The sequence below is a fragment of the Megascapheus bottae genome, chromosome 2 (genome assembly GCF_031878675.1).
Source record: "Megascapheus bottae isolate mThoBot1 chromosome 2, mThoBot2.hap1, whole genome shotgun sequence".
In the NCBI taxonomy this organism is placed as follows: domain Eukaryota; kingdom Metazoa; phylum Chordata; class Mammalia; order Rodentia; family Geomyidae; genus Megascapheus; species Megascapheus bottae.
Window position 1 is genome coordinate 83,474,990 of NC_143510.1, and position 144,179 is coordinate 83,619,168.

At 39.4% G+C, this 144,179-nt stretch overlaps 2 protein-coding genes across 4 annotated transcripts in view; one reads left to right on the forward strand and one right to left on the reverse strand.

Annotated features, from left to right (window-relative positions):
* Positions 1-9,508: 9,508 nt before the first annotated feature.
* On the reverse strand, positions 9,509-117,292 carry C2H12orf42 (chromosome 2 C12orf42 homolog). Of its 3 annotated transcripts, XM_090328516.1 has the most exons (7): positions 117,213-117,292; positions 112,010-112,113; positions 78,472-78,540; positions 55,225-55,336; positions 28,510-28,581; positions 12,184-12,525; positions 9,509-10,132 (listed from the first exon to the last, which is right to left on the reverse strand). In XM_090328516.1, the coding sequence occupies exons 2-7, from the start codon at positions 112,013-112,015 to the stop codon at positions 9,660-9,662; spliced, it is 1,074 nt and encodes a 357-aa protein (XP_090184642.1). In that variant the 5' UTR covers positions 112,016-112,113; positions 117,213-117,292; the 3' UTR covers positions 9,509-9,659. The 3 variants fall into 3 exon arrangements, with proteins under 3 accessions (XP_090184642.1, XP_090184643.1, XP_090184644.1); XM_090328517.1 differs by lacking the exon at positions 28,510-28,581; XM_090328518.1 differs by lacking the exon at positions 55,225-55,336 and having other exon boundaries at positions 111,973-112,113.
* A 24,896-nt stretch (positions 117,293-142,188) lies between these two features.
* Positions 142,189-144,179, forward strand: part of Stab2 (stabilin 2) — a 139,527-nt gene continuing 137,536 nt past the window's right edge. The window contains exon 1 of the mRNA XM_090353973.1: positions 142,189-142,278. Coding sequence (XP_090210099.1) covers positions 142,189-142,278 — 90 coding nt within the window. The remainder of the gene's footprint in view (positions 142,279-144,179) is intronic.

Sequence of the window (144,179 nt, forward strand, 5' to 3'; positions counted from 1 at the left end):
CCTTGTATGCATGTGTATGTATACATACATACATATATGTATACATGCATATATAGCTCTCATATGACTTACCTGTTTTTCTATGGTTAGTCACATGGGCTAATCCCAACCTTTGGCTATTGTGAACAATGCTCAAATGAACAGAACTGTGTATGAGTCTTTTTGGTGTACTGATTTACTCTCCTTTGGAAATAACACCCAATAACTCTATGGTAAGGTCATAGAGGAGTTCTAATTTTAATTTGTTGGGGAAGCAGTGACTTCCATAGCAGTTGTGCTGTTTACCTCCACCAAAACCTACAAGGAATCATCTCCCACTGCATCATTACAGCATTTGTTATTTGTTCTCTTGATGGCTGCCATTCTGAGTGGGGTGAGATGGAACCTGAGTGTTGTTTTGATTTCCGTCTCCTTCACAAAGATTAGGATGGTGAAGCTATCTTCAAACATCTTTTAGCCATTTATAATTCTTATGAGTAAGAGTTATATATATAATTGGATATATATATAATTGGCTTACTTGCTTCTGCTTAATTTTTGAGTTCTTCATATAGCCTACATTTATAGAAACAGAACCACCTGAGGCAGAAACAGAGAGAGAGAAGGTAGAAAGATACATGGAGAGAGACAGACAGGCAGAGACAGGGAGGGGGTATCAGAGACACGTAGAGTTAGAGAAAGAGTTTTAAGGACTTGACTCATGCATGAGGTTGGCAAATCCAAAATCTTCAGAGGATACCAGCAGGCTGAAGGTCCAGAGAGGAGGTGATCAAGGTACATCAAGTCTGGAGGTAACTTTCTGGTAAAATTTCATCCTCTTTAAGGGAGTCACTGTTGAGCCTTCAACTCATTGAGTAATGCCTACCTACACTATGTGAACAAATCTATTGTAGACAAAATCTACTGGTCTAAATGGCAGTCTCATACATTTTATAACAAACACACACAATTTGAAAGCAGCATCCAGGTATGTTTAACCAAATAATGGTTGCTCTGGCTCATCAAGATGACATATAAAATTAGCCATCATATTAACAAATGCAAAATTGGTAAAAATCTCCCACAGCAAACCTCAGAAGTATTAACTATTGACTGAGTCTTTTTCTACAGTTAAAAAAAATGAAGTTAGATCATTTTTAAGTTGTTCTTTTAGAGATCATGTTTTTGTTCCAGTGGACAAAAACTCACATTTAAAACTCATCTCCTACATTGTGCAACAGAGAGTATAAGAAGACAAAATCAATATTCACCTCCTGCACTTCTGCTCGGAACACAAAATTCCTATTAGTGGAAGAAAATAAAATTTTAAATGAAAAAGGGAAAAAAACTCATCTCCTTTGCCACACACCAATAAGGGGAAAGACTAAGAACATTAACCATGCAGACTAAACATTATGCATTTTATTTGGCCTCATAGCCCTTGTGATTTGGCCTCTGCTAGTTTGTCCAACCCCTTACACACTCCTTACACACTGTGTTCAGCATGCAACTTGCTCCCTCCCTGAAATCTTGGGCCAATCTCTGCTCATCCTCGAAATGCTCTCCTTTATACTTTGTTTCACTTTTCCCCACTCTGAATAAATTGAGTTTTCATCTTCTGCTCTCTGGAAGCATAATGTATTCTCTTCACCCATTGGCATAAACTCCTTAAAGCCGTAAATGCATCTCTCTCTTCCTGGTGCCTCTACCTTTTCAGACATACAGTAGCTGTCCCATAAATGTTTTGCTAGAAAAGGAAATGTTTTGCTAGAGATTAAATAAGTAGTTGAGCTAGTGAGTAGCTGGTTTTCTTTCACATCTGCAAAACTTGAAACAACATTCAGAGCCAATACAATATATATTCTGTGAAAAGACTATCTAATGATGGCTAAAGAGAAATGGCAAAAAGTAAAACCTTTGTGCCAACCTTCCAGGAAATACCATCTTGGTAACTCCAGGGTTAAGAAGAACTTTGCAGTGGCAGAATCCTTTTAAGTATGTGTGATAGAAGCTATAAATCTCCCATGAATTTTATTTTGGGGGAACAAAACCAGAATATTGTGCTAAGAAGTATCATCCCTGATGATAGTCCTGATTATAGCCAAATTGGTGAGGGAAAAAGAAAGAATCAACTGAAAGGAAGCAGAGAACAACAATCATACTATCAACTTCCCGGACACCATCTTATAGGTGTAAGGGTAAAACACTGTCATTTCTTGCCTGCATACAGATCAATTAACTTCTCTTTATATTTCTTTGATTTTTTTTTTGCCAGTCTTGGGCTTGAGCTCAGGGCCTGAGCACTGTCCTTGGACTTTCTCAAGGCTAGAGCTCTACCACTTGAGCCTCAGCACCACTTCCGGCTTTTTTTTCTATGTATGTGGTACCGAAGAATCGAACCCGGGTCTTCATGCATGCTGGGCAAGCACTTTAACCACTAGGCCAAACTCCCGGCCCCCATATCTCTTTGATTTTTAAGCCTACCACATTGCTGCCCTAAATAAAATGAGAGAAATATTTACTACCTAATAATTCGCTGTCATGAACCCAAATGGCCAGTAGACGTTAAAAGCTCACTAATGAAATGTGTTAATTACCTCTGTAGTTTTTGTTCCATTGCTTCTCCTGCAAACAGCACTGGAGCAAGGCAGAAGAAAGCCTGCACAGGGTCCCAGCTTCTCATCACCACGTGGCTCCCTGCCCTTTCTCAGGGCAGTAAGCGGTTTGTAAGCCTTCTGCTCCCTGATGACCCATCACCGAAAATAATTTTCTTTAAGAAGACTTTTGTAACCTATTGTGAGAAAATTTCATAGAGGGATAGCAACAAAAGGCTTAAGACAATAAAGTAGGTCTTCAAACTCGGGGGAGCTGAGGAGATGCACAAGCCCCACCAGGCAGAGACACAACGTCAGGTGGAGGCCAGCAGATCACAGGACCTGCCAGAGTCCTATCCCTGTGTTCTGCTGCTTACAGTAAATCATATGTGACTTTAGAGCTTAACAGAATCCACCACTTAATGTTGACATTTCATACCAAGGATTCATTTCAGTCCATGGAGTTTCTCTGAGTTAAACAAAAGTGGAAACAGGATATATTGATCCCATAGCTCATACAAGGATCCAAACTTGAAAACAACACATAAATGTATCGCCTGATCTAGTGTAATGTGTGTCCTCATTTGAAAAATCACAAATACTTCTGTTTCTCACTTTCAGTAAACATTCACATTTCATATGGAACAAGTCCTGTCTTTCCAGATCCTGAATTACCTGGATCCTGGTATGCCACACTTGTAAAAGTGACTTCCCTTCTCTTTAACAATTTATAAACCTGGGGGCATTAGAAACTTCTGATAGATAGACGATCGAGGAGACTGGAGATACTTACTTTTATCAGCACAGACCCCAAATTCCAATTCTTTAGATTCTAGAATTTTCTTAAAACTTTCCATAGAAAATAAACCATAGAAAAATCAAAGATGGAGAATGATGAAAGAAGTAACAGTGATCAAGATGCATTATATTCATAAACTGATACGTTGAATTGAAACTTCTTTCTACAATAACTACTTAATGATAATTTTTAAAAAGCAAATAAAGGCAAAAAGGAAATCATTTATTGTAAGGAGCAGGACAGCTTTGATTTATTTTATTTATAAACACTTCCAAAGCCACATGCGTTCATACATGCCTGTAATCCTGGTACTCTGGAGATGGAGGCAAAAACCCATCTGGGCTACATAAGACCCTGACATGAGGAAGAGGAAAAGAATGAGGGGAAAGGGGAGGAGGAGGGGAGGAGAGAAAGAAGGAGAAAGGAAAGAGGAAATCAAACCCACTTACCTCATATCTTGGTTCAGTCTGTTCTTGTTAGTTGTACTTGGAACAAGATGCCAGGCAACAATTACATTTCACAGAAATAGACAAAGTACCAAACCCAAAAAACAGACTGGACAGGGCTAAAGCTCTATTTCCATATAATGTTAATTATGGAACAACAAGCACTATGCTGTTATATTCTTGGAAGTTGCCAGTTTTCATTTTTAAAAAAACTTAATAAAATTTATAAATAACTAAAATGTTCCAAAACAAGGAAAATTGTTAAATTATTATGATTCAATAATACAATGAAATTCTCTGCATTTAAAATGTTAACAAAGATCTCCATATACTCATATTACAAAGATGTTCATAGTTCATTGTGATGGGAGAAATATAAGCTCATAGAAGAGAACACATGAGCTGATTTTTTACAAGAGTTTCATATATGAATATGTTAAGAAAAATACATGAAGGAGTATTCTTCAAAAGGCAAATAATTATTATCATTGGATGGTTAGATTATATATATATATAGTTGCTACATTTGCTTATGCCATTCAAGAGTGTGTTTTTCTTCCCTTTAAAAAATATAATGAGAAAACTATGTAAGCAATGATTTCCATTTTAAGGAAAAAGTGGGAGGGGGAAAATTAGAAGTTCCTGCACTAATGGCTGCCTTTCCATCTGGGATAGTGACATGCGTGCAAAGAGCCTAAAGAGAGAGGTGGAGAAAAAGGAAAGAGGAAGGCTTCGCCACACTAAATAAAAAGCAAACAATATGCATATCAGTATCCTAAGATGTACCACTCTGCTGGGAAAAGCCAAGACAAAAGGATTATCTGACACAACAGTTCAAAGCATATTGCACCTGTCAAAACGTCTGTCATCTTCTATAGAAATGCACCATTCTAAGAGAGAAAGGGGGAAACTTTAGAAAAGTCACTCAGGAACAACAGCTCACTTTGTCTCCTTCCTCTGGCCAACTCCTCTATCTGAAAGCCATTGAGCTAAAGATTGCCTGGAAGGACCAGACAATAGGAAGGTCTCTTTCATTGTCAAGGACAGTTACACTTTGAAGATGATGCTCAAAAGAGGTTAAAATGGGTCAACAAGCAATTGTTGGGCCTAGGCATGGACATGTGAAGAGAACATTGTTAAAGTCACACACACACACACACACACACACACACACAATCTCAAACTTAAAAAGAATTCAAGTTTAACCTAGAGGAGATGAGGGAAGGAAGGAACTAACAAGCCATCCTGATTTCTGATTCCATCCAAAGGAAAAGTGAGTGAAGGGACCAGCTCCAAGAGAATTTGCCAAAAGATGATTTAGAGGTGAGATGTTGTCAGTTCATACATCCAGCCACATAATGCATTTTAGAGAGATGAGAACCAGTGAGACAAAGTGACAAGATGTGATTTTAGGCAAATGGCACAGAAATAGGCCAATAGTGCTAATTCCATGTAGGCCTCTCTATTTTTAAGAATTATGTTTTCCACTTGCTTCTTCTTGCCATATTAGAAATGTGAAAGCATTTATTTGTCATTATAATTTGAACTGTATATGACTTCTTACTTTATTTATACTATTTCATGTACATTCATAAATAGCCACATTTTCTTTTTTTGTGTGTATATGATCGCTGTTCTTAATGTACTATGTTATTTCTCAACTTTTTGTTGTCCCTTGGTTATCTCATCTTGTTACAGTATCTTACCTTGTTATCTGATATATTGTATACATGTTTATTTGAAACAGAATAGCCATATTTTCTTTTCAAAAAAAGAATTGTGCTTTCTGGGTGTACTTTAGCAAATATGTGTGTCCTTCCATCAAGTGTTTGATAAATGGCTGGGACAATGAGTATATACTAATAGTTGGTGCTACTTTCGTGTCATCCCTTTTGTTGTTTATTTGTCTATATGTCAATATCAGGGCTTGAATTTGGGCCTCAATCTCTCTTTTGTTGGTTGTTGTTGTTGTTGTTTTGTTTTAGTTTTCCTCAAGGCTGCCACTCTACCACTTGAGTCACAGAGCCACTTCTGGCTTTTTTGATAGTTAATTGTGGAAGATATGAATTTTACAGATTTGTCTGCTCAGCCTGGCTTTGAATTGTGATCCTCAGATCTCAGCCTCCTGAATATCTAGAAGTACAGGCATGAGCCACTGGCTCCTGGCTACTCTTGTGAACTTTCTGAGAGAGCCTATCTGAGGGAAGCTCACACAGGTAGAAGCAGCATGAATACAGGTCAGCGTCAGGCTTACAGACCAGGTCTCTCTTATCAGGCCATGTGGCTCTATACAAATAATATTACCCTTTCTATTCTCAGGATTCTCCTGGGTAAACAGGATAACAGTAACATACAACTTGTGTACTGTGGGGGAGAGAGGGACCAAATCAAACATACCCAACAGAAAATGCAATAGAGAAAGAAAAGCAGTGCAGAACTGTCCCTAATAAGACAGTAAGGACAATAAGACTAACCCCATCTTTTACTGACAGATGAATGTGCAATATCTACACAATTCAACATTATTTCACTATAAAAGGGAACATGGATGGATCTTAGAACTTGTGTTAAATGAAAAAATCTAGTCACAATACTACATATTATGATTTCACTCCTATTGACTCTCCAGCTTGGCATATTGACAGAGGCAGAAAATAAATTTGTAGTTGCTTAGGAACAAAATGGGAAGATATATAACAGCTAAAAGGTTCAAGATTTCCATCTGAAGAGTTGAAAGTATAATTTGCATGATCTATGAATATTAATACTCTGACTATAACAGAGCAGTTAAATAAATAAATATCGAGTATGTGATAAATATTATCTGTTGTTTTTGTGAGTGAACATATATCAGCGTGTATAGCTTCAGGAAAACTTTTGAAAGGAATAATTACTACATACTCTAATAGTGAAACTGGTGTTTCCATTTAAATCTTAAAATATTTCAAAACCAAATCAGACTTTGTGGAGCCTATCTGCAATCCCAGCTACACAGGAAGTCTAGGTAGGATAATCTCAGATTGAGATCCTAGGGAAAATATTCCATACCTTATGTTTAAAAAAAGTAACCAAAGCAAACAGAACTGTAGCATGAATTAGATGGTAATGCACCCATCTATCAAGTGCTAGACCCTAAGTTCAAAACCTCACTATCACACACTCACACCAAGTTTTAAATTCAAGTTTATTCCATAAAATCCAAAGACAATTTATAGCCCTAGTTTATTAAGATGGTAGAGTCAAAAATCAAATGCATCTTTCTTTTTTGTGAAGATTTCCATTTTAAAATATTTTCTATTTAAAGTATTTGAAGTATTTTCCATATTAAAAGTATCCACTACTGACAAGTCTTTACATTCGAGCAGCTGAGTAGTTATAGAATCAAATATGAGAAAACTGAAAATGATTTAATAAAAATACACTCACCACTAGAATGATTCTTCAAAAACCTTATGTGTATGCTGGGCAATACTGAAATGTATTGCATCTATGTAGTTAGATGGTACAATGAACCTCACTAAAAGAAGTCAAAGATGGAGAGCGAGAGAGAGAGAGAGAGAGAGAGAGAGAGAGAGAGAGAGAGAGAGACAGAGAGACAGAGAGACAGAGAGAGACAGAGAGACAGAGACAGAGAGACAGAGAGACAGAGAGAGACAGAGAGAGAGACAGAGAGAGGGAGAGAGAGAGAGAGAGAGAAATACAGTCAAACTGATTAATGTGCAGTGTATGCATGTGTGATACCCTACAGTGAAACCACCAATTAATCTACACTTTAAAAAATGACAGGAACATGAAATAGATCCGATCCAGGACTGTGTACCAAATAGAGAAGGTGAATATGGTTGGTGTATTTTATTTTATTTATTTCAATTTTGATGAAAATTGAACAATGAAACCTGTTGGAGTTCTTTTAAGAAGGAGAGAAAATGAGGGAGTTAATGAAGGGAATGAGTGTAATCAAGACACATTGTAAGTATATATGGGAATGACACAATGAAATCTCCCTGTCCAATCAATACATATTGATAAAAATGCTTAAGTAAAAGAAATTTAAGCAAACTAAAAATTATATACTTGGATTCTTTTTCCAGAGGCCATAATACTACAACTAGATTTTTTTAATGATAATAAAAATGTTTTGGATCTGCAGGTATATTCCATAGCCTGAAACAAATTAATCATTTGTTTGGTCTTTCCTTTTTTTTTTTTTTTTTTTTTGTTCTTAACAGAATTGGTCCTTCTGCAATGCTGTTTTAGTAAATTTACCAAGTTGAATCTCTGCAGTTAGGAATCATTCTACTATCCCAACTACATTTCCTGTTCTTATAGTAAACATTATGAACTTTAAGCTGTTTTAAATTTCCCAAGGCAATGGTTTGCAATACTGGGAATTGAACCCAGGGCTTCATGCTTGCTAAGCAAGCACACTACCATGGCAATGGTTTCTTGACCTGTGAAAACACCATTGTGAAAACTCATAATGAGGTTGAAAAATATCTCAGAATCAAAATTCTATCTACAACCCTTCGGTTTGTCAACCTATTGCTTCCCAAATGGCAAATGGTTGAATGTCAATTTTGGTGAGTATATATCATATATTCAAGAAACTATAGCAGTTGTCTATGAATTTTCTTACAATAAACCCTGCTAATAAATCAGCAATGCAATTAAAGCATTAGATGATAAAAACCATAGTGATCATATTAATGATAATCATTAAATTTAAGTCAGCTGGCTTACTCTATGCTATCCTTACTGAAACACACTTAAATTTATGCTTGAAAAATGCTTGAAGTATATGAAAATAAATACCCTGCATTCTACTTCACCTACAGAGAATATACATATATAGATAAATTAACTCTACTTCATGCAGAACATATATATATATATATATATATATATATGTACAAGTTTCATGTGCCAAGTTCTGTAAATCCAGGGCAGTAAAGAAACTGTAAGGAACTGAAGATAAGATGTATTGATCATACTGACTCCTGTTTCTGAATATTTAAAATGAAGGGAAAGAGGCCTAGATAGTCTCATAAAAGAATAAAATTCCATAAAAAAAAATCATCTCAACATTATAGCACAGTGAAAAGCCACTCAATGAAGCTGTGAGGATGACATAATTAAAAAAAAAAAAAAACACCTTAAAATGCCCCTGAGTTGATCATGTACTCCAACAACAGTTCTGGTATTTTCTAGCCCCAAAATTTAAAAAAAAAAAAAAAAAAACCCACCACCTTAGGATTGTCTTTTACATTAAACTTCCTTCCAAGTGTTATCAATGCCTGGAACTACAAATCTGGCTTCAGATTTCTGACATAGAAACCTTAATATAGTCCGAAGAATTTCCCTAAGCACATCAAGAGTAATCAAATTTCACGTCAACTATTGAATTACAGGCATTCAATTATTTAAATAATAATAATAAAAAAAACTCTGTTTAGAAATTCTAAAGGCCCTTAGAAAAAACATCCCTAAGCCGGAGCCAAAGCTGGCAAGTGAGCCGGTTTACCTGTTCAAGGAAACCCGAGAAGGGCGTCAGGTCCCCAGTAGCCACACGGCAAAGTGGCACGCGGTGCCCCCTGTCCCCAATGGGGCACACATTCTTTGCAAGACTGTAGAACAAAAAAAAAAATACGATTAGAGATGCTTCCAAAAGGAACGTTTGGGGCTGAGACAGAGACTTTTGACATTATTTATTAGGTTCAAAAATGCTTCACAAAAGCCCAACAATAGTTCTGTGGAAACCAGTACATCTGAGGCCCTTTCTGTTGTTCTGCGCAGGCATTGAACGCAGGATGGGCAGGGCTCGTGGAACAATTCCCCCAGCAGTCAAGGCAAGTGAGCATTCATCACCACATTCACCACCGGCCTCCGCAGAGCCTGTGAACAAGCCGTATGGAAACCCCGGGGTGGGCGGGGAAGTGGGGAAGAGTAGACCTTTATTAACTTCTTGGAAGGAAAATGGGTACAAGTACCACCCTGAAGCATAGGTAGGGGTGCTATTGCCAGATTGCTTGGGAGTGGGGTGTCTGCCCTCGGCCTCCCTTCCTCCCGCAGGTGAAGATGCTGAGGATGCTTGGCTAGCTTCTCTGGTGCTATGGCAACCCTGAATATGCCCAATGCGTGTCCAGTTGCAACAAGGTCCCCGCTTTGGAGATCTGGGTAGGCGATGGAATCAGCTGTGGCTGACTGACCATCTTCCAGCTTGGGTTCTGATACACTCCTTCTGCTGCCCAGCTGGAGGCTCTGGGCCTGGTTCTTGCCACAGGAGCTGATGGCAGTGAAAGGTCTCTCTTTGGGATCTGGAAGGCGGGAAATAAAAAGGGGTGGGGGAGAGAATGAAAGATTTATTAGGGTGTATGGCAGAACCATGCTGCATTTGGGACATGGAACAAAACTCTGTCTTGCTGCTCAAGAAATCAAGGTTGACATTGTGGGGAGAGAAGTGAAAAGCCCCCAGTAGTTCCCACATTTCTTTAAACAAAAGGCTAGTGTTAAGCAGAAGTGGGGCTCATGCCTGTTCATTCCAGCTGCTCAATAAGCTGAGACCTGAGAAACTGGCAGTCTGAAGCCAGCCTTGGGCTTAGGAAAGGCCATGAGACTTATTTTCAATTAATCACCAAAGACCTGAAAATGGAGTTGTGGCTCAAATGGTAGAGCACCAGCCAGGAGAGATAAAACTAAGGGACAATGCCTAGGCTCAGAGTTCAAGTCCCAGTACCAGTATTTTTTTAAATGGTATCTTCCTCACATCCAAATGATTTTTACAGAATTGCCATAAAACTTTTCATTGGAAAGATAACCATTCAAAACAGAGCACATCAACGTCTGAATTTGGAGCGTTTGTGAATGGAAAATTATTTTTGCGGGTTTCTACACTATGTGTGAATAAAAAAAAAATCTATGGCCTATTCAGTTGAGCAATGCATGACTTGATTTAAAAAATCCAAATAATTCACAGGTTTTATGGGAAAAGGCAATCCAGCTGAAAGTAAAAACAGTGGATTAACCTAACTCAATAAGACCCGTTAACACTAATAACAGGTTTTATTTTTTCTTTTGCTCCAGTAATTTTTTTCATGTAAAAGGTATGGTAATATGTGTGTTTGCACGTGTGTGTGTGTGTGTGTGTTGCTGGTACTAGGGCTTGAACTCAGGGCTCTTGCTTAGCGTTTTTACTCAAGGCTGACACCCTGCCACTTGAACCACAGCTTTACTTCTAGACACCCCAGTCCTTAACATTGTTGCTACAATGGTACATTCTGTAATCCAAAGAAAAGTTCTGTCAACTCCCCCGCCCTCCCTGCCCCTCTTCTCTCTTTGTCATTCTCTCCCTCTCCTCTCTCTCTCAACTGCAACAAATTGTGCAAACAATTGGGGTGTAATCTCTCCTCTACAATTCCTTTTTATGGAAGCTTGCTAACACTGTCAGTTTAATTCTTCCTTGTGACAGTTTCTAGAAATTTAGAGATATGTGCAATTTCCTGCCATTTTTCTCATCAGGTATCATATAATCTCTATTATGCCCAGAGAACTTTGTGAAAAGCAAATATTCTAGATTACAACAGCTCTTCAAAGTAGTCATAATCCTTAATTCACAGAGCTCATCTGAGTTCAAAGAACATTTCTGTGAGTTTATCATGGCTGCAGAACTGATGTGAGAGATAGGCTGCGACGAGGTGTTTCTTTTGTAGCTCCAAAGAAGCACTGCTTTGGTTCATTTGCTGACTTTTAATGATTTCTTTTAAGAAGATGTATGACTGGGAGACATGTTATTATCATACACTTTATCCTAGGCTATCAATTCATGGCTTCCTTATCTGTGAGATGGAGGAGATACTAATATCAGCTTAAGCATTTGGAGATTTTGCAAAAATCATGTAAAATGAGCACACAGACCTAAGCACATGAGGGCAGCTTAAGAAATGGGGATTGAAATACCATTCATCTGGTGTGATACTTGAATCATCAAGTTACTTATACTTGCTCTCTTGTTCAATATAACGCTTGGCCACACTTGTAGACTCTCATTAAAAATTAACTGACACTAGGGCCAGAAGCATAGCCTCGTGGTAGAGTGCTTGCCTGACATGCATGAAGCCCTGGGTTCGATTCCTTGGTACCACATACACAGAAAAAAGCTGGAAGTGGCAGCTAGTGCTAGTCTTGAGCAAAACATGTCCAAGGACAGAGCCCTGAGTTCAAGCCACAGGACTGGCAAACTAACACTGTTCCTATAACACCTTTTAGAAGATGGCATACCCCCTGGCTCAGTCATCCATACTGCTTCTAAGGAACCTAAAAATAAAATGTGATATACAACTAGAAAGTTAGGAACTACAACTTGACCTACCAGTATCTTTCTCGGCACTGCTTGGGGACTGCGGATGAAGACTTAAATGTCTACCTGCAGCCTCCAGGTGAATAGGTTTTGGTGAGGGTAGTCGAAGAGGCCTATCTGCCATTCGTCTTTCCAAATACGGACTGCTCCAGGCCTTCTTGGGGGATTGTTTGGTTTTCTTCTTTTTTCCAGCTGTGGCGTTCAATGGATTTTCGTTCATCTCACTGGATGGAGAGGGGCAGGCCCTTTCATAGCTTTCTCCATCAAAACACTCTATGTTCTCGGAAAGTATGGGGATTATGTACCGGCTAATATTAAGTAGTCTTTTACATGCAACTGGACCTCGAGTCCTTTCTGGAAATACCATAAAAGGTAAATATGTTAGTTTAAAAATGTATTTCTATATTATCTACTAAATTAGTGGGCAAAAGAATAAGAACACATACTGTATCAATGTTTGCTTTGTGTTTCTACAGGGGGGCAATAAATGGCAAAGCCAAAAGAGTGAGGTGCCCACATGGTAAGAACAGGAGGACAAAGTGGGGAAAAGGAGGTCAAGTTACAAGAATGTTTTTGTTAAGTATAAGCTATGCTGCCATAACAGTGTGAAACTCTGAATAAGCTCATCTTTAGTCCTCTCAAGATCCACAGCTTAGCAGGAATGATGATTAGTTATAGTACACAGGCCAGGAAGCTAGTTGAATGCATATATCAAGCATACCATAACTCTCCAAAAGGAAAGGCAAGAAAGTCCAAACCCCCAGTACATGATCATATTGCAAAATAAGGTTTTTGATTGTAACCAGGGTAAAATAGATTCAGACTTGATTAGAACTTACCATTCTATCCTTATAAGGAATATAACACACATGGTACACTGGAGATGGTACCCCAGCAAAGAAACACTCAGAACTGTCAGGAAGAAGAAACAAGAAAGGAACCTCCTCTAGCACCTTCAGGGGAAGTGTTGCCAAGGAAACACCTTGACTTTGGACTTCTGATGTCCAGAACTGAAAGAACAAATTGCTATTGTTTTTAAGCCACACAGTTGGTGATTCAACCCTGTAAAACTGACAGAGACTTAGAGCAGTACACGGCCCAATACTACACTAAAGTTAATGTGCAGAGTTGAAACTCAAACCTGAGTCTTTCAGCCCCACCACCCAAATCTACCGCTCAAGAAATGCTCACTAAAGTAAAAATAACATCCATTGTATAAAACTGCTCTAGAGTATTGGATTAAAATGTTAAGTGATATAACAAGTCCAGTGAGAGGCAGAGCCTCTCACTTTCTTTTTTATTTAATTGTAAGTATAAAAATGATATGCCTAGGGGTTAGAGTTATGTAAGTCAGATGAGTATGTTTCTTTTTGGACAGTGTCACTCCTTCCCTCACTCTCTCCCAGTTTTTCCCTCCTACACCCATCCACAAGTTGTATAATTCATTTTAAAGATAGTGTTGAGTGTGTCCCTCTTTGATTCTTATCTACATTTGAGATGAGTTCTTTTACCTAATTCACATCTAAAGAGAAACTGATAACTGTGCCCACTGGGGCCATTCGTGTCTGTATCTTCACGTTCCCTAGTACAAAGTGATCATGAGAAAGAGTTTCCAATAAGTGAAACACAGCAGAGAGTAGAGAATGTTGAAGAGCAGGCGTGTCTATCAGATGACGGTGATGTGAAAGACAGGGGAAGATGACTTAAGGTAACAGCTGAGAAGAAATGCTAAGCCTCATAGCCAATGCCCAATGAACTGATAACAGAGAGAAGAGCCAGGCAGAAAGATGGAGTAGTAGCCTCCATGGAATGTACAAATAGATGGAAAATATAGAGGGATATGTGTGAGTGAGTGTGTGTGTGTGTGTGTGTACATGCGTGTGTGTGAAACCTAGGGTTTTAATTTCAAATTATCATGGTCTCTTAGTATAAGAAGTATATTGGGAAAAATATGAAACAATCGAGGATTCATCTGCCTTATCTTATTACCAAATTCAATTCTTTTTGAAACTCTTTTCTATGTATACAAAAGTAGATTTTGGCTAATTTTGAAGACAGGATAATATTCTAATAGTAGAAAAATACATACATGCAAGCTTTGTGGCTTGGTGAAGGTAGTGTAAGCTCTGACTTTTACAATTCATCTCTGCATAACTGTGGAAGATTTTCCTTAATTTTACCTTACTTCAGTTGCATGTTTATAAAATAAGAATAATCATACCTACCTGCTAGGAATGTAAATATCTAGAGTTTATGTGGAAGAATAATTGTTAAATATGAAAATAAAAGATTATACAACACACTTTTAATGAAAAGAATAAAAGTTGGGAGAAAACGAAGCAAATGAAGTTGCTTTTTGGTGTATAATTCAAACCTTAAAAAATCTGCATATGTTCAGTAGACAACCATTGTCTTTCAAATATTTTCAATCATAATGAATTGATTCCACAGACATGGAAGATCTACTATAGAATCTATAAGTGATACATACATAATTATAATGTAAATTATAACATTCTTATCTCTACCTGTATGTGCATGCTTAATTTTAAAGGAATACCATTCTAAACTGTAACTGTAGCAATGTTTTAAAACTCAAAGCATACTGTAAATCATTAATAAAATCACATATATCAACAGAGTTCAAGTTCTATCAAATGTCTCTTCAAGGTATCCATTCAGCCTAATTCAGAGAATATAAGTCTTATGAAATTCAGTTACATACACTTATATATGTGAATATATATGTTCTCTGTTCCTATATTTAGTTTATTGATGGAAGTAATTGCCATAATTTTTCCAGTAGTGCTGTCACAGTCCAAATTTTGCTAATTACATACTTGTACTGTAACATTACTCCTTGATTTCAACATGGCCATTAAAAAAAAAATCAGACCATTGTATTTCATGGATGCTCTGTTAGTTTGGGATCTTTTGGTTACACAATATCCTAATTTGTGTCATGTATTAATTAAGAAAGAAATATAATTTTACTTCTTATTAATAAATAAATAAATACATTGTACAATCAAGAGAGGGCTAGAAATATAGCTCAATGGTACACTTTCTTCTCTAAGATGCACAAGGTCCTGGTCTAATCCTCAGAACTACCAACGTATGTATAATCAGGAATTGATGGCCCTTCTTCTAAGCACTCAACCACTCTACTCCCCAAGGAAGGAGTGCAGTGTGAAGACTGCAGACACAGCTCTCCCTCCTCCTTCCTGAGCCGTTGTCCTCTAACCACACCCTCAGCCTTACTCAGAGCAGTTAACTCACAGAAAATCTCAAGCCCAAAGGCACTGTTGGTCATTTTTAACTTCCAAATATGTCACCAATTCAAAGAACATTAGTCTAAGAACCTGAGCTTTTTTCGTCATAGAGAACTCACTAGCTAACTGAATGAACCATAAACAATCAGGCCATGGTGTTAACATCTTTCAAATAATTTAAATCACCTCTAAAATCTTCTCCAACCCTGAAAATCTGAGTCTCCAGGTCACTTTTTATTATGCTAAACAATTTTTTAAATACTTTCATTTATTTTTTTTTGAAATAGTACCATTCGGTATGTCAAAAGTAGTCACAGGTGGGCAGTTTCTTATACCATAACATCATAAATATAAAGTAGTATACATAATATGTATAATTTAAAGATAATGCTATATTCACCCAGTTTTGTTACATGAATATCTACAATTCATTCATCTATTCTCATTGATGGGCATAGGGATAAAGAACAGTTTTAGTTTGCTTTTTTTCTTATCCTCCCTCCCTCTCTTCCTTCCTTCCCTCCTTTTCTTCCTCCCTCACTCCCTTCTTTCCTTCCTCCTTTCTTCCTTCCTTCTCTTCTCCCCCTTTCTTCTTGTTCCCCCCCTGCCCTCTCTTTCTTCTCTTTCTTATAGCTGTCCTAGGGCTTGAACTCAGTCCTTGAGTGCTATTCTGAGCATTTTTAAGTTTCTCAATCTACCACTTGAGCCACAGCTCCATTTCTGGCTTCTTTTGGTAGTTAATTTGTGATAAAAGTCTTACAGACCTTCTTGCTCAGGCTGGCTTTGAACCCTGATCCTCGGATCTCAGCCTCCTGAATACCAAGGATTACAGGCGTGAACCACTGGTACCCGGTAGTCTTTTTTTAATAGTATGAGCAGAACTGCTATGAATGTTCATGTCCATGTACTTTCCGTTTTTCTAGCCCAGGCACAGGTATAGATACCATTTTATCCAAACTATACAGACCCAGTTTCCCTCAGATTTATTTACCTTCTACCAGTACCATATATAGCTGTCTAATATTCCATATTCTTCCTGACATTTGCTACTACCTGAAAATTTTTCAACTTTTGTGTTTGGCAATTTAAGTGGATATAAAATGGCACTGCCATGTGGTCTTGATTTCATTTTTCTAATAGGGAATGGATTTGAACAAGTCTCCTTCCCCCAAGGCTTTCACCAAAATGGTTTGCAAACAGTGTAACTGTAGCCTCAAGTTCAGCCTCTTTCCTTTCTCCTGCTGTGTGTGTTCTAACCAGGTGGGAATCAGTGACCCAGCCCCCAAGGACACAGTGGGAAACGCAGGAATAATCCACAAAGTTCATAATCTGCCCCTACACGGGTAACCACAACTATCTTGAGAGACAAAAGGCTAGTGGTTTCCTGCCTATATTATCATTCAGACAGTACCTGAGGCTTCTGCTATGAAGTTGATGCCAAGTCTCTCTACCAACTGAACTAACATGATCGATTTTTTGATGATTCTTTAATTTAGGGGTAGGGGTGTGTGTGTGTGTGTGTGTGTGTGTGTGTGTGTGTGTGTGTGTGTGTGTGTGTGTGTGTGTGTGTGTGTGTGTGTGTGCGCGCGCGCGCGCGCGTGCGCCGATGCCAGGGCTTGAATTCAGCATCTGGCCCTGTTGCTCAAAGCTAACAGCTAGATTTTGGGGTGATTATTGGAGATACAAGTCTCACATACTTTCTTGCTCCAGTGAGCTTTAAAACCACAATCCTCAGGTCTCAGCCTCCAGAATAGCAAGGATTATAGGCATGAACCACTGGCAACTAGCTGATGATTCTTTTGAAATGATAATACTAAGACAGGGAAACAGGGAGATGTACCTGTGAATGTGTAAAAAAAAATCCATGTCACCCACTGGCACACAGTTAAGAAACCAAACATTCATTGTAAGTGTTCTGTAAGAGCTAAAGTGTTTCTACTCAAGCTAGAGAAATCCATAAGACTTATTTCCTTTTTTAAAACAGTGCCATAAAGAAGTGATTGTAATGAATAAAACTGAGGAGAAGGATGGTGGGAGAAGTCAAGCAGAGAACCAGAAATAACAAAGGCCAACCCTGGCCTTTGTTGAAGGGATTGCCAGAAATCTGTGTAGATATTATTTTGAAATTTAGAGCTTCAACTTGTATGAACATGAATCCCCATGCTGAGTTTTTGCGTGCCTCTGTGAAATAGCCAAAAGAACCCAACAGACCCTATTCTTAGATGAAAGCAACACACTGTGGAAAGCCTGAAACTAAACCATCTATGCTTGATTAATTAGGTTTGTAAGTATTGTTTCAGAACCAAACAATATTTCTAAAGATTTCAATAGTTCAAAGATTGCCCTATGGCCGTCTGGCCAATACATCTTCTAACACATGCCGTTTACAAGCATTTTTCTTCCCAATATGTTGTCTTGGGTTGGTGAGACATTGTTTGAGGGCAGGGCTATTTGGGTCACAGTCGTTTTCTCCCCTGCACAGCAGTGGTTCTGAGCACAGCACTTTGACCATACATCTTCCATGTCATTTCTATCAAAGGCACATGATACTTCCTGGTGACCAATCAAGAGTGGTCCGGCATCCTAACAGAGGGCATATTGGACAAACCAAGCTTTCTTAATGACAGCCATTGTTCAAGGCCAACAAAAGGGAGGTCCTGAATATTAACATGTGGCCTTGTGTAAAGGTCACCAGAATGGCACATCCATCATATTTCTTAGAACTTAGAACTTTCTAAGTTCTACTGCTGTCCAAATAAATGTATTAAGCTGACAGCTGACAGCAATGAGGCAAATCTTCTTGAGTGATCATCTCCTCCTCATACAAATATCTTTTCAATTCTTTGAAGGGGCAGCAGCCATTCTGATGAGAGATGGCGTTTCAGGAATATACCTCCAGGCCACAGGGGAAGGTTAAAATAACCAGGCAACCCAATGAACAACTTAATTAAATAACAAAATCACAGCACCAAATGGCATCTCCATCTCATAGGCCCAACATCCCCCACAGAAAATAGAAATCACATTTTTGAACATCTCTAGAGATTTGAATGGTTCTCTTTATGGTAAAGGCCAAGAAATCTATGAAAATTCTATCAGTAAGATTTCGATTATTAATACAATTAGTACATAAGAACTCAAAGGCCAGGTTTTACTGAAAACACTTACATTTTTAATGACAAAGTGAAACATAATAGCAGAGTTGAATGGAACAAAATGGTGTCACATGTATTTAATATTAACCCAAAAGTAGATAACTGGCTTTCTTACATGGCCATTTTGATTACAGACCATTTTATGTTCAATAGTAGAGGCAAATGGTTCTGGAGACTAAAATTTTAATTTAAAAGTTGGAATATTTTCCCATTTAAGACATCTTAAAAATACGTAGCTATTTACCTTGGCACTCTCACTTGGCTTTGCTGTTGAGAGAGGTGAGGAGAAAAGTGGGTAAGAGAAAGAGAGTTTCTTGAGTTTCATGGATAACTTATATTCTCCTCTAACCTGTATATTTTCTTCTCCTGTGGGAAATTTTCCACTCCCGCTTCCTTTAGTTAATTTCTAGTGCTTATCTTTTTGAGTTTTGTTTTTCTTGGGCCCTTTTTTCTGTATGTTCTCAGGATTCCTCCGACTTGTTTTATCTTAACATTCAGCATTTAAAATTGCTCACTGAATTGTCTTTAAAATTACTACAAACTTCATGAGAAGAGAAGCAAAGCAGAGTTTATTTATTGTGTTTGCCCTGTAGACATTTGGAAGACATTTGGACATAAATGTCCAACTTTCAAAAATACAACAAAATCCATGTCTGAGTTTGCCACTTCCTTACAATAAGTTTGTTATTTTGTTGCTATGTTTTTATTTTCATTTTGCTTGAGGAAGAGAGGACCATTCCACATAGCCCAGATTACCTTCAAACTCATGATTCTCTTGCCTCAGCCTACTGAATGCTGGAATTATAGACAGATAACACCTTGCTCAACTTGATTTATAATATATTTCTGTAGAAACAAAAATTATATTTCTTTGAAGTAATTTCTCCTTTTTTAACAGCAAACAAGACACCAGTTTCATTCATTTATACTCCAGAGAAGGACAGAGATAAGGGTCAAGAAAAATGCAATTTTTGAACTATCTTTGAAAGGCCATTTTCTAAGCAAGGTAGCTTTGGAAACAATGAGATACCACATCATTAAAAAATAATGGTATGGGCCGTGAGTATGGCCTAGTGGTAGAGAGCTTGCCTAGCACGCATGAAACCCTGAGTTGGATTCCTCAGTATCACATACACAGGAAACACCAGAAGTGGTGTTATGGCTCAAGTGGTAAAGTGCTAGCCTTGAGAAAGCCCAAGGACAATGATCAGCCCCTGAGTTCAAGACCCAGGCCTGGCAAAAAACAAAAACAAAAACAAAAAAACTGGTGTTTCCAAATTCAACCACTTGTGTTCGTATTAAGGCTTTGTTTCTGCTTCTGTCTTTTCTTCATACTGTGGCCTCTACCCAGAATGTCCTCAATCTGCCCACAGCCTGTTGCTGTTCAAGGCCAGATAAGCACCACACCTTTTCTGGGGCCATACCTGCTGCTCATGTTCCTAGCAGTATCTCATCTCTGGACCCATCACAACAGAATGTCTTACTTAAGTATGCATCTCTTTGTACCTTATATCTTATAAGTTATTAAAGGAAATATTATTTTCTGAATCCAACCTAGTGTCTACCATGTCATATTTGTAGTATTCAATAAATAGTTGCTAAATAAATGTGTTTAGTATAAGAAATAAGCACTCAAAGACTTTAAGCAATTATTTTTAAGTCTCTTGCTGGAAAAGTTTTGGTTATCTCATATAGTAATAATGTCTTATCTTTTCTATACACGTGAACACACACATAGACAAAATAGACAAAATACACACACACACACACACACACACACACACACACACACACAGAGTTTTTCCAGACCAAAGATCCTGTGGTTCTAAGTGACTTAAGAGAATTTCCTTATTCTTAGATTCTTCTATTCTCTAGCTACAAAAGAAAATATTATCCAAGAGGAATGCATTAAGAATGAAAGATACAGCAGTGAAGAAGATCAGAAGAGCTCCAAAGTCATAGGTTAGGATCTTCCCTGAGGTCTACATGAGTGCAAATTTCATATTCTTTTCATATATCACCTACTCTTCCCCTTCATTAGTATAGTTTACATCATCTCTTTGGTACTTAATCAAAATAACTTTAAGTAGTTTGCAAGTCAGTACTAGAGGTTGAATGCAGGCCTTGTGCTTGCTAGTCAAGCACTCCACTGTATGGGCCATGTTTGCAGCTTACATTAGCTTCAAGAAAATTAGACCTTATTCTCATACTTCATCTACTGAGAATACATATATTTACAAATTTAGTCTTTCTATCACAAAGGTCTACATTTCTCTTGAGGTAAAAATAGGGTAACTATTTTTAACAAAAAGATACTTAGGTAAGCTCTGAAGTTTTCCATTCTCAAAGATACAATAAAATATATTACCATCTTTTTAGGGAATAAAAAGGATCATGACAAGATCCTAGGTAACAATAATGCATAGCTATTTTGCTACTTCTTTGTAGAATATTATTCAGGTCTACTTTGTTTCGTGCTAAGAATTCAGTTAAGAGAAATGAAGTTACTTGTCTAAGGTTACCCAACTCTTCATTGTGAGAAACCATATTCTAGGCCTGGATTAAAATAATTAAAATAATGTCTCATACCCTACAGATGCACATAATCATCCACCATTCATCTCCCTCACCCCACAAAGAACTATTTTGACCTTTTTCTAACCATATTTTGGAATACCTTTAGGAATATCTATAGCTGATTCTCAAAATCTCCCTTTCTGACTTAAGGCAGCCACTTACCCTCTGCCTCTGTTTCTCATCAGAAAGGAAGACAGAAATGGTTATTATGTTCATCCAACAAAAAGGAAATTAATGGTTGATTAGATGCCTGTTTAACACAAGAAGGATAAAACCCAGTCTTCATGGTGAATTATTGAATTAGGGGGCCAACTTACAGTGCAGTAATGTCTACACAAAGCCTAGAATCCAGCCAGTTCAGCCCCCAAAAATAAATGTACAGTTTAGCAACAGAGAAAATAAATGAAGTTAGTTAATCAGAACTATCAGTCAGACAAAATAAAAAGGACAAAACAAATGTAGATGGCCATACAATGGCAAGATTTTAGTTCTCACAGAGTTTGCACACTTAACGGAAAGAGTAATAAGAATGAGACTTTTGGTGCTTGCTATTAAGATCTGACATGTGAATATAGATTCATTAAATTTATGTGGAAGCATCCACTCTTCCTTTCCCTCTGATATTTCTATTTTATCTCCAACATTCAGATTTAAGATAGAACCAAGATAAATCCAAGCCAGTATCAAAAATACTATGGTATATCCCAGTGCAGGATAGTAAAAAGAAATACTGTCTTTTTGATAAGTTTTCCATATAATTTATTATGATACAGTCACTCCTCACAACTTCATTTTCTACAAAGCACAAATTATATTGGGACACATTTTTATCTATAAAGAGATCTCAGTAACAAAACCCATTTCATGTTCACACTGATTTCCCCCAAAATTCTTTTTAATATTATGGTCAAAAAATCCCAGCAAATTCTCTGTGTAATTTTCTACCTGATTCTTTTTTATTGTAATTAATAGAAGGGTTATATCATATTTCTACCTGATTCTTTACAGATGGTTTTTGATTGGCATGCTTGAAGGTGTGTGTCCATGGACTCTGTCTCCAGGGAAGGTTGTTTTAACATCCTGTATCAGTTTTTAATTGGGGTCTCAAAAATGAACACTTGCAATACTGTTAGGCTGTACTATTAAGTGTCCATAGACTCTCAGTAGGGTCTATTGCCTAGATAGGCTAAGAGAAAAGATGATAACTCAGGAGACATTACTACTCTCCAAAGAATGAGACATAATCAATAAAAAAATATGCTCCTTCATTAATAACTTATTAATTTAATTTCCTCTCTAAGGCTAAAAGAATTAGACTTAGGAGCTAGACAAAGGAAGCATTCTTTAAAATGAATTGGAAAGTACTGTCTTGTGAACTGAATCCCAACCCCAGGAACCAACATTTGCAGCTGCTACTGTTTTCTGTTACCTTAAATACAACTTGGGCCATATGGAGCCATTCTGAGGACTTTCTATTTTAAAATGTTCTGTTCATATTTTATGCTTTTCCATATGTCTTATCCTTTCTTCAGGATTTCTACTCGTTTCCACTTGAAAAAAGTAATAAGAGCTTTGTTTTACAAGAGTTCATTTTTTGCCCAGGGACTCCAAACTGCCAGTTGGGTTATTATAGCCATTCTAAGACCAGGAGATTGTGACAGAAAGAGTAGAGAAAGATAAAGAAAACAGCCATTCTCATATGACAGTCCATGGACCTTCCAGCTCCTAATTTATTTGTTCACTCTATCCAACCCTGTGTGGAAGATAATGAACCTGACATTGGTGCTGAACTGTTTCAAAATAAAGCAAATGTTTACAGTGAAACCCTAATGAAAGACATAATCTAGTTAACCAAAAAAATTAACTAAAATGTGCTTACTAAAAAAAAAAAAAGTGCTCCCTGTAGTTTGGGGTTGATTTGGAGCAATTATCCAAACAAAATAGTTGGCGCCTGTATTGGCGACAAAGTAGTTCTTGCATAAAGTGGAAGGAGGAGACAAATATGCATGAAAATTAAATTTAGGCCTGAGGGACTACCCTTTGGGGGCCATAGAAGAGCTGATTACATGTTCACAGCTGGAATTGGTGTTGGCAGGCAGGCCTTATTCATGGGCAGAGGGAGGGACTCACTTTCTGAGCGACACTCTTGTGGCCAAGCAGGATAATAGCGTGAAAAGCATCTGATGCCTCCAGACCTCAAACCCTGCCGTCCCCAGGCTGCTTGCTGGCATCCAACTGGAGTTTGCTCCACTGAGCAGGCACGCCTGCTCAAATCCACGCTCCCTGCCTCGTCTTCCTCATAGGTTTATCCCCCTGGACCACACTTAGCAATGTTTCCATTTAGAAGGTAACAAATTCAGTCAAGAAAACGGCCAAGAGGGAAGCGGAATCCTGCAGAAACGAGGTTGAAGGCCGTGATGTGACACTAAGTCATGTTGGGTCCAACTGAAAGTATATGCTCTCACAGGCAGCTGGCAGCAGTAGTGCTCTGAGCTTGTGACTAAGTGGAAAGCACCAGCCTCCCTTTGCAAAATAAACATTACCCCATCTTCAGACAAAATCTGCTCTCCACCTGGCTTGATCGCTCAACTAGACTTAATGAGTTTTGCCCCACTGAATGTGGTTTAAGAAAAAAATTATGTTAGGCAAAGTAAAGCCAGACCCAATGAAATATAGGCTGCAATGGTTTCCTTCATTTGTATTAACCAGACTATGTCTAGGATAGTCTTAGCAGAGGATCACAACTGCTCAAGAGCAGTGTATCATATAAAATGATAAGGAGTATCATATAAAATGATAGGGGGTATGTTTTATAATAATGTAAAACACAAAGGACAAGCAAAAACTAGCCTGATAAATAGAGGAATAATGAAAAATTATGTTCTAAAGTGAAACAGCATGCATGTTATACTGAATGGTATTTTTCTGATGGAAGCATTGTGTATATGTACCACATTTTTTCTTTTCTTTTCTTTTCCATTATTTTTAGTGGGTCATGGGGCTTGAACTCAGCCTGGGCACTGTCTCTGAGCTCTACCACCCTACCTTTGAGCCGAGCCCCACTTTCTGTTTTCTAAAGGTTAATTGGAGATAAGAGTCTCAGGTCCTTTTGTACATGGGCTGGCTTTGAACTTTGGTCCTCAGATCTCAGCCTCCTGAGTAGCAAGGATTATAGATGTGGGCCACCAGCGCCCAGCAATATATACCACATTTTTTTCTTGTTCCATTTATCTAAGGAGGAGCATCTGGGTTGGTTCCATATGTTAGCTATGGTCAATAATGTTCCGATGAACATGGCTGGGCACTGAAAATATTATGGGAAGGGATATGGGAAACACTAGGGTTCTTTGGCACAAGTCAAAACTTCCTAAGTAGAGATCCAGAAACACCACAAATCCAAGAAAGTCTGGATAAGTGGGTTGCATTAAACTGGAAAGTTTTTGCATGGCAAAGGACATAGCTAGCAGGATAACTAGAGCCCAGAAGTTGGGAGATAGCTCTAAATCAGACAAGGACCCTATATCTAAAATATACTTAAAGCTAAAAAAAATTAAACCTCCCCAAAACAAGTCACTCAAAGAAACAACCACCCCATTAATAAGTGGACTAAAGACTTAAAGAGAGACTTCTCCAAAGAAGAAATAAGAAGGGGCAGTAGTGACATGAAGTGATGTTCCATATCTCTGGCCATAAAAGAAATGCAAATCAAAACAACACTGAGACTCCACCACACCCTACTTAGAATGGCTAGGATCATTGGCTATGAAAAAACAACAGAATGGCCAAAAGAGAATGCTACCACACTGTCGGTAGGAAAATAAACCACTATGGAAAGCAGTATGGTTCCTCAAAAGACTATAAACATAGAGCTTCCCTATGACCCAGCAATCCCACTCCTGGGCATTTATCCTCTTGTCTGCTAGAAGCTTCTCTTCTCAGTTGTTTGCACTAAAGTCATAGGACTTTGCTATACCTCCAGCTCTGCACACATTTCACCTCCCCAAAGAGGTTTCCTGTGATGGCCTTATTGATTTAAAACAATCACTCCCAATCACCTTGCTCTCATAGGACTTATTATTGAAAGTATGTTATGCTATATAGGTTTGATTACTATTTCCCTACTTTCTCATGTGCACGCCATGAGAAAGGGCCTTCTGTATTCCTGTCCATGTCCTTGGTCAGTGAGGCAAATTGAAAGCCAATGAAACTATTAGACTCCAAGTTAAATGCCAGATTAAACAATGTATATTATAAAGAATACATTTATACCAAAAATACTGTTTGAGAAAAACACTCTGTAAACCACGCATGTATTAGCTGTATTAAAGACGGTCATACTGATGTTTTCATGTTCTTTTTTTCACTTAATTCTCTATCATTCAGAAAGTTCATGTGCTACAAATATTGTGTGAAAACTTTTCATGACTGTATTATATTGTGTCATGCATGCAATAAGTTTATTTCTTTTTTTTTTTTTTTTGCCAGTCCTGGGGACTGAATTCATGGCCTGAACACTGTCCTTGGGCCTTTCTCAAGGCTAGCACTCTACCACTTGAGCCACAACACCACTTCCAGCTTTTCTATTCATGTGGTACCGAGGACTTGAACCTGGGTCTTTGTGCATGTTAGGCAAGTACTCTACCACTAGGCCAAACTCCCAGCCCGAAATGATTTTATTTCTTATGTAGTCTTTCTTTGTGCTGATACTGAGGCCTGAACTCAGGGCCTAGGAGCTATCCCATTGCTTTTTTGGTAAGAAAAGCATTCTACCATCTGAACTTTTTGTTGGTGAATTGGAGGTACATGTTTCACAGATTGTCAGGCCCAGATTGGCTCTGAATTGTGATCTTAAAATTTCTACTTTCTAAGTAACCAAGACCTAGGTGTGAACCTAGCTTGTGCAGTCTTTTTGACAGAAGCGATTTTTTAGAAAAATTATTGAGTAAATGAATCATTTTGGCTAGACTTCAAAATAATCTGAAGTTTATAACTCCAAACATTGTAGTTTAAGCTTTAAGAGATAAAAGTGTTGAACTTCCTTTGCTCGTTTCCTACTCCAATTATAGACATAGAAATAATATATGGAATCTAATTTGCAAATGATTCTCATGCTATTCTCCATCTTTCTTCACAGCCAAAAAACAACAAAATTATTTATATAGTACATATACTATACATGTAACATATTCATATAATGTATATCTTCACATTGAAACTAACATCAAAATTATATATGTTATATATGTAATATAATATATATATTTTATATGGTATATATTATAGGTAGAATATATAATACATAATATGTTATATATTATATAAATGCATATATAATAAGATACAATTCATATATATTATATAGTATGTATTATAGGTAGAATATAAAATACATAATATGTTATATTATATAAATACATATATACATATTATATATTGTATATATTATATCATATCAATTCTATATTATACGAATATTACACATTATATAGTTATGCTACAATCATTTATATATAAATAAACATATATGATTACATTCTTTATTATATATTATAATTATATATGGTACTGAATAGGGTGAATATCAGTTATTTAAATTTTTTTATTAGCATTACATAGTTATACAAAAGGGTTTCCGTGTAAAATGTCAGCTCCTGAGTACAATCCATCTTGATCAATGCCAGTCCTTCCATGATCTCCCCCACTTTTCAATATTTTAGGACTCCAACCCCAGGTGTGTCCATATACAAAGAACATATACTGAAGCACTTGATTTAAGAGACTGCATCGACTTCCATTTTTTGTTTTACTTTGTAAGCTCAGTAATAAGAAAGTACTTCTAGAAGTACACAGGAGCTTCTAACAGTACTAGATGGATTAGTGCCAAATTCCTTGGTGGATAATCTACAACCATGACCTTAAACTGAAAAGGTTGGCAACCCAGTCTCAGAGCACAGAGGCTCTTAAAAACTGGCCATAGCAAGACCAATTCACCAAGGAAGGATGAGGGCTATTTGTCTATTGTCCCTACCATCTCCTACAAGTTTATTTCTTGCTTGCCAACAGTATTTATTTTTGGTTTCTCTCTCTACCTGTCCTTAGTCCCCCATATAGCTTTATCCCTCACCAACTACTGTCATTTTGTTGTTATTGTTCCAGCCCTAGGACTTGGACACAGAGCCAGGCCTGGGCACTGTCACTTAGCATTTTTGCTCGAGGGTATCACTCTCTATCACTTGAGCCACAGCTCTACTTCTGGCTTTTTGAATACTAACTGGAGACAAAGTCTCATGGATATTTCTGACCAGGTTGACTTTGAACCATGACCCTCAGATCTCAGCTTCTTGAGCAGCTAGGATTTCAGGCATGAGCCACTCACCTAGTCCAACTATCCCTCCTTACTTGACTCTCTGGCACATGAGGACTATCTATGTCTTCCTTATCACTGCATTTCCATGTGTCTAAATTTCTCCATAAATGTCAGTCATTATCATAAACCAACATTTTATCTGTCTTTAGTTCACAGAGTTGTAATACTCACTCCTTAGAAAACATACTTTCATTTACAAAACATGTATAATGGAACAGGCTTCCCAGATGTCAGAAAGACATTTTAGAAACAGAGAGAAACCAAGAGGGCAGGAGCTCCTTCCCCCTTTTTTCTTTTCTAGCAGTAAACAGTGATCTGGCTGGGAACAGTGAAATCTTTGCATCTGAGCTGAAGAAAATGTGGGGCCCCATTACACTATCATCTTGAACTAGGACCAAATTTTTAGTAATAGAGAGTTTCAGGTTGGCAAAATAAGAAAGGAAGAAAAGAGCCTACATTTCTTCCATTTCAGATCACCAAGCCTGTTGGCTTTTAAAAGCACACAAAATGTGAGCCACCATGACAAGTCTTTAAGATATTCTCTGTAGGCATGGTGAGTCAGCTCTGAGGGTTTAATTTCCCATCTGAAGAATACAAACAATGCACCATGTTGACTTCAAGTACCAGCCACGAACCAGCAGCATTAGTGCCTTCCTGAAGACGCTACCTCTTAATTTGGGGGCATCTATGAGGGTTTGAACTCAGCGTTTGGCTTACTAGGTTGATGCTCTTGCATAGGAGCCACATCTCCAGCCCTGCTTTTTTGGCTAGTTATTTTCAAGGTGAAATCTAGTGAACTGTTATTTTAGCTGAGACTAGCCTGGAACATCAGTCCTTCAGATCCCAGGATCCCAAGGGGCTAGGTGAGCCACCAATACCAATAGTGCTTCTTAAACGTCTACATTGCTTAATTGTATTTTTCAGCATATCAATGCTCATTTAATGTCTAATCAGCAACTTGTCCCACCTTCTTTCGTTTTATTCCTCTTGGACAGTGTAAAATCCCCAGAGCGCCCAAGATGTGCCTGCATCAGGCTCTCTGGAAAAGAAGACAATAATTCCCATGAATTCTTTTCAGGAGGTTTGAGCATCCTGAATCAAAATCAGTTCTTATCTGAACTTGCCTATGTGAGTCTTACAAACAGGAAGAGAACAAATAAAGAGTAATTTAAATTTTAATTTAAAAACCCTCCTCTATTTTCTTATCCCTTATCAAACTGTCAGCATTTTGCCTGTTGACAATGAACGAGTGTCACTAGCCTAGGCCAGGCCCTACCCACCACCAAGGGATCTCTTTCAACTAAACCCCTGATCCCTTTAATAAACAAAATACGAAAAGGCAGTCAAAATTACGCTGTGGCTTTAGAAAAGAAGGCAGGGAAATCCTCCCAGTACAATCCCCTACTTGTTATTTTCACATGCCATGTGACTCCAAGTTATATAGAAAGATAAAGAAACAGGGGCTGCCACCACATCCCAGCCACGATTTCCCCAAGTTCCCAGCCTGGCCCATCTGCTCACCAGAGGCCCCCATGAATGGCATATGTCAAGAGAGTCAGAGCTGTGCAAACTACCCAAAGAAATCACTCGGCCAACTTCCCTCGGCTTCCACTGCTTCAGTAATTGTTGCTGAGCCAACCACCATATGGTGAATAATTAGTTTTTCGACCCCACTCAAGAAAAATGTCTGCTTCATTGCCAAGCATTAAGCAATATGTGTGTTAATGAACAGAGGGTGGTGAGTGCCTATACATTAACAAAAGTTGGCAAGGTTTTTTTCCTCTCCTTTCCAGCTTTAAGGTCTGACCCCTCGCTTTTGCCCCCTTTCCAGAAGGTGACAGATTGGCCCATAGCATTTAGAAGCAAATTGTATTTTTGAAAAATATGCAATCCACTGAAAAGATAGCCACTTTTTACAGCTAACAATCTTTAATAAGCTGACTTTAAACTTTCTTTACTCAAAATAGTAAGTGTAGTCCATAGAAAGATAAGGCCATCAAAGTTAAGAAAAAGCATGCTGGTGACTACCATTTTATCTTGTGTGCTCCTGGTACCTGCAGCCCAAGGAGAATGTAATTATTTAGCATCTAAAGAAACAATTGCCTTCTCACGCTACCTGAAAATACACAGGCAGATTTAAAAACCCAAAGATAATTTCATATTTATTGTCCCATGCATCGAAATCTTAAAAAGTAGATCACTTCTCTCAAGAGGACAAGCTCTTCATACAGTCATTAAAAAAACATGGAACAAACATCTTGATGGGAAATAAAACTCCTAAGTTTTTAGTCATTTGTTTTGCATCTTATGGAACAAGGCTAAAATGAGCTGGTCCACATTACCTTTAGTACATTAGTGTATCTGACCTTGGCTTTCACATACCCTGCATGTCGATGTGTGAACCCCGAGGGAGGAAAAATGGGAAATTGAAATGTTCTTTAATGAAATTCTCAAAGAATCTTGCCATAGGTCAGTGGTTCTCAAATACCTTTAGTTTGCAAACTATCGTACCATAGCAGAAGAAGACCCTTCCCTCCCCGCCGGCCCCCAAGCGTCTCCCTCCCATTTGTGTCTGAAAAAGAAATGCTTTACCAGAATAAATCAGTGGAGGGGTCCTGACTTAATGAGACAGCCCAGCGGACTTTCTCAAGCCTACGAATCAGGGTAGGGCCAGACACAATGATGACTGCTATTTTCTTTTTATATTGGTGATCAATCAGAATAATAGCATCAGCCCCTTGGCTGTAAATTCACAGAGGATCAGATTGCCTCTGTTTCAGTCAACACTATTTATTCTCAATACCTATTCCTCAGTAACCCAGCTGGGTGTTGAGAATGCAATCTGTAAACCTTTGTTGCCTAAATACTTTAGATTATCTGGAATATTTTAAGAAACCACTTTAAGAATGAAGACAGGTTTTTCTAAATCAGCTTTGAGAACCTTGGCCAGCCAGCAGGCAAGGTGATATTGAGCATAGCTTTTGGCTATTTCTTCTATTTCATCTCATTATTGGTCTTTCTCAGACTATCATTAATCTATATTTAGAATCTATATGTACTCTATTCTAAGGAACAAGACATGTTCCATCTGTAGTCAAAAGAAATCTTTGGGTGTTTACCACACATTTGCAGGCAGAAAACTAGAGGCAAAAGTATAATTAGAAATCATATAATCTGGCTTCTTTCCAAATTCACCATTGACTGGCCTTCTCTACTTCCTCAGTTTCCTGATCTGTTTACAAAGGTGGGGGGGTGTACTCCAGTGCTTGTGCAGGGAATTCCTTCCTACATGGGAAGGGGTTCAAGAAGCAATATACTCACTACTATACAAACGTAACTATAACCCCTCTATATATCATCCTGACAATAAAATTTTAAAAAAAAAACTCCTTCCTTTTGAAATTTTTGGTTGGTTAAAGAGTAAGTTGGGCATTTTTTTTAATCTACTGTCTGGCACAGGACACCATGAATAACTGGTTTCCATGAAGCTGTGATCAGTATATAAAGTTTCCAAACATGAAATCTACCAAGTTCTCAAAAAAACAGAAGAGCTTCAGATTTTAAGGAAAAATGAATAAATTGCAATTTATATCTTAAGAAAGTTGGATGTGAATCTACCTTTCTATTTTAAGCAAAGCTCCTGTTGTTTCCCAGTCATATCAACTCAAATACATTAAATGTCTATTCAGTGGCAAAATATATCACTGAGAAAAATGCTGTTCTGCTTCAGGCAGAGCTGCTTGGGTGAATGGAGCCAACAATGAAGATAAACTCCATGGAGGCTCCACATAGCCAGGAGAAACAAGTTGTACCAAGCAATGACATTTCCCTTCTTCCTTCAAATTGTGTCTTCATTTGGGAGTCTTGGATGATCTGAGACTCTTATCTTTACATAGAGTCCTGTGTTAAAATCCTCTCTCCAGAATATTTTAAATAGAGGCTGATTCCTCAGCCCTCAAACGTTACCTCTTCTGACTTAATAGTGCCACAAACTTTCACTCCTAGCTCGACCCTTCCATTGCTGGAAAGATAGCCTCCAGAGTGAGCCCTTCATTCCTCAATCCCGCTGGCTCACTTGCCCATTCCTTTTCTGTCCTCTTTTAAGACTCAGGCAACCTTACCTGCCTCTTCATCTCACCTCTTGACAATCATTCTAAGACCACAGCACGTTATCATCCATGTTTCTATTCAAAAGGTCAATCTTTTCTTTTATGCCTATAAAGAAATCTTCTTTTAGCTCTAATATTACTATAATATCTGTTTCTACAAAACTTGTAGAAAGAGGGGAAAGGAGTCTAAGGCAGTGAGCACTGGTCCACAGTGACTAATAAGCATTGAAATGTAACTAGTTGAACTGAAGAATCTAATATTAAATTTTACATGATCTTAATTCATATCTCAGTTACACTCGGTGGTGAGTGGCTTCCAGGCTGAGACAAACAAAACACACGTGAAGTCTCTTCCTCGGTGCATCCTCTCTCCCAAAGATGGGCAAATCTGTCAGCTCTACTGGAACTAAGAAATAGACCCATATTTCCATGCTTCTTCACATTGTGACTTTTCCTGCTGTATCTATGCACCTGACACTAAGGTTATTCTGGCAGTGCTCAGATCAGCCTCTGGCTTTTGGTCACCACATTCTGCTAAAAAGGAAATACCTTTATTTTGTTTCATTTTTGCAATACTCTTCTCTCCCGCCTTTACATTTTTATATATAGTTCTCCTAAAAGTAAGAGCTTCCTAAACTTTCTGTGTGTGCATCACTCCTGGGGCTTGAATTCAGGCCCTGAGTGCTGTCCCTGAGCTTTTTCACTCCCCTCTACACTCTACTACTGTAGTATCATCTACACTTCTAGCTTTTTGGTGGTTAACTGGAGATAAGAATCTAATGGACTTTCCTCCCAGGCTGGCTTCAAACCATGATCCTCAAACCCCCAGCTAGGATTGTCAGCATGATTCCTCAACACCCAACTCCTAAACTCTCTTGAGGGTTCCTACATCTTCATTTCTTTCCATTTTCAGACCACAGCTTCATCTATTTGCCTTCAGTTGCTGGATTCCTGATTCCTATTTAATAAGAGATACAGTATGGTTTTTCTGGTTCACAAGGACCTGGAATGTACACCTTTCTATCCAAGGAATATAAGAAGCAGTTCAGCAGGAGTAGGAATAGGAGTAGGAGAAAGGGAGGGAGGAGACATTGTGACAGGTGGCAGCACTTGATCACATCATCAACTGAATCTGCTAGTCCAGCCTGAAGGCATGAACATCTCTCTTGTCATAAAAATACATAGCCAAGCACAGTTGCCTAAAAATACAACCTGGAATATCCATTCATATTAGTATAATCACTTCTCTGTGCCTTATCCAGCTCATTTTTAAACTATGAATAGAATAGATTCAGAAGACTTCCTTTAAAAGCGTCACAGAACATACAACTCAAGTCATAAATATTAGCATTTTAAAGCTTATGATGGGATTTTACAAATATAATACTCTGAAACATGCATTATGCAGTAAATTCCAATTTCAACTATGTGCCACAGATACTCTAAGGTCATGATGTTTTAGAACTTCTGGGGAAATTCAGATCATCTGAACTCAATAAGTCATTTATAATTTAGACAAAAGAAACTACTTTCATAGTAGGAAAATTTGCCTATGTGTCCCTTAAAATACAGAAAAAAGCCTTAAAAGATGTTGGAAAATGTGCAGTATGTCAATAAAAAAGATAATGAGCCCAGAGAGACAAGAAAAAAAATAAGATAGTCCTGATGATGATGATTTAGCTTGTCTCCCTAATCTGCTCCCCTGTGGTACAAGGAAGGAAAACCCTGAAAGAACATCCTAGAATCCTGGAGTTGAGAAGAAAGAATGAACACCTAAGAAAAATATAGCTAGTGTTCTCTGTGCAGATACAAGAGAGAGGAGATAACTGAAGAGAAGTCCTAAAGTTGATAATAAAAAAAAACTAAGCATCAAGTAAGTAGAAAAAAAGAAATACTAAGATCAGAGTCAAAAATAAATGAGGCCTCAGATGCTCCTCAGTAGATGATTGGATCAAGAAGATGTGGTACTTATATACAATGGAATTCTATGCTGCCATCACAAAGAATGACATTGCCCCATTTGGAAGGAAATGGAAAGACTTGGAAAAAATCATATTAAGTGAAGTAAGCCAGACCCAAAGGAACATAGGCTCTATGGTTTCCCTCATTTGTCATAATTAGTACACATCTAGGTCTCTCCTAGCAGAGGATTGCAATGGGGCAAAACCTATGTATAGAAGGTCATATAGGATGAGACTAAATGAAAGGATCTCTAGGATATGGAAGAAAGAATGACTGTTGTTCTTAATGTGCTATGTTATTTCTCTTCTCTTTTTTTTGTCCTTATGGTTAATCTCATGTTGTTACTGTGTCTGATTTTATTACTTCATATATTGTATATACGTTTATTTGTTTATTTTAAATAGGGAAGGGAAGGGGGAAAATAAGATGATTGGGAGGAGTGAGGGAAGGGAAATGGGGACAAAAACATGAGAAGGGGTATCAATGTGTAAGAAATAATGCACCTACTACCTGACAAATGTACTGTAACTCCTCTATACATTATCTTGACAATAAAATAAAAAATAAATTAATAATTTTTTTAAATCAATGAGGCCAGGTACCTGTGGCCCATACATGGTCAAAGCTAGCCTGAGCAGGAAAGGCCATGAGACTTATCTCCAAATTAACCAGCAAAAAACCAAATGTGGATATATGGTTCAAGTGGTAGAATGCCAGCTTTGAACAATAACAACAACAACAAAAAAAAATGTTCAGGACAGCACGCAGATCTTGAGTTCAAGCCCTAGAACTGGCATGTGTGTGCGCGCGCGCACATACACACACACACACACACACACACACACAGAGTGAAGTATGCAACAATAAAATAATTCTAGCCAGTATAATCAAGAAAAAGAAGACACAAAAGAGGTAAGAATTCAAGAGTCCTTCGTTGAGGGTATCTGACACTTCAAACGTCCATGCGTGATAGAAAACAAACTGACAATAAAACATGACTCAGCAAGACTTAGGTAGCAAACTAGTGATTTGAGCAAGAAATTTGATATATCTCAAACACATTTTACAGAGTAAAATAAGCTAGTCTCAAAATAGTATACAGTGTACAATTTTATTTATGTAGCATTTTCAAAAAGATTTTTTAAACAGCTATAGTGATTGAGAACAGAACGCAGCGAGGACTAGGGAGAGGGCATGACTGAAAGTGGGAGTTTTCACAGAACCTTTCTGTATCCTGATGACACAAACCCATTCATGTATTAAATTCAGATCTGTCAACTTTATTGGTTGCCAATTTATTTTTTTTATTTTATGTGGAAGTAGCACACATTTGTTACATGAAGGGATTCTATTAGGATACTGCCATACATGGAACTAGTGCAATTTGAACAAACCCATCTCCTCCACCATGTGTCAATTTCAAATTTAAATACATTGGTTCTTGGGACTTGAGATTCTGGGACCAGCATCTTCCTCTACCCACTTGACCTTGGACCTCAATTGAGAGTTACACCATTTGCTCCCCTGGTTCATAGGGTTTTCAGACTCTGAGTTACACCCCTACTCTCCACTACTCTCAGGCAGCTTATCTTGGGACTAGCTTCCATAATCAACTACCAACTACCATTAAAAAAATCTCCTCATAAATAATATATTATCTCTCTGTATTATATATTATAAATAAATATATTATTTATATATAATATATAAATAATATATTTATAATATTGCTATATCTACATAAATAGATATAAAGGTATGTCTATAACATAAAATATATTCTATAATATTTTATTTGTTCCATATACTATATAATATATTATATATATATATATATAAAGAGACACACACGTAGAGAACCATACTTAATTGGGTGGGTGGATGGATGGATGGATGGATGGATGATGGATAGATGGACAGACTGACAATCAGGTAGGCAGGTAGGTAGGTAGGTAGGAGAGTAGATAAACTATACTAAATTGATCAATTTGTGGGCACAGCTTTATGCCTTCAGAGCTTCCAGGTGGAAGAGTTTAGCAGCTGGATATCACTGGTATGTGACAAAACTCAAGTACTCAACTTCTTGATAGGCTGCTCAACTTCTCAAGAGACAATCCAATTTTCTAACATCTAAGGGCTCAGAACATATCAAATGATTGATGGATTTGACTGACTTCATCTCTCATGACATTTAGCAAGGGATATGTTCTATACTCTAATACCCATTACGGAATAGATTCAATAAGGGGAATAGAGAAAGTAAACGTGCATACAGCCTCTATGCCAGGCTCTGTACTATAGGCAAAATTTCTCTAATCTTCAAATCTGCTCTTTTAATGTATTATTCACCCCAAGATACATGCTAAAAAAAGAAACAAGCAAAATTTATAAGAAAGTTTATAAACTAGAAAGTCACCCAGATTGTATGGTTAGACATGCACGTCCCATGTCTTTCTCTAGAAAGACTCTTGAAGCAGATTCCGTAATGGAAGCTATGAGATGCACAAATGACCTAACTGCATCACATTAGAAAGATGACATCAGCTCTGAGAGTCAGCATGGATGGGAAAACCTGTTTGCGAGTTGCTACGATCAATCTCTATCCTCCTTTTAGACATCAGAGAGAAAATGACCAGATAAGTGCTGAGCAGCTTTGAGGGTTGTGTCTGAGCAGTCTTTGCATCCTTACCCTGCTCACATCTCACACTCTGCATCCCTTATGCAGAATCCTGAAGACTAGTCCCAGATGGCATATGTACATGCATTAGAATTTTAGTTCAAATTCAAAAATGAATAATCCATCTTGAATATATAAGCATCTCCTGCTCATGTAATTTCGCAAAATAAAATCAGGGACTTCAAATCTTTATAATCTTTTTAATGACCCCAAACCCCACAAATGATTCTCCCAAATAGTTTCCCAGAATAAAAAATTTAAGGGCCGGAGACTGCCCTAGTGGTAGACTGCTTGCCTAGCATGCACTAAGACCTGGGTTCGATTCCTTGGTACCACATACATAGAAAAAAAAAGCTGGAAGTGGTGCTGAAGCTCAAGTGGTAGAGCTCTAGCCTTGAGAAAGTCCAAGGACAGTACCCACACCCTGAGTTCAAGGTCTGAGACTTACAAAAATAATATGCATGAAAACTCCAAGCATGGACTGACCAATAAACACACCACTGCCTAGCAGGTCTCTCATTTAGAAAGCTGTGACACGTGTGCCTGATTCCCAACTAGGAATGATACTCCTATCTCCATTTTGCTGCCCTACCCCCATTCATAATAAAATGATTCACACACAGTCTCATAGCATGTAAGTCCCACACCACTTTCTTCTACCAACATAGATAATTAAACATGAGACCCCAGCAGTTCCATCTAACTTCCTTCGTGGGGACCTGAAATCACAGTACAAGGGCTAAATTAACTGGCTGGAAAGTCTGATAAGCCTAAATGTGTCCAATTGGGGCTGTCTATACAAGTCTATATACAATAGAGATGTTCTACAGAAAGCAAAAAATGGGAAAGATGGCGGAGAGAGGGACAAAATAGAGGCCTTGAAAAGAGACAAACACATAATAGAAATTATGATGTATCAGAAATGACAGGCTAAGATTGGCTACTGCTTATGAGTCATTCTAGGTAATTCATTTAACCTCACTTCACTGACTTTTCAGAATGGCAGAATAGCTTAGAGTGTACCTACTTTGAAATCAGGCTGAGTTTGAGTCTTGGACCTTTCTAAGAACTATGGCTTCCATATAGACTTGCTCTTGTAGGTTACAAATATTTCATATGTACAATTGGAATGTTGATTCTTCCTACTTGTAAGGATTTAAAGGAAAACTAAATTTAAAAAAAATACTTATGCTGGCTATTCGTGGTTCACAATTGTAATCCTAGCTATTCAGGAGGCTGAAGTCTGAGGACTGTGGTTCCAACTAGAGGAAAGTCTGAGACTTTTATCTCCAATTGACTACAAAACCAAAAAGCTGGAAGTGGAGTTGTGATTCAAGTGGTAGAGCATTAACATTGAGCATAAAATCTCGGGGACAATGTCCAGACCCTGAGTTCATGCTCCAGAATGGACGGACGGACGGACACACACACACACACACACACACACACGCACATGCACACACACACACATGCACAGAGAGAGAGAGAGAGAGAGAGAGAGAGAGAGAGAGAGAGAGAGAGAGAGAGAGAGAGAGAGAGAGAGAGAGAGAGGAGAGAGAGGAGAGAGAGAGAGATAATTACAATCATCAATGCAAAGCATCTAGGACATATTAGCTCTATAATCATTAGAAATTACTAACCTCTCTAGGGTTTCTCTCCTATAAAATGGAGGTGATTATGTTACTTTGTCCATAAGATTGTTGTGAATATCAAATGAGTTGGTGTAGGTAAAGCATGGAGAGAAGAATCTGACATACAATAAGGCTTAATCAATATTTTATCACTATTATTGCTGTTGCTGATGCTATTATCATTATCGCCATCATCATCTTTATCATCATTAGCCCATTGCCATTCAGGGCTTGGCAGCACTTTCAATTTCACCACATTCACAGATTAGACCAGTTAATCATAAAATTAGGAAATTGTGTTTGTCTCTGTACATAGTGTGTAAGATCTTAGATACTTCATTAGGGCCATTTCTGTTGATACTCCTATTAAATATGCAGCAAGAACAATTGACTATTTCGATGTGGTTCTTGATGTCTGTGCAGAAAAGATTATGGTTATTCATGAAAGGAAAATAAATAAAGCCAGCCCAATGTCTCACAAGGGAGAAATGCTTAATTCAATCATAATAAGTCAATATTATTGAGCTATTAAAAGAATCTGTATAAGCCAGGCATTGGTGGCCCATGACTGTAATCCCAACACTCAGAAGGCTGAGACAGATGGGTTGTGAGTTCAAGGCCAAATTGGAATAAATAGAGAATTGTGGCCAGTCTAGGCCATCCAAAAAATATGAAGGAATTACATATAAAAATGTTTATTGAGCTGACTTTTAATACAGTATGGAAAGATATTCTGACTTTGTTACCAGGCATATTTTATATGTGTTTATTTGTTTATTTGAAATAGGAAAGGGAAGGGGGAAAAACAAGAGGAGTGGGAGATGATGGGCGGAGAGAAATGGGGACAAAACATAAGAAGGGGTAACAATATGTGAGAAGTAATGCACCTTCTATCTAGCAAATGTAACTGTAGCCCCTTTATACAGTACAATAAAAAAGAAAGATGCTGTTAATGGTAAGTTAAAGCAAAATACAAAATCATATTTACTTCAGGCTTACAGCTCTATAATAATAACTATGGACACAGGGAGAAAGTAGACAAATCTACATAAGAATAAGTGTTGTCAAGTTGAGGATCTGAGAACTTCTTGCTCCATCGGCCATCCTTTCCAAACAATGGCAGCATGCTCTACTAACTTGAATCCTTTAATATTAAGTACAAGAAAAATCACACACACACACACACACACACACACACACACAAACATTCTTGTTACAAGATAATGGGTTATCTTCTGGTTATTCCCACCATTTTCACTGTGATATCTTTCCTTAATGACTGGGTATTAAATATTAAATTAGAATTGGTCAAAGATAAAATTTTTAAACAAGTAATGCTGGCTATGGTAACAAATTTTAACCTATAGTAATTTAGTACATGGCCTACTTGTGCTGTATGATTGAATGAAGGCAATAACATTAACACTTAACTATATACAATTTACCATTTATAATTGTACATAGTTATGGCTTACCACGTGGTATTTTAATATATTCATGCATTGCAATGGGACCAGATCAAGCTGGGTAACAGAGTATTCTTTTCTCTCTATCACCTCTATGCCGTGTTGAAGTAAAATGAGTCACTATTACTTAGCAAGATTTTTTGTGTGTGTATCAGTCCTGAGGTTGAACTCAGGGCCTGTGCTATATCCTTGAGCTCTTTTGCTCAAGACTAGCCCTTTACCACTTGGAGCCACAATTCCACTTCTGGTTTTCTGGTGGTTAATTGGAGATAAGAGTCTCAGGGACTTTCCAGCCCCAGATGGCTTTGAATTGTAATCCTCAGATCTCAGCCTCCTCTGTAGCAAAAAAAATTACAGGCAGCACCCAGCTTGCAAGAGTTTTTAATTAGCACATCCTTGTAGGTTGAGATTTCATTGTTTTGTATCCATATAAGAATTTTATTCCTCTCTAGAACCGCCGGTGTGGCTCCAGGAGGCACTCTTATGTAGAGCATGCTTCCAGTGGTCTGGCTATTTTGGACAGGATCTCTCAGCAAGTACACCAATGGGCCAATGGGATTGTAGATTCAATTAGAAGATTAGATATCACCTTGACACGACTGCAGGCTAAAGCAAATCCTGGTTCAAAATGTATTTATAAATGAAGACAAGTTCAGACTACATCTTCTAAAATTCATGCTTGGCCTAACAATCACAAGACTCTGAGTTCAAACCTATAGTATCACTCCCCCTGCCAAAAAAAAAACCCTACTTTCTCCACAGTGCAATGTTATTGAACACCATCAGATGAAAGAACAGGCCTGAGATGATTTAAAATAAAATTAACAGCCAAGACAGTAAGCAGAGACTAACAGAGCAAGGTAAGATAAGCAACAATTGTGAGGAAATTAAATGTCCAATCGGTAAAATGGATGGGTACATGGAAAACAAGCATAACAGAATAATTAAATCTACAGGAAGATAGATGTAGCAGACAGTGATGCTACAAGAGAAGCCAAGTCATTGGCAAATAGAAACCATGCTCTGCCCAAGGGTCCATGACTTGGGGAATGAGCTCTATTCTCAACTCAGAAAAATCCCCATTGATGCTGCAACTCAGTACTCATGTTGTGGTTAGTAGAGAGAAGGCATGACTTGTTAAGGGTCAATAAGATCTGCCAATGAAAAGCCTTGTGCTAATAGCAGTTAGGAGTTGTGATCCTCTTTGTCATACGTGAGGACCAGAGATGACAGAAAGTGGAGGGCTTCTGAGAAGACTGACAGAAAGGGTATTCTGGAACATGAGACGATCTTGCTAATGTGAAAGAGACAAAACCAGATTTTTTGCACAAAGGCATGGTAGCTTCTGCTGGTTGTACCTGTCAAAATTCTGAAGAATAAAGTTGAGAAACTCAGAAAAAAGAACAGAACATTAAAATCCATGGGAAATTATGAGTAAATATGGAGGGAAGAGGAGGACAAGTAGAAATTTAACCTAACAAATTTATTTCCCAAATAAACTTAAGAGAACTGAAATTTAAGCTTTCCACTGAAACACAATTTTAGAAAAATAGAGATGTTTTTATATCCTGATAGCCAAACCTGAGAGATCACTATGTTTTTAAGTAAAATTTACTTAAGATTCGTATATTAGCTCACACTAGAAAATTTTTAGTTTTAAATTTTTTCCTCTCAGAACAACTGTACAAATATCCATGAAGGAAAAACAGAAATGTTAGGTGTGGTGGTATATTCATATAATCTCATCTACTTGGGAGGTGAATGTCCGAAAGATAGAAGTTCAAGGCCAGTCTAGGCAAAAAGTTAGAGATCCCATCTCAACCTGCACAATAAGTGTAAGACTAAGACCCCTCCTAAAACCAACAACAAAAAAAAGGAACTTAACCAAAAGGTGCTGTGAATATGGCTCAAATGGAAGCAAGTATAAGATCCTGAGTTCAAGTCCCAGTACTACCAAAAAATTAAAACATCTACTACAATATTTCTTTTCATGAAATTTTAAATGCTAAAGACAAAGAACTACCAATTTTACTTTTCATTCCATTTCCATTCATATAGGAAGATAATAGAAAAACATTTTCTTAAAATATACCAATGGGGAACAACAAGATGGTGAAACAAAGGACAGAGAGTGAACCAATGTAACAATGATATAAGACAATATGTTGGAAATGAACTTTACAACTTGGGAGGGAGTTGGGAGAGGGAAAGTGGGAGAAAACCACAGGAAGGGGGAACAATGTTCAAGAAGAAATGTACTCACTACTTTACATATGTAATTGTAACCCCTCTGTATATCACCTGACAATAAAATTTTAAAAATATATACACCAATGGGGTCATAAAATACACTGAGTAAATGTGCTTCTTTATTTTATTTTATTTTTTTTTGCCAGTCCTGGGCTTCAGCTCAGAGCCTGAGCACTGTCCTTGGACTTTCTCAAGGCTAGAGCTCTACCACTTGAGCCTCAGCACCACTTCCAGCTTTTTTGTATGTATGTGGTACCAAGGAATCAAACCCGGGTCTTTGCGCATGCTAGGCAAGCACTTTAACCACTAGGCCAAACTCCCAGCCACTAAATGTGCTTCTTTAAAACTTGACCTGAAAGTGTCCAAATTCTCAATTCTATAGCAAAGACATTGAGAATAAGCATTCATTAAAATGCTTGCTTTCTTAATCATTTTTAAATAGTAGTAGCACAAAGAGGTTTTCATTCAACATGGTAATTTATGACATGTTGAATTTACAATTTATATGTCTTGATCAATGTCATCCCTTCCAACTTCTCTCCCTCACCTACCAAGACTCAAGAGATATTTTCCCACACATTTTCAAATCATAGAAATATGCATAAAGAATAGCTTCAAAAATATTAAGGTAGCTCCAGGTGCCAGTGGCTCACACCTAATCCAAGCTACTTAGGAGGCTGAGATCTAAAGATCGCAGTTCAAAGCCAGACTGAGCACGAAAGTCCATAAGACTTTTATCTTTTATTAACCACAAGAAAACTGGAAATGGCACTATGGCTCAAAGTGGTAGAGTTCTAGCCTTGAGCTGAAGAGTTCAGGGACAGTGCCCAAGCCCAGAGTTAAAGCCCCACAACCAGCAAATAATTATAATTATAAAGTAATAATATATAAATAAAAATAATCAAGATAGCAACTAAAATAGTAACACTTATTATTTCCCCATATTACATTGAGAGAAAAAAAGGTATGAAAAATAGCTAGGTTGCATTAGGAAAAAGACAAATCTATCAGTGATCTCAAAATGGGCAAGAACTGCCATGCATGAAAATAAAACCAACATGATGGTTTTGAAGTTAAACTCAGAGACTAAAATTTAACTTCTGGACAAGTTACCTACTGGACTATTCTATGTTGATTAAATGAGATTACACTTGCAAAGAACCAAGCAGAATTAATGATACCATTTAATGTTCAATAGTTATTACCTGCCATTATTATTGCTTTCACTGAGCCTTTTTAATATAAAAAAATTGCAGATCACACCCTGTAGCTTATAGCACTATTTTTTTCATATATTTTTATTATAATTAATAGAAGGGTTACATTATATTTGCCAGATAGAAGGTACATTAATTCACGTACATTGATACCCTTTCTCATGTCTTGGTCCCTATTTCCCTCCCCCCCACCTCCACCCCTCATCTTGTTTTCCCCCCTTCCCTATCCAATTTCAAATAACCAAATACAAATATATCCAATATATCAGATAACAAAGTAAGATACTGTAACAATATGAGATAATCAAGGGCTAGCAAACGAGATGAGAGATAACATAGTACATTAAGGACAACAATCGCTCATTGTATGGCTTTTGTTTCTATTATCCTAGAGATCCTTTCATTTAGCATCATACTATATGACCTTATGCATCTAGGTTTTGCTCTATTGCAAATCCCTGCTAGGAGAGACCAAGGTTTGTACTGATTATGATGAATAAGGGAAACCATTGAGCCTATCTTCCTTTGAGTCTGGCTTACTTCACTTAATATGATTTTTTCTAAGTCTTTCCATTTCCTAACAAATAGGGCGATGTCATTCTTTCTGACAGCAGCATAGAATTCCATTGTGTACAAATACCACATCTTGTTGATCCACTCATCAACTGAGGGACATCTGGGTTGGTTCCATATCTTTGCTAAGGTAAATAGTGCTGCAATGAACATCATTGTGCTAGTAGATTTAGTCCGACCTTGTTTCTGGACAATTGGGTAAATGCCAAGTAGTGGAATTGCTGGGTCATAGGGGAGCTCTATGTTTAGTCTTTTGAGGAACTACCTTACTGCTTTCCATAGTGGTTGAACAAGTTTGCACTCCCACCAGCAGTGTAGTAGTGATCCCTCCTGGCCACATCCCCTCCAACATCTGTTGTTACTAGTTTTCTTGATCATGGCTATTCTAACTGGAGTGAGGTAGAATCTTAGAGTTGTTTTGATTTGCATGTCTTTTATGACCAGAGATGTTGAGCATTTCTTCATGTGTCTATAGGCCATTTTTGTTTCTTCTTCAGAGAAGACTCTCTTTAAGACTTTGGCCCATCTTTTAATGGGATGGTTGTTACTTTGGAGATTAGTTTTGGGGTGATTCAATTTTTTGAGCTGTTGATATATTTTAGATATGAGGCCTTTGTCCGTTGTGTGGTTGGTGAAGATCTTCTCCCATTCTGTAGGCTTCCTAATTAATTTACTTGCTATGTCCTTTGCCATACAAAAGCTCTACAGTTTAATGCAGTCCCACTTATCCAGCCTTTCTCTGATTTGTTGTGATTCTTGGTCCTTATTAAGAAAGTTTCAACCTGTGCCAAGGAGGCCTAGTGTATCTCCTATTCCTTCTTGTAAAGTTTTCAGTGTGTCGGCTTTTACCTCGAGGTCTTTGATCCATTTGGAGTTAATTCTAGTGCAGGGTGACAAAGAAGGATCCAACTTTAATTTTCTGCAGGTGTTATAGCACTATTTTTATATGGACAATTATCCAATATGTACATTAGTCAAATAATGTACTAGGAATTCTGCTGTTAAAACAATGTGGAATACTAAGTAAATTCCTCCTTGAAATGCATCATCTAGGAGCATATGGACAATGATAAACACTGAAATATCACTTGAATTTTTCTAATGCAGCATTGCTGTAATGTATTTTGAAAGGCACTCCAGGATATAAAAAGCCATATAATGAGTGATTGTTGTCTTTAATGTACTATATTATGTCTCATCTCTTTTGCTGTCCCTTGGTTATCTCATATTGTTACAGTATTTCACCTAGTTATCTGATATATTAGATATATGCTTATTTGGTTATTTGAAATAGGATAAGGAAGGGGGGAAAACAAAATGAGGGGTGGGGGTCAGGGGAGGGAAATGGGGACCAAGACATGAGAAAGGGTATCAATGTTTGTAAAGTAATGCACCTTCTATCTGGTGAATATAATGTAACCCTTCTATTAATTACAATAAAAATATATGGGAAAAAGAAAAATAAAAAAACAAAAACAAAAAAAGTAGATCTCACTTGTCATTGGTAAATAAGAGATTATGTCAATTTAATATGATAGCTAGAAAATGTTTCATATTTAATTTTTTCTCACTATCTTACTGTCTGTACTTAATTTGCCCAGAGACAGCCAATTACAGAGGAATTAAGTTAACAAAACATGTCTATCTACAACATTCTTCTACTCAGTTAGACCCAGGGCCTGTTACCAAAGCTAAATTCCCCCCCAAAGTCTTTATGTGTTTTGTCCCCTAAAATTAGCCTGAATCCTTTATTTATTTTCTTACTTCTAGCTCCCATAAGATATTTTTTAAATTCTTTGTGTGGTAAACTGGTTCTTTAACACAATAGCCAGGCACCAGTGGCTCAAGCCTGTAATCCTAGCTACTCAGGAAGCTGAGATATGACGAAGATGGTTCAAAGCCCAGGCACTAAAGAACAGAAGACTCTTTTCTCCAATTAATCACTATAAAAGGGGAAGTGGGGCTGTAGCTCCAGGGATAGGGTAGTAGCCTTGAGCTGAAGAGCTCAGGGACAGCGCCCAAGCCCACAGTTTAAGCCCTATAACCCACAAAAAAAATTATTAAAAGTTCTCAGAAAATCATAAATCTTACCATACTATAAATACTTACATCCTGAATTTAGATATAGGCCTTTCCGCCTTCTTTATTTTTGTGAACAGGGTAACTTTTTATTATCTATATTTAATAGTGTACAGAAGTGTGTCAATTCAACATGTCAGTTTATGAGTACAATGCATATTGATCCTAGTCACAGCCTTTCCTTCAGCCTCCATTCCTCCCCTCCTAATGCACTATAAACTAGCTTTACATACAAGTGTACAGAAACAGGCTTGAGAGTTCTGTGATCTAGCTACATCTTGGAAGGTAGTAGAGTATAGTCAATAACTAAGGTGACCAGGGCATGCTGAAGTATATTGTCCGTATCTCTCCAAGCCCAAGTATGAATGAAAGTTCTTTTCTCGTGCCAGATGAAGAAAGACTATTTCCACAAAGAGTTTAAAGTGTGTATTTGCAGACAAAGCTGTCTAACTTCAATACCCTAGTGATATTCAAAAACACGTATTACTCCATGTTGTAGATCTTCTTCAGCAATTAGTAATTCAAGGCTACCCTATAATTCTTCAGTAAGTGAGATTAGATTAGATTCACATTCTTGGGGTCTAATTCATTAGGATCAAAGAGAAAGTTGTAAGTTTAAGGTAATGTTCTATCCCAAACTTTCGCATGATGCTGAGCAGGTTAAAAGCATAATATAGACCCTCCATTGTAATTTTATTATGACCAATAAATGGTCAGTTAATAAATAAAAGAATAAGTTAAGCAAAAAAATTCAAAATACTTTTGACATACACTTTTAGTATCTTAATATAAAGCATACATATGTGTTTCCTTAGTGCTATAGCACTAAGGCATTTTATTGGAGCATGTATCTGAGGATGGAGTTTGAGTTTCCTTTCTTGCATTAGTAATTATTTCCCAGTTAATATGGATGTATTGAAGTTAATAAATTAAAAGCTAAGTAGAAAATATTTCTGAAGTATTTGAATTAGTTTTCAAAGAAGTATGTTTTTAACTCAAAATTTTTTTAATTTTTATTTTTTATTGTGATTAATAGAAGGGTTACATTATATTCACCAGACAGAAGTTGCATAACTTCACAAACATTGATACCCTTTCTTATGACATGGTTAACATTTCCCTCTCACCCCCCCACCCCGCTTATCTTGATTTCCCCCCTTCCCTATCCAATTTCAAATAACCAATTTAGCACATACAAAATATATCAGATAACAAGGTGAAATATTGTAACAATATGAGATAACCAAGGGATAGCAAAAGAGATGAGAGATAACATAGTACATTAAGGACAACAGTCACTCATTATATGGCCTTTGTTTCCTTCTCCTGGAGGTCCTTACATTTAGTGTCATACTATTTGGCCTAATGTCTCTAGATTTTGTTCTATTGTAAATCTCTGCTAGGAGAGCCCAAGGTTTCTACTGATTATGACAAATGAGGGAGACTATTGAGCCTATTTTTAATCGCTATGTGATCATAAAAAAAAGAACTAGGGGGCCGGGAGTTTGGCCTAGTGGTAGAGTACTTGCCTAGCATGCATGAAGACCCAGGTTCAATTCCTCAGTACCACATACATAGAAAAAAAGCCGAAAGTGGTGCTGAAGCTCAAGTGGTAGAGCTCTAACCTTGAGAAAGTCCAAGGACAGTGCTCAAGCCCTGATCTCAATCCCACGACTAGAAAAAAAAAAAAAAAAAAAAAAAAAACCTGGCACAAACAGGTTAGGGACCAGACAAACAATTCTTTGCAAACATATAGGAATTGGCAAAGTAAACCACAGAACTGCTTATCCCAATGTACTGTGGGTGTCAATGTTCTACATAGGAAATGAAGGACTGATTATATACAAGAGTTTACAATAGAATATTTACTACAAAGAATCTCTGAGTATCTAAATCTCAAGGTCCTAGAATAATTGGAACTTGTATTGGATTATGTCAAAGCATTGATAAAGAATCTTTAAATACAACAGGGCATAGAAGTGAGAGATAATAGGGATTGTCTAGTTTTGGCCTTAATTATTATTATTATTATTTGATCATGGGGCTTACACTTAGGGCCTGGGGACAAACATGTGCCCAGCTAGCCAAGGCCTGTATGCAATAGCCTTCACTATGCCAGATGCCTTTCATTTAGCCTTTGCCCCCATTTGCAGGCAAAGAATTGCAATGGGCTACTTCTTACTCAGAGCAAATGACACAAAATACAAGCTCCAAAAGATACCCTGAATTTTCCCCAAAATGATTACAGAGGTTACCAAATAGGTAAAGACAAGCATTTTGAAAATAGAAATTCCCTAATTCACAGAAAGATAGGCAATAGATCAACTGCCATGTTATTCAGAAAATGTCACTCTTTTTATGTTCCCACATTTCATAGAAATCAAAAAAAAAAGGAAGGGGAGGAGGAGGAAGGAAGGAAGGGAGAGAGAGAGCACAAAGGCTAGGAGGCATCAGGCAGGGAGGACCACGATGTGTTATTAATCCATGTGATTAGTCCAGCATGTTAAGGAAGACTCTTTACAGATTCCACACTAGTGGTTTTGATCCACATGGATTAGAAAAACACTGTAGCATTCACTTGCCAGAGCCTCTTTGGCTTTTGTGCTTGAGTTTTATTCTTCAGAGTCTTGCCGCAACAAAGGAGAAAGAGAGCATTCATATGAGGACAGGCAACATAAGCACTTTGACAAATGTCCTGCTCCCCTCCCCTTTTGGGAGACACTTCCTGAAATTTCCCAAGCACTAAACACCCTGGGTTTATATTTGCATCATTTCCTCCCAAAAGGCCAACAACTAGAAACAGCCTTCTGCCTTCTGATACAGATTTCTGTCAACCCATGAAAAGTGGAAGGCAAATCCCACTCCAAGTTCTTTGCAAGCAAATGGTAAGAATGGGACAGAAGTATTTGTAGCTCCATTGTGGACTTGCCCTGCTCTTAGCACTCTTTTCTGGAAGCAGAGTGGGAGCTTTCCAATAAGCCACAGAGAGAACAAGATTCCTTGCACAAGCTCCCCAGAAAACCACAGCCTTCACTGGCCTCAGTCAATTTTAATGCAAGTCTGAAGATGGCCAGGATGCATCTGAACAAATGAAGACATCTGAAAACCATTTCATCTTTTATTTGTTGTTGTTTTTTTTTTAATTCCACCAGGAAGGTGCAAAAGGAGGCTGCTCCAGGAAAATCTCAGTGGTCTATAGAGCATGGAGCTTTCTACTCTTTGCAACAGTTTTCTAGAGGACTTTTTGAGCTGAGTTTCATCCTGCCATTCTGCCTTGAAAGGAAGGGTAAGGCCAAGCACTAACAGAAGCCCTGCCAGGGGAAGGAGAGGGTGGAGAAGACAAGTGACCAGAGAGCAGCTTGGAGTTCAACTTTTGAGTCTAAAATCCCCAAGTTAATCATATGACCTTGAGAAAATGGTACAACTTCTTTGCATTTTACTGTTTTAAGACAAAACATAGGGATTTTTTTTGTCTTATTGAATTTCAGTTTCTCCCTCTCCTCATGGTCTTACCACTTCCAACAATTCCTTATCACTTCCTTAAGACGCCATAATTTTTTTCCTCCAGTTTAAACCATCATTCTAGGTCACATTCTAGAGCTATTAAACACGTGATCATCTTTGCTATCTATTCAAGTGATGAAAAATCAGAGAAAATGGAAGAGTACAAAGCTAAGTCTATTGCTGATACCATTTGGTTTACTTTATTCACAGCAAAAATAGCAATTTCATTCCAACTTGTGACATAAGTAAATGTAGATTGGTGGCTTTCAACTGCAGAGTCTAGGAGGTTCCTGGAGATGTGGAATACAAGAACACAATTGCAGGCCAGCCAGTTAGGGATTCTGAAAATTACTTTGACCATTATACTGGGAAGAAAAATCAGACTGACAATGGGTTAAAAAGGAATCAGCCTATCAAGATATAGAAACAAGAGGCATATAAGGCTTGACTGTTGTTCTTAATGTACTATGTCATTTCTCATCTTAATTTGTTACCTAATATATTATATATATATATATGTTTATTTGTTTATTTGAAATAGGATAGGGAAGGGGGAAAACAAGATGAGGGGAGAGGCTGGGAGAGGAAAATGGGGACAAAAACATAAGAAGGGGTAGCAATGATTGTTAAAAAAGGTACCTTCTGAACCCTACTGCACTGCTGGTGGGATTATAAGCAAGTTCAGCCACTCTAGAAAGCAGTGTGGAGGTTTCTTAAAGAACTGAAAATAGACCTTCCTTACAATCCTGCCATACCACTCCTGGGCATCTATCCTGAACATTATAACCCAGGATATGATAAGGACACCTGCTCAGCTATGTTTGTCTCTGCACTATTCACAATTGCCAGGCAATGGGAACAATCCAGATGCCCTACTACAGATGAATGGATACAGGAAAATGTGATATGTATATATATATATATATATGTACACAATGGAATTCTACATAGCCAACAGACAAGATAAAATAATGGCACTTGCAGGGAAGTGAATGAATCTAGAGCAAATCATGTTGAGTGAGACAAGTCAAGACCAAAGGAACAAAAGGCACATGGTATCCTTAATATGTGGCTATTAGATCCAAACAGTACAAGAGCGAGGACTCAATATTTGTGTACCCAATGCTATGGACATAGTATTGGAAATATAAACACAACTACATAGTCATAAAAACTTACGACTCTATAGACATAATGTTTTATTACATAGATTATTATGTATCTATGACATACAAACCCTCAGCCTAATTTTAATTATGTTCTAAAATCTAAGTGCCAGTGATTGTATATAGAGATTCCCTTCTTGAATACTTGTTTGTTAAATATGTCACTTGAAATATGATGTAAAAATCAATGTTAATAAGTTCTTTTAAAAAATAATAAAAAGAGAAATGCACCTTCTATCTGGTGAATATAATGTAACCCTTCTATTAACTACAATAAAATTTTTTTTTAAAAAGGAGTCAGCCTTGACCAGAAACTCCAAGTTAACCCTTTTCACCACCAGTCTGCCTAGGCGGTATATTTGCTCTGTTATTAATAAAGGCAGATGGTTTAAATTATCTGCAGTCTTAATACAGGCAGCAGAAAGCCTTCTCCCATGGGCTAAATCAAGATGGAGGAAGTGGGAAAACACATTTCAAGGAATAAACATGCAAAAAGCCATTTTTGTGGCAATTTTTACAATGTTATAACATTTTGTTTATTTCTGAAGGCAAGAAAATGGAGAACTTTCAAGGATACATTTATCACTTTAGTCATTTAAGAAATCATGAGTCAGGGGACAAGTACCTGAAAGGAGCCATTTTCAGGATAAGATCAGAACACCTAGACTATTCCAGACAGGAATCTGAACTTTGTGACTGAATCAGTGAGGCATACAGTGTCTTAGTCTACTCTGTTCCTATTTCTATAACCAGTGCTCCTGCCAAGTAATTCCCCAACACAGCAAATAAGAGTACCATCATCCTGTTGTTACAAACTCCAAATCAAGAAGTACCCTGGATTCCTACCTTTGTTTCACTTCTATTGCTCAGTCATTAGGCATTAGTGAGGTTTTGTTAGTTTGTATCCATCTAAGAATTCTTTTCAACAAATAAACTCAGCAGGGGTACTCCTTAGACACTAAGTTGAAAATAAACAATATGGCTTGAGAGTGGAGGTGAGAAGAAAAAAACTGGGAGGGAGCAAGGGAAGAATTGGCATGCTCTAAAAAGAACTGTCTTTACCTGACTCATGTCACTGTCACCTCTCTGTACATTACCTTCATAATAGCAATACAAATAGCCACAAAACAAGATTATTCTAAGCCTTCATTGCTCACTGCCATATTGCCATCATTGCCTTTTTCTGCTTTTTCTGCAACAGTCTCTTTGCTTTTACCATTTGTGCCTCTCATATTTAATTAGCCAAACAACGTGATGGTTTTACAAAGCAAATGAGAAGAGGGATGACTCCTCCTGAATGCTTCAAGGGACTCTCATGGAATTTAGGATAAAGGCCAAACCCTTTCCTAAAATCTAGAAAACGCTGTAATCTGGCCCCTGCTTGACTATAAACTCGATTCATACTTTCCCTTCTTGCAGCCACTCTGCTTTATTTTCTCTTTCTGAACACAAATACATCTCTCTCAGGCTGAATTCAGCTTCACTGACCTCCACAATTCAAAAGCTCCACCCCTCTTCTCTTCCCTGGATTACTCCCATTAATCTATCTTGTTACCTTTTAAAGTCCCATATATGATATACTCCAATATCAGATTTGTTGAAATAAACTTTACACAGTACAATTTACTTTTAGTGTTTAAAGTGTTTAACTAGGGGTTTCATCAAACAGGCAGACTTGTAGCCCTTGTCACAATGAAGATATACAACCCTGTGATCACCTCAATAAAGCTTCAAAAAAAGTTTTCCCAACACTGAAAGAACCCTTCATGTTCTTCAGCTGATAACTACACAAATGGTGCTAAATCCATGCAATGCCTATTACTCTACATGATGGGTCTCCAGCACATTTTGCTAAATGAAAGAAGTTTTGTTTAGGAAACTTTGTATCATATGATTCCATTGTTATGACATTCCATAACCTACAAAACTAGCATGGCATTAAACCGTTTACAGATCATCAAGGCTGGACTTGAGGAGGGGCTGATGATGAAGGCCCATGGGAAAACTAATCCTGGTGATTTCTTCATTTGCTTATTAGTTGTTGCCTTCCTCAAAGGACACATTTCAAAGTGGCATGTAACCAATCTTTCTTACTTCTGTATCTCTAAAACTTAGCATGGTACCAATCATTGACCATGTCCTGTGAACATGTCCTAGTCATGCCTTTTCCTGACCCTCTCTGACATTTTCATATTCTTGGGGTTTTTTTTCCTCAAATGATTATAAAAGCCTCAAAAGGAGTTTTCCTGCCTACAATCTTGACCCTTCAATTACTGTCTTCAGTCATTTGTAAATACAAATTCCATCACTTTTCTTCTGAAAATAAAATGGTAATGCTTTCCAACTGCCTCTTCTCTCCTTCCACATGAACTCTAATCACCATTCTTCTTCTTTTTTTTTTTTTTTTTTTTGGTCAGTCATGGGACTTAAACTCTGGTGAACTCTGGGCCTGGGCATTGTCCCTGAGTTCTTCAGCTCAAGGTTACCGCCCTACCCCTTGAGCCCCAGTGCCACTGAGATCTCAGCCTCCTGACTATGTAGGATTAAAGTTGTGAGTCACTGTGCCCGGCTCACCATCCTTCTTGTTCCTTATAGGACTCTACTTCTATCCAGTCATGGCTCCCAGAACCAAAATGCTGTAGGTGGAGCTACCTACAATCAAAAGGGTCTTTCATCACTGAAGACTTCCTACTTTCTTTTCCCATCCAGGACATCTGAAGACTTCATGTCTCCAAATTTAAGGCAAAGGACTTTAGATCTATCTGAGAAAGATGTATAATCTTAAACTATGATATTGGCTTAAGTTATAGCTATCATCTCAAGTCTAACCATTCTGCTTTACTAAACATTGAATTCATATGTTTCCAGATAGGCACTGATAATGCTAAGTGTTTTCTCTAGTCCTCCAATGTATTTTGAAATGAACACATAAACTGGCACTTTCATTGAATAATATCAATTAACTGGATGTATAGTTGGAACTATAGCAACTTAACTGGAATATCTATAACAGTCATAAAGGTGGAGTGGGCATAAGTCGATTTTGAATACATACCAGTAGGGCCCTAAAGTATGAGATCCATACAGCTTACATACCAGGGACTGATTCTACATCTCCACTCATGGACATCTAAGTCCCCTATGTAAAATGCATAGTATTTGCAAATCCTCTACCCACATCCTACCATATATTTTAAGTCATCTCTAGATTATTTAAAACAATGTCCTAATATAATGCAAGTGCAGTGAAAATATTTGTTTTACTGTTTAAGCAATAATGAGAGATTACAAAGATCTGTATATGGACATCGAATCTCATGGATACAAAGATAAAGAGATGTTGGTTCTTGGGGAAGAGGTGGTTGGGGGTGGAGGTGAGCATTCGTGCCCATCTGAGGCATCTGGCTAAATAAGTTCGTAAAATATATTACTCTGAGGCTGTACAAAAACATCACAGAAGCCCTCAGTACATTGATGTGAGAAGAGCTCCATGACATATCCAGGTGCAAATGGCTGCTGCTCATCTGCAGACATATAGTTGTTCACATACACTTTCTCAGAGAAATTTGCTCAGAGAAAGTACTGAAAGAATCTCAAGAAAATACTAAAATGAGGCGGATTGGAGTGGGAAGGAGGGATGTCAAAACTATCTGCTGCATATATTTATATTTTTGTTTTTGGAGCCAGGTGAGTTTGTTCCACTCTCAAATTTATTATATTTACTTAATAAAGTAAATTTAGTAAACTAGTAAATAAAGTATTATATTTACTTAATAAAGGTTGAGTTTGTGATTCTAAAGAGATTCTATTAAAAGTAACCCCAGGACATTGAAATCATCAAAATCTATCAATAGTGCTGGCATTCAAGCACATTAATACATAAGGAATTAAGTAATGAAAACCTTCTAAAAAATAAAAGCATAGCAATTGCTTTTATTATATCTACTTTCTCTTAGGGAATACGTTGGATACACGAACTTATTCATCTTTTCAGATCAAGGAAAATCTTCCAAATAGAATTTATAGATAGTTCCAGGATATCTGTGATAATCTGTGATGCCAGTGTTGTGTAAAAGATTATACAACCACATCACACCTTAGCCTGATACAAAATAATGCCCTTTCACTTGCTCCATATCAATTTACTTTGGAGAACCGTCCCTCCATAACCATCTTTCACTGTCTGTTTCTCTTTTTTGTTATCTCAGTCTCTCTGTCTCTGTCTCTCTCCCACACATGCTCATATGCACACACACACACACACACACACACACAAAACACATACATTTATTTTATAATGTAACCGCAGCTTATAAAAGCAGGCTGCCTGGTGTACTTTAATTTTCACAAATACATTAGACCCATGTTTGGCCAATCAAAGTCCTTGGATAAGAGACAAAGACTGTTACAATTTTAGGGAAGGTGAAGCTATCTCTACTTTAGTGATTCCACGCTCTAAGAATACTATATATCTGTAATTGCATCCTTCCTGAAAAATGAAACCAATCCAGAATAAAGACAACAACATGTCATTTGAAATATGATGTAAAAATCAATATTAATAAATTCTTTAATAAAAAAATGAAATAAAGCTCTGAAAATAGTGGGAGCCCTGGCTCCAATCATATAAATCCTTTAGGTTTGTCAGCCTCCACAACCAAAGTCATCATATTTTCTTTTTCATTGCCATTTTCAAACATAGCTTGAGTGTTCTTCAAGATAGCCTTTAAGATTTTTACCAGTTTCTTTGGGAAGTAAATTTTTTCATATATTTTTATTGTAATTAATAGAAGGGTTATATTATATTCACCAGATAAAAGGTACATTACTTCACAAATTTTGATACCCTTTCTCATGTCATGGTCCCCATTTCCCTCCTCCTCTCCCCCTGCTCATCTTGATTTCCCCTCTTCCTTATCCTATTTCAAATAACCAATTAAGCATATATAAAATATATCAGATAACAGGGTGAAATATTGTAACAGTATGAGATAACCAAGGGACAGCGAAAGAGAAGGAAGTACTTTTTAAAGATTGTTTCTTTTTACCTGGGAATTGTAGAAAACGTAGACTGCTAAATTTATAAGAGTCAGAGAAATTCTTCATGTGACTAATAAATCTGGTGCAGGGCAAGAGTGTTCTTCCATGAGGAGGGCTGGGCTGTAAAGTAGACAAAGATAATTATCAAAATTTGATTTTTTACACAAAAAAAATAATCCACGCCACTTCTAACTCCTGCTTTCTGAAATGAGTGATATATATAAATATTCTTGCTTTCATATCATCTGGAAAACAACTGTGTTTTTGTTACCTATAACATGTACGTTCTATTTCATTAAAAAGGGTAATTACACTTTTTTGTTCATTCAAAATATTGCCAGTGAATCTCACACACACTTTTTTTTATTGTGTGGATAATGTATAGAGGGCTATGGTTACATTCATCACAAAGTAGGTACATTACTTCTCACACATTGATATCCCTTCTCCCAGCCCCTTTCAATCATCTTGCTTTCCCTACTTCCCTTCCCTATTTCAAATAAACAAATAAAAGTAAAAAAGAATTTAAAAATGAGTTGTACTCCATGTCAGACATTGTTTTAGACTTTGGAAATACAAGAGATGAATTTCTTTTTTAAACTCATTTTTATTATCTTCAAGTAGTTGTGCAAAGGAATTGCCATTTAACAAAGCACTTTAGGAATACAATATAGCAATGAGAGATGACTTTCTTGCATTCATGAAATTGACATTCTCCTGGAAAGTGATAGGAAAGTTAACAAATACATGTATTTAGAATGGATAGTGGGCTTTCTGTTGCTAATAGGAAGCACAAGACAAGAGTAGAGAAAATGGAAAATAATGAAAATGGTACTCTAATTGATATGCATAACAAAGAGCTGGCTTCTCACATAAGGTAACTTTAGCACAAAGACTCTCAGACAGAGAAAGAAGCCCTGGGTAAGCAGTATCTAAGCAGAAAGAATAGTTAGTAAGTCAGTAAGAGGTAAAGAAGCAGGGGAGAGGAGATGAAGGAAAGGAGGCTTGAGAGTTCAACATCTGTGAGCTTCAAATAATCAAGAAAAAAAAGTTTTAATATGAACTAAAGTGATAAATAGGACAATCTGATTTTGTCTAAATTAAAAACAACTCAACACACATATAGTGAACATCAACTGCCAGTTAGCATTTGTGTAAAATTTACAGCATTTAGATATGATTGTATGTTTTGTGTTTTGGACATTGCATGGATAGTCCATAGTATTGTTTGGCTATTATTAATAGTGTTAACTTGATGGGGCTGGAAGAGATCAAACCATCCATGCGTGCAGAAGGAATAGCTTCTTGCATGGAATATTGTTCTCATAGCCACATTGCTCATCCAGTTCCTTTCATCCCCTGAGGAAAACGCTTTGCCTCAATCTGACATCTGATCTGGGTGGAAGAGTCCCAGGAACTTTCCACAGCTCCAGATCAAGCAAGCACAGATGAAGCCTTAAGACATAATGTAACCTTACATGAACTGGAAGATGAGTAAACTAGACCAGTCATATCAGTAGCAGAATATATGAAGGTAACAGAGAAAGGGTCTAAAAGTTGTATTTGCTAAGTTTTTTTGGCTACCAGCTTTGACTTTGTATTTTCTTAGTATTAAGTGAAAACTTGTGGGGGTAAAAGAAAATTACAACACAGATGAGCTAACAAAAGCTATAGGAAGGGAATTTCTTCCACTTGGAAGGGAAAGCAGTAATTCTGAGACACCTTGAGGCAGATTAAAAGGAGAGAAACAGGATTTGTAAGACTGAGGTAAGGACCACTGTGTACTTAGAGAGTTTGCTTCTCTGTATGAACAGCCTTGGAGGTTAGAGTTCAGGAGGGAGCCATAGAGTCATGAGGGTCCATATTCCAGTTTCGTCTTCAATCCTTTGTCTGGAGACTCTCTCTGTTCTCAAATTTTAGCTTTGATGGTATAGATCAAGTGTTACCATACAATATCCATTATCCCCATTTTATAGATGTGAAAGGACAGGTAGGCATTAAGAAGAGGAAGCAAGCCTCAAATTTACTCTTTCCAGAGTACACATCCTTTACTACACACCATAACCCTTGATTACCTTCATTGTTGCAAAACCAGCAATCTGAATGTCCAAACCAGAACCTGGGAGGTTACCCTGGCCTCTTTCTCTCTAGGTACAAGAGCTCCTCCTCAACATGAATATTTTTCAGTCCTACTATGCCAAGGTTCTCCAGGTCCTCTGTCTCCTCCAGAGTCCTTTGACAATTTAATTAGCTTTCCCACCAATATCCCTGCAGTTCACCTCTACAGAATTCTTTTGTACATTCTCTTTCTTACGCTGAAGCCTAAATATGTTCAATTATTTCCCATTATTTAAACTGTGATTCTCATTCATAAAAATTAATGGATGCCATCACCCCATTCATAAGGAAATAGAAAGACTTGGAAAAAATATCAAGTGAAGTAAGCCAGACCCACAGGGGCATAGGCTCCATGGTTTCCCTCATTTGTACACATCTAGGACTCTCCTAGAAGAGGATCACAATAGCTCAAAAGCTGAGTGCACATGGTCATATAGGATGAGACCAAACAAAATGAACTCAAGGATATGGAAACAAGAGGCTTATCTTTCTTAATGTACTATGTTATTTCTTTTTTCTTTTTTTCTCCCTTATGGTTAATCTCATGTGGTTACTGTGTCTGGCTTTGTTATCTGGTATATTGAATATACGTTTATTTGAAATAGGGAAGTGAAGGGGGGAAAACAAGATGATTGGTAGGGAAACAGGGACAAAAACATGAGAAGGGGTATCAATGAGTGAGAAATAATATACCCATTACCTGACGAATGTAACTGTAACCCCTCTATACATTACCCCAACCATAAAATAAAATAATGGATGAATAGATCAACATATAAGCATATATCTATATATGCTGTATATATACATATGTACATGCATACACACACACGTATATATATATGTATATATATATATATATACACACACAGTGGAATTCTACTCAACCATCAGAAAAAATGATATTGTACCATTCATAAGGAAATGGAAAGACTTGGAAGAAAATTATATTAAATAAAGTAAGCCACTTCTATCTGATGAATATAATGTAATCCTTCTATTAATTACAATAAAAATATATGATGGAAAAAATAATAAAGTAAGCCAGACTCACAGAAATATGGCTGCATGCTTTCCCTCACTTTTGGGAGCTAGAATGTGCCTATAAATCTAGAAGTAAACACACTGGGTGGTTAAAAAAAAATACAGACACATGATAAACTATATGGGTCTCTAAGCATTCACACACCATGAGACCAAAGGAGGAATACAAAAGTGCAACATGTATGTGCAGCTGGTCACATAAAATAATAATTACCAAAATGAACTCCAGGAAATGCAAATAAGAGAAATTTTCTTTGTTGCTGATTTTGTTCCCTTTTCCTTTTGCCTTGTTTGTTTCTCTGTCTTTTGGAGGGCAAAAGCGGGTGAGCACACAAATGCTGAAACAAAGAGTGAACACATGCAGCAGTGGTACTCACTAGAAACTATATTCAAAATGAACTATACAACTGTGGGTGTAGACCGGAGGCAAAAACTGGGAGAGAACAAGGGAAGGACTGACATGGGCAAAAAGAAATATACTCTTTATCTGACTTATGGAACTGTAACTACCTTTATAATAGCAATAAAAATACCTGAAAAAAATAAATGAATACATGAACAAATATCATCTAGAAAGCGCGATAGAATGAAAAATAAAATCTTCCACTGCAGCTCATACATGCACCCCATTAGCAATCATCCCAAGTGATCAACTAATGCTGTGAGTCACTTCTTGTTCCCCAAAGTGTGGCCCTCTGTGGTGTGGCTCTACCTTGAAGTCCCACCCACATATACATACACATTACAAGAGCATAGAATGTGGGGTTGTTGTTCTTAATGTACTATGTTATCTCTCATCTCTTTTGTCGTCTCTTGGTTATTCTCATAGTGTTACAGTATCTTATCTTGTTATCCAGTATATTGTATATACGTTTATTTGTTTATTTAAAATAGGAAAAGGAAGGGGGGAAAACAAGATGAGGGGAGTGGGTGGGGGGAGGGAAATGGGGACAAAAACATAAGAAGTGGTATCAATGTGTGCGAAGTAATGCACTTTCTATGTGTCGAATATAACTGTAGCCCTTCTATTAACTGCAATTTTAAAAAAAAGATGAAGAGCACATGTTGATCTAAGATCAAATACGGGGCTGGGAGTTTGGCCTAGTGGTAGAGTCCATGCCTAGCATGCACAAAGACCAGGGTTCGATTCCTTGGTACCACATACAAAGTGCTGTGGCTCAAGTGGCAGAGAGCTAGCTTTAAGAAAAAAAGCCCAAGGACAGTGCTCAGGCCCTGAGTTCAAGCTGCAGGACCGGAAAAAAAAAAGATATGCAAATCCTTCCTATAGAAGAACTGGCTGGTCATAACCAGCCATCTGTCTATCTCCACCCACCCCCTCCCCATGTCACAGGACTCTCTCATAAGTATGACAAACTAGGGAAACTGAAGTATCAAAAGCTGAGGCAAGTGAGACATGAGGTTGCATTCAGGAGGAAGAGGCAGGAGGATGACACTAGCAAAGCCAATTTATTTACACAAAATTAACAAATAAATAAAGTAGTTATCCCTGTGCTCTTCTGTTGAACCCCCTCATACCAATACGGTTCACCCAACAGGAGACATGAAGGGTTTATTGCTCTATATTGTATTGAACTAAATAGAACTGACTAATGCTTTAAAACTTATTCTGAAATACAGTGTTACATTCATATTGTGCCTGTCATCAAGGTAGAATTTAACAAAATGGAGAAGCCTGATGGATTTCACTTTTTAAAATTTCATCATTGGGGTCTGCTGACTCCTCTCTTGTTGCTTTTGGGTGATTCACAGCCTGAAGTCAACCCTATGCTCCATATTTTTAGACACAATCCCCGCCTTTCCTTTTTTTTTTTAAGAAAGGCAAACTTTGACCACAAAGATACTAGAAGGGCAAATATTGATCTTCTTGACAAATGGCACACCTCACGCCACAAGCCACTTGAGCATCTGCTCATTACAGCCAGCACTCCCCTTTGTTGGGGAATAATGCCAAGTGGCCTCACGTGCTATCGGCTGCAGATCTCAAATATTTGAAAGAAATAAATTTCTCTGAATGAAGAGCACCTTTCTTTGTTATCCAACCCCCTTCTCCTTCCAAGTCATGTTGATTTTGGGGCTCTGCATACTCCCAGCACCTGTACTTTTCAATTGTTTGTTTGCCAAGCTCATTGTGGTTTTCTTGCTTGGTTTTAGAAACCATTCTAAGTACAGTAACCAATGAAATTGTATTTTCTTTCTCTTGGCATTATGGAAAGAGGGGTGGGGGTGGGGTGACTGCTTTGAGACACTCATGGCAACTGTAATTAGAGGACATGGAAAGACAGGATAAGAAATGGGAGTTACACTCATCCCCATGAGAATGGAAATGTACCTTCCTTACAGCCCCAAAGCAGAAGGATAGGTTTCACCAACAGCAGAATGGTTCCATTTTGTTTTAATTCATTTTGCAGAAAATTAGAGCCATTGTTTACAAGTATAAAATCAAATTGTAATTGAGAATGGCCACATACTATATACATTTAATCCAAGGATCCAAATGTAAATGTTGAGTAAAATTATCATTTCTTCTACAGCCAACTTTGTTTCATTTAGTACAAACATAATGATGGCTGCTTTTTTTTCCACACTGAGCCATGTGCAATACAGATTGATGGTAAAATAAACTGCCAAGCTTACTATGGCCTCATCTATGAAAATACAAATGTAGTTCAGAGATACATTTTCTCTGTGTAAAGCTTTGATTCTTTCTCCTGCCCTAAGTTCAATTCTACTTCCAAGGATGCTACAGTCCCATTTCTATCCCTACTAGAAAGAACCATTGTCACTTTTCATTTTTATTTTGCTTTCATTTTATTTTGCCTATCTATATTCCTTCAATTCTTGATTCAAAGGATTGAGATGAAATAAAGGTATTTCATATCTAATCCCATTGATACATGAAATCCTTCTGAGTGCAGAACTGCAGCTGTGAATACTAGTGGAGCATCGCAGATTTTGTTGCAATCTCCAGAATGGCATTTCTAAGAAGACATTGCAGAGACTAGGGATACTGCAGCTACCTTATTATCATAGGGTTTATGTCTGTGGGCTTTGAAATACTTTTCTGATAGAATAGCTAAAATGGAGTGAACTACCCGCTCATGCTGATGGCATACAGTTTGTGTTAATCAGCCATCTGAGCTAAAAAAGAAATCTAAGGGGGTCTATTTCTCTCCAGTTATGAAAGTAACCCTTACATCTAGATGGAATGTCTGTCCTTGACACTGGAGTAGGAGCAGAAACTTCTCTTTTCCTCTCTCCCTTTCCTCTTCTTTCTCTTTTACTCTCTGGGAGCTTATACCATGAATATCTTCTACCATGAATAACAGATGCTCAGAATCACACAGAAATCATGAAGCTGTTTTTCAATGTCTGGTAACATTTTTAAAGGTGACTGGAAGTATCAAAGTATTATGCAATGAAAATACCATCACATAAATTTTAACTTGAGTTCTGATTCACACAAAGCGGACTTGTATGAAGAGTTAAATATTTTTAGAAAAACTGCTCTTTAATAATAATCTGCTTTAGAGCCTGTAATCCTAGCTACTCAGGAGACTTAGATCTGGAAGATCACAGTTCAAAACCAGCATGGGGAAGAAAAGTTCAAGAGATTCCATCCCCAAAATAACCAGCAAAAAGCTGGGCTGGAGGTGTGGCTCAAGTGTAGATGGTCAGTTAAGAAGAGCAAAGGTAAGGCTCTGAATTCAAATCTCAATACCACAAGAAAAAAGTTCTAAATGCACCAAAATATGTATTTCAATATAACTCATCAGAAACATATCTTAAGAGTCCATAAAATACTCTTTAACAGTTTTACTAATAGTTAATAAGCAGAAAGAATCTTTCACAGAATTTAAAACTTTCAAAAATTGTTTATAGCCTTAAAAAGAAAACAGCTAAAGAATACTTGCTACAATTGAATTCTTTTATAATGACAAATTACAAAACAAAAAAATGCAGAAAACAACTGGAGAAACACTTTATCTTCAATTAAAATAACACATTAGCAAAATACAGTTATTATTTATTGAATTATATAGAATTATGACACCAAAATATCTATTTTTTTCAAGTAATCCATTCATATTGATACTTCTAATACTGCTTTTACCCCTACCACATTTTAAATTACGCTAGTTTTAAAATGAAGAACATCACATTTCATTACTATTAAATGCTCATCTTTTCATTTTACATGAGGTTCCACACATTATGACCCAGCCCTGATAATATCTGTATGATTTTTTCAGACTGTCTTATTTATTATAAAATAAACTTTTGTTTATTTTTTTTACCAAGTGATACTTCTTTTACTGTTAGAATCACTTAGCTATTCAGGCTGCTTCAATTTTTTTTATAGCTGTTTCAACTTTTATATGTGTATATGGTTTATATAAATTAGACTCACCACTTCCATCACTCTCCCTCATTCTCCCTTCCCCTCTTCTCAAACTAATCTCAACAAGCTTCACAGTTCCATTTTTATGTATATAAAATATTTTGGCTGCATTCAACCTCCTTCATTATCTTTGATTTTCTCCCTTTTCCCACTAGTATTCTCTGACTCATCTCACCTTACTACATTTTGTTAATTAACAGTTGTTTTACTGAAGAACTATTAACCAACATCACCTTTGACCCAAGTGCCCAGTGCAAGGCTTTTTTTAAAAAATCTTACATCAATTATCTCTTTTCTTTATGATCTTTAAGTAGTTGTGCGGTCATTAGCATTCAACAAAGCAGTTTATGAATACAGTGCATTTTGACCAACATCATCCCTTCATCATTCTTTCCTGTCCCTCACAAACCCATCCCTTCCCTCAATTTTCTTAATTTTGTAGAATATGCATTGGATTTTATTATATATTTTCGTCCTCTTTCCCTAATCTTTATTTTTGTTAGTGTATGTTAATTGATCAAAGTTGGTTCATCACAGTGTTCCACACATGTATACATTGACACCTCTCAGAGAGAGAGAGAGAGAAAGAGAGAAAGAGAGAGAGAGGACTTGCCTTCTGCTCCTTTCCTCAGACCCCTATTTGCTACTATTCAACAGCTTTCAGTGGCTAAGTCTTAAATGCTCATTCAAATGGGCAAGGTCAAACATTCTGTGCCCAATAGAGAAGTCTGGATTTCTCACTTATGCACTTGGAAGTGGACTCTGTGCTGGAAGATCACTACTTACCATAGCTAAAAAGTAATTAATGGAATTATGTCTACAACCCTGCTTTTTGGCTGATTATTATGTCCTTGAATGATAATTCTCCGAATCTCTGTCTTCTGAATAGTTAGAATTTCAGACATGAGCCACTAGAATGTAAGATTTAAGAGTAATTCCTATTGCTGTGGACATTGAAGCAGGAACTTAATAAGTACAAAAAGTACCTGTTACAGAAGTAGTGAGGGAGTAAGTGGATGAATGGGGGGAAAATTAATGAAAATTGAAAAGAAAAATAAAAGAATGGCTTAGAAGTCAAAGCAATTAAACAATAAAACCAGAAAAGAAAAACACAAGAAGGTTTTAGAGAACACATCAAGCAGAGAATAGATGAAGTCAAGGACAGTTTACACTGAGGACAATTAGGTCCCCATTTTCCCCAGAGAAACAGAAGAGATCCAGCTATGAGATATAGGATTGCAAATCTCTGTAGCATGCAGGGTCCTTAGCTGTGATCGTGTATCTAAGAATTAGCATCCTACGATTACTTTCCAGAAGAACACAGTTACTGTTTCCACTTCATTATTAATTGGGCATTCACATGGGGTCAGCCATTATTATCTATTGTTAGCTCTCTTTTATAAAACCGCAAAGCCACCTCTGATTTCTCATGTCATTATCTGTCTTGTTCAGACACCAGCCTACATCTTTTTCTGTACTGCACAATGTCCAGTATAAATTGTTGAGAATCATTCTCGGACTATGTCCACCGATCAAAGGTCAGACATCCCCAGACTTAGAACCACACACCATACCTTGTCCAGGGGGCAAAAAAATGACAATAATTAGAATAATATATAAAAAGAGTGTCATCTTCTTGACACTATTAAAATATATATACTAAACCTGAAGATGTTGCTTCCTCCAAAAAAAAAAAGGTAAGTTCAAGTTCCCTCCTTTGTCAGGGGGCTTAGATCCAGAGTGGGACAAAGGAATCATAATTAAATTATCAAATTATTTCTTAGAAAACACTTTGCCCAGGTTAGACATTTGGATGTGTAAACGTCAAAGCATGGTGCTCCCTCCCATGCTAGGCTTCGTATTTCAGATTTCATTAGCCAATAAAGCCAGGTTTATTTATAATAAAGTTAAGCCCTGCAAACCACTGACCATGGAAACCAGATTTTGAAATAATTCAGATTTGTGTTTCTGTTCTTTCTAATTAAGGGTAATATCGGGAAGCACAGACAGTGGGTAGCATTGTTCAAGCACCACGGATTTAAGCAAGAAAATCTGATTATCAGCTCATGTCAGAAGCCAAGCGATAATGCAGCTTAGCATTCATTTGGGCTTTTTCTTTAGCCAAAAGATAATTACTGTTCGTGAGGCCTTACGTAAGTGTATCTAATATCTAAGACCCTAAAATTTATGAATAGCAAAATCACACAATAGAGAAGAATTACTGTGTTTATTATTTCTATGGCTTGTTCCACCATGATAATTTTATTATCTAACAAAGTCAAGCCTCTAAAAAAATCAAAGTACAATTTCTTATTTAGGGACAACAAGTTAAATATGCTGGGAAGGTTTTTCTGCCCAATCTTCTTTGCCAAAACTTACTTCTAACAAATATGAAGTTGATGAGCCAGAAGTTCAAAAGGAAATTTACCAAAAGGGGACTTAGAGTCACCCAACAAGGTCATAAGCAGATGTTCAGCTTCTGCAGGAAGAGGGATTTTTTTGTTTTTTCAAAAACTATCATTTCTTAGTCTTATAAATGTTAACACTTCTTACCAAACAACAATAAAAACCTCTCTCTGCAAAAAGCAGAATGTCAGACAGCGAATATCACTAGATACAAGGTGTAAATGAGTGTCAAACCCTCAGCTTAATTTTAACTATGTTCTAAAGTCTATGTGCCAGTGATTGTATACAGAGAATCCCTTCTTGAACATTTATTTATTAAACATGACATTTGAAATATGACATAAAAATCCATGCTAATAAAATCTTAAGAATAATAAATGCTAGAGACCCAGAATTGAAAAGTTACTTGAACATGGAATAGAAGTTTAGTATAGGAAAACAAACCTTCTTACGTGGATAAATAAAATCAAGTTGAGAAAGTTTCAAGGGAAGCATGCTGGGTGGGTAAAGGAAATAATTGCTTTTTCCTTTAAGCAACTACTTCCTGAAAAGAAAAATAATACAACTGTTCTTAACAGTGGAAGTTTCACTTCTTTAGTAATAAATATCATTTTCCCAATCATTGTGTAACATTTATATTGAGTCCTCACTATGGATGACGAGAGTAAGACAGAGAAGATAATGTCCCACCACCCCAATTTTTAGAGGATATTTTACTTTACTCCTCCTCATAATTAGAGCTGCTTATTGTTTTGGTTTGGTTTTTGGTTTCTGTGCCTGAGTCTCTTTTGCTCAAGTGTCGTGTTCTACCATGTTAGCCACAGAGACACTTTTTGGCTTTCTCTGAGTAGTCTATTAGAGATAAATCTCATGGCCTTTCCTACACCAGCTGGCTTCGAACTACAAACCTCAAGATCTCAGCATCCTGATTAACTAAGGACTACAGACATGAGCCACGTGCCCCACTACAGATTGTTTTTAAGTTCACTAAAATCATGTGAGATTGGGGTTGGGACCATTTTACAAGTACGGAAATCATGGCTAACAGCACACAACTAAACCAATAACCAGTAAAGAGTGGGAAAGAGCCACAGGGAGAAACTATCTGAATTTCTGCAGTTCCATTTTGCTGATGGCTTGGCATTGCACAGAATCATTCCGTAACAAGCCAGTTAAGATTTTTTTTAGTTTTTGCAAAGCTTTCTCTCTGCTTTTAAGAACTGGAATTTAGTGAGCTACCCAAAGTGAATGGTATGGCTTTGGGTAAGACAGACCAGTGAATAAAGGATTGGTACAGAATCCAATGATGTACAGCCAACGTCTGTACCTCCCAAATGTTCAAGGCTTTAGTACTTCCAGCCACTTTCACCCAGTACTTATCTTCTCTGCTTTGTTTACTCCCTGACTGATTCCCCATAACTTAAATTTCCTCTTGAATTTCTCATATTTTTATCCCTTTGCTTTTACTAGCAGTGATTTTCTGCAATGTTTTCTTAACATTTGTCTACTAACGTTTTTACTTTCCATCATCATAGATTTTTTTTTATTCCATGAAGTCTTCTGTTTGCTGATTGCTTGCTTTTTAAAGGACACAGCTGTTCTTAGATGATGGATTTTTCTCAGAATCCACTCCTTTCCAGGATACTAATTAGATATGATTTTAGAGTGACATTTTCTTTTGTTTTCTGAATGATGTCAATGTTCTCCAACTGCCATTTTCCCTCATGGCTCTTCTTGATCCTTTTCTTTTTATCTACTTGGTTTGTCTTAAATTCTGGATGTCCTGGATATTTGCAACAAAAGCTAAGTTTATTTTGTTCTCTCTCATGTTGCTGATTTCAGGGCTTTCCCTAAGGTCAGTGGACTTGGGAGAAGACTCAAGGCTGTGTGTAGAGACTGGTCAGGATTCAGATGACCATTTCACAGGTCTGAAATCACAGATTTTCATTTTAAAGCACCAAGATCCATATCAAGAATCCTAGTTTACCCTCTGAATACTTACTCACTTGCTTGAAGAAAAAAAAGAAGATATTGTCCACTTTTATCCTGGACCACAATTCTATCTACAAGTTACCTCTGCCTTCTCATCAAGCACACAAGGTACAGAGACTTGCTTGACAGAGGTGTTTGAGAGGAAGAAAAGAGTATATCTGCCTCAGAACTCTCTCCTCCTTTGTCTTCAGAATCTATAGGCAAACCACTCCAGTTTTCCTTTAGTCCCTTGGAAAATTTACCAGGAAAATAGTCTGCCTCCATCACCCTCTCCAAGGAGTCCCAAGATTTCCAATTATTGCTCTGGTTCTCACTTTAAGTTTTCCATTCTGGAGATCAAGGATAGAAAGCCTACTTTTTGCCACAGGCTACTAGATATTTCAATCTCTAGCAGCTAGCACTCGCCCCTTTCTCTCTCTCTCTCTCTCTCTCTCCTCTCTCTCTCTCTCTCTCTCTCTCTCTCTCTCTCTCTCTCTCTCTCTCTCTCTTTGAAATTTGGCAATAAACTGCTATTCTTTGATAGCTTAGGTGAAGATAGAACCATTTTCCAGTGGTTTGGATTGACTTGGCTGTTTGGTGGTGGTTGTTTTGACCACTTATTCTATTTGGCAAGTAACCAATTCCTTGCTAGGGGGAGGAAATTCCCCATCCAAAACAGCATCCAAGGGAAAGAGAAAAACACCCTCCAGCCATGAGCATCATGGCTGTCAGCTTCCTTACCCATGGCACTGCCAGGAATTCCTGCTTTCAAACTAGGCCCTATGGTTGTGTAGATGCGATCACCTATGATATCCCCTGTGAGAAAACAAGGACCCCAGTCCTTTGCTTACAGCCATGGTGAGATGGTGTGCTAGGCCTTTGCTTGGGTCTGTTTCTCTTCCAAGACACTCAATGCTAATTTTCAACTTAAACTGAGCACTGAAAGTGGATTACTCCAAAAAGAGTGCGTTTTATATCTATTTGAAGCAAGAATAAAAGTACCCCACCTTCCTTAGGCATAGCTCTTCTATTTAAGAGAAATACCACCATCCTAAAAGAAAAAAAAACTATATCACTAAAATGCTTTTATTGCATCATTCAAAAGTAGTCACGCTCATCCTTAAAAAAAATCTTAAAACAGTATAAAAGAATATACAGATGTCTTGAGATGCTCTCAAGAGCTAAGGCTTAACACTGCCTGCTTTGCAGGTTTGCTGTATGTGCTGCTGTAAGGCTCTTTCTTGTACACAAGTGAGGTGGCCATGTAGCCCACTGAAGCTGTTTCTGCATGGTCCACATCCATGTGGATGCCACATGCAAATGAAATTAAACTTTATTTCCTCCCTCAAAAAAAAGTAAATTCAGAAAGTAATTGACGTCTTTACCAAAGTCGTCCAAAAATATTCTTACTGTGGACTGCCTTGCACTCTGCATAGCAATGCTTCCAGATATCTTCTCCTCACCTTTGCACCTTTCTCCCAAAGCTTCCTGCTTCTCTTTCCTCTTCTCTCCTTCCTTTCCCTCCCTTGCCCTCTTTCTCCTCTCCCTTCCCATCTCCACTCTTCTCTCCACTTCTTTCTGCTTCCTTCCTTTCTTTCCTTCTCCTTCTCTTTTTATTCCTCTCCTCTCTGAACTTCTGTAGCCTCAGTTTTCTCATCTGAGAACCTGGAGATAGAGGGTTTTATCTTTCCTAAATACTACTGATCATTCCAGATTGAGGGAAAAAAATATCTCTCAAGGCCTCAGGCCTTCACTGTATATTTTATTTGCTTATATTTGAAATAGAACTGCATAGAGCTTCTTCAAAAAGCTCAAGGATGGTTTGAAACCCCCAATGTAGGTAAAATGTTATTAACATATCTGTTTCTCTTTTCCTTCTAAAATATATCCTGTGTAGGCTGGTAAATGAAGAAGCAGTGCTAGAGGAAAACAGCCCATTTGGAAATCTAAACCCTAAAACTTAACCAGTCACTTCATGTTTTTAGCAAACACGCTTACCATTGTGTGGGCTCTTCATTGTCCCCGTGCTGAATAGAGCCTTTAAAAATGTATATGCCTGGGACTGAAGACCGTGTCAAATCTATTGGCACTGCATGTTTAAACACCTGCATCTCATCACCAACCCTTCATAATATTGTTAAACAATAATTATACTTAAGATGAGTAATGAACCCAAATAGATTCTTCCTTTGCATATACTCATTCTTGTGTTATAAGTAACCCATTAGTAGCATATAAAAGCTACTCGGGTAAAACATGATTCATACACATCCGCACAATACTCAATAAAGCGTGTGGGTGATTATAATAAATTACCATGATGTCATCTCCTTCAGCCGAGAATTCTTACCTGAATTTTACCAGAATGAGCAATCTTCGTTGATCACAGTTCCAAATTTCACTTGCCTGATCAAATTTAAATCTGCTTTTAATGCTACTTTGAAATTTGACCAAGTATACCTTACTTGTTTTTATTTTCATGTTTGAAATTTAAAACATGAAAATATGATAAAGTATAAACTTGCCCAGGAAGCTACTCACCCATTTTATTTATAGTCCACTGACAGGTGCTGATGGGTTTAGAAATATGCAGAGGAAATCACTCATTTTCTTCCCAAACCAAAAGAAGACAAACCTGATTATCACTATAGCAAAAGTAAAAACAAAACAAACAACAAAAAAAAACAGCTCCTCAACACAAAGAGATCTATTGGCCAAAAGAAATACAGGGCCAGCTACCCTGGCAGCCACACGCAGCACTGGATGTTTTACAATGAACTCACTTTCTGGCTTGGATGCTATGATTACCCACTTTGCAGATGTGAAAACTAAACTGCAAACAAAATAGTAATATCCCAAAGTCACAGGGGGTCACATAGTGGCCCAACCAGGACTCAAACTCTGGTGTGTGGTCTCAGTGGCTAGCCACATAATCTCAACCAAGTGATTCAGTTTCAACTCAGTAGTGCCAAAGTCAGGACCGCTCTGTGGCTCCTCCCTCTTCTCCTTCCCTCCTTCCTTCTCTCTCTCCCCTCTCTCTCCCCTTACCCCCTCTCTCTTTCTCCTGTTTCTCTCCTACCCCTAAAACTGCAACGCTGCTACATTCTCACTTGTAAAACAATCACCTTACAGAGAACAATGGATGCTGGATGTACACATATTTGTCTTCAATTCTTTCAATTTTTAGGTGCCTGAAGTATTTTATTTTTACAATACTTCTGAATAGAAGGTCATACCAAATAGAGTCCTTTTGACTCTGTTCTTGCCTCATCTGAAAAAGCCCCACCTGGGCCCCAAACAGGATTTGAGATGAGTAATTATTACTATATTATCTATGGTACACGGGCCACAGATTATTTAAAAATTACTTGTGAATTTCTAGCTTTGATCAAAACCCACAGCAACTATCTCCCACCTTCTACTTTCTCCTCTTCCTTCTCTCAGCCACAATGGGACAGAATCAAGGAAGTTGCTGGTGGGTGGTCTTGGCTAGATGCCAAGAGGCTTCTTGAAGGGGATGGGGCAGGCCCCAGATAGGCAGGCTCAGGTAGAGGTGGGTTTGCCAACCCTGGCTTCTCCAACTCGAAGGAGTGAATGGAACCCCTGATGGGGGGGGAGGTAGATAATTGCTTTGCTGAATAGCACAGTCTGGAAACTCGATGGAGGCCAGGGGAATTCTCTCACCTGCTGTACAACCCTCCTGCAAGGGCCTAGAGGAGAAGGGAACTGAGTCCAGAGAGGACAGGGCATTTGCTCCCATCCAGCTGTACAGAAGAGTAAAGGCTGGGATTGTGGGTGGGAAAAGGTAGAGAAGCAAGGCCAGGGAGATGCTGGAGGCCTGTCTCTGTTTGGTGGTAGAGGAGAGATGGCTACACGCAAACTGCTAGTAGGTTTCCTTCTCCATCCTGAGGATGCCTCTTCTCGGGCTCTGCCTTCCGAGAGACGACATGGATCTCTTCTTTCTAAAAATCAAGTCCCCAGATACTACTCTGTCTCACTTCTGGAAGAAACACAAAGCTGGAGGCCCCACTGTTTGTTGCCATGCCAAGGCATGGGAATTCCACTTGCTGCCGATCCCTGCTAAACTATTTGTGTGTGCAAGCGTGTGTGTGTGTGTGTGTGTGTGTCTGTGTGTCTGTGTGCGTGTGTCTGTATTAGGACTTGAACTCATGGCCTGAGAACTGTCCCTTAACTTCTTTTTTTGCAAAAGGATGGCAGTCTGCTACTTGTATCCACAGACCACTTTCAGACTTTTGGAGATAAGAGTCTCATGAATTTTCCTGCCTTTGAACTGTGATCCTCAGATCTCAGACTTTGAGTAGCTAGGTTTGCAGGCATGAGACACCACTGGCACCTAGCTACTTTCTAATATTTATATGTCGGTTGTGGGACTTGAACTCTGGGCTTGGACGCTCTCCCTGAGATCTTCAACTCAAGGCTAACACTCTACATCTTGAGCCACAGCCCCACCTCCAGTTTTCTGGAGATAAGAGTCTCAAGGACTTTAGTGCCTGGGCTGGTTTTGAACTACGATCCACAGATCTCAGCCTCCTGAGCAGCTAAGATTACAGGTGTGAGCCACCTCGCCTGACACTCTAATTTTTATAACAGACTTTTTAGTGAGGATGAAATACTATCACATTTTGGTTTTGATTTACATTTGTATATCTTCTCTGAAGAAATGGCTATTCAAGTCCTTTGTCCGGTTTTTCATTAGGTAGTTTTTGGTAATTAATGAGAATTTGTAGCTCGTTTATATTCGGCATATTAACTCCTTATATAAATAATTGCAAAAATTTTCTCCCTTCTGTGAGCTATGTTTTCACTGTCACAATATTTCCATTTGATGCATAATGTTTTAATTTTAATGAAGCACAATTTATCTATTTTTTCCTTTGGTTTCTTGTGTCTTGATGTTAAATTTAAAATAATATTGACAAATATAATATGGAGGTTTTCCCTGGTTTAGTCTAAGAATTTCATAGTTTGGGTTCTTCTATGTAAATTTTCTAATAATTTTAAATTAATTTTTATATGGTGTATGGTAAGGATCTAGGTTTTCCAGATCACCTTGTTGAAAATGTCTTTTTCTCCACTGAATGATCTTCACACTGCTTCTGAAGCCAAGTTGACCGTATGTGTGAGGGTTTGTTTCTAGGCCATATATTGTTACATAGATCTATATGACTATTTATATGTCAGTGCCACACTGTTTTGATTACTATAGCTTTGTATTAAAATTTTAACTAAGTAAAAATGTCACCAAATCTTTCGAGCTCTCCAAATTTTTTGTTCTTTTTCAAGGCTATTTTGACTTTTAGAGATCCCTTGAAATTCCATGTGAATTTCAATATTCTGTGGAAAAGATTGTTGGCATTTTAATAGAGGTTACAGTGAATCAGGTGTGACATTTCCAGCCTATGGGACATAAAAGTCTGCAAAATCAATTGGCACAGGGCAGAATAGATACGTAATGGTTCTCATTGACTGCCCTTGACCCTATCTGCTTGAATTAATAATTTTGCATGGCCTACAGTGGTGTTATAATTATCCAAATGGCCCTGGCAGAAAATAAAAGGACTCCACCCCCTATTAGATCATATTAGATAATTGTGTCATATTGACTATGGTGGGTCTTCTAATCCATGAACATATGATATCTTTCCATTTATTTAGATCTTATTTCAGTATTGTTATACATTTTCAAATGTACAAATCTTTCCTTCCCTTAGTTAAATTTATTCCTTAAAATCTTATCATTTTGTGCTATTTACAGTGTGACTCCGACACAACTGATCTCTTCACTTTCATTTTAAAATGTTCAATGCTAGTTTATGGACACACAGCTGTATCTTGCAAGTTCACTGATTTTGCTTTCTGCCAGCAGTGTAGCAACAGAGTTGCATATCTCCATCCTTGTGGCAGAGTGGATGGCAATGCAAAGAGTGGTATACTATTCTTGTTGGGAGATGAAGGCTGGTGGCAGAGACGAAAGGGATCAAAGATCAAGTGGCTGGTGGTAGAAACCAAAGAGATCAAACCTCAAATGGCTACACTATGGTAGCAGAGTTGCATGGCTGTGTTCTTGTGGCAACGAGAACAGCAGTACAAACAGTGGCATCCCATTCTTGGCGGGAGAGACAAAGGCTAGCCATCAGAGGGCTTTGTTCACGGTCAGTATCATTTGGATTTCTTTTTTTTCTTTGCCAATCCTGGGGTTTAAACTAAGGGCCTGAGCATTGTCCTTTGGCTTTCTCAAGACTAGAGCTCTACCACTTGCGCCACAGCACTACTTAAAGGTTTTTCAGTGTAGGTAGTACTGAGGAATTGAACCCAGGACTTCATACATGCTAGGCAGGCACTCTACCACTCGGCCATGCTCCCAGCCCCTTTTATGGATTTCTATTGCTAGAATATCACTGTGAGCTCTGGTTCTCTGGCTGTCCTGGGAAGACTATACTATTTCATTATATTCCACTGAAATATTTTTTAAATCAATCAACAAGCTTCTGTCACTTATAAATAAGAATCTTATTGAATATGCTATCAGGAATGGCTCATGCCCTTATGATCTTATCCTCCTCATCACAACTTCCCTGATTATCATTCTACACTGGAATGAAAACTCCTTGAGGATCACATCTTTTGATTTATTCACTGTTACATTCCCACAAAATGCCTAGTATATGTTAATTTGGTTTGCCGTGTGAGTAAACTTCTAACATTTGCTAATCTATTTAACTCTGAGAAGTTTGTTAAAAAACCAAATCCTAGGCTATTCTCTCCCGAACTCTACATGTGATTCTACCTTTCACAAGCAACCCATCTAGCTCCAGGCTCTAGATTCTGTGCTCTGTTCCTAGCAGACATATCTGCATTGTAGGTACATCTCTTGTATTATTTCTGTAAGATGCTGACCTACTAGCAACATCTGTGCCAGCCATTAATAATTTTACCATACCAAATAAACATTTCTCCCTTTTTCTTGGAAATATTTGTATTGGCAACTAGAAAAAAATCTCGATCTTTCTAAAATTTGTTACAGATCGTTCTTTAATATCCAAATAGAAGCTGTGTCCTTAGGCCACCTCACCTTGATCACAGTAGAAATTAATCCCCAGCTGAAATCAAAGGAGACTAAGAATGAGCCCCACACCACAGCATAGGAAAGCAAGACCCCCACCACACACACCCACACACACACACACTTGGCAGCTTGCTCTTACAAAAGATGCTATCTGACTCACATTTGCCAATTAAAACAAAAAATCCCTTCTGGAACACAAGTCGCCTACATTCCTCAAAACACCTACAGCAGGGCCATCAGCTTCTGGCTCACTCTCGTCCATGTTCATTTGAATACCTGCTGTGGAAATAGGTGCTCGTCACCAACGTCCCTGTACCCTATGCATGCCAACACAGCCAGAATACAAGCACACATCTCAAAATCCAGGCTTGACATTGGTCACTGATTTGGATATGGATTTGAGATGTAGAATCCATTGAAAGGATACTTTCAGCGTAATATTTCTTGGTGTGTTACTTAAAAACAGTATGGAACCAGTAATAGAGCAAGTATGTTTAGCATGTATGAGAGCACAGGTTTGATCCTTATTATTACAATCATATAAGTATGAAACTGTAATGATGAGAAATGAAAGAGCTTGCCTACTTCTATTTTACCCATTTTTAATTCAATGGGCTATGCATTCTGTAGTATAATCACCACACATAAGTAAATTCTAGTGTGGCTTGTAATAGTCTAGCGAGTAGAGTCATGGGCATGTGTATATATATAAATAAAACATAAGTAGATTGAACATGGCCACTCAATTTTTTTTAAAATTATATGTTGGGGCTGGAGGTTCAGCATAGTGGTAAAGTGCTTGCCTAGCATACATGAAGTCCCAGATTCGATTCCTCAGTACCACATACATAGAAAAAAGCTGGAAGTGGTGTATTGCTCAAGTGGTAGAGCTCTAGCCTTGAGAAAGCACAAGGACAGTTCTCAGGCCCTAAGTTCAAGGCCCAGGACTGGCAAAAAAATTAAATCGCTATTATCTTTACATGGCTATACAAAGGAGCTACTATTCAACAAGTCAGTTTATCTTTTTTATAAGTACAATGCAGCTTGAGCAATGTCACCCCTCCAGTCAACCGCCATTCAATTTTTTTTCTCATTGCTAGCAGTTGGCAATTAAAAGTTGAATACCATTGTTCAGACATAGATGAGTACATAAATTGTTTAGAGCCCCATCCTGGATATCCCAGCAGACATCAGGTTCTGAAGCAAGTAGGGCTGAGACTCGAGCAAAATACCCAGCCAATATTCCAAGTAGATATACTACAGTCAAACAGCAGAACAATAAGCACAAAGGACCCAGGTGGAAAGACGCTTGAGGGGATGAGCAGAAGACGAGCAGAAGAAAGGAAAGGACAGAAAGGAGGTGGGGAAGCCCAAATTGTGCGAGTTCATGGGGGCATGATAAAGACTTGGACTTGAGCAAAACTGAAGCTTGTTGAAAGTTTGTGGGCAAAAGTATTATTAGAGATCTGTGTATATTTTGGAAACATTGCTAAGTCTTTCAATCCAATTTTGACCTGGAATATATTTTTACCACCATCTGTCTGTGTGGCGCATCTAGGTCTCAGATCACTTCAAACTAAAAGAAAAAAGCAAGAGTGTATAAACTTAGCCCCTAAATGATAACATCCATCAAAATAAACATGTAGTAATAACATGATCGCTTTCATTCCACATTAAGTTACTGAGATTTAGTCTTCATGTAGAGTGTGGAACTTCAAAATTCACCCCTTTTTTACAACGTTCCATTAGGTAAATATGCTGCAGTGTACTTAACTATACTCTGATTGATGGACATGTATATCTTCTTTATTTCCCATTACAAATCAAGGCATCAACTATTTACCATAGCAAAGATATGGAACCAACCCAGATGCCCCTCAGTTGATGAGTGGCTCAACAAGATGTGGTATTTGTATACAATAGGATTCTATGCTGCTGCCAGACAAAATGACATCGCCTCATTTGTAAGGAAATGGAAAGACTTAGAAAAAATCATATTAAGTGAAGTAAGCCAGACTCAAAGGAACATAGGCTCAATGATTTCCCTCATTTGTCATAATCAATAGAAACCTTGGGCTCTACTAGCAGAGATTTGCAATAGAGCAAAACCTAGATACATAAGGCCATACAGTATAACGTTAAATGAAAGGACCTCTAGGATATAGAAAGAAAAGCCATATAATGAGTGATTGCTGTCCTTAATGTACTATGTTATCTCTCATCTCTTTTGCTGTCCCTTGGTTATCTCATATTGTTACAGTATTTCACTTTGTTATCTGATATATTGGATAAATGCGTATTTGGTTATTTGAAATAGGATAGGGAAGGGGGAAAAACAAGATGAGGGGTAGGGGGGGAGGGAAATGGGGACCAAGACATGAGAAAGGGTATCAATGTATGTGAAGTAATGCACCTTCTATCTGGTGAATATAATATAACCCTTCTATTAATTACAATAAAAATATATGAAAAAATCAAGGCATCCGAAAGCAGTCTTCTATGAGACTTCTTAAAGTCTCTAGTAATGCTTACTTACAGACCTTGGTTCGAAAGATTGAATCATATGTGTTATATTCTTGAATTCTGTTAGATAGATCATGCAAATGCTCTTCGGAATAAACCTGCAATAGGTTACATGTGTGGATTTCCTGTTTCTCTACATCTTTGTCCACAGTAGATATCAAGGGGTTTTTTTTTCCATTCATTTCAACCACTGGATATGAAATGATCCTTCATTGCATTTTTAAGTATTTTGAATTCTTTTTTAAGTCATTGTACAAAAGTCAAGATCTGAGGATTATGGTTTGAAGGCAGCCAGGCAGGAAAGTCTGTGAGCCTCATCTCCAACTAACACCAAAAATCCAAAAGTAGCAGTGTGGCTCAAGTGATAGAATATCAATCAAGCAAAAAAGCCCAGTGAGAATGCAGAGTTCAAGTCCCAGTTATCTCTCCCTCCCCCTCTCCCTCTCCCTCCCTCTCTCCCCCCTCTCTCTGTCACATACACACACACACACACACACACACACACACACACACACACGAGAAAACCAGATCCTGACTTTTCATTTCCTTTAGCTAGACCATATGTCTCCACTTTCCTACACTTGGACTGTTCCTTAATATCAAAATATGAGTTTCCACATCTTTCCATTTCTACTGGAACTCTATTTCCTGTCACCACATGCCATTCATCAGGCAGTAACTTGGGTACAATTCCCTGGGAAAGGAAGATTCTAGAACCATCTTGGATTCACTCCCACCATGGGATTTCATTGATAACTCTGGACAGGGTGGTCCGCCTTGGGAGATTTTGGAATGCCCTTTGTGGACTCGAAGGCAATTTAGACTGCCTAGGATGTAAATTTCAGAATTGGCTGAAAGCTTCTTTTTTCCAGTCTTGCTTCTGTCAACAAGCCTCCTGGAGGACACAATCTAGGCAGCTACCCCAGCTCCATGACAACTGGACCAGCCAGCCAGCCATGGCGACCATCTCCCTGTGCACCTCACAGTCTTTTATGGAGCAGAGAGTTCCCATCACAGGGGACAAACAGTGACTGTGCCTCTCACCAAGAGCAGATCATTAGCAATCAAGAAATAGAAGGAACCATGGGTAAGAATAAGTCAGACCGATCAGCTTTTCTCTCAAGGAAGTAGTTTTTTGTGGTTATTGAAAATGGTAAGGCAAAATTATTATCCCTGTCTCCGTGTGTTACCTCAAATAGAAACTCTGCAAAGGGAACCAGTGATAGGTTGTTTCTCTTCTTACTCGTCAGATGAGAGTTATAGCTTTTCCTCTGTATACATCTCTATGTATGAAGAATAAAGAAGCCCAGTACCAGTAGCTTATATCTGTCTTCCTAGCTCCTCATAAGCCTGAGATCCAAAAGATCATCGTTAAAAGCCAGCCCATGCAGAAAAAGCTACAAGACTCCATTTCCAAAATAACAGGGCTACAGTTATAACTAATGTGATAGAGTAAATAATGATGCTGCTGCTGAAGTAGTGTGATTCTCAAATGAGAATTTAAAGTTCCTTTAGAAAGTGGCTCTTAATATCCACCTTACTTTAGAATTTAAAGAGTAAACCTATTACCGCTTATAAGCCCCCCAAAAATATAAAGGAAGAAGTTTCTGTATCAAGCAACTGAGCCCCATGTGAGGACTATTATGGACTTCGGTGGTGCAGGGTGAGACTGCCGAGCTTACTCACGATTGTCTGAGGAATCCTTCTCTCCCACAGGGTCGCACTGCTCACAATGGGAACATAGCAAAAGGATTTCTGAAAGAACAGAAACAAGACATTTCATATTATTTCAGAGGTTCTCACAAAGACACATTTCTATTCCTCATGAGTTTTAGGCAGATTCAAAACTAATTCATTGCAGCAGTGGCTTCTCATTCACTGAGCAATGGCTGAATCCAGAGCACAGTACTCTATTATCCTCCAAGCACAGTTGTTACACACAAGAATCTAGAGGAAAGAATCCACAGGGAGAGACTAAAGAGTCCTATACACCGATATGAAACTTCAACCCTAACATGTTATGAAAGACAAAGACAGATTCTTTTAATAAGATTTTGATGGAAGCTGGGCATGGTGGCTCGTGCCTGTAATCCTAGCTACTCAGGAGGCTGAGATCTGAGGATCGAAGTTCAAAAGCAGTCCGGATATATATATAGATGAGATAGAACTAAACAGGTTCTCCCCTTGTCTTGAAATTTTAATGTACCTCCTATAGCCTCTAGCCAAACCTAGCAAAGCCCAATATAGACAAAGCCAACCCACAGTCCAAAGAACTGTGAGTTCTTTTTTTAGTATTATTATTTTTATTGTAATGTATAGAGGGATCACAGTTACATTCACCAGACAGAGAATACATCACTTCCTGTGAGTTCTTTGAGAAATGATTTAGGCTTATTGAGAGTCACTGGCTTGGAACTATGGGTAATGCAGAATTATCATGACAAAAGTTTGATTGAAACAAAAATGCACACATGTAACACAGGGGCATGGGGGAAGGAAAAGGTCACCTCTGAGGTTCTCACCACAGAGAAAGCCTTGTCAAACCTTTTGCTTAAAATGCCAAACCTTAGTTATCTAACAGGATTTGTTTGCAGGCTTCTTGTTTCCAACTTGATGCTTTTTATTTAGTGACAGGTCATCAGGTCCTTGACTTTGTAATACCTAACATTTCCTGAAAATCACACCTCAGCCTTTGATTAGCCTGAGAAGACAGTGCCACAAAAGGTGATGTTCCTTTCAGACTTCCAGCCAGGAGACAAGCATGTGGCAGAAAAACAGTGGCCTTTCCATGCATCCCCAAGAGGATCAAGAGCTGAAGGAAGCAAGGTGATATCACATCACATAGGCCAAGGCAGGGTTTTCACAATGCTAAGTGTTAAGAGGGAGAAACTCCTGTGCACACAAAGCCAAGGGTATAGATGATGCTGATGTGGGTGATGGGTAGGAAACTCCCAAGTGAAGACAAAAATGGAAGTCTCCAATCCTAGTATTTGTGAGGCCAGGTGAAAGGATCATGATTTCAAAGTAAAATCTTATCTCAAAAAGGAAAATGGAGGAGACAGAAGAGGAGGAGGAGGAAGAGGGAAAAGAGAAGGAGAAGGGGAGCAGCAACAAGAGGAGGAAACAGCAGTAGCAGACACCACTGCCAAAAAAAAAAAAAAAAGGCTTCTCTGAGATCCAAGACTAATACCAAAAGATGACAGACAAATGGAAGAGTCTTAGGAAGCAGAGAAGAGTAAAAGTGCTGCAGTCTGGAGGAAATAATGGGGAAGACGGTAGATTCTAAAACTAGAACTGAGGTAGGGCATGGGGCTGCACTTGTTACCCTCCTGAGAAACCCCACCCAGGCTTCTTTCTTATGGAATCCCTATATGATCTCTGTGAGGCACACAGAGGGTATCCACTCTCCTTGGCACAAAAGAAATGGCATCTCCTTGGCCAAAGGAAATCCGAAATCATGTGTACATGGTAGATGGAGAAGCTGCCCCCAGATCATGCAACCATGCTCAGCAAGGCTATGCTCCATTCTTATCATCTGGGCTCTGGGTTCAGTGTCTTCATTCTGCCAGCAGCCTTTGAAGTCCAGTTGTCTGATTTGGCTGAGGAAGCAATGTGACATGTACGGGAAGGAGGACCCTCACCTCCAAAGAGTCAGGTAGCACCCTTCTCCTTGATTCCAGTTGTGACCTACTATGCACCTGCTGTCATCTAATTAGACAACCTTGGCCTGACTTGGCCAGCACTAAGTACCTGGTCTTGTCTCGAACTCACTGCTTTGACATTTATTTCACTGCAGATTTCTCAGTGCCAATACTCACAGCTATGCAGGCACGGGTGATACGAGACCACAATGAAGGAACAATACTTCTTAACATTGTTCAGTGCGTGATCCAGAAATCAGATTTCTGTTATCCAAGCAATAAAGCTTCATAGTAACCAACTGCCTAAAGAAACCACGATCAGGACCTGGAGTATGGCCTAGTGGTAGAGTGATTACCTAGCATGCACAAAAAACCTAGGTTCAATTCCTCGGTACCACTTACATAGAAAAGGCTGGAAATGGTGCTGTGGCTCAAATAGTAGAGCTCTAGCCTTGAGAAAGCCCAAGGACAGTGCTCAGGCCCCAGGACTTAAGTTGAAGCCCCAGGACTGGCAAAGAAAAAGAAAAAGAAAAAGAAGAGAAATCATGTGCACTGTTTCATTTTTTTTTTTATGTACAGCTTCATTGAAGCATACCTGATAGACAAATGACTGCCTTGCTGGACATACATAATCTGATGTATTTTGAAGTATTAGAGGATTATCTGATTTCTTCGCAAGTTTTCTGTCTTGAACTTTTAAATACAGGTAAGACTTCTGTTTCAAACAGAAAAGCTATTATACTCAATAAGCTCTACCATACCCGAGTACCCCCCCCCTAATAAAAAAGCTTGGAAAAAAAACTAGCTGGGATATTCACTGTCAGTCATTAACCTGATTTTCTAATGAATATGGCATTAGGCATTCATTAAGAATCATTTGTGTTTATGTTGAGCAGTGGATGTGTAATGAAGGTTAGTAAATGAAAGCAAAATTAAACCAGGGAATTTTGGACACTTATAAAGCAATTAACTTGTTTGGCAGTAATTACACATTGAAAGCTAAATCAAGTGCATTTAGAAAGGCACAAGAGTTGCCACATACACCAGAGGTGTTCTGCTCTAAAATAATAATAATAATAATAATGATAATAATAAAGGAAACAATCTCTTTCTTTATAAATGAAAGAAAAAGACACAAGTGTGACATAATGACAAGCAAAGCTAGGTCTAATACAAAGAAATATGGTTACACTCTATATGTAAGAGAAAATGCAAGTTACCAAAACTCGGGACCATCAGCCAATTAAAAAATAAAATCTTTGTAACACAATAATGTGCAAATAGATGGTCAATGGTCTGTTTGTGTACACATGCACACGACTACTTTCTGAGATACCTACTGTATCTCCTAGCTGAGTTCTGCTGCTGAAAATCTTACCTCCCTTTGGGTATTTGATCACAGTCATTGACTGGATTATGGACATGGCTAAAAGGTCAGTCCAATCATACAATGCTTTCCGTGTCTCTGCCTTGCTTTGCTCTATTAAAGGAGTAGAAAATAAGACACTGTGGTAGATTTAAGGCAAGAGCTCAAGAGAAATCATTACCAGACTATGATAAAGCAAAGAAAGTAAACACAAAATCCCCAGTGACTACAAAATTTGCCAACAGAAATGTTACTTGGCTTGGGGAGTATGAATCAAATGACAGAGTATTCGCCTAGGAAGCCAGTGCAAAGCCCTGAGTTCAAACCCTACTACTGCAAATAATAATAACTAAATTTTTAAATAAAATCAAAGAGGAAAGAGAGAAAGGAGAAGGGAGTAAAGAAGAAGAGGAGGGAGGGAGAGAAAATCCAATGAAGCTTTCAGGAAAGGAATTCATACTTCTGGAATTTTCTGTCCTAGCAAGAAATGCTGCAAAAATGATGTTTAAGTGTATGTGTTGTTGTGTTTTGGGGTTTTGGTTTTTTTTTCCTGGGGGTGGGGTGGGACATTTCTCCCTGCTGCTGAAAATGAGGATTAAGCTGGAAAAAAAAGCTTCAGATAAACCTCAGGAACAATGTTCTCCAAACGGGGATCAATCTTGCTCATCCCGCTCTCAAAAAGATCTGAAGATTCATGAGCCCCATCCTATCAGACAAATACCTACACAAATAAGGGGTTGTCTGTTCTTGAGGGTTAGTAACCAAAAGAAAAGTTCCCAGGGGGATCTATAAAGGGCAGCTGGCTTTGTAGAAACATTTGCTAAGTGCTTGGGTGTCCACGATGCTAAAAGCAAATACTTGCTCTGCCCCTGGGATTGAAATGGAAAACAGAAACCAGGAGATAGCTTTTGAAATCCTCACTTAGGTCACTGAACTGCTACCAGACTTTTAAAAAATGTGTTTGCTGTATATTTCTTTTAAAAGATGTAGTTTCTCCTTAAAAGATAAGTCATTTTGTTTCTAAGCAGAAGACCAAGATGTTAAGCTCACTCATTTCTCACTTCTTTGAACCTTTTTTAAACTGTTTAGATGATCATTTAGTTTTAATTGAATAGGGAATCTTTCATTTGCAGTTTTCTTATTAACAAAATGACTTCCTGCCAGGAACCAATGGTTCATGTCTATAATTCTTGTCCACTCTCTGAGGACCTCAGTTCAAAGCCAGCCCTGGCTAGCCTTGAGCACAAAAGCTTAGGAATAGTGCCCAGGACCAGAGTTCAAGCCCCAGTACTTAAACACCCATGCACATGTGTTCACGTACTTACACACACATACACACAGGAGAGAGAGAGAGAAATTCTGGTTTTGACTAAGCTTTTTCTCATCAATATACTCTTTCGTCAGCTCCTCTTTTGAAGCAGTCTCAATATCTTTGCCTCAATCCTCATAAGAAAATATATTTCTGTACTAGGAAATTGGGGGACTGGATCATCTTAAAGACAAATGCTACTAAGAGAATGGCCTTGTATTTCTATGCAAAGGTCCTAGTCTCAATCTTCCCTTTCCTTAGCTAGTATTTTGTTTAAGTATACAGAAAAGTAATTCATCCCCATCTCATTGTGATTTAAGATTTTAACAGCCTTGAGCAAACTTTTTCAAAGAATTATGGACCCTCTGGATAACTGAGATTTTACTCTGGATCATATGCTTACTTGTTACTTCTTAAAAGATTCAGATTGAATATATACATATATATAATAAGCAATATATAAAATATATTCACATGTATTTATATACTAAATATATGGTGTGTATATTATTTCATATTTATAATTTATATATTAAACATTGCATATTATATATATTACACATCTATATATAGCATGTAGACATATGGATCTATACATATGGATACATATACGTGTATTTGTGTATATATACACAAACATATATTTGACAAAGCCAAAGCTAGCTTTATGGAGCCTCCTTAAAAAGTTAAAAAAAAAATAGTGCTTTTTCTTGGCCAGATACTGCCTCATGCCAAGGTTTGGCTTGGCCTTTCTGCAGTGTTAAAGCTTCTAAACTAATAGGGTGGCCCTGACAGTCACTGATTCTGCCTGTTCCACACAGAATACAGCACAAGGGTGACATGAAAACTCAACTCCAGGCTGCAGCCCAGTAGAGGCATAGGCTGTGGGTGTAGCACACTCTACTTTTAGGAGTTTCATGGTGAATGAAGAGCCAGAGAGAGGACAGAAGCCAGACAGGCCAGTGAGGTCAAGTGTCGATTTCTGCTCCCCCTAAATAATTAGAGATCTGGAAAACCTTAGAAACAGGAAAAAAAAGGGGGGACTGTGGAGGTGAGGAAGTGGACTTAACACAACAATAGTCAACTTTAAATTCAAAAGCATCAGTTCCTAATTCTAATCCTCTCTTCAAGGAAAACAAAATCATCTAGGATGAAAAGCTTCTTTGAATGTAGGAAGATGTGAACCTCCTTTCTCTCAAAATAAGTATACAAACTCAAATTTGAAGAAAATAATGTAGTCTTTGGATCATGATTATAAATTCATGCCTCCGTTGCTGATTTTTCAGCCATCCATTTCAGAGGCCCAGGAAAACAATGGAGTTTTAATAACCGTTATCTATATTTTTTAACTAAGGCCTGACTGGTAGACAAGCTTCTTTCAACGTTGGATGTTCCTAGCAAACTCTACAGAACCAAAAACTGTATCTTCTTTGTTAACTCCTATTTAAACAGTTGTCTAGCAAAAAATCACTAAAATACTCGTGCTAGCGGCTCTTTCGTCATTGCTAGAAAGCCCAGGATGTGAACAAGTTATATCGTGTTTGGTCAAATAGCAGCAAATTTGTTATAAAAAAAAAAGATAATGACCATAATTTTTAATAAAACAATGAACCTTAAAAAATCATCGGCATGGCTATGGGGAACTTAGGGTTTTAGATAATCACATATTTCATCTTCCTCTAACATGGTTACCACTTTCAGAAGACTCATTTTTAGAAACCCACTGGTCCCAGTCAAAAGAAATCACAAATCCTTAACTAACATATGCTAACTTTTCTTTGCAGAACAAAAGGAGCATCTTTGTTTGTTCCTCACCAGCAAACACCCAGCCATGTAAAAGGAGTCCTTTCATTGGCAATGTTAGCTGGGAAATTCAATTGTATTTAATTAAGTTCTTTCCCCCCTAAAACTGCACACAGAAGTCTTAAAGAGGTTATCAGGGGTCAGATGCCTGTCATGACTTTCTGACCCTCCCAAAATACAAAATAAAAGATGGCGGTATCCCTGCTGGTAAGATGGGCTTCCACATTTGTGTCTCTCCCTTTCTGCTTTAATTTAATAGCAATCAGCACAATATGGCTGTTTTTTATCTGAACAAAAGGAAGGCAGAAGTTAGATTTACAGCGCTGCAAGGGGGAAGTAGAAGACAAGGGAGGCCCACTATGGCTTTTAAGTTCAATAAGAACATCACTTTGATACCCACACCAAAAAAATACCCTGAAAATCTGTTTAACATTCATTGTGGTCAAAAATGGACAGATGTGTACTTCTGAAATCTCATATTGTAGAATTATCTTAAAGTGTCAATCTCCTATTCATCCTTTTTAAGAGGATAAGATGAATACGATTATTTTCCCTTCACAAAAGTAAGCACAAGAATCGGTGGTGCACTTAACAGCTTCTTGACTTTCAAATGCTGAAGATATTTCAGATTTCAGAATGTTCACAAGTCTGCTAATCATCTCAGTGAGAGTATACGAAGGACAAGAAGTTCTAAGCATGTTTTATGGAAACGGAGACCAAAGTTGGTTAAGTCAAATGTCATTTGGAGTCTCGAATGTCTAATCATCAGTAAATCTCAAACATGGAACACACTTCCTGAGAGACTTCATATTTGGTAAATTATATTCTTAAATCAATATAAAAAGAATCTTCAAATCTGCGATCTAGAAAACATACTAAGCTCATCTGATCCCATATCACAGCTGATAGTGGAATCCCCAGATTACACAGCTATCCTGTCATCTAGTATATAGCTAGAAATTCTAGGCTTTAAAGTTACTGTTCCCTATGACCACTATTTCCAGGAAAACAATCTTCGAATAAGCTAAAATTGAAAACTAAAATAAAGAGAACTCCAACATGTAATTCTAGTTTTATAGCTCAGTACTCAGTAAGTAACTCATTTGAACACTCTGTCCATATTTTTAAGGCAAAATATTTGTTTGATCATTTCTGAATGAAGACATAGTTTTGTGTGGATGATTTTTCTTACAAGGCTATTAGGTCCAGAGAGTGAGTTCTCCTTCAGTTAAACACCAACGCAGGACAACTGAGTAGTGGCCTGCTACGAAGCCTTCCAAGTCTCCTATGAAAGAAGCACCATGAGTGACTGGCATTACTGGCATGGCCTCAAGCCATTCCCAGGGTAGATGGAGAACATGTACTGCCCCTATTGTCTTTGCTTGAAAAAAATGCTTCAAGAAGCAAATTGAGGAGAGCAACTTTGTTTGAGCCAGAATCATACAGAGACTAGAGACTAGAGAAGAATAAGAAGTAACTTCCAGAGTGGTTCCAGCCTGGGGAGAAGAGTGGCTGACTTCTGTTCTTTTAGATCAGGAAATGGAGTAAAATGCCTGAATTTGTACATTTATGGCCATCTTTCTCTTTAAAAAAACCAACGGAAGGAAGAAGTGGCAAGGGTCAACAGTTACCAAGCATATCTCAACCTGTATCATATATGGCCTCTAGTCAAACAAGAAACCCCAAAACACAGTTACTGAACAAAAGGATTTGGGCCAAGATCTGCAGCCAGATACAAGCCAATGAAATAAATGCTATTTAATTATATTAGATATTTTAATAGTGTCAAACACAAGTGGCTCACTCCTCTAATCCTACCTCCTATTTAGGAGGTTCAAAGTCAGCCCAACCAGGAAAGTCTATGAGACTCAAACCCAATAAACCACCAAAAAGCAGAAGTAGGACTGTGGCTCAAGGGGTAGAATGCTAGCCTGGTGCATAAAAACTCAAAGACAATGCATGTAGTATGCATGTTTGTTTAAAGTATGCATGCTTTTCCTGTCTTGAAGATTCTGGTCAAGTCAGTGAGGTTAGTATGTTCACATGATCTCACTGTCCCTCATGCCAGGAAGTGTTGCAAACTGAGTTGGTTTATAACATCGCTACTGTGAGAATTCTTGGACCAAGAAACAAGAGGGACTAGGCAGATTATTCCTTGATGACTGTGACTTCTACCCACACTTAGGACTGCAGAGCATGCCTAGAGGAAGATCAAACAAAATAGGTGACAGTCTAAATTTTCTAGGCAAGTAAGAAGTCCTGCATCTGGCCAGATTTCCCTGGTAAGGGGAGATACACTGTGAAATAGTCTCCAACCCTTGAACGTAAAGCTCATTGCTCAAACACTGCACTTACCCACTACTGGTCCACGAATCAATTGATAACAGGCTCTGACACACGATATACATGTAGTAGATGCAGTTCTGTGCTTTTCATTTTTAACACAGCTTCTGGGAAACCTTCTGCAAAATATCTGGACAGTCAGTGAAACGAGCTTTCCTATAACATATGTTTTCAGACTTTAATTTAATCGAACAAAAGTGTGCCAAAAAAAACCCAAACAAACAAAAACCAGAAGACAAGATATTCATAATGATAGAACACAATAGTCACCTTACATGGAGTGATTCACAAGAATTCAATGAATTGCTGGATGGCGTTTTCTTGTAGAGATGGGTGCAGCTGCCAGGCTGAGAGTCTGCCAAATTTTAGTCTCCCCTCCCCCTTCTTTCTAAGAAGAACAAAAAAAAATCTCCTCCACCTTGTTCAGGTTCCTTCATTCCACTCAGATGAGTTCACATGATTTAGCAGGTGATTACTAAAGAAAGTTTGTCTTTTCTTTCTTCCAATGTTCTTTATTGGCCTTTGTGCAGCTAAACATGTGATTTCAGTGTGCATCAGTATATTTAAATTTTTTGTTATTCAGTAGGGCATGTTAATTTCTAAAAATTAATATGGAGTTGGCCGGGAGTTTGGCCTAGTAGTAAGAGTACTTGCCTAACATGCACAAAGACCCAGGTTTGATTCCTTAGTACCACCTACTTGAGCTGTGGCTCAAGTGGTAGAGCTCTAGTGCTGAGAAAGCCCAAGGACAATGTTCAAGCCCTAAGTTCAAGCCCCAGGACTAGCAAAAAATAATAATAATATGGAGTTTAATGATTGACTTTTTTAACAAAAGGGATTTGTAGCTGAGCGCCAGTGTAAATCCTACTCAGGAAGCAGAGATTTGAAGATTGCAGTTCAAAATCAGCCCCACCAAGAAAGTCCGTGAGACACTTATCTCCAATGAACCACCAGAAAATTGGAAGTGGAGCTGTGGCTCAGGGTGGTAGAACGCTAATTTTGAGGAAAAGAGCTCAGGAACAGTGTCCAGGCCCTGAGTTCAAGCCCTGTGACTGACCAAAACCACAAACAAAAAAATTGTGGTTTCAAGTTTTCAGTTGATCTGCAGAGCAGATATCCAGAGAATGTAAGAGACCTTTCTATAAAGATCTTTTTTCTTCTATAAAGGTTTCTAGAAACGGTTTTATGTACTCATGAGGACTGTTGGCATGAAGCATGGGATACAAACCATATTACTAAATAATCACAGTTCCTTGGGAGGTTGAAGATCTAGTGACAGTGAGACTACATCTCTACAGAGAGGTTCCCCTTGAACCTTTTCAACCAGGCTACTAGAAATAGTGAATCCCTGAGAATAAGAGACACCGAAGCGTGAGAAAATCATTAGAGCACTGTCCTTTGCTCAACTCCCCAAACCACAGTAATTCTATTCACATGCATACTGAATTTCCTACCAGAAGCCACAACTGAGTAGTTTGCTTTGGGTAATAAAAAAAGATAGGTATGTTTGCCCTGACCTAACAATCTTCTACCCTCTCCACACTGTGAAAAGACTCCTTTGTTCCATAGTTTGCATGATTTTTATTTCTTTTTCTTTCAAATTGGTGACCTTGAGAATTGCCTTAGAATTTCTCACCTCTATTTTAGCCCTTTACACCCCAAGATTTGTGCTTCAAAGCTTGCTACCTCACCGTGTTCAATATTTGCTTTAGCAGTAGTTTTCATCAAAGATATTCAAACTACTATACATAAGGAAGGGGGTGGGTAGGAGCAGGGTTATTTTACTGAAAGGAAAGACCTATACTCCCCATACACTTTGAAACCTGGGACTTTTAAGAACTGTGTCCTTCCCACTTCATCCATTCCAAATCTTCTTCTATCATAGGCACCTTACATGTACCAAGTCAGGACAGTTTGAATCTACAAATAAGTTTCCCCCACTTAGAGAAGAAAGTCAGTAACTGAACTTGAACCAGAATGTTAGGTAAGGCAGACATAATTCCTCATTAAATGTTCCCATTAAACATGAATGGTTTCTTCAGGCAAGTCCCTGGTTTCACTATGGCACAGTTTGCAAGCTCTAAGTGATCCTCATCTCAGGAAACCCAGTTGCCTTATAGTAACTATCTGTTCTCTCATGGCTCTCCTCCATCCACATCCTGCAGTGGACTTCACCTTCCTGCTGTTGCCCCTGCTCACAAATCACAAAGGCTCTCCACACTCTGCATGCTGGCATGTAAGGGCTCATGCTTCTCTACCCGAATCACACCTCCACGGTCTTGTCTACCTTTCTCATCTGTGCACACCCCACTGTGCCCTCATCTTCCCCAGTCCTATGGCATGTCTAGACTTAGCCTTCTGACTCCCTCTCTTTTCTCCCATTACCTAGGTCCACCTCATAATATGAATGATCCAGGAAGGAGACTCTTAGAAACACTTAGGCAAACTGAAAAGTCTATCTCACTTATTTTTGAATCTTCTCAGTGACCAGAATGTCTCACACTGGATAGAAGTTAGCACAAGTTTACTGCGCTAAATGGAAAGGGAATGGTTAAAAGAAAAATATGAATGAACTGATGGGTGACTGGATGGGAGGATGATGAATAATTAAATGGATGAATATGTGGATAATTCAATCGTTGGATGAATGAATGAATGCTGTTAAGGAGATTCAAATGACAGAGAACACATTTTATATAAAGCCAATTGACACTGAAAAAAAATCAGAACAAAACGTCCATTAACAGTAATTTTCCCTACCTAACTTTATCATAGGCAGATGAGTGAGGTTATTGTTTAAACATCTCTATGAATAAAGTTGTTTATTTCGATGGCTCACACAGAAATGGTAGTTATGTGAAACTAGATCTCCTTTTTAAGTGCTACCTTGCTAAATCATCTTTCACTGACTAGAGACATGTTTTCTTTGCAATACAGTAATTCATATCTGAAAATAATTCAGGTTTCTGTGAGCTATCAATTCCTAATCACAGGTCACTTAATGCACAAAGCCAGAAGGAAAAGCCAGACCAAGGTAGATATGCATTCTCCTTGCACAGGGCACATGCCTATACTTACCAAACACACAACGCAAAGACTGAATTTGATCTCCAATTACATTGTTCTCTATATACAGAGAACAATATTTTTTTATGCTTTTCTCCCTCCCTGACAAGAATCTGAGGTTCTTCTATAGTCTGAATCTATCAGAGAAACTGAATTCAACAGGCAAGCCCCAAGCAATGGTAATAGAGGAATGATAACTTAACCCAGTCCTGGAACAACCTAGAAACATATTCCTTTAAAAAGTGCAACCCATGGGAGTTTGGCTTAGTGGTTGAGTGTTTGCCTAGCTTGCACGAAGACCCGGATTCAATTCCTCGGTACTACATACATAGAAAAACCAGAAGTGGTGTTGAGGCTCAAGTGACAGAACGCTAGCCTTGAGAAAAGCCCAGAGACAGTGCTCAGGCCCTGAGGTCAGGCCCCAGGACTGGCAAAAAAAAAAAATTTAAAAAAAAGTATAACCCAGCCGGGTGCAGTGGCTCATGCCTGTAATCCTAGCTACTCAGGAGGCTGAGATCTGAGGATCGAAATTCAAAACCAGCCCAGGTACTAAATATCATGAGAGTCTTATCTCCAATCAACCATTAGAAAACCGGAAGTGGTGATGTGGCTCAAGGGATGGGGTAGTAGTCTTGCACTGAAGAGCTCAGGGACAATGCCCAGGCCCAGAGTTCAAGCCCCACAACCAACAACAACAACAACAATAACAAAAAGTGTAACCCAGAATCCTTCATGCTGTACTTTCAAATTCTCCAATCTGCTCGGCCCACAGGCCATTCACTGGAAATTGGAACTTAAACTTTGGTCTTTTCAGAGAAAATTAACTCTCTATTCTTAGTCCCCTCCAAAGGACAGCTTGTAACAACTCTACCTCCTAGGAGATAGGGTTTTTTTTAATCTTTAAGTAGTTGTACAAATGAGTTGCCATTCAGCAAACCAATTTATGAATACAATGCATCTTAATCAATGGAACCCCTTTCAATATACTCTGTTCTTTCCTCCCACCTTCCCTCATTTTCCTTTATTTTGTAGGTTATACATTGAATTCCTGAGAACTAATTCTAATACAAATTCCCTCCAGTGTTTCCAGGAATTACTGTAAAAAAATGCCTACAGTTAGTTAACATTATTTAACATTACATAGTAGTATTATTTATCTATACATATTTCATATAAAGTTACATTTTTGGAACCAAAGAAATTTCTTTAATATATATACAATGAAATAGCAAGGATTACCACAGACATGTATTTTTTCCATGCAACATGATATTGCAGACATATTCTAATTGTTCTTGCCAATATTTTAAGCAGTCTGGTCTGCCTTCCTAATTAGACTTGCTCTGTCCCCTTAAATGGGTCCTTTGCAAAGCAAAAATAGCCAAGACTTGAAGAAGTTCAGAACACAGAAACCAATCTCTGTACCAAGTTAAACCCTAACAATGAGCCTCCAGTTGCACCTCCTTGTACTCAGGGCACTCCTTTACTCACAAACATCTGCTTACCTCAGAACCCTCATTTCATAACCTTCCAGCACAGTACACTTCCTAAGCTTTTCATTTGTTTATTTCTCCTACACAATACAACCCATGGGTCTTATATCCATCATAATTCCTGAATCATTACTGGCAAAGAACCAACCCATGGATCATGGATCTTCTATCCATAATGATTCCTAAATCATTACTGGCAAAGAACCTCTAAGTTTAGGCCTTCTCTCATTCCAGAAATCACATCCTAATAAAGATCAAAGCAGGAAGATTTCCAATCTATTTTGTACACTTAAAAATATTTTCAAAAATCATACATTAATTTATGCAAGTTATTTACAAAAAATACTCTTAAAAAGCTGGGCATCAGTTTGCTCATGCCTGTAATCCTAGCTACTCAGGAAACTGAGATCTGAGGATTGTGGCTTAAAGCCAGTTCAGGTACAAAAGTCCGTTGAGACTCTTATCTCCAATTAACCACTCAAGAACTGGAAGTGGCACTGTAACTCAAGTGGTAGAACGCTAGCTTTGAGCACAAAGAAAATCAGGGACAGCGGCCAGGCCCTAAGTGCAAGCCCCACTACTGACATACAAAAAAATACTCTTAAATCATTGTAGTGCACTAAAATAAAATTGGTTGAGGGGAAATGGTATCTTGGAGATCGAGAAGTCTGTCTTACCCATCTTCCTAACCTCTGAGTTATAGTTTTGAGCCTGTTGTTGGGTCACAGAAGGACTGGGGAAATCTTTGGGGCTGATGGAAAATGAAAATAAAGAGAGAGAGAGAGAGAGAGAGAGAGAGAGAGAGAGAGAGAGAGAGAGAGAGAGAGAGAGAGAGAGAGAGAGAAGGGAGGAAAAGAACATAAAAAAGAAGTCCGGAGGGAAAAAAGAAAAGACTAAGTATCATAAGAATACTCTGGAAGACAAACCATACTATACCAGTACAATGATATAACCAACTGAAAAAAAAACCTAAATGAAACATGAAACCCATTTTTTAAATGTAGTAGCACTGTTCAATACTATTCCAAAGCAAATGGCTGGTTAATAACTAGAGTAAGGCATAAACATTTGTAGTCTACCCAAATGTTTCTGAAAAAAAAAAAAAAAAAAAAAAAGACCTAGTAATTGCTGAAACTGTCAACAGCTTCCAGAAGGAATAAGGAATAGCCAATAGCAAAACACTTCAATCCTGTTGTCCTGTTCTATACCTCTTGGTATATCTAGCTTCCAAAATAAAGGAAGAAACAGTTGGAAATCATGTTGTTTGTGTCTGTAATATATTCATTGGAACCAGTGGCTACATTTATGTATAAAGAAGTATTGAACTTGATTAGTTTGGGCATTGAATTATTAAATTGTTTCTTAAATAAAGGAAAAAGAGGTGCTCCAGGGAAGGGCACCAGTGGGATAAATGTGGGTAAAAGCTTTATTTTTGAACCATCTCTTGTTCTCTGCAAAATCTCTTTAAATTCACGGAAATGAATTTGAGTCCTGTAAAGGTCATGACTCAGAAAAAGAAAAACCCCAAAATTGATTTAAAGGGGCTAATCAAAGAGGAGATTTGCAGTACTTTTCAGAAACAACCTTCAGAAATAGAAGAGAATTGGCCAACAATTCATTTCACTGAGCTACACATTAATATAACGGCCAATTATTGCTCAACAAAAGCAATATCCCAATGCATTCTTTTTCACAAGGTAACGACTCTAGGCTGTGAGTTGAGAAAATAAAATGATGGGCTAGACACACGCCGCTGGGGAAAAGGGTGGGCAGGGATTTGGGGCTATTTGCTGGATGCCATACATTTCATTAGTGGGTCCTGCATCTCCTGCTGAGCTCTTATTTCTAAGTCTTTTGTGTAGGATTTTCCTTTTAAAATGATACCTCAATGCAAATGTCCACATTCATAGAAGAAAACACTTAGCACATGTCTAAGGAACCTGTAGAATAGCCATGGAAAGCATGGAAATTTTTAAAGGGGGTGGGGGGAGGATAAAGAGACTAAAGTGGAATATTTTAGGCTGTCCTGGCAGGTGGGTATCTGGGTAGTTGAAAAACCTGCTTCAAAACAAGCAAGACTGTAACTGTAACCAGATAAAAGACACTTGTGTTTCAATCGTCCCAAGCAAAACTAAATTGCAGACCTGAGAACATTAAAAAAAAAAAAAAAAAAAAGACACAACACCCTTCAAAAGAAAAATAAAACAATGCTTCCAAAATAGGCCTGATTATGTGGGTCACTGCATACTGTGTCTTTCTCCTGTAGCATTTGATCATGGTTACTGTTGCCAGGGACACTTGATGCTCTCATTATATATGTTTGCCTTTCACATCTACATTGGGGCCAGTTTTTTTTTTTCTTCTTTCCTCGGATGCCCCCAGAACTGTAACAGAAATAAGGAATGGACCCCATTATTACACAAATACCTACAAAGCAGAGGGAGTGACCTCTGTGGGTCACCGTGTTGTCCCTGGAAGCATTAATGCCCTTGCCCCAGGGGCCTCCAGTCTTTTGTCACAGGGTCAAAGCCAGGACCTCAGCTGAGTATGGTCTGTGAAGAATTAACAAGTGTGACAATTTGTGGGCCCTCCCCCAGTCGGCCCCTGGCCCGGCCTGCCTGAATGCTGTAAATAGAGACATCTGGATAGGGCCCTTTCAGTGCAGTAATTGAAAATGAACACGGATCAAGTTCTGGCCTGTTGTATTCATAAATCTTGAGGCTTAATTACATTAAAGGGAAATCTAGGGCCCAGCACTATGGAAACTGCAGATTCTATCGGGGCGCTTGAATCATGAATCTTTAAGATAAGTGGGTTTTTTCTTCCCCCATTCCCCCAATATTCTTTAGTAGAGCTGAATGGGAAATTTTCAAATCAAGTCTTCCAGTATTAATGTACCAGGAAACTTCAGAGAAGGGTCTATACTCCATTGTTCTGACATGATCACGAGGTGATACTCGTAACATTCCTCCAAGCAGATAAACATTTGGGGGATTTAAATGAGATACATTCTATGAGCAACATGACAGACTTCACAGATATCTAAAATATGGTTTGCCCCCCCCTTCAAGTTGAACTGAAAGAGCATGCATCTAGTTAAAACGTAATGAGTTCTACCCCACTTTGAAAAGAAAAAATTGTTTTTCATTGTGGTCATCTCCGATTCCCTCAGCAAACCCCTTCAATGATACCAGATTGAGAAGTATATTCCCGAAGAGTTCCACTGAAGCTTAAAAATAATCATATATTGCTTAGTATAAAAATTTATTTCAACACCCATCACTTGCAGATGGACTTGAAAGCAAGTGAATGGCTTTCTGTGTGTCTTGATCTGTCTTTGTTTTATGTGCTCTGGATGACAGTAGGTCTGCTCTGACAAATGAATGGATGAAGCACTGTGATTTCACCGACTAGAAATTCATGCATATCACAGCTACGCAGCAGGGGAGCCCTTGAAGGGTTACGATCCAATAGCAGGAACTCCTGCCCTGCAGGCACCACCTCTTCCTGTCCTCCTTCACTCAGGGCATCCAATCAGTGCTGCACAGTTGAGCTTATACATGAAGCTATAAACTGGATCTGCAGCTCTGGGCTTAGCATTCATGCAACTTGCAACACCTATCATTCCTTTGTCTTCATTCCTTTGTGGTTACTTCTCACTTGCAGTGAAAATCTGCCCCCGGACTAGGAGAAGTCAGGAATCCTAGTATTAACTCATTTATCAAGCGTGTAATCTCTTATTGCAACAGGTGTTTACCTACTATCTCCCAAAGGATCACAGCAGGCTATCACAGGAAATTTTATTTCCCTTTTCTACTTTGGGAAACTATAGCACAGAGGAATTAGGAGACCAAGACCACACAACTCGGGTGGATTCACTGGCTTCAAAATTATAAAGCTGCTGGGGCCAAGAGTGTGGCCTAATGGTAGAGTGCTTGCCTCTAGAATACATGAAGCCCTGGGTTTGATTCCTCAGTACGACATACACAGAAAAAGCCAGAATTGGTGCTGTGGCTCAAGTCATAGAGAACTAGCCTTTTGAAAAAAAAAAAAAATGCTCAAGGACAGTGCCCAGGCCCTGAGTTCAAGCCCCAAGACTGGTTAAAAAAAAAATTCTATAGACACTAGAGTCCATGTTAGCTAAACTAATAAGCAAATCTCCTTGACAGTCCTATCATTTATAAAGCATTTCTTTATCTATCATGGGTAGCAAAATCTGAAGTTAACTCTGGGAGAAGCTCTCGATTCTAATCCTGAATCCTGCACTTGTTGTATAGGAATCAAGACAATCTGATCTCTCCTACCTCTCAGACACAGGTTGGCAGTGACAGTGACAATCAAGGCAGGCACTGGGAGGTCATTCTGAAGATGGAGGAAAATAATACATTCTCTTATAGACACTTATACCACACTATGTAGCAAGGCTTATTTGAGGTGTTGACAATTCCAGCCTAACATGAAAGTAAGAAAGAGTTTCGAGATCATTTTCCCAAAAGAGAATAAAAGGAAACTTTAACTATGGCAAATGAAAGAAGTCACCAGCAGAGTGGAGGATATTCACTTTTCTCCTTTGCCTGTTTGTGTCTTAAAATTGCCAGGCTGACTCTTCATCAGTGATTTATAAAGCCTTAGGAAAGGTGGCTCTAACAGAACTTAGCCATTTGATCTGCCCTTTGTAGCTGTCCATTTTTCCAGCCATAGCTCAACTGACATTCTTCACTTCCTGGCCTCACAGCTTTAGTCATTGCTTTTAGATTACATATTTTTGTGCAATTTCCCTAGATGTCAAAATAATGCCTCAATGTGTTAGTCAGATCAGCCGAGCAAAGATCAGCACATATCTGTTTTAAAACAACATATATTTTGTCCTTATATAGTCAAGAACATTATGTTGCCTAAATAATGTGGTCCTTCCAGCATTTGAATCAGTTACCATAGCAACAGATGTACAACAATAGGAATCTACAATTTGAGATTACATTGTATTTCCCTTCACTTCCTACATGGTTCATATTTAGATGTTATATCTTCTGAGGCTGGTGGTAAAGGCACAAGTGAAAATTAAAATCTTTAAATCCTTTTGAGTTTTACTTCTTTTATCCAAAAAATTCACATTGTAGTAAAAAATCTGGCCTTAACATAATGCTACTTGAGATAATGATCACAGTAACTAAACGAGAGGGAATAAAAACATTAGGCTCTGCTGTCTGTTCTCTAACTGTACTTCAGATGAAATTGAAAGCCCACAACTCCACTGACTGGTCATCTTGAGACAAAGAACAAAAGTATAATCACATATCTAGACAGGGCAATTAAAGTCAAGACCACAGAAATCTAATTCTCTAAGCACATCCATACATAATAACTACTTTGAGAAATGTAATCTATACTGAAAAGACTCAGTGTCTATACAGAGCCTGTGCTTTTTAAATTATGAGACATTGAACATGAAGATTATGTTGGGGTCGGTGGAGGGAGGGACCAATCCAAAGAGCCATGGAGAACCCGCCCCCTTCATAAACTGCAAAACTGGTTGGTTATCACTTTTCTGTGTGTGTATGCACATGCACATGTGTGTGCGTGCACGCACATACCCACCCACCAGAACTACAGCTTGAACTACAGTCCTCACACTGTTGATTAGCCTATTTTGTTCAAGGCTAACATTCTACCACTTGAGCCACACCTCTATTTGCAGCTTTTCTCTCATTAATTGGACATAACAGTCTCATAGACTTTTCTGCCCAGTTTGGCTTTGAACCCTGGTTCACAGATCTTCTGAGTAGCTAGGATTATAGGAGTGAGCCACAGATACCTGGTTCAATGAAATCAGAATTCTATTCAAGAATTCATTGCGAAGCTGCTTTTGGCAGGGGCATGGTGGAGGGGGGGCAGAGATGAGGGGGTTTGTGGCAGAATCAATACAGAATGTCTAAGATCAATTCAAATACCCACTGTGTCTCTTAACCAGTGTTCAATGTTGAACACATTACTGTGGCTTACCCTAGAAGCTTTGTCCCTCTGGGATAAAAATATCTACCTGAAGTGAATTCTCAGGTAATAACCTCATTAGATCATGTAAACATCCACTCCAGCAAAGTTGTACATTTGTTCTTTCTCTTTCTTAAAATGTCATCCAGAGTCATTCATTTTTAAAGCAAAAAGTCCTCCTCGCTGGTGATTCTTGCAACTCCACCTTCCAGTTTCTTGGGTCTGCACAGGACCTAAGATAGTATAAACCATTTCTGGCCAATTATTCAATATCTATCGTGGAATCTCCTCTCCTCAGGAAGCTAGACCAACTGATCACCAAAGCCTTTCTGAATTGAGAGACTGAATCCTTTTTCATACTTACACACTGGAAGCTTTCAAGTGACACCAAATAATCTCTGATCCAATTAAATGTGCAAGAAATTGATCAGGAGATTCATGTGGGAGAAAATGAGGAAAGGATAAACCTGGCCTGGTGAGAGAGACAGGAATGGGAAAGAAGGAAGGTTTGGTGCAAGCTTCCCAGGTTGCCTTTCAGAAAACACTGAGGAGTCTAGAGGCCACAATCAACTCTTAGTAACAGCTCATCTCCACAGACCTGCCACCTGGGGCACTAACCAAAAGCAACTCTAGGGAAACAGAGTCATGATGGGATGTAGCTGCCTGCTACAGCTTCTTAATTAGCTTTCACTTTTTCCATTCAAACACACAACCTTACATTAAAACTAGGATATTTAAAAAACGGTACACTTAAAATATAAAAGTGCCATCTGGAAACTAATGAGGTATTTATATAACACAATCTAAGTATAGACCGCTTCTAGTGACATTTACGTTTTCTGGAACCTTTGTCCTATCCAGAGAACAATCCTGGCTGAGTGTCACCAGCCCATTTCCAAGGGCCCCCTAACTTCTGCCCCTGTTCTAATACTGCAAGAAGCTCTCCCTCCCCCTCCTTCTTTCTTCATGGTTTCCTTCCCAAATTTCTCCCCTTATTTCCAAGGTCATCCTCAAAAGTTCAGTCTGAAGTGACAAGGCCTCAAAGACTCAGGTTTCATAAGGAGTATTAGGAAAGAGGACTGTCAAATGGAGAGAGGAAGGGTGGACACATACAAGCATTATTCACTGTACACAGACAAACATGGACCCATAAAACTTGAGGGTATGAGTGGGATTGGGAAAGGTGGTAGGAAACAATGGATGAGGTCACATTGATCTCTACCAAGCAAGATGTGTAGACAGTGGGCAACTGTTGACATAACAAATTGGGAGCCTACAGTGGCCCAGAGACTTGAGGACCTAACCCTACCAGCAAGTGGACAAAAAAAGAAGATATGAATGATTCTTGGGGAAGTTAGTTTCTATGAACCAGAACCAAACACAGCAGCTAAAACTTCCCACACCTGTATTTGTTGACAAGGACAGATTACATGGGCATGACAAACTATAAGAGAGGCTAGAACTACAGCCCAGCTGTGGGTTCCACATGAAGCATAAACAGACAACATTTCACCTTCTCTGCTGACAGAGGTCCAGGGCTGAGGGCTGAGACTCAGTGTCTTGAGCTAATTCTACATCCTGTCTCTCTGTGCAAGAAAGCTGCAATTTTACTTTCAAAGGTTTCTGAAGTTGGCTTCTTAACAGAAAGCTGTGAGCTCAGCTGTGGGCATTTGGTAAATGTTTTCAGGTGGAAAGTTTCGATGAGAAAATGTGTTTGGAGTCATAAACAACCTATTTATAAACAGACTTTAGTAAGAAAACCCATCTGTACATTAGGAGCTAAATATATATGCATGAGCATAAATGCATACATTATCTTTTGCAAAGCCTAGAGCTAGTGTGAAGTTGACTGTGAGTAATTGGCAATTGGCTTCCATCCTCTAACCAGGTAACAGGCTACTGAACTCAAGACTGGGGCACACACCTGCAAGGAAGTGACTCCCTTTGGTCATTTGAGATTTGATTTGTGTCATCTTTGGGAGATTTGATACAGGTCATCATAAGACCTTTAAGTTACTTCTTCTGTGGGTTTTGTGACAGCATAAATTGGTTAAAATTAATGCTTTCTATCAACTTCCGGTAGAGCAATATGACATTTTATGAGAACAAAATTTTGGACCTTGCTGATCAAATTATACTGAAATATCTTATCATATTATCTATATAATGCTACCATTTTAAGCATATGGCTAAAGAAAATGGAATATATATTGGCATAGCCTAGTGGTGGAGTGCTCACCTAGCATGTACAAAGCCTGGGTTGAGTTCCTTACTACCACATACACAGAAAAAGCCAGAAGTGGCGCCATGGGTCAAGCACTAGCCTTGAGCAAAATGTGTCCAAGGACAATGCCTAGGCCCTGAGTTCAAGCCCCAGGACTGGGGAAAAAAATATAGGCAACCTGACAATTTGGCTCAGATAACAGGGAGTGGAATCTTTTCTTCTTAAGCCATCCATATCAGAGCTTCTTCTTACACTTTATGACAAATAACTCTTAATAATGCCCTGACAGCAAAACCTTACCCTGTGTTGTCCCTTCAAAAAGGTAAGAGATACCATGCATGGAGAAAATTAGAGCCAGGAAATTTTAGAGCTGCTGAGAAGTTAAACAATACATTCCTGATTAGGAAAATATGCATAGACTGTCTTCCAGACACACTTTACATTGCAAACTATTTCCATGACACCTAAGAGCCATGCGGATATAGATGGTATTATGTTTGTAGTTTTTGCATTTCTTTGGATCACAAGCATCAGGGTGTGTTTGAGTTCTGATTTAGGTGTCTAGAGACTTGCAGCACTACATTTAGTGCTACACTTACTATGTGACCTTAGGTGAGTAGCTAAGTTACCTAAATTCTCCGAGCTTTGGTTCCCTCATTTGTAGAAGTGCAATTTGAATTAAATAACCCTTCCCACATCCAGTACTCTATAAAATATATTTCACTTTTTGGAGTTTCTATTTCCATATCTAAAATAGCTATCTACCCATTTCTCATTCAAGAGTTGTCTTCAGAATTAAAATACTTTTACCTGGATAGCTCAGGATATAGTGCTCATTGGTAGAGCACTTGTATAGCATGAGGCAAAGCCCTGGATTTCGTTCTTAATGCTACTAAAGTGTGTGTGTGTGTGTGTGTGTAAATTGCAATGTGGTGTGCAAATATAAGGTGTGATACATTTCTAATATTTGACTCTCTACTGAATCTGGACAAGAGTAGACACAGGGAATTTAAAACTCTACTATGTTCACCCTCTAGTTAGAAATTAGAATTATTTCCACTTTCTGATTTGGCTTGAACCCAGGGCCTGAGCACTATCCTGAGCCTCTTTGTGCTCAATGATAGTACTCTACTATGTTTAGTCCCAGCACCACTTTGGGTTTTTGAGTGGTTAATTGGAGATAAGGATCTCACAGGGACTATTCTGCCCTGGCTGGCTTTCAACTGCAATTCTCAGACCTCAGCCTTCTGGGTAGCTAGGATTATAGGAATGAGCCACCAGCACCCGGCTTATTTCCACTTTTGACAAGAAGAAGAAGACAGCTTAAATTCGAACAAAGAAGCATTGTTTTGTTTACTATCAAGAAGTGATGCATCTCATAATTTCACAAAAAAATGTGTTGTTACAACCTGCCTTTTTAAAAGATCTGTCCAATTCATAATATTCCCTAAAAGATATTTACTAGAAATATCCCCTAAAAGACTAATTTTACTAGAAAGCAACTGCTCTGAATAGGAAAAGTGAGTTTAATTGATATTAAGAAATACATCATTTACTATAAGCTAGCCAAACCACATAAAGCTCAAGGAGCAAGAATGGAAACAGAAGAGTGAAGCTGCAAGTGTTTGGCCATCACATAAACCCTATGTGTCAAAGAGTAGAGAAGAAACCCTAGAAACATTGTTCTACATATTCAGGAAAACCCATTTGTGGAGACTGCCCTAAAACCAGTCATTATCTTTTGTTTCTTCATGAGCTAAGGAAGAGTCCCAAGGCAAAATTGTACTGTAATAGCCAAGAGCAGGGTAAAATGGGGCAAAGAACTTAAATTATTTGAGCCTTCATTTCCCCTATATTCAAATAACCACTCTGTTAGGTCTACCTGGAAGAAATGACTTCTTCCCTTGGCTCTCTCTCCCTGCACTTTGGAAATCCCCAACCAGCACCTGGAACCCTGCCAACTGGCATGCCTGGGGGCAGTGGAAGTTCCCCCAATCAGGTATTTCTCCATCCTCTGAGATCACATCCACTTCTGCTGTGGCCACACCCCTCCCCTATATAATCTCTCACTTCCCTCCATAAGCTCTTTTTCTCCACCCCATTCCATCTTGGGTGGCAGGAGTCTGCTCTCTCCTCACACAATAAACCCATTTCTCCTGAACTGCGTGGACTTTCGGCAGACCTTACACACTCTATAGTTTCCGACTTTAAGAGGGGAAAGATGTATAATGGAATTATTGTAGAAAAAAATTACACAGTAGCCAAAACCCACACATAAAGTGTAGCCCAGTGCTTCAAAGAAGGTAAGTGCTTTGAAATGAGTAGCTTTTAGATTGGCCAGGATCAGCAAGTCTCAGAATTACCAAGATTAAGGTTTTTCTATCTCATCACCTGAACTCCATCTTCTTCTATTCTTAACTGGCACACATAAGAATTTCATAACTGAGGGCCGGGAGTTTGGCCTAGTGGTTAAAGTGCTTGCCTAGCATGCATGAAGACCCGGGTTTGATTCCTCGGTACCACATACATAGAAAAAAGCCGGAAGTGGTGCTGAGGCTCAAGTGGTAGAGCTCTAGCCTTGAAAAAGTCCAAGGACAGTGCTCAGGCCCTGAGCTCAAGCCCAGGACTGGCAAAAAAAAAAAAAAAAGAATTTCATAACTGATACTTGTGTCATGTGGCTCACCATGAGAGCAATTGGGTAGGATGAGACAATGAGAAGAACAGAAAGTGAAATAGTAGAGTAGAATAGAATAAAAATGTCATATCCAACCACATCATTGCTAGTGAAATTAATATTGTTATGCTCATTTAGCATAAGTTGCAATTAATGAGCTGCAATAAAAACAATTTCCCAAGCCAGGAGCCAATGGCTCACACCTATAATCTTAGCTATTCTAGAGGATGAGATCTAAGGATAATGATTCAAAGTCAGCCTGGGCAAAAAAGTCTATGAGTCTCTTATTTCCATTTAACTATGAAAAAGCCAGAAGTAGAGCTGAGGCACAAGTAGTAGAGAGACAACCTTGAGAGAAAAAGCTCAAAGACAGAGCCCAAGGCCTGAATTTAAGCCTCCAGACTAGAACAAGAAGAATTTCCCTAGTATAAATATTTCAAATCCACAACCCCAAAACTGTCCATTATAGCTTCTGGGTCCCATAGTCAATTCAGGAACAAAATGCCGTATATTCTCAAACTATTCTCTGAATATTCCTGTCTTCTTATGAACCTTAGCCTCTAAGATGTTCCTCGAGGATTCCTTGCCCCAGTGCTCACCTGCTATGCATGTGCTAGCTATCATTTGGGAGAATGCACTGGGAGGTTTCCTCTGTATATTTAGCCTTCCGTTTGGGTAGTCTATCTATGTGCAAGCTGGAAAAGATTTCAGGAAAACTAGATGTTTATTTCTACCTGGGGACAGCTGACCTAACCAGGTACTATGCCTTTCAAAAACAATATAAACAATCTTTACTAATGGAAAATGTAATTAAAAATTCAAGATATGCAATATTTCATTCAATGTACCTCTAAAAATACCTTATTAACAAATGTGGTTGCATTAAAAAAATAAATCAATCATCCAAATTTACTTCATAAATATTCATATTTAATACTGCTGTTATTTTTTTTTAATTACTAACTACCATAGGTGTGGTGGCTAATGCCTATAATTCTAGCTACTCAGGAGGCTGAGATCTGAGGATCGAGGTTTAAAGCCAGCCCGGGCACTAAAGATCATGAGACTCTCATCTCCAATTAACCACTAAAAAACCAGAAGTGGTGCTGTGGCTCAACAGGTAGGGCGGTAGCCTTGTGCTGAAGAGCTCAGGAACAAGCACCCAGGCCCAGAGTCCAGGCCCCACAACCTACCAAAGGAAAAAAAAATTACTAACTACACTCCTGATTTTATTGAGCCTGCTTTTAAATTGTAATTTGATGTAATAATCAAAGCATTTCAAGAAGAGTCTATCATATACCTTATAAACGGAGTCTATCATCTGGGATCTCAAACTGAACTTGTACACAGCTTCTTAGGACTCACTAGGTTTCAAAGAAAGGTATTGTCCAGGGACCCTATAAACCCCTTGGTGATAATTACATTCATTCAACATAGTGTCCAGAGAGCACCAGGGCTACATTTGATCATCCTTGGTCCCTCCCTTTCTGTGCCTTCCCTTATATTCCCAAAGACCGATAAACACACAGAACAAAATGAAAAGAAAACAAACACAGCCCCCCAAAAAAAACACCCCAAACTCTTGGTTTCATTTAATAAATATTATTTTGTATGAATTTTGAAGGTAAAATTCACCATGTTTTTAAACTGAACTTCTGCTCTAAAAGGAAGTCACCTCCACCACGGGGCTGTATTAACAGGCAACGACTTTGGAATTCATTTCTAGGGCACACACAGCCAAAAGAGACTGCCTTTGACAAAAGTTTTATTAAAATCTGGATGCCAAACAAACCCTGTAGATTTTTTTTTAAGTCAGAGGATTTTACTGAAAGTCTAGAGTGTCTAAAAATTTCATTTCTCCTGTTGTAAAACAGGTGAATTGTATGAATTGAGACAAAACCCACAGTGAAATGAGCCCTTGAGAGAGATATCTATGCTGGTGATGTCAGCATTTTGATAATAAACGGAAATCACAATTAAGAGTAAAAGGAGAAGGAAGTTTAGGTAGGAGGAGACAGGACAGATATTATGATGTTAATGCTGTAAGAAGACTAACCAGAAAAGCAATGACATGTGAATGACCATTTCTATCCATTTCATTCATCTTCTTCTCTGTAAAATAATTCACATCCATCACAGAGTTGTGAGAAAACCCCAAAGGAGACAAAATATATAATGTCACAATTCTGTATAGATGCCTTAATTCAGTTCCTGCCAGCTTTTTCTCTACACAGACTTTAATTACTTCCTGCAAATGTATTGCCTAGGAATTTCTTGTTAGAAAGTCTGATTTTTTTTCACTGCCTATGTGTGCTGTATGTTAGATATGGTTTCTGGGAAATATGGGTGGTTTCCATTATTAAGGAACTAGAAATAAAACAGCAGTGAAGATCCTTAGTCAGAAATCTTGACCTCATAGTTTAATAATGCCTTGAAGATGGATTCTTCAGAATTGATGACAGGTACAAAAGTGGGTTAGATAAGCTTAGAATCAAGCCAGAGGCAAATTCAAGCCAGAAGCAAATTGCATAACAACTAAAGGTGAGGCAACTACAGAGCTGCATTCGAGCCGGACACCACAAGACTGTGCCAATGGTGACAAGACCATCTAAGACACCCTAACCCAGCAGGGATCAACATGGCAGGACTGCTCTCTTCTGCTGCTTTACAATGGTGTTTCCACATCATTAGCCTTGAAAACTTGCCTGGCTACTACCATCAGGACTCTGACACTATGACACTGAAAAGGGAAATAAATCCTATGCCAGGTGAATCCTGAGCCACTCCTGGAATTCCCCACCTTAAATCATGAATAATCTCCTCTCAAGTACTTTTCCCTAAAGACACTCCAGAATCTGGTTTGTGAGAATTTCTCTTGAGAAGCTCAAACTCTCCCCTTGTATGCTTGCTCCTTACAATATAAACTTTCTCCCATATTCTTACTTTTGTCTCACCTCTGAATTCTTTCTTTGACTGTGACAAAGAAACCCTGGATAAAGATCCCAATCTACTGTCTCTAAAAACCTCCCAGCCAGCCTTCACTACAGGCAATCTCATTAATGAGTATGGAACTCCATTAGTATATTTGATACATAAAATCACATCGGACTGCTTTTCAGAAGCAGCAGCAGACTGTGTGTTCAGTGGCAGGATTGGTGGAGTGCCATGTAGAAATGTACTTTCACTTACACGAAGTCTTTAGTCTGTGATAACTTGACAAGCAAAATTGATCATGAATAGTTTGGCTTGGTCATGAAATTAACATATTTGGTGCATTCAGGAAGCTAGACAATGAGTCTTTGGAAACTGAAATCAACCTGAAAGGGCACATAATAAACTAGACAGTGACCCACCCATACCCACCCTCAGTGAAGAATTTGGGACTATAATCCATGAATTCTATTCCCTATTCTATTATTTCTAAATAGCGATTTTTTTTTCCAGTAGTATAAAATAGGAAAATGCAGAAAGAATGGAAAGGTAAAGGAGCTTCTTCAGTTGTAGTTTGGTAAGCTTTTTACCTGACTCATTTTACAAGGTCTTCTCAGCATAATCCAGGTAGGTTTTCCTGCCACCCTAAACTTCTTTCACTTTACCATTTAGAGAGAAAGGGTCGTACAACATGAATAAACAAAAATAAAGGATCATCAAGAAGCTCAGTCTATCCTGGAGATTCCAAGAGACCTTAAAATCAAATACTCTTGTTATATACCTTGAGTTGCTGGTTTCTGGCTGATGGTAGAAATGGCAAAGGGACACAACTAAATGCCATGTGTCCTTGAAGGACCTACCACAGTTAAAACCTCCTTTTAATTTTTGCGTGCCATAGAGATACCCACAATGAGAGCCTAAGCAAGGCAATGTGGATCAGAAGCAGAGACTGAAATTCATGGTGTATTTCCATGCTTTTGGAATATTAAAAATGATCCTTATGTTGAATAAAATGGTATCTCATGTAAGAATGGATTGTCTATATCCATCTATAATGTGGGAAAAATAAGAACACCTGTATTTTTCAGGGAGATGAAAGGAACAAATGTTTAGACAATTGCTTCTCACTAGTACATGCTCAGTCAACAGCATATGATCCTGTGACAATATATGGCCTATTTGATAGGTGGAGAGGAAGACTCAGAACTGGAGCCATGCAAAAGGCTTCATGGCTAACAGATGGCAATGGAGGCCTTCAGACTTTGCCTCATTTATCCACTTATTACACAGACATTCCTGAAATGCCAGGCTTCTCCTATACTCATGAACATGAGAGGTGATATTCTAGCTCCCACAAAACATAGAGCTGAAAACTTTTTCCCACATCTTAGCAGATTTCTATGTAACATAAGCATCTGTTAAATAGTTGTTTTTTGTTTTATTCCTGTCCAATGATATTACATTAAGCCAATAATGAAGCAGAAGACCACTATGGCACTAGGCATACTACATTGTAATTCATGATTCAATTCAAGACTATCACTCCCTAAAGATAGGAAATGTTCTCAGAGAGGTGCCAATGCACATAACACATGCATTTCCTTAACCTGAGCTTTAAGGAGATGGTGAAACCAAGATAAAAGAAAGTATAATGGTAGAGAAGACAGAGAAATGAAATGAAGGTAGCAAAGATGCTATAAAACAGCATCTATTCCCAAGCCACCAAAAGAAAAACATTATAGGCCATCCTGCCTCTTCCTCTTTCCCACCAGCTCAAAAAACGGTGCCTGGCTGATTAAATGGAAACAAATGCATACATTTATTCATATTCACACACACACATACACATACACAAGACAACATGAACACACACATCATGAGACCAAGTATGATTAATCAAAAATTTGTGTAGAGCCCTTTGGAGATTTTTACTGGAAGAAACATTATTATAAAGGACTATGATAACTTTGGAATGTAAAATTACCTGTGCCCAAAGATATCTGTCAACCAGAAACAATGTTCTGGCTTTAATTGAAGCTACTACTATTTGATGGATTAACTTTTGCCTGAGGTAGAGTTTTCTTCATCATTAATATATTTCATTCACATCAATTCAGGGAAATTTGTTTTCCAGTGGTGGGGCTTGAACTCTGGGCCTGAGCACTATCAATGAGCTCTTCAGCTCAAGGCTACCACCTTCCCCTGGAGCCACAGTGCCACTTCCCAATTCAAGGAAATTTTGGGTCAAACTAGATTCTTATCCAAGCTCAGACTTTTCAAAGTAATGACTTTAAATGTTGATGGGTGGTTCTGCTCTTTATGAATTGAGGGAGGGGAAAAGTAGCTATATCATTTTGGAACCTTATGAACCATGAAATAGTAAATGTTAGCAATGAATAGATGACAACTTAGAGACGTTTAATCTCATGTTGGATTACTTGCCTTGTGAGATCATCTGAGTCAAAGGATTCTTTAGTGGATACAGTAAATTTGGACATTGCTGTAGCCTCTGTGTGTGAGAGGAAGAGACCAGAGAGCAGAGAGACAGACAGAGACATAGTGAAAGACAGAGACAGACACAGAGGGAGAGGGAGGAAGAGAGGGAGGAAAAGGGAGAAGGGAGGGTAGAGAAAGAGAGAAAGGAGAGACAGAGACAGAGATAGAGAGACAGAGACAGAGAGGACCCTGGAATAGCAAATGCTTCCTCGTCACTGGAACCATATAGATTCAGAAAAAGCCATCTTCCATTGAGAAGACAATTGTTTTCTATAGAGACAAGAAACAAATGCTCATGACCCAGGTCACATCCTCCCAGCAGGCTTTTGCTGCGGCTTCCTCTGAGCAAACACAACAAGGTTCAGCACAGTCAATCCTGCTGCCCCACACAGGGCCCCTGCCGTTGTTGCTATTTACTCTTCCTATTAATCTGTCAATGTTCTAGTCAAACATGCAAAACAATATGGTGGCTGCATAGTTGGATTGATCATTGCTAAGTAACTTGGGCCAAAGATGAAGAAATGGAACTTCCAACCAACAAACTGGGAGGCCCAATCTGATTGTTGAAAAACATTCAACAATGCCAGGGCGGGACAATTTTTCTCAGGGTGGCTATAATTTAGCATCCCCTTTGCTAGAAAGGGTGGTCCTCATCAATGACATTCAGTGCCAGAATCTACATGCACAGCATGTCTCTCTTTCTGTCATTGTGGGACAGAACTAACTGCGATCTATAGAGTAAAAGCATTTGTTAGTAAACACAGGTAAGCCCCTAGCTAAACAAGTGAAATATTCTTTGAATTAAAAAACGCTCAACATCCTTGATTCAACATTCCCTAAATGCAAAAAATAAAAATAAAATAAAAAGTGAAACTGGGTTAATTCTGCAATCCAAATGTTCTGATACAACCAATTGAACTTGATTCCCTCAGAATCATTCAATTGATAATTTAATAACTAACAATTTAATAATTCATTGGGTCACTCTACTTTCCTTCTTCTCTATTAGTCCAGACAAAGCTTCCGAATCCTCAACATAGAGCTCTGAGCAGCTTCTTCTACTTCCACTAGAATTACATACAAAAGCTAGAGCCTATCATTCTAGCCCTGCAGCCTCAAGAGAAAAGAGAAATGTCAGAGTACAAGGAATACAGGTGATCTGTAAGTACCTAAGACAGACATGCTAGAAATGTGGAGCACATCTCCCGGTTGTTACAAGATTCACCGTGGGCCGGGTGCTCACAGCTCATGTCTGTAATCCTAGCTACTACTCAGGAAGCTGAGATTTGAGGATGGATATTCTAAGGCTAGTCAGGAAAGTCTGAGATTTATCTCTGGTCACCAGCAAAACAAAAAAAAAAAGCTGGAAGTGAAGGTATGGCTTAAGTGATAGAGTGCCAGCCTTGAGAGAAAAAAGCTAAGGAAAATACAAAGCCATGAGTTTAGGTCCCCAGTACTCTGAATGGGAAGAATTAAGTAGATACGGTTACAAATGAACCTGAGGTGCCGGTGACCCAAGGAGTCAGGCTGGCTAGGGTTGGATAGTGCCAAATTCTCCCATAGCTTTTTGTTAGCTATTTTACCATTAGCAAGTATTTAACTGCTCTGAGACATAGCTGTTTACCGATAAAGCAAGAACATAAGGCTCCATACTATATGAAGTCTGCACTTGGAACGCTGTCCTGGTTTCATTTTCTCTTCCTGCTTTCTTCTCCACAGAGCCTAGCAGCCCTACACTCCTATCCTTGCAGGTTTTGACCCAAGAGGAGAAAGAGAACTCTCTTGCCAGCTTGAGTCCACAACTTCAGAGAAAAAAATCTGATTGACTTAATTTGGGTCATGTGCCAGCCACTATATATAGTCCTACTACAAGAAATCTAATGAATTCATCCTGACTAGGTAATGTGTTCATTCAAGAAACCATTACTGGGTTCCTAAAAGAAGAGTGTGTGTGTGTGTGTGTGTGTGTGTGTGTGTGTGTGTGTGTGTGTGTGTATTGTGGGGGAATATGCCTTTCTCAAATAGACAAAAACATACATGTGTATTCCACAACCACATGGAGTGAGATAAATGATATTTTTAAATAATGTATCACCTGACCCATACAATGGTAGCAAAGATGACAGAAATTATCTTTGTAATTATTATCAATCTCTATGCTCAGAAAATACAAGCCATAATGGGAAATAGAAGGATATTTAGTATTCCCGCAAAGTTAATCACTGAGTGATGTCAGATTAAAGCTGGCTACTTAGACAACATCATCCAATAGTGCTATTCATGCGATAACTAAGCACAAGGGCCAGGCGTTTGGGATTTCAATAAGAATTCAATTTATAATTCAGATTGTAGCTATTTCACAGAGTTCCAGCTTACTAAAGAAAATGTCATATTTGAGACAAAATTAAGAAACTGACTCATGCATTGACTTCAGCCGCTATGTATCGGGGTCTGGGCTAGGCCCACAATGACCCACCAGAGAAAGCCCTGCTTTGGCTCTCGCCAAAGAGGTTGGAGACATGCTGTCAGAAAGCCAAGTCATGAGAGGAAGACAGAAAGCCTAAGGATGGATTCTTGAAAGAGGACTCATGGCAGGCTCTCTGAGTAGAGTTAAGAACCAATTTAAGTATGAGACCCTTAGAGGAACAGCATTTCACATCAAGGCAAGAAGAAGTAAACACTGAGTCTGTACTGTGCAAGATGGCCAGAGCACAATGAGCAGGACAGACAAGAAGGGATGTTAGAACACTCACCCAACCCCAGACACCAAGATGCTGCCTTCTTGATGACAGGAACTCCCCAAATAGGATTGAGTGAAGGACTCGAGATGAAGAGATTATTGCAGATTATCCAGCTGAAGCCCACTGAGATCTCAAGGGCCCCTAAATGCTGAAAAGGGAAGGAAAAGAGGCTGCCTCCTTGGATTGTAAGAAAGGCTCAGGTTACTCTTACTGGCTTGGGTGAGGGGTGAGGAGGAAGGTGCAAGGGGAACCAAGAAATTCTGGAAGCCTCTGGAAACTGAAAAAGGAAAGACACAGAATGTCCCCAAAAATCTCCACAAAGAAATAGAGTGCTGCTGACCCCCCAACCTCCATGTTAGAGGCCATGTTAGATTTCTGACCCACAAAGTTGTAAAATAATAAATTGGGGTCATTTTAAGCATTAATTTTGTGATAATTCCTTACAATAGCTCCTAGAAAATAATACAGTATGGTTCATGACATTATTAGGGTGTTCTTATTTTCTTTACATATTAATCAGAAGTGTCTGATTTTCTCTTGAAATCCTGGACTTGCACAATTCTCAGGAACACCACCAGTGGTTTTCAGGTAAGCACAATGCCATACCAATGGTAATAACACAAAAGAAAAAAAAATGGCAAAGGAACTGGTCTATGTATCTTCCAGGCTTTTCCAGCAGAAACATACACTTCCCCCAGATATGTAAATTTCTTCCCTGCATGTATATTATGAACACATATGAAAATTAAACTACCATATGCAATGATATAGAAATGAAAGCTAATGCCAAACTATAAGACCAATAAAACTGAATCAAGAATTAAAATTAGATCCAGGCATCAGTGTCTCGTGCCTATCATCCTAGCTACTCAGGAGAGAAATCTGAGGATCAGGGTTCAAAGCCAGCCTGGTTAGGAAAGACTGTGAGACTCTTATCTCCTATTAACCACCCCAAAAGTCAAAAGTGGAGCCATAGCTCAAGTGGTAGAGCACCAACATCAAGCAAAAGAGCCCAGGGACAGCACTCAAGCCCTGAGTTCAAGCTTTAGTACCAGCATTAAAAGCAAAAAAGAAAAGTTAAAAAATCAAAATGGAACAAACCCACTAACCTAAAGAAGGGAAGATGAAGTATCTCTCATACACTACCTCCATCCTGCTTGCGAAGAGTCTGATCTTTTAGTCAGCACAATGGTTCTTCTCCCATTGCCCCATAGTATGTCCCCTTAGACATCCATTTGTAGTTTAATTCTCTATAAATAATAGATAAAGAGCCAGTTTACAATAAGACAATGATAGGGAAACTGACATCGTAAAGAAACGCAATCTTCCTATCACTGAGCCTAACAGTATCTCTTTATAGACACTTTTCAAAACCATTTTATTTTTCTCTACACAGCGTGTTTTTTACTACTATGAGATGTAATCCTTGGTACAACTGGGTTTTGTTTATTGGTGAGTTGGTTGGTTGGCTGTGTTTCTTTTATTTTGGGGGCATCAAAACTAAATGTTGTTTTGCTTGCTTCTTTTTTGTGAAGTACTAAGGGCTTGAACTTAGGGCTTCATACTTGAGGGCCTCCAGGCCTTTTACTTCTAGTGGTTTTCCAGGTAACATTTTACACTCTTTCCCCTAGCCAGCATCAAAAAATAGAAAAGGAATCCTACCTAGACTTCTGACAAAGAAGTCACCACTTCAAGCTTGTTCTTCTACAGAGGGTCTTCGCTAGCTTTCTGCCCAGGCTAGCTTTGAACCACAATCCACCTTTCTCCTTCATTCCCAAACAGAATTATAAATAAGTCACTGTACCCAGCTAGGTTTTATTTGAGGGGGAGCAGTTGCTTGTTTTGTTTCTTTAGTTTAGTATATTGTTTGAAACAGCCTATGTTAGCCTGACCTGCCTCAGGTGAGTACCACTGTACCCCAGAATCATTTCTAAGGCAAAGAAATTCAATTTGATTTCCTACATTGTTTTTAAAAGTCTGTAAACTATTTACAGATTTTAATGTGGATAACTGTATCACCTGTTAATACTACCAGCTTCATGTTTTTCAAACTTTCTTAGCTTTTTACTTTTTTTTTTTTTTGTTCATTGCATTAGTTTGTTTCTCTTAAATAGTGTGGAGGAGCTGTGCCGTGGACATCTGTGTTTTTTCTCAGGACAGACTTACTGTGAAGCGAATATAGATCAGGTTCTCATTTTCATAAGACCCTGTGGATTCTGGAAATTACTAGAATTTGTGAAGTTTTCTAAGTTGATAAAGAAGCACAGAGAAATTGGAAAGTGTTCTTGATCAATTACTTGAAAAGGCCTTAGAATGAAGTGACCTAAATCTCTTTAAAAGTCTCCAGGAAATTTTGGGTGTTTTCTTCTTTTATTCATGTTCATACATAATTTTGTCTTTATGGTAGTAACACTTGGAATTCTGTGATGTTTCAATCAAAGGGAAGAGATGACAGAGAACTGCTGTCAAAAATGTGAAGGGCCAGCACCCACAGTGTACGCCTGTAATCCTAGCTACTCAGGAGGCTGAGATCTGAGGATCAACGTCAGTTCAGATCAAAGTACTTAAAGCCAGCCTGGGCAAGTAAGTCTGTGAGACTTTTATCTCCAATAAACTACTCAGAAAAAGCTGCAAGTGGTACTGTAGTTCAAGTGATAGAGCACTAGCCTTGATTACAAAGAGGCTCAGGGTCAGCACCCAGCCCCTGAGTTCAAGCCTCAGGACTGGCAAAAAAAAAAAGTAGGTTTAATTAGGACAAGTAATGAAATGGAGACCCAAACTATACGACAGCACCACATGTTGCATACGTTGTTATTCTGAATATTATTCTTCATATATTTTTCCATCAAATATGATTTTCATTGTGGTTTTTAAAATCCTTTGTAGATACCTTTAGCAAGCTAAATAAGCTCCCCTCTATTCATAATATTCAAAGGTCCTTGTTCTTGTGTTTAAACCAGAAATAGGACCTAAATTCTATTAAATGTTTTCTCTGCATCTTTTTGAAAGATGGGTATTCACGGGGTGGGTATAATGTGGTCAGAACATATTTTCTTTTCAGTATGATGCTGGGTTTTGTTAATACTTTTCATTTCCCTTTCTTCAATAATTATGAAAGAAAATGGGTCCCCACAGACATTCATAAAGTCCTTATTATCAAAGTTATGCTGACTAACATGAATTTGTATAGGGCAAAATTACTGTGTCTTCTATACTTGAATAACTTGATAAACTCACTTTATTCGTATTTTTTAATATTAAATCAACTTCTTGATATAAATTCAACTTAAATGGTTGTAGAATCATTTATATTTTCGATTTCTTTCTCAGTCAGTTTTGGTAAGCTACATTTTCTTCAAGGAAGTTATTCTTTTTTATATATAGTGCTGTCATTGTCATCATAGTAGTAGTAGTACCTTTAAATAGTTGTACAGACAGTTTTCAATCAACATTAATCAGTTTATGACTATAATGCATCTTTATCAGTCCAGACTGGAAAACTCAGTCAGACCAACTTTAGCCATCCTTTCTATCTCCTCACCCCTCTCCCACACTCCAGTTCACCAGTTCTCCTCCATTCTTTCTCTAAAGTGGATGCAAAATCCAGCCAGTCTCTGTATCTCCGTGGCCCCACCTCCTCAAGATAGGATACCACTATTTCATATCTGGATTGCTATGGTAGCCATCTAACAATTTTTTTATAACCAGCCTCTGAACTTAGGATTCATTCATTACATGAGCATTTTTACAAGGGTATTTTGTCACAGAGCAGTACAAAGCCGACTAAGACAGTTATATCCTAAAACATAAATTCAGTCGTGTAGACTGAATCCATCAGTAGCTCCTCTCTTCCTTCTCTATGCCCCACACAGTCCTCTGTGATGGTTCCTCCACTGGTCTCTGCACCCTCATCTCATACATTCACCCTCCAGTGCCCCAGGAACTTGCAATCTCTCTGCCTGGGGGCCTCGAATGCACAGTCTTTGACTCTAATGCATAGTCCTGTGACCTCACTGGACTATGGCCTCCTTGAAGTGGACTGCTTTGCTTACTCTAACCAAAGGGAATCTTCCAAAACTGCAGATTGTTCTATTGTCTTGTTTTTATATCCGAAGTTTTAGAAAGGAAAATCTAACATTGGGAGAGTTTTTTTTTTTTCTCCTTACTGTTTTGCTTCTGCTTTTTCTCAAAGAACAGAGAAAGGGCAAAATTCAAAGAGTTCCAAAGAACAGAGCATAAGTAAACATACAAATTATTAGCATGCCCGTGGGAGAAAGTAAGATCAGCTCATAATTTTTTAAATAAATGCCAATGTTTTTTTATCTCAAAAGTGAACCTTCTAACCACTTTTTTTTTTTTTAATTTATGGACACCCTCTGTCAGGAGCAGTCAGCGTTTTATGTCCCCAAGGGTCCTGGAACTAATCAGAGCTAACTTAATTTCTTAGTCTCCAGGGATGATTTGTAAACATGTCTACCTTGAAGATTTTTATGTCGGGGTTTCCTTGGACTCTGGCGACTACAGTTTTCACTGCTTTAAGGACTCGACCAAATAAAGGGCTCAGAACAAGTAAGAAGTATTTGAGAACGTCATTATGAGCCCTTAAGAGAATCGAAGGCTTCTTTTCTCATTGTAAGTTTGCATAGCAAGGGTGGAAGACAAGTTTTAAAATAAAACAACCCTCTCTTACAGCCTTGGGTAACATGGTGATCAGGCCCTCACAATGGCCTGGCCCTCTTGCCTCTCTTTGTCCCCTTAGATGCTTCTTTGTAACTCACAGGTGCTTGTAGACATAAAGCCTATGAGATGGGAGTCGATTGTGAAGAATTCTTTCTTTGCCACTTGTTCTAAACCTGTTCAGAGAACACTCCATGCCTCAGACCAAATCTCCATAAAAATCAAGAAACAAGAAGTTTTCTGTACGCCTGCCCAGTGGCCACACTATGACATTAGTCTCGACAGCCCTGGGACCCTGTATTGTCCTAACTTTATTCACTAGTCTTTTTCTTTCTTTCTCCATTGCTTTTTTTTTTAAAGCTTTTATTGGAATTTGGCACTTCTTTTTTTATCTACTGTAAAATAAAGAGGAGGATGGGCTGGTTTTTCTTTAAAGCACTCTATGTGGCAACTAGAAAAAACCATCCACAGTTACTGTAGTCATGTTTAAAAAAAAAAAAAAACACCTGCAAATCAAAAGAAAGGCACCAAGGCCACTGAGTCTTCAGAACAACGCCCCCCCCCCCACCACACACACCCTTCCCTTAAAGTTTCTTCGTGGCCATTATAGAGTAGGCCTGGCAAAGAATTTATGTGACAGCTATGAAGTTAGTATTAAAATTGTGAATAGTGCCTAGCAGTTTTCATGCCCTTACTAGAAGAGTGCCTTAATTTGCCACACAGTAGTGAAGTGTGTGTTGGGGGGGAGGGGGAGGAGGAGATGTCAAATGAATGGGAGGGGGAAGGGGTGTGAATAGAGGAGGGGTTTCCCAGGAGGGGGGCAGCACTGTAGAAACTGGGCAGCAACTGGAGAAAAAGTGATTTATTTTTGAACTTCCAAAAGGGAAGGACAGGAGTGAGGTGGTTGGGGCAGGGGGTAAGAAAATCAGAAGCATGGAGTCCAGAGGGTTGGGTGGCAAACCCATTCCTCTGGTCTACCAAGATGGAACCTTGGAATGCCAGCAGGGAGCAGCTGTGGGCAGGGGCTGCTCAGTGGCTGTCAGGGCCCAGGAGGAGGAGGGGGGTAAGGAAGCATCTTACCCCTCTTGGTGAGGGTGGAGGGGGGGCAGCAGCGGGCTGGGTGGGCGTCCGGGAGAGGCTGGAGAATCCCTGCCCGCGTGTATTGAGCAGGCGGCCCCTGCGCCCCCCCCTCTGTAGGGCGGGCGGGAGGGGGGCGGGGCGTGCCCGCGGGGCCCCGCCCCTCCCCTCCCCCTCCCCGTATTAGCATGCGGGAGGCGCGGGCGGGGGCGGGAGGCGGCCGCGGGGTCCGCGCGGGGCGCATTGTGGGCGCGCTCGCCTCCGCGGGGGACCATCTGCTCCCTGTCAATGCATCACCTGCTCGTCTGGGCCGTCGCCCGGGCAACGCGGGGCGGGGGCGGGGGTGGAGGGATTAAAGAGCGTGTGTGCGCCTCGGGTCTCGGCCGAGGCGGCCCGCCGGCAGGGGCGGGAGCGGGGTGCTCCGGAGCCGCCCCAACCACCCACACCCACCCGCCACCGCCCCCCCACAGACGGAGGGGCGGGGTGGGAGGGGGCCGGAAAACCACCGGGCCAGAGCTCAGGGTTCCGCGCCGCCTCCGCCCTCCCCGGGCGTCCCAGCCCACCGGGAGGACGAGGAACCCCCACCCCGGTGTACCTGGAGCCGGGGGGCGGCGCTGCCCCCCAGCCTCCTCCGGTAGCAGGCGGCTGCGTCCGACCCCGGGGGGTGCGGCAGGGCCAGGCGGGGGTGGGTGGGGGCGCGGTTCCGAGAGCCCCGCAGTCGCCCGGCAACCACAATGGGGGCCGAGCTCCCCTCCTCTCCCCCCCATTTTCCCCCCCAACCTCTCCCTGGCGGGGGCGGAGACAGAAGGAGAAAAAAAAAACCTGTCCCGGGGGACAGGTGTTCACTGATTCTGTAAGAATCTGGAAACCTCCCTTTTCCTGGAAGCTCCAGGTTTGAATTCCACGAGGACCGACGCGAGCGGACGGCAGGGGCAGAGCCCGGCGGCGAGCGCGCCCGCCTCCCGCCCGCCCCCACCCCCCTTCTCCCCGCCCTCCCCCGCCTGCGCCCCCTCCCCGCCTGGAGGACTTGGCTGCCCCAGCCTGGCTCCCCCACCCAGGCGCCCGGGCCGCCCGCACAAAGAAGGCCCCGCGTGGGCTGGCCCGGGACCGCGCGGGCTGACCCGGGAGCGCGCGGAGCCCGTGGACTTGTGAAGTTTCCCTCCCAACTCGTCATTTGCAAGATGGTTGTTGTTGTTTTCTCCTACATTGGCTCATTTCCTATGGGACGTTTCCTCTGCAGAAAAGACGCAGGCCCCACATCAGAATGCCCGGATGGCTGTCCTTCTCCCCCCCCCCCCCTCGTTGCCAAGGCCACATCCTGAAGGTATCTTCAGCCAGGTTAAAAAATACTACCTTGTTTTTCAAAAAAAGAAAAAGAAAATTTCAAGTCTTCCTTATTAGACCTCATTCCAGGGTCTGGGAACTCAGAAGAACCCGAGTTCTGTTGCTTAGTGATATAAACCCACTTCCACTGCCTAATTTAAAAAATTACCTAATTTAAAACTTACCTTGTGCTTTAGCTCCAATCCTTTTGCTTATCTCTAGCAAAGACTCTGGTTTACCACAGATGTTTGTGATACTGACCCGGCCGGTGTTCATCTTCTCCAGCTAAAAATCTCACAATTCGCAAATTTTCTCCTTTTCTAATTTCTAGATATCCATACTATGGATTAGACCGACTCTGATTAAGTGCAATTAAAAAAAAAACAAAAAACTTTATGCCAACTTGAAGCAAATGACACTGCCACTAATGTATCCTTTTTCTTTCCCTATCAATATGCAAAAGGACAAAAAAAAGCCATCAAACTAGCTGTGGCTTTGACAAAATAGATGAGAGCTGTAAAACTGCTCCAAAGATAAAATTATACCTACACCCAAACTACCCTAAAGTGAAAAACTCTTGAGGCATGCTCTTTGAGCCACAGACCTGGACCATGATATGGTTCCAAGTACTGTATTTATAGACAAGATAACACCCAAAACCCGTAGACGATCAGTGGCTTAGGGTGCCCACAGCTCACTTGACCTCTGGGAGTACAGCTTTACACAAAAATACCACTATGAAATGCTACAACTCTATTCTGACTCCTACAGGTGCTGGCCTTGTATCAGAATGACAACTTTTCAACAATCCACAAGTCCTTAGCACATGTCAGGCAAAACAAAGATTTCAGTTCTCGTGGAGCCCAGTGTTTAGTGGGGAAAATGTACTTTAAGAAACTATAGTATGCCAAGCACCCATGGCTTATGCCATATGAATTTGGTGACATTGATAATAAAATGAGAAAGATTCTGAAGACAGAATCCTACATATACATGGCCTTTCTACTTCATAGAAAATTATTTCACCTCCTGAGCATCTGAGTTAGGATACTTTTTTTTTTCTTTTGCTAGTCCTGGGGCTTGAACTCAGGCCGGGGCGCTGTCCTTCAGTTTTCTCAAAGCTAGTGCTTTACCACTTGAGCCACAGTGCCACCTCTGGTTTTTTCTGTGTATGTGGTACCAGGGCTTCGTGCATGCTAGACAAGCACTCCACCACTAGGCTCTACTCCAGGCCCGGAGTTAGTATATTTTTAAACAATAATACGTTAACAAATGGTAGTGGTGTGACTACTACTGTGGCCATCACATCCTCAAGTTTGCAAAAGTGTATGAAACATGAACAACAGATCATTAAATGATGGCCATATCACAGATAAACACTCTATGACCTTACAATGAGCAAGTAGAAGATACAGAAAGATGGAGGAAGGCAGAGATGAAATGTAGCTAATCATCTATGAGCTGAGAGGGAACCAATTTTTAAGCCATGGCCAAAATCATGATCTTTTCTCAGACCCCTTCAAATGTAAACAAACTTCCAAAGGATCTTAAAAGTCACTTAAGGCTGGGCATTAATGGTTCACATAACTCTAACTACTCTGGCAACTGGGATCTGAGGGTTGCTGCTCAAAGCAGGGGCAGGAAAATCCACAAGACCCCAGTTTACCACCAAAAAGCCAGAAATAGGGGTTATGGCTCAAACGGTAGAGCCCCAGCCTTCACGGAAAATGCTAAGGTCCTGAGTTGAAGCACTACTACCTGGACGAAAGAAAGAAAGAGAGAAACAGAGAGGAAAAGAAAGAAAAAGAAAGAAAAAGAAAGAAAAAGTAAGAGTCATAAAATTCACCATTACCCACTTACGATTAGATACAGGCACTCAATAAAAGCCCCTCATGGCTAGAAGGCATGTGACTGGAGGAGTTTATGACATTCCTAGGCAAAGTAAGACAAAGATACTTAATTTAAATCTTAACAATGTTCATACTAATGAGCTGATGGAAGAAAGGGGGCAGAGGAAGCTGAGAAGCAAGGAAAATTCAAATGATCAAGATACCTGGCACATAGCCCAAAGTGGAAAATGATAAATATTAATCAGATGAGAATCACTGTTCCTTTACTACAAGAATGTTCTGTAATTCAAAGGGTGGGTATTGAGTTCCACCTGTCACATAACTGCTGCCACTGATAGTAGATGCCAGCATCTTCCCAGTGCTGGGGAAGAAACCTCAGGATGGGTTTCAAAAGTGTGTGATTAAGGTTTGAGCCCAGGGCCTCAAACTTACTAGGCAGCATTCTACCACTTCCAATACATGTCCTAACCCTTTTTGTTTTTAGTAGTTACTCTAGGGGTCAGGTTTCACACTTTGTGCTCCAGATTGATCTCATACCAAGATCCTTCTATCTATGTATCCTACCTTTCTTTGATAACGTGTACTCTTGCACACATCTTGCCTGAGTTTTGCCTAGGCTGGCCTCAAGTCATATCGTCACTTCCTGTGGAGCTGGGATCGCAGGAATAGTCCTGGTCCCGTTGTTTAAAAGAAAGGTCAAGAAAAGAAACAATCATTAGACTTTCAATACAAGTCAGTCATTTGCTGGAGACTTTCCATCCAGCATGGAAGGTCTGCAGCTTCTACTCTTACCACCTCAGACTTGCAGAAATGGTGGCATTACAGCCTCATTTCAAAGACAAAGACATTCCAAAACTGACTTTTCAGTCCAATGTCTGTCCCTAAGGTATACAAAATCAAAGATCATGAGATTGGGATGCTCAGTAGTGGAGAACATTTGGCCTGTGGTCCAAATAAAGTCTAAGAAATCATAGGGCACATAACAATCATACTCTTCTTGTATGCTTCTAACAAGCTGCCATTTGCCTTTATTGATAATTGATCATGAAGGACCTTAGAAACATCCCAAAAGCCCTGAGCAGGCAGAAGAAAGGTTCCCTACTCCTGCATGAATACAGAGTTTCCCAAGAAGCTGATGGGCTTTGAAGTAGATGGAAGCACTAAGAGAGAGAATAACCAAAGCCTGATTTAGGATAAATAAGCAGCAACCTGTTAGTGGTTAAGAAAAGGGTTTGCACAACCTGCCAGGAGTGGCAAAGGAAAGAGGGCTGCTGGAGATCAGTGGAGCCATGGTTGGAATATAAAATTGAAAGTATTCTGTTGTCCTCTCCTCCTGCTGTCCCTGCACCTAATGGAGAATTCTGCTCCTTCATCTCCAAGAGAATGCAAAACTAAGCCCTTGAAAGAAAAGTTGTAGTTAGGTTCGGAAAGCCAGGGAACCTTTGAATGTAGAATCGTCTACATTATAATTCTGATTGGGTCATTGTCTTGTCACTCTTTGGCCAATAACATCCATAGAAGTTCAAAGTTTCCATGCCATGTCCTCATCCAGGGTTCTGGTAAAGATTTAATGACTGGTCCTTGGAGTCAGGTACCAATTTCCTTGGCATAAATACTCCCTTACATCTGATTTGCAAGGTCCCCTAGGCTGCAGTCAGCCCAGCAGTACAGTCAGTTCTGAGGTGTGCACACACTCAACACCCCCAGCACACAACAGCTCGCTCTTGCCTGTCACTTCTCCCCACGCTATTCTTATTCAAAGTTAGAGCAATTTGGTTGAAGTGAATGTTCACAGCACAATTCTACTATTGCCATTGTTTTGTTGTGTGTTTTTTTTTTTAAAACCATGGTCATGTTGAAATGTGTATAGTCAATATGACAATTACCTTTTAGATGAAGGAGATCTCTTCTCAATTTGTACAAAAGCAGTTTGTTTTGGTTTCCTTGTGACTCAAAGATCACATATTCTAAGTGATAAGCTAAATCAAGCCTATGAACATCTTTTCTGAAACTCGCGCTTGTTTAAAAACAATTTTTTAAGGTCAAGCAGAGTGGCTCACATCTGCAATCCAGCTACTCAGGAGCTACAGATGGGTAAGATCATAATTTGTGGCCAGCTCAGGCAAAAAGTTAGCAGGGCTAACCAATTTAACAATTTAACCAGAGCTGTGACAATAGAAAAGTTGGAATTCAGGCCAGTCTTGGGAATAAAATATAAGACTCTGCCTAAAAAACCACTAGAGTAAAGAAGGCTTGGGGCACAGTTCAAATTATAGATCACCTGCCTAGCAAAACATTACTGCCTGGGTTCAACCCCCAGTACTATTAAAGGAATCCAATATTCTAGAGTTTCTTCATAAAACTAAAGCAGAAACATTACATTTAGATCAATAAAATATGGGAAGTATACATGAAATAAGGAAGTCACTCAAAAGGTCAATAAGTCAACATTCTTCTGTCCATCTGGCTGATGCTTTGCATTTATTTTCTTTACTGTGGATATGACAGCCATGCCATCCTCTCCAGCTCTTTCCTCATTTCTCAATTTCTAGAACAATCAGTCTTTCCACCTCTGGACTCTGTATCTGCTGTCTTTTTGCTAAAACATTCCAGCTTCCATTGTCTTCACTTTCCCTGCTCATCCTTCCACCCCACTTAGGTAGATTTGGTACTGTCATCTTTCAAATAACTTCTAATACTCTTCTCCAAAGAACAATCAGAGGCCAGGCGTGGTGGCTCACACTGTAACTGATCCCACATACCTGGAAGGTCAAGATAAGGAGGTTGCAGTGCCACGTCAGTCTAGGCTAAAAGTAAGACCCTATCTCAAGATAAAGCTGGGGACGGTGGAACGGCCTGCAATCCAAAGTATGCAGGAGGCATAGGTAGGAAGACTGACGTCCGAAGCCAGCCTGGCAAGAGCTCGAAACCCTATCTGAAAAATAACTAAAGCCAAAAGGACTAAAGATGTGTGGTTCAAGTGGTAGAGCACTTTCTTGGCAAGCTCAAGGGCCCAAGTTCAAGCCTTTGTACTATCCCAAACAAACCAAACCAAAGAGGTAGTCAGTGTACTGTTTAAAATATAAAGTAGATCAGGCACAGTGTAAATAAAATGAACCACAAACTCCTTAAGTGAGTCCTTCAGCTGATACATGATGGAGATTTCAACCCAGCCTGTCTTGTGTCAGGATGGTACAGAAATGGGAGCAGCGCCTTTGTTCTTACAGTAATGTTTTCTTCTCTAGGCAATTTAGACAACAACAAAAAGCATCCTTATGTAAAGTCCAGTGCCAAACAAAAACAAAGGAAATGGCAAATCAAAGTGAGTTTCCAAGTTTGAACCAATTTAGCATCCTTTCCAAGCAGAATGGGTGCTGTATGACTATCGTAACCCTAAACCAGGGATAGCATCCAGGTCCTGAGTTCAAGCCCCACAAACACCACTACCAACAAAAACGATTATCACACCATAAGAACAGCCTTTATCCTTTAGTTGGGGGTGTAAGGTATTCCACAGTGGCCCTCACCATTGCTTAGTTTCTCTTGTCTCCTCTATCAATTCTATGCACCATACAGACAAAGAGAAGTGTGTACAGTTACTCAGAAGTCCCTGACTTGATAGCCTATCAATAATACTAAAAATGAATACAAGAGAAAACTGGAAATGGCACCAAGTGGAGATATGTTCTCCAGTCCCCAGACCAGTTGGTATTCCTGACATCTCTTCAAACTGCCATTCTTTAAATACTGAAAGATTATCACACTCATATTTACATTAAAGCTTTACATACACGTGTGATTTGGGAACTCAGATTAGACAGTTGAACTCCAGCCTCCTTTGCTTTAATGGATTTTGCAGAACAGAAAACCTAACCTGCTGACAGTAGACATAGTTTGGGAAATAAGAAAGTTAATACCTGAGGCTGCTTCTGGGGATGGTTTACCACAGTTTGATTGCTGTCTTTTAACTGCTGTCACTTTTATTCTGTTCCCCTGAAATATTCTGGTCAATGCAATTCTCTCCTTCTCAGTGATACTTTTAGTTTCTCTGAAGGAATTCAAGGCCAATGGGCCACATTGCATGCCCTTTACTTGAGACCCTGGGAATTCAGGGGGTCCCAGGGGAGGGGGCACCTTTTCTTCATCCCCAGCATGCATGTTCCTCCTCTAGATGAGCTTCTACTGATGTGTCGTTAAGGAGCTCCACCTCTGCCTCCACCTGTAACTCCCAAGGACTCAAGTTCTGAAACTGCCCCTTGGCTCCCAGGCAGCCAAGGAGAAAGTCAGGATACTTGCAGGAGTGACAGGGAGAAGGGGCACACTCCTTCCATCAGCTTTGCAAAGGCAGTCAAAGGGAAACGTGTCTTTGGCCATTTTTTGCCACCATATGGAAAGGGAAGGGAATCACAGGAAGACAAAATAGCAAGGAAGGAAAGAGGTATGGAGAAAGGGAAGAAAGCAAAACAGGAATAAGGGAGGGAAGAAGACTCATAAGGACAAGACTTCACCCTTGATCTCTTCTTGTCTACCAGATAGGCCATTGGGTTTCAGTTATATGAACGCGGACTCTCTCCTTTGCTTAAGCACATCTGAGTTTTTTTTAACCTTACAACAGCAATATATATATATATATATGTATATATGTATATATATATATATATATATAATAAAACCAGCTCCGAGATCAGCTTTGCCATCCACAACCTGCATCCTACCATCCTAAAAAAAAGAGACCTCACCCTGACATTAGGAAAGAAATCTTTCTCTAAAGAAAGATCATTGCTCAGTTCTCAATCTGGAGGTTTCTAATTTGGGAAAGAAATTAAAACACAGACTCAAAACCCGTTTGTACTAAATTTATAAACAGAAAGCTATTCTGTCCTCCGACTAGTAGATAACGAGGGCTGTATGAGTCGTTGTGCCATTTCATGGGAGGTAGCCAGGAACAAGAGTGACACCTTCCTCCTAACCCTGACTTCTAGCACAGGAAAACCAGAAATGTGTGGCAGGCTTTTCTGAAGGATGGTCTGGTAGAAAAGGCCTGTCTGAAAAGGTGGTATTTGAGCAGAAATCAAGAGACAGTGAGAGGTGGAACCCTGGGGCTTTGGAAGAGAATGCACTCCCAGCAGGAGCAGAGGCAGGACTAATGCAAAGGCTCTGATCAGAGAGTGTGAGGCAAAGCTTGGGAAAAAGAAAAGTATCAGGAGACTGTTGTGTCTAGGGATTGTGAGGCAAGAGACAAGGTCAGAGTTAAGAAAGAGATCCAGTCTGCAGAGTTAGGAAACAGAAGGATGGCTCTGACTTTCATTCTGTGAGAGGTAAATGCCATTAGAGGTCTTTGGAAGGAGGAGAGAAATGATCTGATTTATTTAAAGCATTGCTTTCCTTGCTGAACAGAAAGTCTTCTGAGAGGTGTTGATGGGGTGGTGCAAGGAAGGAATCAGAGAGATGCTTTCCTAGACAGTGCTCATGAGCTTTCTCACAGAAACATCCCAATAGTCATTTAGGAGTCTACCATTTTCAACTAAACATTGACAAACTAGTCCCTGATATACCTGCAGAGAAAGAATTCAAAATCATCAGCAGGCATGGTGGCTCACATCTGTAATCCTAGCTACTCAGGAGGCTGAGATCTGAGGATCGAGGTTCAAAGCCAGCCCAGGCATTAAAGTCTGTGAGTCTCTTATCTCCAATTAACCATAGAAAGCCTGAAGTGACACTGTGGCTCAGCAGCTACGGCAGTAGCCTTGAGCTAAAGAGCTCAGGGACAGCACCCAAGCCCAGAGTTCAAGCCCCACAACTGACAAAAAAAAAAAAAAAAAAGAATTCAAAATCTTCATACAAAAAAAAAACCATTATTTTTTTTTCAGACTCTCCCCCCACCCCAGCATAGTTCTACAGCAGTGGTTCTGTCTAGAGCCTTTCTTCCCTCCCACCCCACTCCAAACAGAAATCATTGGCAATATTTGAGACTCTTTCAGTTGTAGTAACAGGTGGAGGATGGAGAGGAAAGATAGTCAGGGATATTATTCAACACAAGACATTATCCAGTCCAAAGATGATTGGTATTGAGGTTGAAAACTCAAGTCTGGAGCAGACCCATCACTATCAGAGTTTGTAGGAATGACTCCTAAACTTATAATAAATAGGAAATCAGAGAAGCACAAACTGACTTTCTCTTTTTTTATGTGGTGGGTTAGTTGAAAGGCAAAAATTCTTTCTTACTCTTCTGCATGTAAGAACAACTTTTTGGAAGAAAGAGGAAATGAATAGGGAATCTGTGCTCTCAAATCAAAGCAGGAGATCATTAGGGAAGAAAGGGACCTAGAAATGTTCCAAAGTGTGCAACAGGAAAACCTAACACATTTTTCAAATATGAAAACGTCATTCCAAAGAAACAAAAGTACCTGGCACAGATTTTGTTTGGAAGGGAGAGGGTGTCTTTGAAAACTTAACTGGTTGTATAATTAAGTGGTAATGAATGCAGATCTGCGCTTTGTATTCTATTCAGCACATTGGAGTTGAATCTGAGCTTGAAATACTAAATCCCTGTGCTTCAGCCCTTCATCAATGAAACACAAATCAAGGCCTTTGATTGCTGTGGAAGGGAGTTCCAAGAAAAGATAAACTACAAATATAATGTTTTCAAATTCCCCGCCTTCTGATGGTTTGTTGAGTTGTGATGTGAATACCATTTAATAAAAAGAAATGCTTGCTTGGAACAAGAAAGTGATCTTTCATCTTCATCTTCTCATGTGACGCTCACTAGTGATTTCACTTAAAGAAGACTATTTTCTGTGGTACCTCAGCTAATTTCATGCATTAGAAAGAAATTATGTATTTGTTGGACTGTTTTGTGTATTTGTCCTGATATACTAAACCATAGCGAATACTTGGAAGTTTGGTTTGACAAAAGTTGGAGAATTTTTTTTTTAATTACTGCAGCAAGCCAATGTGGTGGATCATGCCTCGAGTCCCAGTACTCAGCAGGCTAACACACGAAGATCATGGGTACAAGGCTAGCCAGAACTACACTGTGAGTTCCAGACTAGCCTAATGAGATCCTGTCTCAAAATAGTAATCGTAACTACTCAGGAAGCTGAGATTAAAGTGAGGGATGCCATTTTGGCCGTGTGGTAGATAGGCAATTGGATTTAACTGGTGCTGTCTTGTCATCACGGTAAAGGAAGGGAAGTTCTACCCCCAGACTATGGGCATGCCAGAATTCCTAGAGGCAAGGGCAGGGACTTGAACAATATGTTACTGAACCTTCCAGTCTTGGATCGGGAACTCTCAAGCCCCCTATAACTCTGCCTCTAACCCTATTTAGGCTCAAACCAGCTCAGATGCCCAGGCTCCATGCATCCTGCTCCTAGGCTCTCCATTCAGCATGGCGTCCCACTTCAGCTCTCCATTGGAGTTGATTTCGTTTGTTGCTATTAATTTTCTACTCTTTCTTTCCTCTCTGGCTCACATGACTCAGTTTTTTAACAGTGTTAAGTGTATTCACAGGGCTGTAGCCTTTTGTAACAAGGAGTCTACCTATGGATGCTGGCTACCTAATCAGGTCTCCTAATTCAACCTCTCAAAATGTAGCTTCTCTGTATTTCACTGACTGGATTAAGAACCATCTGAGGATCGTGGTTCAAAGCCAGCCCAGGCAGTAAAGCCCACAAGACTCTTATCTCTAATTAACTACCAGGCAACCAGAAGTGGAGCTGCAGCTCAAAGTGGTAGAGTGTTATCCTTGAGTTAAAGAGTTCATGGATAGTACCCAGTCACTGAGTTCAAGCCCCATGAACAACCAAAAACAAACTAACAAACAAAAGACAAGGAATTTGGTTTATCTTCATGGGCTCTAGAAAGATGTCCTATGTGTTTTCCTAAACATTCCCTAAGAATAAACATCCCTCCCCAAAATAACCCTCTATTTCTCAAAAATAAAAACTAGCAAAAACCTGAGTGAACCACTGGGCTGAGTCAGGACCTGTAAGGGATAATGGAAATATGACATGCTTCTGAGCATGCGGCAAACAGTCTCTCTCTCTCTGTCTCCTGCTACTGCTTCCTCTCTGTGGCTTCCTCATGGACTTCCCGACTCAGCTTAATTACAGCTTTTCGTGATGCTTAATCTTAACTATTCACTTAATTGGATCAAGGGAATAGTAGAGCATACTCTGAGTGTGTCTGTCGAGGGTGGCTCTGGGAATAATCAACTGTGTAACAGCACCCCTAGCTGCTGGTAACACTGTTCCGAAGCTGGGGACCTGGATGGAACAAAAGCAGAAGGAGAAGGAAGCCTGTCCTGATACGCGAACTCCACTCTTTCTGAGTGAGTGTATCTACTGCTGTTACCAGGGCCTACGCACTTTAGACTCAAACCATCGATGCTCGAGGACGCTTCAATCACTGACTGGGTGACTGGTTCCCTTACCTGTCATTTTGAACTGAACAACTCCTGGGTTTTCTGGCTCTCCAGAGTAAAAATGGCTATCATTGGACTATCTAGCCTCAAATATCTTTCAAGAACCCTGAAAGTGGCTATCATTTTATAATCCTAGCTACTGGAGAGACAGAGATGGAACCCCAGGTAAAATGTATCAAGAGTCAATGGGAGTAGTGTGTATAATCCCAGCTAAGTGGGAGGTATAGGTAGGAGAATCCTGGTCCAAGGCTAGACCAGCCAAGTTGACATGATACTCTATCTGAAAAATAAACTAAAAGCAAAAAAACTGAGCTGGGTGCAGTAGCTCACGCCCACAAGCCTAGCTACTCATGGAGGCTGAGATCTGACCATCGCAGTTCAAAAGCCAGCCCAGGCATTAAAGTCCATGAGACTCTTATCTCCAATTAAGTATCAGAAAACTGGGAGTGGAACTGTGGCTCAATGGGTGAGGCGGTAGCCATGAGCTGAAGAGCTCAGGGACAATGCCCAGGTCCAGAGTTCAAGTTCCACAAAGAAAAAGAAAAAAAGAAAGAAAAGAAAAGAAAAAGAACTGGACCCCGAGTTCAACTGATACAACCCTTGCTTAGCAAGCATGAGGCCTGAACTTCAATCTAAATTACCATAAAAAAGGAAAGAAAAAAAGTAAGTATTATTAACATTAAGAGAACAGATCCAGTACTATATAAGGAACTTTTACAAGGTCTCAGACATAATAAATGACTGAGAAATGTTTGATGTTTGCAGACTCGTTGCCTTTTCAATATACTTCAGAAGAAGCATAGTTAATATCCAGCCCCTGCTCCTCAAAAAATTTACCTCCTGCCAATTTAATTCGATTATTCTGTCTTTCTGCCCAGCTTAAGTGGGTTTAAGGTGAAACAGAATCTTCATTCATTTTGCAGCCCCTACGACGCCTGTGCATAACCTTTTTCAAGGCTTTTTTGCTCTTTTATCATTTGTTTGTTCTGTAGGCTTTAGCTCACCTACAAAGAAAGATGAAAGGAGAGACAAGCGCAGTTATTTGAATCTCACCAGCTGCCCTGATCCATTCCTTGTGCCAGGAAAGGAAAGGGAGTGTGGTGACACAGAGAGGAATCAAATAGTCAGCAACGACAAACACACACACACACACACACACACACACACACACACACACACACATGCACCATGCCTCCAGCCATGCTTCCTTGAGATGCAAAGTGAATGCAAGAGAGAAATGTATGGCCATGTTTTCTGAGTGAGCCTTTTACTTCCAAAATCCAGAGAGCTACTTCTTCCTCTCACCTTCCTCCATTTGCCGAAGTTCTGCTACCCCAGGCAAGTCCTCCTTTTACATACCAGCCCTGAACAAACCCAGGAGCCCCAGGCAGCCATCAACTCCTGTCACTCATCAGGGTGACTTGTCAGGACACAGGGAAGCTGAACCAAATCAACTCTGGCTTATTTGAATATGTAATTCATTCAGTATATTTGTCTGGCACAGTGCCCTGGGCCATTCCCTGGCCAGCGTTTCTGGATGCATGGCCACTACTGGGAAGAACCTGGGGACAGAAGTAGGATTCCCAGGTCCATCAACAGACAGGACTGCATGCAAATGGGGAGAAAGTTTTAGGACCCCATCCTAGGACATGTTTTCAGGCATGCCTGTGATGTCCTGGCAACAGGGCAGCTCCACATCACCACTCCTGCATCTGGCTTTGATCCTGTTCTCTTCTCCTGACTCCAAAGAATGCTAAGTTGTATGACATACCTGGCCCAGTGGCATAGTTTTAACCGATCCATTATGTAAAGTCTTGAGCTATAGGTAGGGAGTTTGGACATTAGATGCCTCTTGACCTAGTGATTCAGCTTCTCTAGAAATTCATCTTGATGAATGTAAAGAGCTGGCTATGGGCTGTTTCTCACAGCCTGTAGAAGGGGATGATATGACACGATACGATATGGTGAAGATGGTGTAGGTGGTAATGGTTGTGATGTTGGTAATGGCTCTTTTCTCCCAAACATGTCCAGCATAGCAGGCACTAGCCATACTACAGAGTTTGGCTATTCAAATTTCAATTAAGTAAACTAAACAAATTCCTCCATCTTTCACACCTACCATATCGCTCGTGCTCAGTCAGCATGTGTGACTAGCACCGAGTGCCTGGAACGGCTCAGACGCCAAATGTATCCATTACCATGGCATGTGTTATTGGACTGAGTTGTGACCTATCAGATGATGATGATAAACCAAGTCTGAAACTGATCTGTGCTCTTTATACTAACTCAGTTTACTTTCATAGTAACTCTATGATGTAAAGTATTATTAACATTTATCGTTGTCATTAGTAGTAGCAAATCATATTATCAATACTATTATAATACATTATTATTAACTACTTTGTAAATAAGAAAAATAAAACATCCTCTGCAAAATACTATGACCAACCAAAAGAAGGAGGCTGCCTTCAGAGATTAATCTTTAACTAACTGCTTGTTTTATCTTCAGTGATACAAAACTTTAAACTTTATAACCTTTAGTATTCAGCAAAAAGCAATAGACAACCTACCAGCATATTCTTCTAACAAAATTACATACGTAGACTTGAGAAGAAATAATGCATTATTCTCAGGCATCAGTTATTTTTGTTGTTGTCTTATATTTAGGTTATGGTGGTTGTCAGAATAAAAACCCAACTCTTAAAATCAATAGACATGTGATTTTCAGAAGTTTCTGTCATTGAATGAGTTCTATGACTTTGGTTAATTGAGAAGAACAAAATATAAAGTAAAATGACATAATTCTGGGTTTTTTAATGAGTTTGATCATATGTCATTTACTCATGTCTCTGTAAGGATGCTGGAGAAGGGGAGGAGGAGGTAGAATTGGCCATAATGGCAAGGAAAGAAAGAGAGGGATGGAGAGGCTATGTAATTTTCTCAGTGCTATGGAGAGAACTATGTTTCTAAAATGCATACATGGAAATTCTAACCCCAAATGTTAGCATATTTGGAATAAGGAAATGATAATGGTTAACTGAGGCTCAAAGGGAAAGGCTTTAATCCAACAGGGTTCTCCTCTTATAACAAGCGACACTGAAGCCAGGCACCAGTGATTCATTTATAATCCTAGCTGTTCAGGAGGCTGAGATCTGAGGATTATGGTTCAATGCCAGCCTAGGCAAAAATGGCTATGGGACTCTTATCTTCAATAAACTACTCAGAACAAGACAGAAGTGGCACTGTGGCTTGAGTGGTAGAGTAGTAGTTAGTCATGAGCACAAAGAGGCTCAAGGACAGTGCCCCAACCCTCATTTCAAGTCACAAGGCGAGCAGAGAGAGAGAAAGAGGGAGAGAGAGACAGAGAGAGACAGAGAGAGACAGAGAGCGAGCTCCACGTTTGTCTCTCTCTTTTTTTATCTATCTCTCTTTCCCTCTCTCCCTCCCCTGGCCCAACCCACCTGCTGATGCACACAAAAGAAAGACACAGAGAGAAGAAAGCCATCAATAAGTCAGAAAGGAACCTTTACCAGGAACCTCAACAGCTAGCACCTCAATCTGAGGATTCCGGCATTCCAAGCCATGTCTGTAGTTCAAGACACCCAGTCTAAGATAGTCCCATTATGAGAGTGGAATACATTAAAACACTTCAGGCCATATAGCCATCCAACAGCCAGGCAGAATCCAAACCAAATGTCAAACTGCACCTCATAAATATGTACAATACATACATTCATATACCTAAATGTATGAATATAATGTGCAGTAGACTGACCAAAGCCTGTCTAGAATATGAGCTGAACCAGAAACAGCCGTAGTCCTACCAGTTGCACAAAATTCTCTCAAGAGCCATCCAGAGTTTTGGAGGCAGCTCTGTTACCTTCTGTCCCCAATAAAACTGTCAGCAGCCCTGAAACACAAGCTGTGTATATACTTCTGACTGTCCATTTTAGACACACACCAAGTTTTGTTGAAAAAATGAATAAGATAGAATATAGAGCAAGTGACAAACGCTGGGTCACATGGGCATGCTCTCAAGCATGAAACCCTGGAGAGAAAATAGAGCTGTCAATGGAGTAAGTGGAGAAACAGATGAAATCACTGAGTATTGGGAATATTCAAGAATGTTATTGTTCCCAACATAGAAATGACATATGTCTGAGAAGATAGATAAGCCAATGACCCTGGTCAGACCAACGCATTGTGTCATCATGTTAAGAATGTTAAACTAGGGCTGGGAGTTTGGCCTAGTGGTAGAGTGCTTGCCTAGCATGCACAAAGACCCGGGTTTGATTCCTTGGTACCACAAACATAGAAAAAAAGCAGGAATTGGTGCTGAGACTCAGTGGTAGAGCTCTAGCCTTGAGAAAGTCCAAGGACAGTGCTCAGGCCCTGAGCTCAAGCCCAGGACTTGCAAAAAAAAAAAAAGGAATGTTAAACTATACCCTATAAGTATGTTCAATTACTATGACTATGTCAACATATACATAACACATATTGTATTATATATACATATGTACATATGTATACATATATAGCAAGTTTATGGAGAAATATTTCCACATAAAACCAAAAAACAAAAACTACACACACAAATAATAAAATAAGATCATTTTCAGCCAGCTGCTAAGAAGTCTTTGAACTGTGAAGTGGCTCAATAACATCCCCTCTCCCAGTGGCATTTTAAAGGCTTCCCTCCCATAAGACCCCACCCCTCCTAGGTCCACACCCCCTAACAAATGGACTTCTGAAGACATTTGTTCCCACTGGTGTGTCAAACACTACCCTGAGTGTTTCTACAAACATTCTTGTGATTAATCTTTAAGTAACAATTTGAGTCGGATATTCTCAGGGATCAGAGACAATAGGGCACACTTTGAAAGTCACACAGGCTCTGACCAGCAGATCCAAGACTCTCTAGTCTCCAGATGCACATTTTTTCCTGACAAAGTATGAGAACTTGTGGAAAAAAAAAAAAGGACCAGGAGTTTTTTCTAGTGGTAAAGTGCTTGCTAGCATGCATGAAGACCCAGGTTTGACTCCTCGGTACCACATCCATAGAAAATCTGGAAGACTCAAATGGTAGAGCTCTAGCCTTGAGAAAGCCCCCCAGGACAGTGCTCAGGCCCTGAGTTCAAGCCCTGAGATAGGCAAAAAAAAAAAAACAGTTGGGCATTCATACCTGTAACTCTAGCTACTCAGGAGACTGAGATTTGAGGATCATGGTTCGAAGCCAGCCTGGAGAGAAAAGTTCCCTTGAGACTTTGATCTCCAATTAGCCACTCAAACACAGGAAGTAGAACTGTGTTTCAAAGTAGCAGATCGCCAGTTTTGAGCAAAAGAACTCAGAGACAGTGCCCAGGCCCTGAGCCAAGTCCCACAAACACCAAAAAATAAAAATAAAAATCAATCAATGCCTGTCTTCTAGAACTGAAAGCTTCTGTGACAGATAGGATATTAATACAATGTAATAATGTTAAAAGGGGGGAGGGGAAGGGTGCTCATCTAAATGTCTCCCACAGTCCACTGCTTTTCCTCTTAATGAAGCATTTCAACTGTGCCACATTCTTCCTCCCTTCCCAGGATATTGGATGCCAGTAAACATGCCATGCTGACCACACCACATTATAAGGGCCACTGCTGAATTCACTCAGCAATCCACAGGTCTGGGCTGAGAACAGGAGAGAGTCAGGGGTGGAGGATTTCAGAAGCAGAGACCTGCAGATTGCTAGTTTCTGAGAGGAGCTGGCAGCTGTCATAAGTGTCGGTGTGCAGATCACTTCAACCTGTAATTTATAGAAACCAAATCCCCCTTTCCATAGTTCAGCTATTTCAATAGTAAGACCAAAGCAATGCCACACTTGGCCATTGAAGTTTTCAGCTTTAACTTCTGCTCTTGCTTCCTCATGGAAAGCAATTTCCAGATACTCCCATTTGTAGTCACCCTTCTTCCTTACATTTTATTAGACTGTGTCACCTACCCAACCCTCTCAAAAAGTGAACAATTCTCCCCGAAGAACCCATAAAATAGGTCTTAGGAATCTTTCTTTCACAATTTACTTGTTTTATGGTACTGGGAACTGAACTCAGGGCCTTTTCTATTTGTATCTCCTTTTTTTGATATAGACTCTCACTAACTTTGCCCTGCCTGGCCTCGAACTCATTCTCCCATCTCTACCTCTCCTATCTCCAACAGTCACTGAGATTACAGGCATGCACCACACACACCCAATTGTGTCTTGGTTTTGTTTCAGCCATCACATTTCTGGCATGAATGATTATCCCTAACTTGACTTTGGGCTCAGAAAGTTTTAAAAATGAAGTCTTCTTTTCCCATCTGAGCACCCCAGGAAGTATGTTATCTGGAAAAATCTGCAGATGTTCCTGGAACCGGACCTGTCAGTAGCACATGGAGTTCACTGACTTATGAAGAGTGTGACGTGTGGCTGTTCTGCTATTCTGTGAAGGCAGTGGCGTGTGTTGGGGGCCGAGGCACGCTGGAGACTTCGGGGTCTGCCAGGCTTTTCAATTCCCCTCTGGATCCCCCCTGCCTCCCAGCAGGCGCTGACCCAGGCTTGGAAAAAGGTTAACTAGCACAAACAGCCATCATTTGTGGTGAGTGGGAAAGCCCCATGTGCTACCCCCAGCTTCTCTTTATGAAGCCTGAGGGGCGGGCTTTCTCTGTTGTTCGACGGCTGGCACAGGGTAAATGCCCAGCATGCTTCTGCTTGAGGGACTGGAAGGGCCCTGTCTCCAGGAAAGTGTTCAGAAGGCAGAAACAACACCCCATGCCATCAGCAACCCTCCCCTATGTAAAATAGAGGGGGAGGGAGGAAAAGAAGGGGTGGAGGAAGTAGGGAGAGACATTGAAAGCAGAATAACTCCCCAGGGAGTGCTGAATACAGGCGTTCACCTAGACCTAATCAGTTCAAATACCCTGTTTGCAGACCCCATCTGCTTATCTCTGACAAAATTTGGGGACTGGTTAGGTCTCATTGTCAGTCCATCATCTTGCAAATCTATTCTCTCAGAGCTCTTACTATAGCAGGTGTCAGTGAAGGAATGTCAGCTGTCAGGAAGCTGCCAGGCCTGAAAAGGAGAGGCAGAAGCAACAAGCCTAGCAAACAAAACCCTCGCCTCTACCACATACACAAACAGGCATGTGTGTCACAGCATCTTCCCACATTGCTCAACAATTCCACAGGACATATTCCAGAAACAAGAGGCGAAGGGGATTGCTCTAACAATAAACAGGCAGAATGGAGCCATCAACAGCACCTCTCCTCCAAAGCTGAACCATCAGCATCCTTGACCTAAAGCCATCTTTCTCTGCAACAAAAAGTAAAATATATCCACTTCCCTAAAGAGAGCATCGTGATGATGTTAAAGATGTTAAAGACGGCAGGCCAGTTAATCTGTAGACTAGGAAACAGTTCAAGACTTCCCTGGGGTGGGGCCTTTGTTATTTTATTGGTATAGGTGTGTGTGTGTGTGTGTGTGTGTGTGTGTGTGTGTGTGTGTGTGTGTGTGTGTGTGAGTGTGTGATGAAACTTCAACTCAGGGTCTGGATACTGTCCCTTAGCTTTTTCCACTCAAGGGTAGCAATCTACCACTTGAGTAACAACCCCACCTATGGCTTTTGAGTAATTCATTGGAGATAAAAGTCTTAGACTTTCCCTCACGCAGGCATCAAACCACCATCCTCACATATCAGCCACTAAAGTAGCTAGGATTACAGAAATGAGTTTGTAATCCTAAAAGGAAAGGCTTTTTTTTTTCTTTCTTTTTGCAAATCCTGACACATCTGGGTTATGATCAACCAGAGTAGAAACACTTAGATAAATTCAAGGAGAATCCATGGCACAATTTCTTGGCATCATGCTTCATTGGTCAGGGTGGTCAGATAACCTAAGATATAATTATGGATTCTTAGAGTAGTTACCAATCTGGGGATTGTAGTCCAGTCCTTTCCCTAGCCAGGTTCTGGTGGCTCATGCCTGTAATCCCCATGGGACTCTTATATCCAATTAACTACTGGAAAAACAAAAGTGGTGCTGTGGCACTAAGTGGTAGAACACTATCCTTGAGTTTAAGAGCTCAGCGATGCCAGGCGAGGATGCGGTGGCTCACACCTGTAATCCTACTTACTCAGAAGGCTGAGATCTGAGGATCTCGGTTCAAAGCCAACTTGGGCACAAAAGAAGGTGAGACTCTTATCTACAATTAACCACTAGAAAACAGGAAGTGGGACTGTCGCTCAAGGAGTAGGGCCATAGCCTTGAGCTGAAGAGCTCAGGGACAGCACCCAGGCCCTGAGTTCAAGTACCATAATCCCCCCTCCCAAATAAGGAAGAGTCTTTTCCCTCAGGGGAAGTGGGGTTTCCTCTAGGCAACAGTAGAGTTGGGTTTGGGAATTTGGGAAATCTCATGATTGCAGGGGTTAGAATACCAAGTCCTCCTGACATTTTAAGTACAAGAATGTTAACCTAGGAATCACAAAAGCTTAACTACCATCAAACCACAAATTCCTGGAATCTAAGAAACTTCCTTGCATTCCTACTCCACATCAAAGGACATCTATGATTTCATTTGAAGATCAAAGTTCTTGGCTTATCTGAATATCAAAGCTTCCATGAGCCACATAGACTTTGGATGAAAAGCATAGGCCAAATGGGATGGCTTAGGGCTCTATTTCCTGCTACTCATGAGGCAGAGATTGGGAGAACCACCATTCGTGATCATCCAAGCTTACTGAGGTCTTCTCAGTCAATGAGTAGACATGGTGTGAAAGGAGGATGGTGGTGCACCTGGTCCCAGACAACAATGAAAGACCTTATTTTAAATGTAATGAAAGCAAAAGGGGTTGGAAGCACAGCTCAGGTGATAAAGTAACAACTTAACAGGCACAGGGCCCTCAGTTCAAAACCATGATGGCCATAAAAAGAATGAAATCAAAAACAGACAAATCGTTGGTTCTTTATAAGTTTTGTTGAACCTAATCTTTAACAATTGGGCTATGAAGCATTGCACTATAACTATAAATGCAATATGGATGATAATATTTGTTAGGTATTTTTCTGTTCTTTTTTAAAAAATTTTTTTGGCAGTATTGAGGTTTGTGCCCTTGAGCAAGCATCAGGATCACTGAACCACATCCATGGGCCTTTTTGCTCTAGTTTATATTTTATGTGGAGTCTCAGTTTTTGTGTGAGGCCATTCTCTGGCTGTGACCTTCCTGCCTCCAACCTTGCTGAGATGACAGGCATGGATCTATCAACCACAAGTGGCCATGAATCTTCATCTCTAATACAATTACATATTCTACTCTGGGATCCATGACTTCTATGGCAAAAATCAAACCTTTCCTAGCCAGGTGCATGTTGGCTCACACCTATAATCCTAGTGACTCAGAAGGCTGAGATCTGAGGATCTCTTTTGTGCCAGCTTGGGCACAAAAGAAGGTGAAACTCTTATCTACAATTAACAACTAGAAAATGGGAAGTGGGGATTGGCTCAAGCATAGGGCAGTAGCCTTGAGCTGAAGAGCTGAGAGACAGTGCTCAAGCTAAGTTCAAGCCCCATGACCCACCAAAAAAAAAAAAAAATCAAACCTTTCCTTCAGCCATTTGAATGATATGCTCATTAAGTTATCATTAACATGGGTGGCTTGCTCACCATGTGACAGAATACAGAAAAAGAGAGATCACACACAACTAATTACAGTAGCATCTGGTGGGCCAGCCTCCTCTACCAGAGGTTAGACACAGAGGCAGAGCTTTGAAGAAGCTTTGAAGAAGCACTCCTATCCCTCAGGCCAGGGGAAGCCTGGATCCCACGACTGGTTCGGGAATCGAGTTTATGATGACACAAACCCATTCAATCAATTCTTTGTTTCTGGACACAACATGACACCTGACAGACCAGAATGAGCTTCTAGGCATCTTCTAGCTTTGTTTCCTAATGCTAATGACATCAATGAATATTTAGCCAAGAGTATTAACTTTTGCCAACAGTGGTGGTTATGTCCTCCAATGCAGTAATTTCCACATGTACTGGTCATTTTTCAGTGCTGAAAAAGGATTGATTTTGAGAAACTTGAGTTACGGTCGAGAATTCATCTTGATAGTAGTCAGTTTGAGATTGATAGTCCCAATCTGATTCTCACCAATCCAGTTGTATCCAACAGCCACTGGGGTCTTCATCAATGCCCATATCCATTGTCCCTTCAGTCCTGCATCTAAACTGAGACACATTCCCTCTGGTCCCTGTTTCCCACAAAGGTATTTTCAAGGACCCCCAAATAGTAGAGCTGGAGACAGACTAGGGACCATAGCTGAAGGACCCACAGTTCTTCTGATACTTCGTACTTTTGAATCCAGTTATTAAGAGCAACATCTTCTAGATGAGACACCAATAGCTCATGCCTGTAGACCCAGCTACTCAGGAGACTGAGATCCAGGGGATGGAGGTTCTAAGTCAGCTCTGGCAGAAAAGTCATCAAGACTCCATCTCCAAAGTAATCAGCAAAAAAAGTAGACTAGAAAGCCAGGTATTGGTGGCTTATGCCTATAGTACCAGCTAGTCAGGAATCTTGAGATCTAAGGATTATAATTCAAAACTGGTCTTGTCAAGAAAGTCTATGTTCTAGTCTCTAACTAACCAGCAAAAAAAAAAACCTATAATTCTAGTCTCTAATTAACCAGCAAAAAAAAAAAGAAAGAAAGTCTATGATTCTAGCTCTAATTAAACAGTAAAAACAAAGATGGAATTAGAACTCAAGTGGTAGAGAGTTAGCTTTGAGCAAAAAAGCTCAGGGACAATGCCCAGGTCCTGACTTCAAATCCCAGTACTGGCACCAAAAAAACCCAAAAAACCAAAAACAGAAAACCTGGATTGGAGGAATGACTCAAGTAGCAGAGCCCCAGCCAGCCACATAAATAGCAAGGCCCTCAGTTCCAGCCCCAGAAAAATAAGAGCAACAATTTCTGAAGTAATGGTCATGACATGTAAGTTATATTATAATATATGAAATTCATACTTCTGTGATTTAAATAGTGATGAGTTGATTTTGTTCACACAGTTCTTACCAACTTACAAACTTCTAAATCACAGATTGAGATAATGAGACAGAAATGTGCACAACATTGCCAGATATTTTAACTCATATTTCTCCATCCATGGCAATCAATAGCGACACTTTCATGGGCAAAGAAACAATGTGTTTGGAGTCTGCCTAGGTTCACAACTCCAGCATGCCTCAGGTAAGTCTTAATTTTTCTAAGCCTCATTCTCTTCATCTGCAAAAGAGGGACAGCACAACACTCAATTCATGTGCAAAGCAAACGAATCATATCAAATGCCTAATTGCATGCTGAAAATGCAGCAAAAACCAAGTAATTTTTTTATTTAACTCAGTCAACAAAAAATATATTCAGGATCCATTTTCCCCAAAATTACTTCATCTGGTGGAACTTACATTCTAGAATATTAATTGTATTTTAAAAAATTCTTTACCCAGGCACCAGTGGCCCACACCTATAATCCTAGATACTCAGGAGGCTGATATTGAAGGATTATAGTTCAAAGCCAGTCTAGGCAGGAGAGTCTGTGAGACTTTTACCTCCAATTAACCAGCAAGAGAGAGGAGAGAGAGAGAGACAGACAGACAGACAGAGAGAGACAGAGAGGGAGAGAGAGAGAGAGAGAGAGAGAGAGAGAGAGAGAGAGAGAGAGAGAGAGAGAGAGAGAGAGAGAGAGACAGAGAGACAGAGAGAGAGACAGAGAGAGACAGAGAGAGAGAGAGACAGAGAGAGAGAGACACAGAGAGAGAGAGACAGAGAGAGACAGAGAGAGAACACACACTGGAGCTGTGACTCAAGTTGTAGAGCATTAGCCTTGAGCAAAAAGCTCATGGATAGTTCCCAGACCCTGTGACAAGCCACAGAACTGGCACACACACACACACACACACACACACACACACACACACACACACCTTCAATAGAAACCAAGAACAGTAGTGAACTCCTATAATCCTACCTCTTGGAAGGGAAATTCATGAGTTTGAAATAAACCTGGGCTACATAGTAAGACTCTGACTCAAAAATAACCAAACAAAAAAATGTAAGTAACTTTTTTCTTATACCAGAAAAAAAAAATCCATCACCCTAGAGATAGAGTTGGGACCCAGATTAGTATCACAGGAATGGTCTTAGAGTTCTGCATATTTAGTTTCCATGCTCAGCAAATAGGGAAAAGGGAAGAGGTATTTACAGGTGCCTTTGCCTTCCTAGCATGCAACAATGTCCCAACATGCAAGACACAGAGCTCAAATGGACAAGACTCCTTAGAAGAATCCTTAAACCTGTTTCCCCTTCCTACCCTGGCCTTGGATATGAAGAGCTGGATGTGGTCGTTGAATACAGGGCACTTACTTACTTCATGACAATGGCTTCGCTGGGGACCACGTGGAGCTAGACAATGGGGTGAGCTTTCCTCTGCACCCAGGAAACTCACAACAATGGAATCAACATGATGCACCTAAGCCACGGAAGTGATGAGTCCCACGCACATCTCTTCCACTGGTGATGCTCAGAACAGAAGTACAAACTGCTCAAGACCATTTGCTCAAGACCATCTTTCAAGAACACCTATGTAGCACACAGCCATGGAATCCACAACCAGTGTTTCTAGTTGGAGAATCCATTTCCTATTCACTATAATATACAGACTGTCTCTCCCTGGGGTAGAAGTCAGGCAGGGTGGCTTGTTATAAAAAGATTATTTTAATTGTTATTATTAATTATCATCGTTATAAAAGATTCACTTCTTTGAGCTTGGGGTACTCTCCTGTGTCACCACTCACTGCCAGGCACATATCCTGCCTTGGAAAAGGAACTCAGGGGACTGCTGAAAAAAATAAAGTAACAAAAAAAGTGCTCTAGATATTTCCATTTCTGTGAGTAATAAGCCTTCTTTGTTCCTGGCCCTGTGTATGTGGCAGACATTATTATTGGAGAAAGGATTGGAAAATGTGAAAGAAACTTGAAGTTGATGATTTATCCTGTTGATTTTTAAATACTGAAGTATAATTCTCAGATTATGGTATCTCAAAGTATGGCGCACTGGCATAGTAGATATTTCAAGCTGGGAGAATGGAAGGAATGGAGAGTACATGAGGCACTTTCTCATCTTCTGCTGAAGGGGCCCCACCACCCTCGCATGAGAGGCATCTCCCTGCACCTGCACTAAAGAAGTCTCTTTATCTCTGATGACATGCGGATACAGAAAGCCTTCCACTGAGCAGCCCTCAATGAGTTTCCCTTAGCTGAATAGACGAAGCTCAGCCTTCTGTTCTAGCACCATCTCACCACGCTTTGACCTTCATCACACCCAGCAGAGAAGTACCCAGGCTCACTTGGTTTCTCTAGGTCTTCATTTCCTTGTGAAAACTCCAAGATGGTGAGAACTTTTAATCACATGTGCATGATAGCCCCTTGTGAGCTTTTCCTTTGTTACATGGAATCCAGCTAAGCACTCAGAGAGGTGGTCAGAAAAGATGTATTTCTTCCCAAACATGTCCAAAATAGCAGGAACTAACTATACTCTAGTGCTGGGTGACGTGAATTTAAACTGAATAAAATTAAAGAGTAAATATCTCTGTTTTCCTCACTAGCCAGTCTTCAAATGCTCATTAGAAACGTGTGGCTAACAGCCAGTACATGGAATAACTCAGACATCAATTCTTTTCACCACCGTAGGAAGTTTTATTTGGACTGAGCTGTGAACTATCACCAAAAACAAACCCCAAACCCCCTTTAATATCCTGTCTGTGTACACAGGCAATCTTTTCTGCAGGTTGCGATGTCTTATATTTAAATGTCTTTAAATTACATCCAGTTCAGTAAGCATTTTATTAAATCATCTTCTGAAGGCCAGGTATAGGACTGAGAGAACAGGAAAACAAATCAGACATGGTAACTGCCTCCAAGAAGCATGTAGCCCAGAGAAGGAGAGGAGATGAGATCCTGGACAGAGGGAACTCAGGAAACTTTTCTTCTGGGGTAAGTTTTTCCATGACAGAAATTGCAACAGTGTTGCATAGGACCATATGTGGAACATGGAATAGAAAGTTTCTGGAACTCTGAATCATAGAGCTGAGATTTACCGCTCTAACAACAGATCTCTAGTAGAGAATCCAAAGCTGGTGTGATGTCACATCGTGCATTGGGATTCAACATTTGGTGTATTTTTTCACACTGAAAAAATAGCAAGGAGTTCAAACTAATAGTCACTAACAAAGAAATGACAACAACTTCAAGTCTCACTGGCAAACAAAGAAATTTCAGCACTCTAAGCCTCAATCCACCACATTAGAAGGCAAAACCAACAACTATGTCATAAGACCTGCCAGAAAGTCAGTCCACACAAAATAATCAAGACCACTGGAAACAGGAACACATATCATCATTAACACTCACTCTGAACTTCACTGTGAATGTATAAATAGTATGTTCTGAAGACAGAATGAAGATATGGCCATGACCTATCAACTTTGCCTTTGCATCATTTCCTAATATTTCTCTTCGGGGTGTATTTACTAATGAATACAAAGGCGATGCATAATGAACTAATCAGAGGCTGCCTCACCACCTCCCTCGGGGAAATCATGTCTTTGGTTGGAAATAGCTTGTGCTGCACTGCCATCTAGTGGTCGAAACACATGCACATATCTTTAGGAACAGAACTGGTTCCAACTGTGCAACCAGAATCATTCTGAAGATCCAAGATCCCAAAAGAAAGCAGAATTATTCAGTTCTGGTGATCATATTACCTACTTCCACAAGACCAGGAGAATCAGACTCAGGCCATGTAAACTTAGCAGGTAAGCTCACCTGGCCCTGGGGCACCAGAGCAGCCCTCTGTAGTTATGGAGGCAAAAAGGGAAGGAAAATGAAAGTTGGCCCTCAAAGCCATATAGTGAGACTCAGGGATATGGTTGGGATTCCAGCATGACCTGCTGCTGCCACTGAAATCTCATAGACCGAAGATCAGGCCCCAGTCCTGTTGAGTATCATGGTAAGCACACAGGAAATGATGTCCACAAACCAATCCTCCAGGAAACTGCCATTTCTGTTTGGAAGAACTGAGTGATCCTTTTGAGCAGCCTCATCAATAACCTGATTATGAAGAGGCCAGGAAACCCAGTCCTGAGATGTAGGTCAGTCAGAACTGGGACACATGTTGCAGGGCTCGAATGATAGATTGGGTCTGGTGTAGCTGAAGGGTGGCCCTGCAAAAGACACTCCTGTGTCCTCGCCTCCAGAATGTGTGACTGTGATTTGGACAAAGAATCTCCTTGCAGATGCAACTAAATTAAAGAACTTGAGATAACAACATATTGGATTCTCCAAGTGAATTGTAAGTCAAGTGACAAGTGACCTCATTAGAGGCACACAGAGGAGAGGGGAAAGGCATGACCAGAGTTGCACTATGGGGCCACAAACATCTAGAAGAGACCGGGAAGGATTCCCCCACCCCACCTCTGAGTCTGTGGAGGAAATATATCCAAATTCTGGCCTCCAGAACGGTATGAGAACAAATTTGCATCTTTCATTCTTTTTTCTTGACAGGACTGAAGTTTGAACCCAAGGTTTCACCCTTGCTTAAGATCCCAGAGTCCCTTTACCTTTTGTTATTTTCCAGAGAAGGTCTTGTACTTTTCAGCCCAGGGGATCCTCCTACCTGCACTTCCCCTGTAGCTGGGATCATAGATGTGCAGCAACATAGCCCATTTATTTGTTGAGCTGGGGTTCAAGCTGGTCTCAAGCCATGATCCTCACAACCTCTGTCTCCCAAATAACTGGAACTGTAGGTGTGAGCACCATTCCCAGACCTTAATAAATGAATGTTCTGAGCCACCACATTTAAAGTCATCTGTCAAGACCAACTTTTGGTAACTGAT

Excerpts from the sequence above, each read along its gene's own strand:
- C2H12orf42 (XM_090328516.1), bottom strand. Across the intron at positions 55,337-78,471 it reads GAAGGATTCCTCAGACAATC|CCCAGCCCTCCTCATGGAAG; the intron begins GTGAGTAAGCTC and ends TCTACTTTACAG. Across the intron at positions 28,582-55,224 it reads ACGTTTTCTACAATTCCCAG|AGAGCCTGATGCAGGCACAT; the intron begins GTAAAAAGAAAC and ends CTTCTTTTCCAG.